We start from the raw sequence: 144,179 nt of genomic DNA on the forward strand, positions 1-144,179 counted from the left end.
ACCTTTTGACTCCGATCCGCGGCAAAAAGGGGGTAAGAGATCGTTCGTATCGTTTCTTTTGGACTGGGTTTCGTTTTGTGCTAGTGCAAAACTGACAAATTGAATGAATAAAAGAGCAACAAGTGGTCTTGCGGCGGGCTGGTTAAACATTTTGAATGAAAATGCCGCAGTCGCAGTGGAGTCGGCCAGAGCATGTGGCATGTAGCTAGCTGTGGCGGCCGAGGCGCAAAAACATAAATCGAAACACTTGCTGCGTGGCTTACACTAAAGAAAAAGATCCCCTAGAATTGTAAATAAATAATATAGTTACAAGAAATTTTATTATAGATTATTTTACCAATATCCATATTCTATTTCTACCATGTTCTATAATTTTAACGAGCATTTAAGAGCACATTGTATGTATATTTTAGACATAGACCTGTGCAAAGTTGTAAAACTAATTTTTAAATTTAGACTCTTATTAATGATAAACACATAGAGCTATAGCTCAGCCAAATCAAGGCGTACAGCTAAAAGACCGACTCTTTTGAACAGCTTGCTAAATATGCTAACGATCCTCATCATTTTTAGAAAAATTAATTTTTTGACCAAATTCCTCATTTTTTGTAGGGGTTACATCACATTTTTTCGAAAAATGGCAAAAATTAAAAATTTTCAGGTCAACGAGCTCAACGAGGTATGACATTCCTCATTCTGACTTACATTTTTGTTATGGCAGCCAAAAAACTGAATTTTTATGGCGAAAAAAGGTTTACAATTTTTGTCACAAGTACAAAATTCAGGTTTTTGTCAAAAATTCGACATTTTTTCAGTTTTTCCATCGTAGTTCAGCCAAATCAGCTAAAAGACCGACTGTTTTGAACAGCTTGCTAAATATGCTAACGACCCTCATCACTTTTAGAAAAATTTATTTTTTGACCAATTTCCTCATTTTTTGTAGGGGTTACATCACTTATTTTCGAAAAATGGCAAAAATTAAAAATTTTCAGGTCAGAATGCCAATCGATTGGAAATTAAACAACGAGCTCAACGAGGTATGACATTCCTCATTCTGACTTAAATTTTTGTTATGGCAGCCAAAAAACTGAATTTTTATGGCGAAAAAAGGGTTAAAATTTTTTGTCACAAGTACAAAATTCAGATTTTTGTCAAAAATTCGACATTTTTTCGGTTTTTCCATCGTAGTTCAGCCAAATCAAGGCGTACAGCTAAAAGACCGACTGTTTTGAACAGCTTGCTAAATATGCTAACGACCCTCATCACATTTAGAAAAATTTATTTTTTGACCAATTTCCTCATTTTTTGTAGGGGTTACATCACTTATTTTCGAAAAATGGCAAAAATTAAACATTTTCAGGTTAGAATGCCAATCGATTGGAAATTAAACAACGAGGTATGACATTCCTCATTCTGACTTATATGGCAGCCAAAAAACTGAATTTTTATGGCGAAAAAAGAGTTAAAATTTTTGTCACAAATACAAAATTCAAATTTTTGTCAAAAATTAAGCTATAGCTTAAAAAATAAAAGCTTGCATTTTGGATATCTTTCTAGACATATTAAATAATTCTCTCATTAAAAACAAATTTTCGAACCCATTCAAGAAATTGCCATCTGTATTATTCTTCAAAAAATTTTTAAATCTCATATGATTTTTTCAGAGTGTGAAGTCCCCTCCCCCATGTTCCCTGCCTCAGTTTCAACCGCCCACCGTTGGCTCAGCAGGCTGTTGTGTTTTTCTGCCCATTTGGTTTTCTTGGTGCCTTTGGTAGGTGTTGCCTTGTGCCTCGAACTCAAAGTCTCCTTGCCAAACGCAGAGGAAAAAAAACCAAATGCAACCAAGGCGTTCAAAGCCTGGAAATGAAGTCGAAAATTGCAATTCCAAAATGTTTGCCCTCGGCTACGAAAAAAATGAAAGAAACGGACAACAACAAAAGTGGAGTGCAGTGCATTGGAGTGGTCAGTCATGTGGCATCTATTCGAACCCGAACACATGTGGCATGGGTCCTCGGAATAGAGCTCTTCCTGCCTGGATTCGCTGCAATGTTTTCTGCGGTGTGTGTCGTTTAATGCGTGGCCGCCTCGCAAGGCGCTTTATTAATTCACTCGACGGTTGTTTAATATTTTTACCTCTCCGGTATACCCTATTTCAGTGGGCTATGATGATTGCTGAAATTGTCTTGACACATTTAATCAAAGTTGGTATAAGTCTGATCCTTTTTGTCAATCAAACTTTTAGGGACTTTATTCAATAGATAGAAAGGATCAAGGAAATGGTCAGTAATGAGAGAAGAAATTATTTTGCTCTACTCCTAACTTTAGTTTTCGGAACATTTAAGTTAAATTTTAGGGCTGTAATGTGAGAACCGTATTCTTGACTTAAATCTTTTACAAAAAGGACCTACAAATATATTTCAAATTTATTGAGTATAAGGAACCTATAGTACTTCTGGAATAACCGTATAGAGCATTAGTTAATCGACTTAATTGCCATATATTTTATTGCTGTCTCTTTTTTTGTTGCGGGTGCGGGCCTGCAATGGTTGTTGTTCCTTTTGTTCGCTTCGTTTGTGGCATAAATCGGCCCCAGGTGTCTCGACGAGCATTTCCCACGGATTAGTGCATAAATAAAGGAGGTCAGAGCGGCCCCAGAGTTAACTAGATATTTCAAATGTTGTGGCACAGGGGTCGTCATCGCCCTCCCGCCATTCTTATTTTCCTTTTTTATTTCTACCCCTTTTTTTTGGAATGCCCATTTTTCCTTTTGGCAATTTAACCAAATTGCTTTATTAGCCCATGTCGATCGAAGTAACAGCTCAATTCCGACTAACACTCGGGACCCAAGGTGGTCCTGTGGCATTTCCTTTAGCTCATTAACACCCCCTGAAAAATAAAGAAAGAAAGGAGACCTCTCGATCGGAGCCACACGCATCGGTTCTCACGCTGCAAAACAAAAGCAAAAGGCTCGACTTCAATTTAAGATTAGCAACAGTTAACACACAAAGGAATTGGCGGAAAGGCACCGGGATCTCATAATGATAATGCCTTTAATAACAGCGGTCATCCTGCGAAAGGACCACACCAAAAGTCAGCCAGCCAGCTCGCTGATAAGATGGCCAAGTGAGCGGTCTGCGTGCTGGCCAAGATCCCTTCATCGATAATCGAGCATTAAGCGTGCGTAAGTCACGTCACACAGAAATCGGAGGGTCCACCAGGGGGTTTAGGGAACCTCCAGGCAACCCGGGTTCAAGATGATCCGAAGATGCCGGATCGGAGAGACCTTGCCCTGGGTGCGATCGCGATAAGCGCGACTTTTGCCTCGGTACGTGCTAAACCCTCGGGCTGCGATCATTTTAATTATACCCCATATCGGCTTGGCTGGCCACGCCCCTCAGCTCGATATAGCCCCCTCCTCCTTCCTTTCGTAGGGTTGGGGTCAAGCAACGCAAATTACAGGCTGGGTCAATGTTTGTTTTAGCCAACCATAAATACTTAATTTGGCCAACGGTTTCAAGCTGACGAAAGCCTCAAAAAAGAAAAGCAATAACGACTTAAAGAACGAATCGGAAAATACTCTCGATAAATATATATATTTTAAAATGTACAGACATATTTAAATTACATTTGATTTAATATTTTTGACCATATTTATTTAAATAATTTTCAGATATAATATTATTAGTTCGTAAAAAAAAAGTGTTTTTATCAAAATTTTCTGTGTGATTCCTTATTTTGGAAATGTATTTTAAATGGCGAAACTTTTTTTCTGTTTTGTTGAAGAAACTTAATTTGTTTTTATGGGTTATAGTAATCATCATAGTTTTCTGGCTCTTCATCTGATGGTGTCTTTTCATCTGATAATATGTTTTCATCTAATGGTGTCTCTTCATCTGATGATATCTTTATATCTGACGATGTATTTTCATCTGATGATGTTTTTTCATCAGGCAAACTAGAGGAAGCCCATGTGGGCACTTGGATGTAGGGCGAGTAGTCATAGGTGATGAGCTTGGGAGCCAGGAAGCCACCAAAGCCATGAAGGCCCTTGTAATATATACCGATTCCCGAGAGCGGTACCGGTGGGTCCGAGGTTACTTCCTGGATATCGATGAAGGGCACTGTCGTCTGGGCAGCATCATCTTTAAATCCAGTATTGGTAAAATCAATGTACTGGTTATCGCTTGAAAGTGGAACTGTAGAGTTGGATCGCGTGGGCACGTTGGTATTCTCCAGGTGCAATTTTTGCCTTAAAAAAATGTGCAATTTGTGATTAGGGATACAAATCAAGTAATTTAAAGATTTTAGAAAAATAACCTTGGTTGATCGCCGCCCCCTAACTTCCAGTAGGTGTCCCCTCTTAGCTGGCCGCTCTCAAAATCGATTTCGCTGAACCGGGCCTGTAAGTTAAGATGGGTTCCCACCTTTTGGAAACGCAGTCCGGTAACCACAGAATTGTTTTCCACTTTCACCTCATCCAGGTCAATGGAACGACTTTTATAGCTAAGCTCGTGATAGTCTATGTCCTTCCACACACTTTGAACATTGAACTCGTCTACGGGCTTCCATTCGGTCTGGTTGATGATTCCATGTGGCAAGAGCTCACCCTCCTGTATCTGCAGATGGAAAATGCGATTAAGCTTCACGAATCGCAGGCCCGTCACGACTCTGTTAATTAAAAGTAGGTTATATCATCTTTATACCCTATAAAATATATATATCCTATGAAGCTCACCTGTTCCTCTGCACATCGGATAGCACAGGTCTTAGGCTAAAGAAGCGATCTGACTGATCGCTAGTATCATCGCACAAACACAGGCAGTAGCTGCATCTCCAGAAGATCCAGCGATGCCAGCTTTCTACATTGGGAAACCAATTGCTGCAAACGTCCTTTTGGCCGTACACGAGTCCGCTCTCGTACTGGATGAACTCGTACCGCCTATCGGAGCCATGATCGGCCTCACACACCCTCATATCGGACTCTACATAGCGGCAATCATGGACGTTACCAGAGCATCTGGCGTGCGTGGGAGAGAAAGGACTTTCGGTGTATCCCTCATATCTAGTGAATTTGTAGTCGGCACACTCGTTCATGCAAGTCTCGTCCTTGCTTAAATCCGCCTCATTAGAGATATATCCTTGCAAGAAGCGGGTGACCCTCTCGTAGGTTTCCCCCAGCTTGTGTTCCTCCGGATCGCAGCGCCAAACTTTGCGATCCGCAGTGACTATAAGATCCTTTATCACAGTCTGCACACGATCCAACCTCTTCTCGTATTCTTCCCTAGCTTCTTTTTCATAGAAGGCATAAGTACTGCCTGCCGTCTTATGTAGGATTAGATTGGACCACTGAATTAAGGCGTGTTCCTTTGATGCGTATAGCACGCTAGCCATATAGAAAGAGTAAAGGAATTGCTGGGGCGAATGGAGAGCCCTGCAGGTAATATTGGGGTTCAGCTTAAAAGAAAATGATATGTTCGATAAAAAATCCGGGAAGCTTATTAATTGATCTTACCTGATTGCCATTCGCCAGCTCTGCTACAAAACTATCAAATCTATAGTAAAATGTAATATGGAAACCGAAATTGAAACTTTTCTCTGGGTGTCTTCTTAAAAACTGTTCCTCTGCAAACAATTTTATCAATACCGGAACCGTAGACTCGCGTGTATATTCTAACAATGTGCTGAAATCCAATGATAGCCTATTCAGTGGAAGCTGTACGTTGTCTATATAATACGTTCGAAATAATATCCCTAAACGACTGTTTGGTTCAACGGCAGACGCCGGAAGTCTCACGTACTAAAATCCGTTGATTTTTTAGTAATTCTCAATTGATTGTAACTAGATTCGACTCACCGTGGCAACTCCCGTATTTTCATACTCATCTATCTGCTCTATTTCCTTTTGCAATCGTCGCTCAATATTAAATATTTCTTTCTGCGTAAGTGCAACCTTGCCATCTGTGTCTGTAGACTCTACAAAGATCACCATCATGACCAGGGTGAAGAGAAGACCGCACTTCATCCAGACCGGTGACTTAAGCTCCATAACTTGACAATTGGAAAAAGTCAAAGGTTTACGTCTGTCTTGTCTTGGATCCATTTGTATATTTTTTGGTACCTGATAAGAGCTTTTTTGGTTGCGCTTTGATTTAATTTGGCGTCGCACAAATCGAGCTTCTCTCTTCCGATGCCAAATATTCAATAATCTTGCTTAGCTTTTTCAATTTCGCTGCTGATGCGGATGGCTTATCAAACGAGACCCTCTCCCTCGGACAAATAAATCCATTTATCAGTTTGAGACAAGATTATAAATTATGTGAGCTACATTAAAATATACAATTATCTGGAAGATGAAAAAAAAATGCCAAATCTCACGCCGAAAATTTACCTACATATTATTTTGTTGAAAAAAAAAAATATACATGAAAAGGGAGATAGTCAATATATTCAATGGCCTCTACTCTTCTTCCGGATCGGAATCGCGACGCGATGTAGGAGCCGATGCATCCACCTCCAGGTAGTCGTGCACCAGCTGGCAGATATTCTCGGAGGCCTCGTTGAAGTTTCCCTCCTCCAGTCCTTCGCCCACATAGTGATAGACGAAGGCCCGCCGTTGGTACAGCTTGTCGAACTTATTGACCAGGCGGCACCAGGCGATCCGGATGTTCGTGTTGTTCGAGATCGCTACGCAGGCGCGATTGGTGGGCGCCAGATCCCCGCCAGGGACATAATACGGCGGCATGGGGCTCACGCCGATCTTAAAGCCCGTGGGCGACCAGTCAACGAATCTGAAAGACCTGTTCCTCTTAATGTTCTCCAGCGCCGTATTGATCTCATTGGGGGCTATGTCCCCGCGGTAGAGGAGAACACTTGCCATGTACTTGCCGTGACTTGGATTACACCTCACCATTTGGTTGCTCATCTGGAAACACTGACCCGTAAGCTGGGCCGTCGACATATTGACGAACTGCGAGTGCGTAACGGGAACCAATGGCGCGTAGTTGATTAGCGGATAGTGGATTCGCGGATATGGCACAAGGTTCGTCTGCAGCTCCTGAAAACTTACGGTCGATCCTCCGCCAAAACGCTGTGAGGCTGTGAAGCTGGAAACCACTTGTCCGATGATTCTATTCAGATTTGTATATGTGGGTGCAGGGACATTAAGGGTATTAGCACAAATGTCGTACAATGCCTCGTTATCCACAATAAACGAGACGTCAGTGCAGTCCATTGAGAAATGGGCAGCCAGCAGGGCATTGTAGGGCTCCACAATAACCGGAGATATCCTGGGTATAAAAGAGGTCACGCTAGTTAAAAATATACCAAATACCGAAATATTAAGTAGGTCAAATTTTCGTATCAGATAAGAATGAATATTTCCCCCCATTTAATCAATGCTGATAAGAGATCCCAAACTTACGAGGGCGAGGGATAGACCAGAAATTCTACAACGGTCATCTTTTTGCCAAAGTCCTCTACGAGTCTCTCCATTATGCGAGTGCCTAACCCAGAACCGGAACCACCGCCAATCGCCCGGAAGACCAGAAAGCCCCTGAGGTTCCTGCAGCGATCGGCCACGCGACGAATGGCATTCATGGAGCGATCCAACAACTCGCTGGCCATAAGATTATAGCCCCGGGCAAAGTTACTGCCACTATCGTCCTTGCCCGAGATCAAGGTGTCCGGATGAAAGAGATTGCGGTAGGAACCTGTGCGAATCTCATCTGCAGGAAGGATATGAATTATTTCAAAAATGCCAGGGCTTTTCCAAAAACAGACCTATTACTGTGGGCTCCGTGTCGATCATAACTAGTCGAGGCTGTACGCATGGTTGGCTGCTGGTGAGCTCAAAGAATGTCAGGAATGAATCGTCCATCGGTGTTTGCGTAAGTCTTCCATTGGCCAAAATTCCATGCTCCAGGCAAAAGAGCTCCCAACAGGCGTTGGCTATCTGCACACCAGCCTGACCGATGTGTATCTGAATGATCTCCCCCTTTCCGGACATGTGTCATATCTTAATCTCAACCATTAATTTTCTACCATTGGAGAAATACTTTTCCGAAACTTAATCAAACCAAATTTTCATTGACAGACTGAACTAGGAAAACTTTTCTTACGAATTGTTTAAGTACATAACATTCATTTATTGTCCGCGCGCGGATAAATCAGTTTTCAAAGCGTTTGATACATGTAGATATAATTTATTTAGATATACAGATATATTCTTAAGGTTAGTTAGGTAATTCCGTGCTCGAGTACGTTGCCATTGTAAATTGGAATGTGTATGAAGTCAGAATTGATTTGTGGCGATCTAGATACTACAAAAAAATTCATATCTGTATATAGATAAGTATGTCTGTGTATAATACAAAAGCAGTCGCGAGGTCAAGCTACGTAAATAATTTACAAAATATTAGTAAAATAAAAGAAATACATTTCGGTTTGGGGAGTATAAGGACTAGAGAGGTTACAAAGTTTATACACTTGATGTCTAATGAGTAAAACAGTGCATTTTACGACTATAAGATGCAAATTATTCAAATTTATCCTAAATGTTCATTTTTTGACTAGAGAGGAAACATGGCAAACGGTGATTTTTATTAAGTGCTTATAGTCCCAATGATTATCGCATATCTTTTGAAACTTATATTGTATGTCTATACGATCAAAATCTTTACATTAAAATGTAAAAAATAAATTAACGAATGTGTTGAATTAAGTGCTCTTTGATTAACTTACTCTAAAGGCTTTACGTTTCGGCAATTAAGTCCTGTCCTATAGTCCTAAAACGCACTGTCTTTTCGTTATCTCTTCAATGTTTTTTGTTCTCAAGCTGTTCATTTGTTCAAGGCTTTTTTATGGACTTTTTAAAGTAACGACTGCTCCAGAAGTATACGCTCGAATCCAGGTGGAGGACCATGCGAAAAATTGTCCAAAATAATGTCCAGAATGGCACCGTTGCCCACTGAAAGAGATATTTTAGATTTGGTTGATTTACTATAATAGAAAATAAGCTTACCATAGATTACGGGAAATAATGCTGCGCCCCGCACATTCCGGAAGGGAACCTCCAGATTTTTTCCATTGAAATAGAAATTTAGCTCCACATGATCGAAGGCTACGCCCACAATGTCACCCTCGTCGGGAAAATCACGCGGTGGCGATGTAACTAATGAATCACCGATGCCAACATCAGATGATGCCACCCCGGTGGTCATCAGCAGATCTTCCTGCTGCAGATCCTCAATGGCGATGAGGCCAGCCGCCTTGGCAGCACTATTGTTTAGGATCCCATTGGTCGTCCTTGATGGTTGGGTGGTGCAGGCTGCCTGCACCACCGGTCGAAACTCCTCTTGGTCATTGTGACGCGTGGCATTGTCAGAGCACAGGCACCAGGATTCGCGATCCCCACCTCCGCTCTTGCGACTGAGATCCGTTTGCCGGGTTGCCAGTCCCACGGACCAACTGCCTCCCTGCTGGATCTTCACTTCGAAGTAGGATTTCGATTGGACCAAGGGAGCTGTGGCCAAAACGCCGCCGGTGCCTGTAACCCGCAGCTGATGAGACAGCAGGATTACATCAGGTCCTGCAAAGTGGAGGGATATTAATCAGTTAAAAGAAATGACCCATTTAGAATCTATAAAAGAACCAAAGGGAACAAGGCCAAATAACACTTGTTACAACTTTCCACCTTTTTCCAATATCATGATTTTATCTAGTCCTAATGGAAATTTTCAATGTCTCTATCTTAATTGTCAAACCAAACTTACTAAATATGAAAAAATTACGGTCTTTAGAAATGAACATAGGATCATCAAAGGTTATATTATAAAAAGTATAATACTGCTTGTTAAGGACATCTCTCCTTATGATATTCCAAAACTGTGTTGTCCCATTAAAATTTACCCATATGTGCTGCATCAAGGTGAACATCGGGCTCCCGGAGACGACTCGCAGCTGCCGTGGGCTTCCTCATGTGTCCGCCATTGAGACAGGTGCGTAAGCAGCAGAACATACCTAAATGGATGTTATATTTCCAACTTAGTCCGTGTTAGCCTTATTTAATTTAGATTTGATAAATTGCAAATATTTTTCGCTGTTTCGTTTGGTTTTGTTTTTGTAAACAGCTGTTTGTGTTGCAAACGGTCATACTGAATGTTGTGTTTTCTGGTATTAATTTAATACTGTGAAGTATTAAACAAATGTAGTGAAACATAGGTGGCGCTAATATACCGCCTGGCGCCATCTACTTCGTGAGTGTACAATAGTTGGCCTAGTACATAGAATGCCCGCCAAAATGTAAATAGTAAAAAGGCGCTGAAGTTTTAAAAACCGATCGTACGAATTTATTTTGTAGCTCCTATAGGAATGAATAGATAAAACTCAAATAATTAAGTTTATTTGAAATACAAACTGTAAAAAATGGCATATAATTCCTCAAAAATAGACCTGAATTATATATTACATTTGTTATAAATTCCAGACTTGAATTATTTAAAACAAATGTAATATATAAATCAGGTCTCTTTTTGAGGAATCATATGTAGTTTTTATATATATATATATATCTAATTAACTAACTGATATCAATAAACGCCAAAAAAGAATTTAATTTAGTGTTTAAAGCTCAACATTTTTTTATTTTTTTAGAGTTTTTTAGACAAATTATTTATTTGGCGAAATCAAGAAAAAGACCGGAATTTTACTGCACTTCGGCACACTTGTCGAAATTGGCGACTAGCTGGCGGTACAAGTTGGAGACCCTCGAGCTCTTGTGGCAAACAGTTCCACCTCCTCGTTGCAACTGACCCTGCTGGCGGTTGATGTCGCCCACGCAAATCCAATCGCCGCCTCCAACGCGCCAATGGTAGATCAGTACTCCCGTGGGACGAGAAACTGCCCACTTGGAATGATCTTGGGTGGTCCGGAAGTCCACAGATAGCTCCGGACTGGATATAGCCTCCACATTAAGGACCTTATCGGATTTATCGCAGCTATTGGGCAAATTGCCGGTTCCATCGCGCCACGCCTCCACAAACAGACTGACATCCAGAGCGGGGGCCACCACATCGGCATATAGCTCCACATTGGCACGTCCACTCTTTCCGAACAAACGGAACTTCTTGCCATCCAAAGTGCGCAGCTCCACCTCCTTCTGGAAGGGCGATTCCGTACGCCATTGGCCATGTAGGGCCCTCTCCAAGCTCGGAAATAGTTCATCAGACCGACTGACCAGGGGATTCCTTTCGTAGTAGAAGTGCGGTTCGTTGTAGACCAACACCTGACCGACCTTCTCCAGATCCTCGGCTTTCAGAGTGATGCAGAGCATACTCTGGGCGTATTGCTCGCCGGAAGTGGGATAGGTGTAGTCGGGAACAGTGGGGTACTTGGGCACCGAGTGAACAATCCAAATCGCAGTCACACCATCACTGGCCACAACTCCCTTGGCATGACCACCAGTGCTGAAGACAGTTCCATTCGGCAGCTGATCGTTGTAGGCGGCCAGCAGAGTGTGGGTGGGATCGGCATTCAGGGGATTCAGGGTCTGGGCTGGCAGGGACAAGGGGTCACTGATGAACTTCCCGGACATTTGCCAGGTGTCGTAGCTCTGGCTTGTCACGTACAGATACTTCAGGCCACTGGTGTCCTTGCCCAAATCATTGTGCTGGTAGTGCTTGGGCAACTTGTAAAGGTGCCACCTGAAAATGTGGTATAATATCAGAGAACAAATAAAAAAAAATGCCTGTTAAAAAGTTTTAAATCATCAATCTCAATCCATTTAAAATAAAAAACAATCTTTTCTAAACGTTTTGAAAAAGTGCGTGATAAGAAAAATATTTACAGATTTTATAAAATTCGTTCTTCAATAGTAAATTGTTTTTTATAGCAATGGATTTCTATCAGACTTGTCAAAGAAATAAAAATAGTTCTATAATAACATTTTAATGAACTATGGTTGTAGTTGTTTAACTATTTTAGCAATTGAACTAATTATAGCTATAATACCATATAAATGAGTGTCTATATTTGCAAATGATTAATGGCCTGTAAACACTATTATCATTCAAACAAAAAATGTTTTAAAATGTCAATATATACAATCAAACACATTTTTTAGTGCAAATTTGTTTTCTTTTGATAAGTTCTAAGTTCTAAATGTATACATACCAATCCACATCGTTTCCAGATTCATCCTTGCAGGATACCTTAGCACTAGCTTCTTTTTGGCATGAAAACCAAACGATCAGCAAGACAAAACACAGAGATCTCATTTTACAACCTTCAAGTTGCTCGGTCGGAAAACAACTGAATGAGAGATAATGAGCTCAAACCAATCAACAGCTGCCCCCAAACAGGGTGTCTCAATCGAAAAATAAAGCTTTGTCAATCTCATTCCATTTCTTCACCAGGTAAAAAGATTAAAGCAAATAAAGGCTGGGGTATCCTAATGTTTTACCTGTTTTATCTTAAAACTGGACGTGCAAATAAGTGACCCGTTTTTGGTTTTCTTTGTAGTCAGCTTATCAACACATTGTCTGCCATCTGAGGGGTTAGCAACTTATTGCCAAAGATCATTCGAACACAGAGCTGAGCGATAAGCAAAAATGCGGCTACACCGAATATACAATATACCGTATTCCGATTTTTAAAATTCGGGAAATATAAGAAATTTTTAATTCAAAAAGCTATTTTTAGTAAGTAAAATTAAAATGAACTATTTAAATATCCTTTCAGGAATTTCGATTTTATTGAATTTAAAAATGTATTAAGAAGGCATATTCAATTTATTCTGAAGTCATGATGCCGCATAATACAAACCCCTGCTAGCCGATCCACTTTCGCCCAGTCCATCTTGTGCCACAACAAATTCCAGTTCTTTACAATTACACAAAACAATTGTTAAAGTTTTTATTTATTATTCGTATTATTATTATTATAATTTGTCGCCTGCTGCAAACTGCGATTTGTTGTTCTGCTTCCCTTTTAGCTGCAGGGCATATCGTTTGTGCCTCATCGATCGAGATCGCTTGAAAATATTATCATTATCAAATTGTATAATTTGTCTTGCGGGCTGGCCCATCTGCTATTATTGAATTGAAATAATCTGCTTGGTAATTTTAATTGAATTCAATTTCGTTTTAGTTCTTATCGCTGGTTGATATCTGTGAAAAAATGGTTCACCTTTCATTCTGTTTCGGTTTGCCTCTGAACTTTCGGTTCAGTTCTTGTCAATCAACTGTCGCTGCCAATCGGTTGGTATTGCCATTTAGTTTTACATTTAACTTATCTGTACCGATTTGTTATGTCGTTTCTTTGGTTTCGTATGCAACAATACATTTAAACTCACAATACAATATTTTCGCTAAATATTTTTTATGTTTTTGTATTCATTTTTTTATAGTAGTTAATAATTTATTTTATATGTATGTATTTTTTGTATGGTTTTTTCATTTTTTTGTTTTTTTAAATATATATATATATAAAGAACAAGGCTGATATTTATATTTATATATATACGAGTTTTGTTTCTGCTTTATGTAAGTTTTATAATAATATTTAGCTATAAGTTTTTCATTTTCACTTGCTTTGAAAAATCAATTTGTTTTTTACAATATTAGCAAAAAGAAATTTATTCGATTTTTAAAAAGAAAGTCGTACTTTTGTTTCGCGAAAATGTTAAATAAATGAGCCTCAAAATAGACAAATATTTGCCATTTGTTGTAGTTTTCATATTTTAATTAATATTAATCATTATTTTCGTATTATTTACGGATAAAAGTAGACTCAACTTTGAGTTATGCAAATAAAAATTGCATTTTCCCGTTAGACTTTCGGTTTATGTTTAATAATTTCATCATTTTCATCTTGTTATACCATTGAAAACTGCTGCGCATAATTTGTGGCTGCTTTTCATTTATATATAGTGTATATATATATATGTGTATATATAGTTTTAATCGGGCACGAGTTTGATATGTTTTGACTTGTGTTATCTTCATTTCCGCTCTGGTTTTCCACTACCTCTGCCTTGATATTTTCAATATTCAATATCATTTTCCTTTCCTACTTAACTCTCTATAGATACGTTATGTATTACAAATGTACAGCGAATTTCTCTGATCTGTCCATAGCCAGTTGTGGTTGAGTATAATGCTTCTATAGTTGGCTCTCCCGCAAATGACTCAAAACTTTAAGTGGGGAGAGATCATATATGTAGTATAATATTTGTAATTGTATAGTTGGTTTTAATTTTCTTGCAAAAATTTTCACTAATTTAAAATTCGTTTCTTCAAAGGTTTATCGCGTGTGTGTCTGAGTTAAAATGAAACAATAAATAATTTGTTTAACGAACAAAATATAAAGTTTTATTATGCATAATTAATACCGTCAATTGAAAAGTTCTAAGTTAAGGCTACACAAATGATATAAGTATATTTATATATGGGTTTACAATAGAGGTATACAATACATATACATATAAATTACTTAGAAATTAGTATTGAATTGTTTATAATTTAGTTTTTTAGGCAAACATAAGGCAATTTGGGAGGAAACTTAAAGTAAACGAATAATCAAACGATATTTTCGAGATGCAAATTATACCAAACACAATAAATACAATAGAATATAATATTGTTACTGTTACTGTTTTACCATTACTGTTACTGTTTACTGTCTTTCTATTACTGCTGCCACATATGTAGATATGCCGTTACTATGTAAGCATAAGCTAGCATTTATGTAAGTAGTTCCGTAATCTATTACTAAGCTTTCAATCAGTTATGCTTTCTTCCCCCTTTTTTTGGTAACTGCTTTTCTGCCTTTTTACGCTTACAATGTTTAAAAATTTAAAAACCACATCAAAACATATCGGTTTTATTTTTCCTTAATAATTTTTCTTGTAAAAGTTTCTTCTTATTTTGTTCTTTATCCGTTTGCTGATATGTATTTGTTATTTTTTCCTTCTTTGTAATTATTATTTAGTTTTCGTTTGTTTCAAAAATGTAATATATGTGTGTGTATATATATTCATATAATGTTCCCATAATTCATATTGTTTAGTTTAGGTTTTCTGTCATTCATTCATTTTAGCTTTCTTTAGTTTATCGTTTACGAGCTAGGTTTTCCTCTTTTGCTTCTTCTGGTGTTGTTAAGATATTCCCAATTTTCTAGTTTAATATTTGCATGCTGCAGATTTGTAAGATCTGGATGTATATAGCTATGAAATTTAGATTAAAGAATGTCTGGAAATCAAGCCTCGAAATGGTTTCTGGGGGTGGGGACTGAACAACCTTGCCATCGCGCTGGTTTTCCCTCTTTCCTTTCTATCGTCAATGAAAATTGCACAAGATTTTCCCAGACGCACACACACACACATGCACACTCACACACTTATGCGTATTTCCATTGCTTCTTTTGTTGCATACTTTTGGGCGCGTTGGCCACACTTAGGCGCTAAAAATTAATTTCGAAAATATTTGTTTCATACTTTAGCATCTATTAATTTTTGTTTCGTTATAATGCTTATTTGTAGTTGTAAATATTTTTGTTTTCCTTCATCGGGCTTCTTGTTTGCTTTTGTTTTTCTTAATTGTTTTGAAAGGCGCAATTTTATGATATGCATTAGTATATTATGTATATTTAAACATTTTCTTGCTTATACACTAGAACTTTAACTAATTTACTTGTCTTTGTGGTGAGCGTGTGAGTGTGTGTGTGTGTTGGGATTACAGACTTATAAGTAGACCTCTGTTCTTAACTTCGAATGATGATGCTTTTCAAACCAACGCGATGCTGGCGAAGAGATGATTTTTTTGGGCAAGAGGAAAGCACGAAATGTAATTGGACGGAATATGCATTTTACATTCGACTTAAGTTAGACAGGAAATAAAATAGGTAAATATATAAAGAAAATGTGTAGAAAAGGGCTAAAACTTTACCAATTAATATTCTTTTTTCATATTTTCTCTTAACAATTGTGTTTTTTTTTGTCAAATATGCCTTTGGTATGTCTAGTCACATTTAGCCTAAACTAAGCTTTAAAAAACATTTAAAATTAGTTGATTTACTCGTGGGTCTTTTCTGTTTTTTGTTTAACAAATTGTGTGTGAAGTAATTAACATAACTTGTTAAATTAGTAAGGACAACTTTGGTAAAATTGTAAGATTTTATCCGTATTTATATATACTTAAATTGGTTTAAACAAGGCTGAACGAACTCTTTCGACAAACATTAGAAAATTATTATGTAAAAAGCTTGCTTATAAATTGTTTCTCGTATTTAACTATATATAGTTGTTAGCCTTTAAGCTTTACATTGTTTTACAATTAATTGTAGTTGGTTTCTGCTGTTTTCTTGCGCTTAGTTACAATTGAATTTGTCTTTGTCCTTTTTTGTAGTTATACATACTCGATTTATGCTTGCTACGTAAGATGATATGCAATTGATTTTATTTACTCGTCCTTGTTTGCTGTTACCTCGTCTACACTCTCCCCACCCACCCACTATTTCCGATCCCTCCTCATTCGATCTCATCCTCCGTCCTCCCCCCCACTAAATCGATCGTTGGTTTAGCAAGAAATGTGATTTGATTGTTCTAGCATTTCGAAAGTTAGTTAGGAATAGTTTCTCAATATTTAGATGGAGTCCTTTTGGTTGGGGGCCCTCTAGTAAAGTTAGTCAAGTCTTTGTAGGGGAAACGCAGAAAATTCTCAACAAAAGTGGTGAAAGAAAACATATTCTTTTCTGGGCGGAAAGTTTAGAGTGTCCTGTGCCAGTTTCTGTTAAAGTTCCGTTTCAGCTTTTCCTGTTTGTTAAAAATCGTTTTTCGTTTTCGAGTCTTTGCTTCACTACAGCGCACCTGCAACGTTCATACCAAGTCGTCGATAGGTCGTATCGGGTAAATTTCAAATTCACATCTAAATGTTGTTATTCTTACGTTTTTAACAAATAAATTTCGAAACCAGCTTTCAGTATTCCTCAATATAAATTTAAATTTATACGATGACGTCGACTACTCGTTGTGGTTGTTTTGTAGAATTTTCTTGTTGAGTAACATTTTGAAAATTACCTTACTAGTTATACAATTATTACATTAATGCATATATTTAAATTGTTTTGGTTTTGTTTCATATTATTTTTCATAATTCTAGAAAGAGAGCTATTTAAAGGGCACATTCGGTTAAGCTATAATTATATACTTTTCTTCATCCTTATACTTTTTTTATATTTTATTCCCTTACACTGCTTGATATATCGACGAAAAACAGATCGAAACTATACAAATAATACGAATTTCATGTCTCAATTCCATTTGTTGAAAGTCGGTTAAGTTCGGGGATGAATGAGGGAGTACTAACGATTTAAAAGAAACATCAACTCTGCTTCAAACAAAAACTCTTGAACAAAATCAATTCATCAAGCTAAAAACGCAACATTGTAAAGGTGTAAAATAACCAACAAATTCTTGATCAGCATGCTATATATAATTTATATATATATAGGTTTATGTATATATGTGTATTCGTTTATAGGGGCATATCGGCTGTATTGCAACTAACTTAGTTAAGTAGTTCGCTCAGCTTCCGATCTATCGTAAATTGTATATTTTACTACAAGTTTATCCCGTTTTTGGTTTCCACTACAAATCTTTTTTGTTGCCTGTCGAAAAATTTCACTAAACTGGGTTATACGGGGTCTGCTTTTTCTTCATACTCATCGTCTTCTTCTGTCACATATAAATTAACTTCTTTTTGCATTTTTTCCATTTGGTTTTTTGTAGTTTTTTTTTGCATTTTTTAAATGTTTTTTTTGTTATATCTAGAACTAAAGGTTTGCCTCCTCGCATGAATCCGTTGCATGCGGAGCTTTGTTTGCCCTCGATCTTCAAACTCAAATGTGATTCCATCAGGCTGCTATGTGACTGACCGCCGGCAGCACGTATGAATAGATGTGGTGCGGCTGCATCTGCTGCTGCTGTTGGTGGTGCGGCTGGTGGTGAAGGTGTTGGTGGTGCTGCGTGGTGGTCGCATAGTGGTGGCTCAGGTTGCCACCGGGTCAGGTTGCTGTCGGCGTCATCAAGAACTGTTGCTGCTGATGGTGCTGCTGATGATGGTGATGGTGGTGGTGGTGGTGGCTCAGGTGTTGCTGTTGTGCCTGCTGCTGTTGTTGCTGTTGCTGCTGCTGCTGCTGCTGTTGGTGGTGCTGGTGGTGCGCTGTCTGGTGGCTGTGGTGGTAGTGATGCTGCTGTTGCTGCTGCTGCTGGTGATGCACTTGCGTCTGCTGCTGCTGCATTTCACGCTCTAGCTTCTTAGCGAGCAAATCATGCCGTGATTCCATACCCGCTCCTCTGAAAATAATTTTCAAAACGAAAGCAATAGTTAGTTTTTGTCAGTGTGGGTGGTTCAGCTACGAGTTTCGGTGGTGCTGGTTGGCTAAACATGCTGGCTACCTTAGTGACTATGAGTGATTACCCATGCGTGGACTTGAAATAATTTTAAAACCACGTAAGAATATATTTTAAAAGGGGTTAAGAGAAGATATAAAAATTATTGTATAAAATATATTTTAGTGGAAATGAACTAGGAATTTTTAGATTAGAAATTTTTAATTTAAAAGCAATAAAATATATTTTAGTACTATTTTAAAATTATAAAAAAGGATGTTATATTTTCTAAAGCACCATTATCCAATTTGTAGTTTTTAAATATATTGCAGCTTAAACGGGCACACCCCTCAATATGTAAATGGGTTGTCAGGCAAACAACCTACAATAATGTTAAGAAAAGTTCATGCCTTGAACAAAAGTGGTTTAAAGCTCGAACGTTTAACGTTGTTGCTGCAGTGGTTAAGTTGGTGGGGCATTCAAGTGGTTATGTGTATGGCAATATGGGTGTGGCATGCTGCGTTTAATTTTTGCATTTTTTATAAAGTTGCTGCTGCTGTTGCTTTTTCTTGCAGCAAATTGAAAAAATAAATTTATGTGGTCTTTTGGCATTTGAAATACGTGAGTCACACTCCCCACATGTGGAGGGAGAGATATAGTGGTGCTTAAGTCGGTGGGTGGGTGCAGTCTCCCAACGGAAGCTGGCATTTAGAAAACGGATGTCTATGAGGAAGTCCCACCAGCACTACCTTTCCATCCCCCCACTTCCTCTCTTTGAGCCATAAATGTTGTTGGCCTGCTAACTTTTTGTGTGCTATAATTTGTATTTAAATGCGGCTCCAATTGTTGGGTTAGGTGTGTGAGTGCTCCGGACCAAAATTCATATGGTTTTGGCCATCCCTTAGGTAGGTTCTTACTTGTTGTTGCTGATTGCTGCTGGGTTGTTGCTTGCTGCTGATGTTGCTGCTGTTGTTGTGGTGTTGGTGGTGAAGGTAGCATGCAAAGTAAACGAGCAAGCTTAACAATAACAATTTGCAAAATTTGTTATAAATACTTAATAGGGTTCCCTTTTATTTTGTTTACGTTTCTGGGTTTATGTTTGGGGTCATGCATATGAGGGATTTTTAGGGCCTGGCAAAACCTTTTTGCGGATTGAATGGCTTATTCTAATATTTATAGGCTAAAGGGTGTATGTGTGTGTGTGTGCAATTCAGCGGATGTGGATCAACTAATGATAATGCCGGTGGTGGTGGGGCTCTCAATCTAGGGTTAGACTACTCTACACAGACTTAGAAGAAACTTGGTTCATTTGGTTCACCCAGAATAATACATACGTCTCTAAAGAGATGATTTTGGTGGTGCTGATTTGGATGATGAAGTTGGTGGTGCTGTAGTGAGTTAACAACAACGCTAGTGGTGGTGCTGTTGGTGGTGGTGCTTGCAGTGGTGCAGGGTGCTGCCACGGTCAGCTGGAGTTGCTGCTGCTGCTGATGGTGTTGCTGCTGCATGTGCTGATGTTGCTGCTGCAGTTGCAGTTGCTGCTGCAGCTGCTGCATCTGGAGTTGCTGCTGCTGGTGCTGCTGGGTCTGCGGCGATGGTGCAGGCACCAGCAAGTGCTCGACCCCACCGCCGCCGCTCAGGATGTACATGGGTGGTGGTGGTGCAGGTGGTGCTGGTGCCGCAGCAGCAACACTCAACGGCGGTGGTGGTGGCTTGGTGCTGTTCATCATGGCCACCTCGTTGATCATCTTGCTGCGCGCAAACTCGATGCGGATGGAACCGCGATCCGAGCTGAGCAGATATTTACCCTGCAGCTGCTGCATGGCCTGGGATGCGGTCGGTGGGTCCTTGAACTCGATGAATGCCACCGGATGTTGCTGCACCGCAGCGATGTGGTTGTTGCTGCTGCCCCCATGGTTGTTGCTGTTGTTCTGGTTGTTGTTGTTGCTGTTACTGGTGGAGCAGCTTGAGCCAGTTGCTGCTACCATGGCTGTAGGATCAGTCGCAGTTGTTGTTGTTGTTGTTGTGGAGTAGGAAGTTGAAGTTGGTTTTGTTGAGGTCAGAGTTGAAGACAAAGTCATAGGCATAGAAGTTGTGATTGGGTGCGTACCTTTTGTGTGCATTCGTAGGCGACAAAAGCCAGGCATACTGTGCATAGTTTATATCATAGTTGGGTATATATATTTAATTTGTTGTTAGATATATATATGTCGGTTATCATGTATCATACAAGAAGAGTGATCGGGTGGGATGGTGGGCAACAAACGAACCAAGGAAGAGAACGCAAAAGTTTTCGGTTAGTATTCGGTTAGAAAAGTTCACAAGGTGCCATCAAGAGAGTGGTTGTGGTTGTTATATGGTGGTACTGTGTGATCGTGATCGTTATCGGGTGGTTTTTACTGTGGCTGGTTGGTTACACCTGTGCTGATTTCAGTGTGCAATTTTCATTGTGTCTCAAAAAAATACAAGGTCTTGACTTTGAGTCACTTGTATGGAAATGGAAATTACCTAGAGAACACCTCCTTCAGCTCGTGCTCGGACACGAATTGGCCCAGATTGGCCACGAACAGCGTGGAACAGGGCGCATTGGCCGCAATCTGCGGATTGGCCGGGTGGCTGGCGTTGTTGGTAGACCCGGCCGGACTGGCCAGCGCCGGACTCGACAGATAGTGGTGGTGCGAGGCAGCAGCGGCCGCAGCGGCTGAGGCAGCGGCCGTCGCAGCGGCACTTTGCGGCACGGCAGCACCCGCGGCCGCTCCCCCACCCCCGCCGGCAGCCGCGGCCGCCGCAGCAGCAGCCATGTGAGCCATCGCAGCTCCGGGATGAATAGCAGTTGTCTGATGATGTGGCGGCATGGTCATTTGAGTCTGAAAAGGATATTATTTATCAATAACATTTCTTATTTCCTGGGATAAAAATTTCACAATTGCCTCATCATTATATCAACATTAAAAAACTCCCACATTTCACAATTGCCATTTCATATGAAACTAAAATTTCTTTTCCTAATAAGTCATACTGAAATAATAAATATTAAGTCCTAATCTCAGCGAACCGCTCTAGACCTAAATGAATACTATCATAAAACCTGTTACATTACATATTTTTTCTTGAAAAAAGCTTTTTATTTGGTTTTTATATGCTTCGGTTGCTTAAAACTTAAATTTTCTTTCGATAAAGCCACTAAGACAAAATTAGTTTTTTCGGTTGTATTTCATAAAGTAGATTGAGCAAAGTAATAGTAAATTTTAAATGCTAATACTTTTAATAGTTTTAAGAATATTACTCATACGACCCGTAGAACATTGTATCTTTTTTAAATTTCCAATTATAAGTTTTCTCAATGATCACACCAATTTCATGGCATTATAAAAAATTCCTTGACTTTTAAAAGTGATATGCCTAACCAGTTCTCTTTGAATGATTCAGGCCCCATAAATCTTGGCTATTTTCCTTAGGCAATCGTGATAGATAAAGATATGATCCACTTACTTGATGCATAGGCTGCTCCATTACTTTGTCTGTATTTAGTCAGAGATAGGAGCGCACTGGCACCTGCGGATGCAGGGCCGGATGCACTAGTGTTGCATGCTGCAGGGCAGCTGCTCCCGGCAACTCAGCGGCGGCGGCTGCCGAGTAGGCTAGCGGATGATGCCATAGCTCCGGTCCGCCCGGAAAGAAGGGCCCACCCAGATCTGCGAGTCGAGAAGAGAGATAGTAGGGTAGATCAGATGATAGCTCACCTAAGTGGGGTACTATTTGAGTATTAAACACAGGTTTTAGTTGACAAAAATCTAAATGGTAAAAACAAGAACGGTTTCCAAAACGAAACAAAAAAAAATATATTAAGAAATTGTTTTAAATGTTTAAAGTTCGTTGTCTCAGTCTTTTGTTTTCTTTTGAGATTAGGATTAAAATGCATCTAAAATGCCAAAGGGCTTATAACTTTTCATTTAATCTTTAGAAAATTAATTAATTCTAGTTAAAATTTAAAGAATTCTCTATTAAATAAATATAAATATTTAACTATTTTTTAAGGTCTCAAAACTGCTTTGCTCTGTAGCTTATTTTCTTCTGGTTTTTGTAGGCGTGTATGGTCTTGTGTTTCTGAGCGTGTGTGTGAGTTGCACAAAGTGTTACAAGTGATCAAAGTGCGGTACATTATATATAGAAGTTGTAGTTAATGTGGCTGTAACCTAGTTGGGAATATATATATATAACTCAATAGCGACTCGAAGTATGCAGAGATAACAATTTCATATGGTAGATTTAGCATACAAAAGTATTTACGATACGTAATTGCTGATATTTATATGTATATATAAAGTTGTGTGCACTTGAAGCAAGATTTGTTGGTTTTATTTTGTCCATATCAATATTTAACATTTTCAACTGCTCGATTTTTGGATAGATCGGTGTGTAAGTGTGTGAGTGTTCGGTGTGTTCTTGTGTGGTTTTTTTTGTCGATAGTTAGGAGGTGCTCGAGTACGCCTTCGGTTCGGATTTCTTGTACCCTTAAACATATTATCGGTTTTTCATAAATATCAACTACATACACAAAAGGAAAACGAAATAAAATTAAAGAAATTAGCAGCTGCCGAGTTCTCATTTTGGTATTTGGTTTTTCTTTTGATTTTTTTTTTTTATTTTTTACTTACGTCCAGTGAGTGGGTGCATCAATGCAGGATGTGAGGCTGTTGTCGCTGTATTGGGCTGTGGTTTGGGTTTGCTCACTTTCGTGTTACTCTTGGCGAATTCCAAGCGAATTGTTTGGGGCATATCGGGATCGAAGCGTACACCCTGCTGTAAATGATCAGATCAAAATACAGCGGTTTGTATTTTCTATTTTTTTTTTTTCATGTAATTTATTCTTTCAGCAAAGTTCAAAAGTTTCGGGGGGTATTTTTCAAGTATTTCTTTTGCAACAATTCGCCAAAAATAATTTTGAATGTCGCGTGAAAGTAACGTTTGGAAAAAAAATGGTGGTAGAAATTATGTTTCTTGTATTTTTAGAGAGCTATTGCTTGAGGTTCTTGGGACGGGAAACATTCAACGTAGAATTTGTATTGCATGGTGCCTGCTCTGTAATCTGAGTTTTAGGTAGGGGTCGTGGCAGCTGGTTTTTGGCTAAGTGGGTTGCTATTTATGGGGGTCAAGGCAGCAATTTATATTTAATGGAAGAACGTTGTAAAATTTATGAGATCAAGTTGGTCCTAACTGTACAAAATAATGCCAATAAATGTATTTTTAGATTACAAAAAAAATAAAGTAACATTTTTTGGAGAAAGTTTTCATCAATTAAAGTTTATTTCACAAAAACGTTATTATATCAGACTGCTTTGAAACAACATTTTTAGAAATTTTTCTTTTGTTCTCCTAAAATGCGTAGGTTTCTTTGGAATGCATTAAAAATTATTTGCCAAAAACTCCAGGGAACATTACGAGTCAGTTCTAGGAATTTTAGAGTGCTCTTCCAAGGGGGCAAAGTGACTTTTAGGGGGCGTGGCAGGGGGGGACATGCACCACAGGCTTGAGTCGTTGCTTTCTTTTGGTTGTTGGTGCTTTTTGCTTTTGCCATTTTTGCAGATTTTTGCCAGAGATGAGGGTGTGTGTATGTGTGTGAGAGTGATGAGTGTACCAGTTTACGTGTGTGTTTGTGTTCTCTGCGTGTCAAAGAGTTTCGTAGAATGAGCAAATAAAAGGGGGGGGATGCAGATACCAAAAACAATAAGACAACTCAATGAGAAGTTAGAGAGAGAAAGAGATATATATAGGACGACAGAGAGAGATAGAGATATATAGAGAGAGCGGGACAGCGAAGGCTAGACAGAGAGGGAAACACTTAATGCGATAGGGTGAAATTTAAGAGTTTCGTTTCTTTTCAAATGCAAGCACGTGTTCTTGTGGATTCTTGTTGTTTGTTTGTTCGTTTTGTTTGCTATTGTTTTTTTGTTTTTTTTTTGTGATTTTCGGGTGATGCAAAAGGAGCTTGAAGCTCGGTTCTTGAGCTGCGGCGTCGGGGGCCTAACGGTATTTAAGCCAGGCAATACGAGTATACAAGTATTTTGATATTTTGTAGTTTGAATACTTTTTTTGGGTGCTTTACAATTCTTATGTTAAAAGTGTAAGTTTCTTTTTGCCTTCGCTGAGAATAGATGTTTCGCGATTTACTTTTTGTCGTATTGCATAAAAAAAATTGCTAAATCATGTTGGTGTTCTTTCGATTATACAAGGTATAAAGATAGATTTTGTTTTAATAGTTACCTGCAGATCTTGTTTAGCTGCCTCTGCTCCAGCTCTTGTATGGAATGTCACAAAGCCAACGGGCTGTGGAAAATGTATTTTATAAATATTTCAATAAATTATTAGGAAGTTATAAAATAATTTACAAATATAAACTTTAAAAATCAAAAACGCTTTACTTACCGATGCAGTTTTGCCATTTTTGCTAGTTACTTTCAAAAGAGATCCTTCATAGCCCTGTTTATAAGAAAATTAGGCATTTTAATATAGTTTTACTCATTCAATACTTTAAAAACACTCACCTCATAGGCTCTGAATAACAAATAAAGCTCGCGCGGCTTGGCGTCCATGGGCAAACCGCTGACAAAAAGTGTGCGAACCTGCAAGAGTGACAAAGTTGATAGAGAATGGTTAGATGATTGCTAGTTCACAAAAACCAATTTCCTATGATTACGTAATTAAGTTGAAACTGTCACGTTGTCCCAGCGAAAACACAAATACAACCTTCAGCCTCAATTTTCAACTTCAAATGTTTGTAATGCGCTTTGTGTCCCCCAGCCCCCTCTTTCCCCCTTTGGCCAAAAAGTTCATGACACCATCCCACCCCCGTTCGCCACGCACATGACATTACAGAGGGGGGCGGCGAAGGGGGGTCACTGGTACATACTGATAATGAAACCAAATGGAATAAGCGCCATAAACGCTGAATTCATTATGACAACGCCAGGGACGTGACTCTTGTTGGTGGAAAAGGGGGTTGGCGAATAATGGGCGGACCGATTCCAAGGGCGGATTAGGGGGTTGTGAGAGGGGGAACATTACTGGTGAGTCAGGTAACCCAAGCCCAACCCCCCAAAAAACTTACATGTGTGCTGCAGGGACTAAATGAGTCCCCAGCACTGACAGCTTTTTATTTTTAACACCTAGGCGAAAATGTTTGAGTTGAGGTGGCAAGCGTTACGTTTGAGCGATGTGAATGTGTGCAACTGGGTTAAATTCCCACCTCCTCTGTTTATTTTCGCTCTTTTTCGGGTGTATTTTTGTGCTGAGCAGGTAAATTTACTTTGTTGTGGGACTTTAAAGCTGTTGCATCATTAGCCTTTAAGGATAATGTTAAATTATATAAGGGAAAGCCAAAACATTACGACTATTAGTACCGACGATATTTTAACACTGCTGTAATAACTATTAGGCTTCCTATTAGTCCTTGCTTACTTCATTATCATATGAGCTAAGTATACCTTATAATAATTTTCCAAAAACTCTATTGGAAATTTCTTGCTGCTTTTATATAACATGATTTTACCTATTCTATTACAACAAACTACTTTTTTCTTTAGTCAAACTCTTTCTTTAAAAGCTTATATTGAACCTGTTCATATTAACTCTTAGCTTTATAAAACATACAGCGTTCCCTAAAATGAAGTTTACATTTTTCCGGGAAACTGATTTTTTCTTCCCCTTAGTTTCATTCGCTTCCAGCTGACGTGTTGTGCTCAAAATTAAAACGTGTTCTATCATTGCCATCTACCTTCTTTTTTGTTGTTCCTGGTGTAATCTACTGCAAACTCTGTCCTTGTGTGTTTTGAATTTGGTTTTATTAAAATAGCGATACAAGTTTGCAACATGTCACGAATATTGTCTAGCAGGGAAGTTCTGGATGCAGGGGTAAATCCTTTAAACCTGATGAAAATTCAAGTGCATCTGGAGAAGGATAAGAAACATCAAGAGCAGCTTGTATTTGTCCACCGTTCCATCCCAGGCATTTTCACAAATTAATTAGGAAAGCTTCTGCCTCACAAATACTCAAACTTCACCCGGAAAAACAACAAATATTCGTTGGGCGAAAAAGAAGAAAAGACAAGGTGGTTGACTGGGGGGAAAAGCCTTAGCATGGTCAGTTAAATAGCAATTTAAATTAATTTTTATGCAGTAAGCGGTTGGCTAATTGAAGGCAATAATGAGTCGGCGGGTGGAAAAGGGCAGCCGGCCAAGAAGCAGCCTAATTAGGAAAAGGCAGTCGACTGGTGTCGGGGCTAAAAGGCTTTCCCGCTAATGGCAATTGAAATGCAATTATTAAATGCTCCGAAAAGTGTGTAAATTAACTTAAGGCAAGTGCGGAAAAGATGTTGAAGTTTTTATTCCTTTTTTCTCGAGTTGAGTCTCTGAATTTCCCCGTTTCCCATTTTCCCTATCTCTAGCTATATATCTTAATCTCCTACTCTGTCTGGGAACGTGGATTTGGCTTGTGTGTGCTTGTGGGCATTGCGGATAGACATTTAGTATTTTGGCAACTTCAACTGCAATTGCAACTCCAACTCCGGCGGCCAACTCTCAACTCCAAATGCAAACTTTGGCTAACACACGCAAGCGACATTATATCAGTGCACTGGGAAAAATGCAAACTTTTTGAATTAAATTTTTAAGATATTCTTAAAAATTTCTTTAATAATAAAAAAGATAATTGGCATAAGTATCTTTGTAATTAAGTTATAAGATTACCAATATAATAAATATTAAAACGGTATATAGGTTCTTTTTTGTAAGGTTCTTTTTTTTAAGGTTCTTTTTTTGAATTTCTTAAATAATAAAATGGAAAACTGCCGTATATACAATTTCTAATTAAGGTCCTTGCCTTCTAACAAAAATTTTAACGTTAAAGTTACTTTGCCTTTTAGAAAACCTGTCTTGCATTCCATTCAGTTTTAATTGTTCTTCCCTTAATTAAATTTCCCAGTGTTATCCTCTTTCCAAGTTGGTTTCTGATGCTGATTCCGATGCTGTGGGTGTTCTGTTCCTGTATCCGTATCTGTATTTGTATCTGCATCTGTTGATGTTGTTGTTTTTGTTGCACTTTGCGGGTTTGTCTAACTCTGGTTGCCAAAATCCATTTAAATACAGCAAAACTGTTGTTGTTGTTACCGCTGCTGTTGTCTTTTGGACAACCTTGCAACTTGGCTCTGATTTTGGCTTGCTAAACATGCACTCCCCCCTTTTGTCTCCCTGTTTGTTTTTGCTATTTGCGGTTTGCTGTTTGTTGCCAAGAAGTTAAAGTCCCCCCCAGCCCCCTCTTCCCACTCTCTGTCTTTAACATTTGCCGCAATGCCTGCTACGCCCCTTTTGTCAGTCTATATTCCTTGGCCAAACTTTGTTTATAATTATGCTCGATTCCATTTGTTGTTCGTCCCCGCAAATAAATGTTCTAGCTGGGGTGATTTACTTGAATTTTCCATACATTGCGTATACGCAGCGTTGCCCACAGGTATTTTGTGGTCAACGGAGTGGCTGAGAAGAAGTCGACCTTGTCTCTCAACATTGTTGGGCCAACATAAACAGGGAAAATAACAGCGTTTATAAATCACTCGGTAGTCAAGTGTTGACTTACAATAATTAAGCATGGCAGAGACACAGACACATGTGCATATAAAGCCACTCACTTACGCCCACTTGCCGTCGACGTGGGCGTGGCAATGGCATATAAAACAGCAAAAGCAGACAATTTGCCGGCCAAAGTAGCCTCCAATCACTTGAACGTGTTGCAGTCGACTCTAAAACTATTTAGCCTCAACAAATTTGCATATTCCCATGTGTTGCGGCCATAAATGAGAGAGGCTTTTGAGCCACTTTTAAGCTGATTTGTTGCTGATTTTTATCGTTTGGCGGCATTTTCACAAAGCAAACAGCATCCCAGCTTCAAACGCTTTTATTTTCTATAAATAGTTGGCAATTAAATTGCAATTGATGTATGCAAAAAAGATAAACTAGCTGATGGCAATGTCGAGTGGCGAAAAATGAGCGAATAAAAGAGAGATTGATTGATGTTGATTTATTTTAAAAGTCATTTAGTTTTATTATAGAGCAAATTTAATTAAAGAATATATTACTTTTTTAGACAAAGTGTTGCGATTGTTTAATTGATTTTAAATAACATAAGTTTTTTTGTTATATGCTTATGTTTTGTCAACCATTATTTTGCTTGTTCCTTTTAAAACTTGATTTAATTGTGTAAATATTTGTCACCACTTAAATTGCTTTGTTTTTATTTGTACTGTTTGATTTTGTTTATTTTAATTGTGTTTAATATCAGTTGTTTCTTTGTTACCAATTCGTTTTTTTAATTTAGCTTAAAACTTAAATATTCTGTTTGTTTTTTTAAGTTAAACTGGTTTTCTTTTGGACCCGCGTGGGCTTTTTGTTTACATGACTTTACTCATTTTCTTGTCAAATCGGGTCAGGCCAAAGACTTTTCAATGGTCTGCAGCATGGATTTCAATGCCTCAGATTTTCCTCTTTTTTCTTAACTTTGTTCTGTTCAACCCTCGACTGTTAGCCAATTAAGTCGAGCATTTAGTCAACTAAAATGCCAGCGGCCAAAAGTTTATGTTACAATTTGTTATTGTTTTGCTGTTGCTGCTGCTCTTGTTATTGTTGCCAGCTACTTGTGTTTGCTTAGCTTTTCTTTGCTTTCTCTGCTTTCTCTGCTCCTTTCTTCGCTCTCGGCAGCGGAACAACAATAATAACAATAATAATAGTGGCTACAACACCAGCATCCGAGCAAAATCTTCAAGAGTGCCGCAACAGCGATTGTTAACAGTGAACCGGGAAAAATATAGGTCAACAAATGTATTTTCTTTAATTAAATTTGGTTCTATTCCCGATGAAATGTTAATGAATGTTGTTGTATTTGCCTAGAAATTATATTATAAATCATATTTTGTAATTTTTCTTTGATTGAAAATATTTAAATAATTGAAAATATTTCTCCCTGTGCAATCTACAATTGTCGTTTCAAGCAGAATGCTGCAATGAGAGAAAAGAACTGCAACTAAATGAGTAAACCGAATGAATGAATGCATGTGGCTTGACTTTTGTTGCCTCCATTGTTGTTGCCCCCCATTGTAGGTTTTTCCTTTTCTTTGCCATTGATGTTGTTGTACTGTAGTTGCTTTGGCGCATTTTGCATACAAAATGTGAACTGAAGTCGGTGAAAGGATAAATAAGAATTCCAAATGGTTCAGCTTGCCTGTCTCTTTCTCCATCTCTATTGCCTTCCCTGTCGATGGTGCATTTTATTTTCGTTGCCACTGCATCACAATGTTGAAAACGTTTTGTATTTTCCTGCAGATTTTCTTTTTTTCCGCCCCGCCATTTCGGCTTTTGGCATTTAGCTCACGCGTCTGGCCAACATCGCGTATACGCGATGTGGATTGCCATTTCCCCGCTGCTCCTCCGCTCAATTAAGCCTGGTCGAGGTTTTAATCTCTTCGCAATCTTGGTGCTCTGGTTGTTGTTTTAGCCTTGGTTTGTTTTTATTTTCCTTTTGGCTTTCAGCTTTCAGCTTCCAGCTTCGAGCCATTGTTTAAGCTTGTTTCTTTGGCTTTTTGTTCGGTTTCTTTCTTTCTTTCTTTCTCCCCATCCTGGCTTATTTATTTTCTTCGGGCGCATTTCTTTCCTTCTCCTCAAACAAGACAATCTTGGGGGCGTTGCGGGTAATTAGCGCCTGTCGCCATTTTGCATTTAATTAAAGTTTATTTGGATGGGACAAATCTTTGCATAAGCCGCGCTCAAAACTAATATTTTAATTGTGATCCGCAAAGAATCTACAAAGTTATAAATTAGCCCCAAAATCAGACTGAGAGATAGAGATACAGATAGTGAGTGAGATAAGTAGCTAGAGGCTGAGCCAAGCCCCCCCCACACACACATACAACGCTGGGAGTTTCCATAGCTGGGAACTTTTGATTGCAAATTATTTGCAACATACACATACAGTCACCGAATTTTATACACTGGCTGACAAAAGTTTGTTGCCAGCAGCAAAATTTACTTGTTGTTATTATCGTTGTTGTTGTTCTTGTTGCCGTTGTTGCTTGGCAGTTTGAAAACAACCAAAATTTATAACAAGATAAACCCAGGAAAACCATTTTGCGACTGGGAATTGCTGCAGTTAAGGAAAAGTCGCAAAGGGTGTGGGTTGGGGGGTGTTTGTATTTCCCATGAAATATATAATATCTATAAATAAAACCCGGCTGCCCTTAAAAATGCACTGGCAGCAGTGGCAGCAACTTGAAAGTTTTAATAATTAAAACTCATTAACACTTTCGCCTGCCAGCGGACGGTGGCAGAAAGGGTTAAGCAGGACAGAGGCAGCCCCTTGGCCGAACAAGGATTAAATAACAAATGAGCGATGACTTTTACGTTGCATACTTTTTGGGGCGCAATGCGGGTGGCAAAATCCAAGTGGCAAGCTTAAGTGTTGCGTCAGCTATGCTGGCTTATTAATTATGAACCGAGCCGGAGTCTGGGAAATCTTCTCCACCAGCTGCTGCTGCTGCTGCTGCTTCTAATTTATGAGATTTTCTGTGATTGCAATGAATAAACTACTAAATTTACCAGGTGAAAAATATCCCTAACCAAAAAAAAAACCAGCACAAGGCCTTTGTTATTAGCAAACAATTCAGCGTTTAGGCCAAGGTAACCAAACAAAACGAATTGTTTCCGCCAGCGAAGCAGAATGAAATGAAACCAAAGGAAAAGCTTGAACAAAAAATGAAAGCCAACAGCGACAAATGACAAAACAATGGAAAAATCCAAAGAAAAGGATTTCTGCACAACACAAATAAATTGCCAGACAATTTGACAAGAAACATTATTCAAAGTAAAAGATTTTGAAGTGCCCGAGGATGGGTATAAAGATAAATGACTAGAGGAGGCAAAAGTTTCCACAAAGTTTGTCACTGAGACATTAATTAACTAGCTGGGCCTTAATTAAATTGAAATTAATATGTTGGTCAAGAGTTAACTCTATTTATACAATATCAAGTGAAGTCATTAATTACCGATACAACTGTTGTTTGACATAGAGATAGAAGAAGATTGTACGCCCAACTTTCCCAGCAAGTAATTGCAATTTCGTGTCATCTAATAAAATGCATATGCGGCGTATACGTGATATGTGGCCACATATATATGCAGGGAACATTAGCCATGGCAGTAGCGCTGGATAACTGTAAACTGCGTCGACATCAGTTAATTAAGATTGAAGTTGCCGCAGTGCCAAAAGGAAGGGCGGTGGCAAAAGGCAGTAGCTTCAGCAACTGGAGAAGCTAATTTATTATGCCAAAAGTATGTTGTGGCAGGCCACAGGGGTAAAAAGGAGATAGAGAATGTGAGCGGGAAAGAGAGAGAGAGAGTAGCATAGGGGAAATGGAAAATGGGAAAATTGTGCTACAGCTTCTTGTTGTTCTACAACATGTGTGTGCTTTGCAGGTGTTGAAGTGCAGGTGTTAACTGGCAGGTTTAGGGCTTATTTTAGCCGTTGATCAACAGCGTTTGGCTTCTACAGCTAATTATGGCCAAAACTTTTTCACCAAGTCAATTGTATAGGGTAATCAAATCACAGACCATAATTGAAACCCACTGAACTGGGCAAACTAATATGTTGCGAGTAACAATTTTCGCATCTTTTGTTCGTCTTGCAACAATTTGCCCCCTTATTGAATTTGGGGGCCAATTGAAAAGTTTGCCCTAGGCCATATTTATACCCGTTACTCGTAGAGTAAAAGGGTATACTAGATTCGTCGGAAAGTATGTAACAGGCAGAAGGAAGCGTTTCCGACCCCACAAAGTATATATATTCTTGATCAGGATCACTAGCCGAGTCGATCTAGCCATGTCCGTCTGTCCGTCTGTCCGTCTGTCCGTCTGTCCGTCTGTCCGTCTGTCTGTCCGTCCGGATGAACGCTGAGATCTCGGAAACTATGGGAGCTAGGCTATTGAGATTTGGCGTGCAGATTCCTGAGCTTCTTACGCAGCGCAAGTTTGTTTCGGCACAGTGCCACGCCCACTCTACCGCCCACAAACCGCCCAAAACTGTGGCTCCTACAGTTTTGATGCTAGAATAAAAATTTTAACTGAAATGTATTGTTCTCATCAATACCTATCGATTGACCCAAAAAAAAGTTTGCCACGCCCACTTTAACGCCCACAAACCGCGAAAACCTGTGACGCCCACAATTTTCATGCTAGATAAAAAATTTTAACTGAAATGTATTGGTCTCGTCGATACCTATCGATTGATCCAAAAAAAAATTTGCCACGCCCACTCTAACGCCCATAACGCTTAAATCTGTATACCGCCGGTAGGTGGCGCATTTTAATCTCGCTTTGCTGCTTGCATATCTCCATATAGCTGAGTAACGGGTATCTGATAGTCGAGGTACTCGACTATAGCGTTCTTCCTTGTTTTATTTTATTTTGTTTTCAATTTGCTGCCAGGCTGGGCAAAAAAAAAAGAGAGAAAAAATGAAAACAAAATGGTTTAAGCAGGAGTAGATGCGAAAAACAGAGTGAAAAATCAAAACGAATCATCGCATTTTTGGGTCAATCACGGAGACAGCAAAGTGAGGAGAGATAGAGCGAAAGGAGGCCATGGATTACGTGCCTAGGATATGTCCTATGAAAATCCCAGCCCCCCTTGTGCCAGATTTGAGCCATCTTTTTGGTTATCCTCCGGCTAACGAGCGCCCATCCTGCCATCCATCCAGCAGTACTTTCGTTACTTTTCCGGCATGTCCTGTTCTGCTCCGATTGACCAAACAACAGGGTACGCATATTAAACACGCCCCTCTATAGCCCCTCCTCTATAGGTCCTCCTCTTAAATAAATAATGTTGACCTAAGCAGCGCTGCGGCTTTTCAATCAAAGCCAGTCCAAAAGCCTTGCTTCAAGTGCAGCAAAAAAAAAAGAAGGAAAGTAGAAAATCATTAGAGAGCTTTTCACAATTTTCTTCAATGCGGCTGTTTAATGATTCGTTTCGTTGCGCCAAAAAAAGAAATAATATACACAACATTTGCATTCCCTTTGCAAATAGATTTTGTTGTGTTGCTGATTGTTTTTGATAATTAGTTTTGTCGCTAGAAAACAACATTTTTATGGCACAAACAATTTTGATGATATCAATTTTTAAGTAAGTCACCGAGGACCCGAAACGATAAAAACATTTTGCATCCTTGTAGAAGTTCATTTGCCATTTACCGCAAAACAACAATGAAATATCAACTGAATTATTGAAAAGCTGCCAATTATCCAGCGAGTGTGTGTGTGTTGGGATGACAATTAAACATTGGGCATGTGAATTGTTGTCAAGTTGTTTGGCAAAATGTTGCTCCACAAATATGTAATTAAATATTTATAAATGTTATTTACACATTTGGCCAGGTTAAGTGCATTTCGGGTTTGGGCTTGGGGATTCTTTGTGGCCAGATCCGTCCATAACTATTTGAATTGCTGATTTGCCATTACACAATATAAATATACAAAATAAACACAATATTGTCAGATAAACAACGGAAAGATATTTTAAATTGCAGAAGACAATAAGCAAGGAAGCTGTCTATATTTGCATAATTCAGTTGCTGAGCTAAAGGAAATTGCCATATTATTACGAAGTTTATTATTTTGTTATTATTGATTTTGTTGAAAGTTTGATGGGTTGTATTTTTTAAGTTTTGGCTTATTTTTGAGATTTTAATGATATGATCAAGTTTCTTTGGCTATGATGCTTAGTCAAGGACTTTATTTTCAAATGATGTGATATTTATGTTTTCCACAAAAAATATGGATTTTTTCTGAGAATTTTTGTTGATTTTGTCTTTGTTATTTTAATCATTTCTATTATTTTGGTAAATATTTATATTCCTTGTTGAATAGTTTTGTTTTTGTTAAACATTATTGTATATTTGCACATTGAATATATTTATTTTTTGTATCACTTAAACTGTGAATTTCATTATTTCTTTCAATGCTGTAAATTTCTTGCATTTTTCTTTTCTCCTTTCGAAGTTAATTTTTTGGCCACCACATTTTAGCTGTTTTTTGTGGCTGTTTTATTGCCGCAAATTAGGCAAAACTTTTCTCCCTCCTTGTGCTTCCTTGTGAATTTGTGTCCCTATTTTTCCGTTCTTTTTTCCCTTCTGCCATTGTTGAGGAACTTTATTAGCTGCTTGGCAGGTGGCCAAGCGGAAACCAAAGGAATCTTAAACTTGCAGCGGGGAATTGTTGCAGCCTGTGGTTTTTCTATGGCTTGAATGTGTGTCTGTGTTTCAAGGCCTCAGTTGGGGGGTTTTTATTGTTTTTCGCAGGCGACTATTTATAGAGGACAAATGTGCGAGTCCCCTCGAAATGCGAGAAGGGGTATAGCAATTTTCACACTCACTTGAGCTGCCATCGATGTGCACACGCATCTGAAATCCTCAGTCTCTAACCCGCTTGTCAGTCACAATTAGCCGCTTGGCTAAAAATAAGGATGTGCCATGGAGGGATATGGGATGGGGAATGGGGTATGGGGTATGGGACAGTGCTTCAAACTGACTTGGGGCTAAAACGGGTTTGACAGCGTGTGACAATACAGAGAAACAAACACGGCACACAGCACAACACAGGCAACACACACTGGCAAACACTTCAGCTGGATAGCCAGCGCTTAGCATATTTTTTCCTCTTTTTTCGAAGCTACAGAGAAGGACAGACACACTTGGACACAAGGATTCAAGTGTCCTTCAGTCTATTTGGATACTTTGCATTTTCTACCGTTTTTCCCCTTCTTCTTTTTTTCGTATTTTTCCGCTGCTGTTGTTTGCTAAATGTGCTCTATTTTTGAGCCAAAGAGTGGGCGGGTGAATAAGGCTAACACACACACACACAGACAATGCCACTTTGGCTAATGAAATGCAAACGCCAAGGCAAAGCCGTGTATCTGTATCTGTGTGTGTGTGGGGGAGTATGAATATTTATATGGACAAGAGTGTGCGAGTGTGGGTGGAAAATAGCTGGAAAAACATGGCTTACACTAACAAGAGAATCTTCAGCTGCCACATTAATATTTATGCTCGGTAGCTGTTTTGGAGCTGAAACGCATACCCGATTCATAACCGTTTGGCAAACGTTAACCTCTTAAAGGGATCATATAAGGTATGGTAATACAACATCTCGAAATTGTTGAAGGAGCTACAGATAGTGCACTTAACTGTTCTACAATGTAATTAATTGGTTCAATTCGACCCTTTTTTTAAGGGTGAAAAATAATAAATACGAGTTTATTACATGAGATTTAAAATTCGATTTATAATACTTAACAAAGTTTTTCCGCTTTAATGCAAGCAATTTATACAATCCATTTTGCGGCATTACATGCATAAATATATGTCGATACAGTATAATGAACAGATTACGTTGAACAAAAATAAGCGGATTGCAACTGAAATTTAAGCTGAAACATAAATGTGGGCCAAAAGAGCTTAATGAATTAAAGTCATAAATGGTATTTCAATTTATTTTACCATTTTCAACACTCGGAAACTTAGAAAATTACTGGCTTTCGTTAGTTGGCGAACAGGAAACTGACGTGCCCCCAAACCAATCTAGGAATCCAGTCAAAGAACTTTAATTTCTCCACAAAAAAGGGGTGTTCGAAAAACTTGTCGTCAAAGTTGAAAGGTGAAATTTTCCGCCCCTTGGCTTGCTGGCAATTTGATTTGCAAATTGAAAACGGAAATTTGGTTTCGAAATCAGTTTGGTGGAGGGTTCAGTTGGGGACCCTTTGGATCCGAAACTCAACTTGGGGTTAGGGAGTCGATGATTTTAATTAGCGATTTGTTTGGGGAGAGGGCAGGTCGACAAGTGATTTATACTCTGATTTATTCATAAACTGCAACTTGAGGCAAATGTTTGCAGAGTCTGGGTAATACTTGATTGAGTACAAATAAAAATGTTGCAAATGCATTTGAAATACTGTGCGTATTTATTTATTTATTTTGTATTTTGCTTTTTCTGCTTGGCCATGCAAATTAATTGAAATTAATTACTTCATTTGTTACAGCATTTCTGAAATGGCCAGCAGCAATGGAAATGGTTTTTAATGTAATTTTTTATTTCACCCCATTCCTTGCTGACTTGCAATTGAATTAAATTAAAATCTTAACGTACAAATGTTTGGCTTTAATTTTCGCACAATTTAATGCACAGTATTTCGGTTATTTGTTGTAATTAACGAATGTGGTCAACCGTTCAAGTGAAAGCTGTCAGCACCATGGTTTTTGTAAAGATTACTTAAACTTTTGTTAAATATTTCGGGCGCTTGGCTTTAAAATGGGGTTGGCGAAAAATGGAGGGATTCAATGCCAAATGGTCATCCAATTGAGTTTTTATAGCACAAATATCGACACAAACAAGCGCGTAATTGAGTCTGCACTGCAGTCACATGGTCCCTGCCCTTTTTCACGGATTTTTGGCCAGTTCAAATAGCATGAAAATGCAGCAGGATAAACAAGAATTAAGCGGCTGCCGAAAAAATGGAAAAGGTGTTGTTTGGTCTGTAATAACAACTGAAAATAAAAATTTTGCCATGAGGTTCCCTCTATGAAAATAACAAAATCGGATTTGATAAATATTTCCGGAATACTATCTAAAATTTAAAGCTTTTGCTACAATTTGTTAGATTTACATTGAATAACATAGATTCTTCCGCAAAAGTTGCTTTACAATGTATCAACAAATAAGCCAAAAAGGAAGAAATCTTTAATATTTAAAAAGATATAAAGAACATATAGTAAAGAACAAATATTTTTTAGTACAATTTTTTTACAGGAATATTATTTCATTTTTTGAAGCCTCCAATTTCTATCTGTGTTTCATCAATTTGTCATCGAGTATCGATTATAATTTTAAGCCTGCCTCTTCATTTGGTGAGTGTATAAAATAACCTTCTTTTTTACTGACTGGTGGACAATCGCGATGACAGCTAGTATCCTGTGTGCATCCTGTTCCCCTGCCCCCTGCCCATTTCCCCCTCCCTCCATATCGTTCTGTCAATAGACATCAAAAATGAAAATTGTAATGCGAACATTTCGGCAAACGCAGCCCGGACTCATCGTACCCGGAATTTGTCCGGTTCGTCAGGCAGTGTGGATATAACATGGTGGTGTATATCCTGCAGGATAGGTAGCTCTCTGTCCCGCCCGTTTGTTGTTTTTATGCAGTCGCCCCTTGTCATTTCTGCTACTCCTGCAGGTCCTGCGTCCTTTTCCATTTCTCTCCTCTGGTAGTTGGCCATATTGACAGCGGCAAATTCATTAATGTCAGAGGAAAGTGGCAAGAGGACGGGGAGATTGGGGAGTGGCAAGCAGGTATTGCTGCAGTTTCGACGAGGTCCTGGCAGGACCTCCCACACTCCCACACCGCCTTCGGTAATCCAAGTTTATACTTCTGGACGCCATTGTTAAATGGTTTGCATGCACAGCGGCAAAAAGGGAGGGAGATTCCAAAAAAGGGAGTACTCGAGAGTGAGTTATTGAAGCACCACGCAGTACGCAGGATGCAGGCTGCAGGACGCAGGACAATGCGCGTAATGAAGTGACAGCTTTATTGACAAATAAATTCTGTTTGACAACACTCAACGTGGCTGAAGAAAAAAACCAAAAAAAAAAAACTACCAAAAACACTAGAATATATCCTCCAAACGACTGGTGGCCAATTGTGCAATTTGCTTTGATCTTTGACTGTAAAATAAATTGCGTAAATATAACAAATGGCCAAGGGGAATTTCAGTGCGAGGCGAGGAAAGTTTCATTTAAAATTCAAATCATCAGAGAGATGATGGGCCAGTATAGTGTACAATAAATGGAGTTTGCTGGGCATGGGGGTATATAGTGCCACAAACATTGCATCACTCAGCGGGAAATTCACACAAAAACAAACTACAATTGCTGTGGCACTGGTGCTCTGGAAAATGCAGTTGCAATTTCAGTTTCAGTTTGCGACGTGGCGCCATGAATTATGCAACAAATGTGCAGATTAAACACAAAATGCCAGAGCACTTAAAATGCCCCGAATAACTAATGCAACCAGGGGTTAGAGGGATTTCTGAGGGGCTGAAACGAATGCCAGATTGCCATTCACCATCGCTCGACTCAATGACAATGCCAGCAGGAATAACAAGGATAACCAGGATAACCCCACTCTGGAATTTCCATCTGTCTGTTGTCATTAGCTGGCTGAAGCGTCGAAAGACGATGCATCGACACAGACAATTATAATTGTTTAAATTATTTAGGTAAATAATAAAATGCAAATGGAATGAGCAGTGGGCAGGAAACATCGGGCAAATCCCCGAGCAGAGAACCCCAAAGTGAAAATGAATGCCAGCTTAAGGGGAGCTCAAGAATGAGGGGATTCCTCAAGAGAATCAAGATGACTTGGCAACACAATCTGTGAAGTATCTCTCATAATCGCATAAGTTGCATCTTAATCAAGTTTTCATTGGATGGCAGACAGGAAGTCACAATAATGCCTTGTAGTAGCGTTTTCTTAAAGCTTATAAATATTATATGTAACTGGTTTTGTATTGAAGGGGAAATTATGCAATAAACATTTGGAAATGATATATATATATTTAGTGAAGCCACTCCTTTCATAATTATGATTCCAAAATGTTACGAATGATTATCTCAAGGCTTATTACCTTTGAGTAATACGATTTATATGTTTGAAATAACATAGGTATTATTATATAGATAGAAACAGGGGGACTTTTTAATCACAGCTGGAGTAAGATATTTGACAAATTCCTTGAATGAAACCATCACATCTGAGGTATTTTCCAATAAAATCTTTAGCTTTGTATCACATGAACTTTCCCCAGAATTTGAGCTCACTCCGGGATGTCTTCTAAGTGAAGCATTGTTTCAAGCCCCACATCTTTGTGGGTTACTATCAAAGCGAAAATCCTCTTGAAGCCGGGCAACTACATCCAAGTGTTCTCGCCGACAATTGCAAAACTCAATCTGGAACCACGAGATGAAGACATTTTTCATCCATGTGTGTGCGTTTGGCCTCGAGGATAAGGATTCTTGTCGCCCGGCGCGTTTGTTTGTTTGTTTTTTTTCGTCCTGTTTGTTCGACTGTCTGCCTGCCTGTCGCATTTTATCTTTTGCCTTTTTATGGGTAGCCATTTTTTTTATCGCTTAACGTGGCTGAGTTGATAGACCACCAGCAGTACCGCCCGATCCATCTTCTGGCTTATCTTCCCAACGACATTTTGTAACCATTTTTATTGTTTTTGCGCCGCCGTCGTTTTGGCTTTTGTGCAGATTTATCTGCCAGTGGTTAGTGGCTAGAGGTTTCGAGTAACTGGGGACTAGGCCCAGAGCTCCGGCTTTGCGGCGATAAGAGTGCCAAAGAGCTTCGGGCTGGCCAAACGTTGAACGATTTATTTTCTATTTGTTGCCTGTGAAATGAACTCAAAATTAAATCAAGCGCAGTAGCAGGAAAAGAGTTCATCGATGGCGAGGAGATGGGGGTAAATACGACCCATATTTTCGGGCTCAGCACGTTCGCTCAAGTGGGCACACCACGAGCACTACCTACATCATTGTCCTGGCAAACATCACCAGAAAAATCCCTGCCCCCGGGGACGCAGTCATGGCAACTGCAGTGGTAGCAGCTCCTGATTTTTATGCGATTTCTGGCTTATTTCACAAATTTACCGCGCGCACACCAACCGAAAAAATATCGACGGGGGAATCAGGTTGAGCAACCAGTCACGTTTCTCAAACTCAAACCGCCTCATCAATATTATGGCCTTCCATGACTTGTCCTCTCTGTGGGATATGGAATTATGATGCAGTAAATTTTATGCCAAAGCATTTTAAGCGGCGTTGGGCCCATACATAAATAAATGTGTATATATAATGCAAAATCAAATGGCAGCCGACGACATTGAGTGACAATGAAAATGCAACCAACAGCGACTGCCAGTTGCATGTCAGGCTGAAACTGAAACTGAGGCTGAGCCGGAGAAACAAAGAGATCGGGAAAGTGCCAGTGGATTTTCCTCGACATCTGACAGCAGGCGACAAAAGACAAATGAAGCAAACTCTTAAAAGCCACAGCAAACAAAAAAGAAAAAAATACCACACCCCCAGTCGCAAAAAATTATGTACAGCCAACATTTATCACACTTTTTCATTTTTCCTTTCTTTGCAACGGGTTTCAGAATGTTTTCTTGGTAAGAAAGCCAAAGTGTGCGACATGTGCAAACTTCTTGCAGTTTTTCCTCGCTGCAAACTTTATTGGTTTTCACAAAGAAGAGTGACAAAAGAATTTTCGAAGCATAAGTTGCTAAATTTAACTTTGCTTCACGCTAGAAGCTCCCAGCTAAGTGTAATAAATATCCCGTCTACAATATTTCTCGCATCGTATCGCAGGCATACACACTCGCTCATAATCATTCGGAATCAATCAAAGGACATAACTATGCCCAGGTAACTAATGGCAACGTCCTCGCCTTCGAAATAAATGAGCAATGTGCGTGTTCCACTCGAAGCCACTCGCCAGGTGAGATGGGTGAAATTTAATCAAGTTTCCAGGCTCCACGATTGATGTGCATATAAATCAGGCCATATTAAGGCTTGAAAAAGAGGCAATCATAAGCGTCAAGCGGCGCGTCAAACGTGGCGTATGCGTGATCTCCTCTAACGAGGCACTCCAATTGAGGGAGAAGAGTCTATTGTTAAATTACTTGATGGAAGTACATTCCATTATTTGGGTATAATTTATTAAAGTTGACTGTTGCCTTTAGAAATTATATTGCACACTCAAATCTCAAGGCTTTTAAATCAGGTGTTGAAAAGTGTGCTGTATAAAAAAAAACTTTGTCTTACGGAGTGAATACATGGGACTTTCGGATTTAAAATATATCATTGCATACTCTTAAGCACCCTTATAAGTGATTTTAAACCTCTAATAATTTTTGTGGCATATGCATTTACGGTCTTAAATATTCAATATATCGTTGCATACTTTTAGCCATCTTAATAAGTGATTTTAAAACTCTAGATTTAAATATTTTTTCTATCACATTTTTTTTTGCTGTCGTAAATTCTTGTCGTAATTTTCCTAACTTAAAAACGTGTTGCGTTAAAATGCCTCGCAGCCGCAGGGGTTTTTCGTGGTTAATTTTCTCGCATTACGTATACGCAGTGGGTTGCCAGAAGACGGCGGACTGGATGCCACACGGGAAAGTCCACCGAGCTGATGGCATTTCCCAATCAACGCCAATCAAATCAATGCCGTCTAATGGCATTAACCCATCAACTTCAGTGTCAGGCTCATATTCCCGTATTCTCATATGCATCCCCGATTTCCAATCGACTCCCGTCGCCCGTCTGCCCGGCTGAAGTTTTCCACTTTTGCAGGCAAAAAACCTCGATTCGTGCAACTCTTTTGCAAACTTTGCTTTGTATTTTTCTGTATTTTTTTTTGCGGCCTGCTGTGTTGAGTTCTGTAATTTCGCCAGCAGGCCGCAGTGACCAAAGGGGCGTGGCAGGCATCAGACCGGAAGGGGGCGAATTCAATATTGTATTTGTCCAAACGTCAGCCACATCGGCGGCCAACGACATTTGGAATATTCAGAGGTATGGAAATTGAACGGGCAGAAAAGAAATCCACTTTTAAGGTGTCTTTAAGCATAAGCTTTGTCCAAGAATTTTTACTTTTCTCCGTAAGGATAAGAGGACTGATGGAACGTGACGAAATGCCAAATCACGTAACACCTCATTGAGCTCATTAAATGGCCTCGCTGGGGTTAATCTGAGTTTACGTCACCACCGGCGGAGGCTGCCTTAAAGGTTGGTGAAATTTTAAACCGCTCGGTGTCGTAAAAGTTGTTTGCCAGAGCTTAACGACTGACGTTTTCTTAACCCACCCACAAAAGGCGTCCAGCAGCGGCTCATGAAACATTAAACAGAACAACAGCAACTTGAGGGTGTGGGCCTGTGTTTGCCTGTCATGTTATTGATGAAATGTTGTCAGGCGAATTTTTCTTTTATTTTGTATCATGATGAGCGGAAAACTATGGCAACGCCAAACAAAAGGCAGAGGCGTCAGGCGCCAAAAAACACATCAAATTTTAAGGGGGGTGGGGTTATTGTTGGTCGCCTAGCAATTCAGCAGACACGAAAATTTAATAGCCTCCGCAACAACAGCAGCAGCAAACTTGATGGGCCAAAAAGTTGGACAGGGCAGGGGCGGCCGAAAAGGGGGTGCAGCCTTAATAATAAGAGGGATCGAAAAGTTAAACTGCTGGCAGGGGGAGGGGGGCCCAGTGCAACAAAATTTTCAACACTTGCCGGAACATGTCATGAATGCGAACATGAAGCGACGTGGCCAAAAAAGGCGATCGGAAAAAGGGGGTTATATTTTGAGAGGGGGTGCTATATATGGTATAGTTTACCCATAGGGCATAAAGTGGAGCACACAGACACGTGACAGGAACCAGCTTCGTGGGTTCCAAGTAGTTTGTCATAAAAAGAAGGCACATATATATATATATATATATAGCAGCCAGAGCGATAAACAAACAGTTCAGGGGGCATTAAAATTATATAATATCTCGAGCATATTGTTCTACAACATTTTGGCTGCCAGCGAAGGGTTCAACGAACCAAAAACATTTTCAAAGATGATATTCTGATATTTTGGCAACCCCTTGCCACAAGTTGTATTTCAGTCTAATTTGACTTTTTGGCAAACCGAAGAATGAAAATTTAATGCCAAAACGCCGTGTGCAATTTTTAGCATCAAATTGCAATTAATCAGTGACCTAGTCAAAGGGGCCAGCAAATCTCCTTCGAATGTGGTTTCTTTTTTCGCTTTCTCCTGCTTTTTGTGCCACTTGTCTCCCTTCACATATGTGCAACATTTGCACTTGTCGACGGGGGAACCAATGCTGTTGACAGCGATAAATGTCCTCGAATTTATAATAATTTGCGACTAATTTATTGCCCGACACATTCCCTTCGCTGAGTTCGTTTTGGGCTGATCGGCGAGGAATTATGTGCTTATATGCTTATAATGCCCGATGTATTTCGGTGGACTTACAGATGGACGCAATAAACGAAATTTATGTTGTACATACCTGAAAGGAAAAGAAGGGGAAATGGTAAAATTAGAATTGTGTTTCTATTATGTGTTAAAGGAGATCTTACGCTAAATAGGTGAAATGATATATGACAAATATTATTATTTTTTTTTTTAAATAGCCCTTACATTTTTAAGCAAAATATCTGTCTTAAAGTGAAGCTGGTTTCATCTTTCTTTGAACTATCCTCCCATTAAAAAGTTCTAACATCCTAGCATTTTCAAGGACTCCTTTGCCAAAACTTTAACTCGTTTAAAATCCTCCAGATCCAGTTTCCCCTGAGTTCTCTGTATTTATGCACATTGTCGCATAAATCTTTTGCATATGCATTGAAATGTCTCTAATGGGAGTTAAAGTTGCCATAAATAAGCAAGAGTTCTGGCTTAAAGGGGTGGCAGGATGTTCAGGGTGGGGGAGAAATGATGGGGGTAAGAGGGTAACAAGGACTTGTTGTGGCACGCACGTTGTCTCCTGGACACATGTACAACAACCGCCGGGTAATAACTGTCCTCGCAGCTCGGCGATGCTGTTGCTCGTCCTGTTCGAGAGGGAGTCCCTCCAGTTTGCCCAACACCCCCACTTTCACACCCACAAGCCACCCTCTGCTACTCAGTTTCAGTTCTCAACTCGGGTCCTGTCCTGTCTGCCTGGCACAACAAATTTCGTATTTTATGCAATGCGGCGCATAAAACTTTGCGCTTACACCTTCGTGGCAAGAACACAGTGTCAGAGGAAACTGGGAAAAAAATTGATACGAAATATAACAAACAAAAAAAATATTATATTCATTTAACTCATGTTTCAATAAAAAAAAAATGGATTATCAGTTATAAAACTCTGTGTGAAAATCATTTACATTTTTAATATTTTATTTTACTTGAGGATTTAATTACGTTATTGAAGAATTTTAATATAAGAACTTAATATTGATAAAAAAGAATCTTTAAACTGTTTTAATTTGCATCATAAAGAATCGATATAATTTTTAACGAATATTATAAGGTAGGTGTAACAAATAGGGTTGAAATTAAATACCCGGTTATAATATGTTGAAAAAAAACCAATCTTTGGGAAATATAATTTCATAATGAAAATAAAGTACCAAAAATTGGTAGTTGGGTAGAAACACATAAGGTAAAAATTCCGAAATATATTTTTTATGAAACTCTTATAATATTTTCCCCAGTGCTGTGGCACCGCAACTGACCATCGTCCTCAGATCCTGGCGCGTATTATCCTGAAGACCCACTTCACCCCCCCACCCCCTCCAGGATGGTCCGTCAGGCAAGTGTCTCAACACATTTGGCACGGTTCGTTGGGGGCGCGTGACATGTATATGAGAAATTATACCGTTGACTGCCCCTTTCGAGTTCCAAGGATGGATGCATGTGGCGCACGCTGCTGTTTTCATGCTCGACTGGCTCCCCGCCGCCTTTTTCGCCAGTTTCGCCTCGCATTTTATTCGATTTTCCTCTGCCAGCTACGTTTTTGCACCTTTTTCGGCTGGGGAATAATTTATTATTGTTGTTGGCTGACTGGGTGGCAACTCCTTCTTCACTTTTCCCCATATTTTTTTCCGCAGCGAATGCATAATTCTTACTTTTCGCTTGGCCACAGGATTTACTTTTGGTCCTTGGACTCTTCCTGTCGTTGTAATGAAATTATTTGTCAGCTTAAATGATTTTTTGCAGCTCTTTAAGTTCGAGCTCGCTCGCCGAACTTTTTCATTTGACTGGTTCATTTCGACTTTTCTATGTAAATATTTAATGATTTTTGCGCCAGTTGCACGAATTTCACTTCAATATTTGTGTGGCATTGGGAAATCTCTGTGGAAATTCCAGCTCGCCACTCTCACTCGCAATCACTTTAGGCATTAAAATATTAATAACAATTTTGTGATGCATATTTTCAGGCTGATGCGCTGCGAGTCAACACCGAAAATAAAGGCAACAGTAGGGGTAACGGCAGGGAAAAACAGAATGCAAAATAAATTGACAAAATGCAAATCAGTAAAAGGGGTAAAATGTGTTTTTCTACAACCGAACTTTCACCGGGGCATGTGTGACCAACGAAAGGCTTTGACACCGGATCAATGTGGTTTTATTTCTCAGATTGAATGAAATTTAAGCCAACTGATTTTTAGTATTTCAAACTAAAGCTTTTCGAGTTGGTATTCACTTAGATTTGATTGATACCTTTAATGTTTCTTGGTTTCTCGAATGGATATGCATATATTTTTAAGCCTTGAAGTCCACTGAAGTGCATTCCCAATTCGATGTATGGAAACATTTTTAATTTCCGCTTTATTGACGTTGCTATATGACTTTTGAGCCATATCAATTTGTTATTTTTTTCCTATGGGTATCGAAATGAGTTTTGCTTTTGGATGTTTAACATAAACGACTTTATGGCGAGCCAATTGAGTCCCCAGAGCTAGCGTTCTCAGAGGAGGAGGCGGTAGATTAATTGCCACCGATAGGAAATGGTAATGAGCCACGCCCCTTCCTTTACCGATTGGGGAAACGAACCCCCCTTAATTTTACCCCCTCATCGGGCATGCATTGTGAGCAGCTAATCACTGTGAAATCTGCCCAAGCAATGATCATTGGACCAAAACGTGACATAATTTGGCCTCCAAAATGGGTGGGGATTTCTAATTGATGTTGCAACTGCTGCTGCACCCTTCGTAATTAAAGGCTGCACCCATTTCCTCGCTGCGAATGCATTTAGACCATTAAACAGTATCTATTCAGTCGCTTTTCCCCGGCTTTAAAACAACAAAAAATTCGATGTCGTTTGAAACCATATTTCGTTTCCATGCTGTTCGAATTTATTGAAAATCCAATTTGAATATAATACTTTTGCTGCATCGCCCATATTTGCTTTGCCATCAATTATTATTTTTAGCTTTTTTGTGAAATGTATATTTATGTTTAACTTTTCATTTTGAATTAGGAGCGTAATTATCGAAATAAATCCGTAAAGTGACAGTGTGATTAATTAATGAAAAGCAGCTTTATGGTGTTTAAAGGCTGCAAAGTATGCTACAAATGTTAAAGCTAACTTTTTCCATTCATTGCACTCTCTTAGCCAGCTTGTCATTCATTAGACATTCCATTGAAAAGCCTTATTGCATTCAGGTCTTCGTATCCTGCTTTTCCTGTCGCTTTCCCTCTGTGCGATAAGCATTTGATTGGTTTCCCGGGAAACTGGGCCAGCAGAGATGGTTGGGGCATATTAAAAATTCCATTACTACCCCACAGAATGCGACCAAAACTGACAAATCAAAATTAAAGTGAACTGTAGTTCAGGGTAACTAGCGACAATGTTAATTGCAATTGTAATTGCACTTCCACACACACATACACACACAGAGATGCAGGGGTGAAAATCACAGCAAGGAAATCAGCTTTTTGCTTTTTGCCCCTTTGGTTTCCCTTTCTCCCTTTGCAGGTGAAATATGCGCTAATTAGTGTGCGCTCCGCACGGAAAATGGTGCAAAAATGGGGATTTCTGGGGGGTAGAAGCTGGCGAAAAACTGGTGCAGAAAGGAATGCCATTCACTTGCGAAATATGCGAAAGCAAGAGGCAACAAGCGGCTAACAGAGACGACAACTGCAGCACCAATACCAGGCCACTGTTGCAGCAGCAACAATAGAACAACTGCAGCAACATCAGCAGCAACAACAGCAGCAACAGCAACAGCAGCAACAGCAACAGCAACCATCAGCAGCTCGAGCAGCAAACAAAAACCAATTACAATTATATCTGCGCTTGGTTAATCATGTGAGTCCGCCGTAGAAGCGGGTATTAACTGCTGCTGCCGTAGCTGTTGCTGCTGTGCATGTTGCTGCTGTATGTGTTGCTGCTGCTGCCGTTCGCATTGCTGCCGCAGTTTGCACGTTGTTGCTTGTGTTCCGCTTGGTGGCCATTGTTATCGGGAAACCCAGAATGGGTGTAGGCCAGTTTGCGGCAGAACGCATCTTAAAAGGGTGCCACCGATTCGAGCGATGTTGCTGCTGCAGCTGCAATTGCCACCGCCTCTTAGTTAGAGTTCACTTCCGCTCAATTGTGTTTTGGATTGTTTGTTTATCTTGGGCTTCCGGTTGGCTCTTGGAGAATTAAAACCTGTGCTCAAGGGTTTTTAAAATTGAAAGGGATTAGTCAAAAAAATAATACAGATAAGAAAGTTAATATAGTATTTTTATAGATTTAATTTTAAAATTTCAAGCGAAGCAACTTTTACATTATATTTATATGCGATTAAGAACTTAAACCTTATACTTTACAAACATTTTTTTGAGTAACATTTTCTTTATTTTATGTTTGAAACTATTTTTTTCCTATTGTAAAAGTTTAGAATTTAAAATAAAATCGGGAACGCTTTTTTCCAGCTAAACCTATTTTTCTTTCATTTTTCGTTTCTCTCTTTTTTATGGTTGTTTCTTTATTTGCACTCTCGGTCAACATAAACAATGACCCAACAACAGTGGCCGCGTAAATGCAGTTTTTTACGTCCTGTTTCCTTGCGGCATTTGCTGCATATTGTGGCTGTGGCACGTGAGATAAGCGCCAATTGGTATGGCAGAATTTTTGGGTAAATATGACGTGGTTGAAAAGAGCTTCTGTTGCAGAAACAATTTGCATTCATTTCGGACCGCCATCGATAGGGTGGCAAATGCCGCACATTACGCATACGCAACGTGTTGCGGCCTCTCCTGGAGAAGTCGGCACATCAGAAACACCGATCACGTTGCCTAATCAGGTTGCCAAATCATTTAATGATGCGTCATAGGGAGTGGGTGTGTGTGTGTGTGGGTGTGGGCGTCCAGGACATTTTAAATATTCGTCCATGACTGGGGCAAAAACTGTTTGCAAGCCTTCGGTTGAATGTCATGTGGGCGGGGTGCTTGGGTAAATAGTGTGTTAGGGTTCAGGGGTCAACCTTGTCTAGTCATTCCGATTGGCAAATTGACGTTGACAGGCGGATACGAGGGTAAAAACCGGAAGAGGGGCATCGATGCAAGCAGCAGCAGCAGCTGACAACACATGTTCCATTGATTTGTGAGTAGGTTTTGCTGTTTTCGGTCAGAGCTAAATTAGTTTATGGCCCAAACATGTCAGATAGCCAAATTGGGGGATAGTTTCGTTAGTGCGATTTTGCAAACAATTAAAGGAAAGTAATCTTTGTAAAACGATATATTTTTTAGGAAATTTTGTATATGTATTTTTCAATATTTACGACTCTTTACAATTTAATTTGACTTTTATTAGCTTTCATTGATAAATACTAATTCCTTGCAGGCCTGCAATTTTTTGTTTTCAATAATATATTTTTTCTCGTACTATTTATTATCCTTAAAGCCCACACATATATTTTTTCACGCCACACCAGTTTAAGCTGCTCTTTTCCGGGCTGCACTGAATCTGCGGTCTAACCACAATCTATGATTCAACAACAAACTGGAGCCCTCCGGCGGACGGCACAACCAGATTTTTGCAATTAATTTAATTAGCTTTAGGACACCGACACGAAAAAAATTGCATTTAAAAATTCACAAAATGCATGGCAGCAAAATGGAAACATTTTAATAATTAAACCGCAGAAAATGCTTATATTTCTGTTTTTATTTGTAGATTTTTTCTGCATATTTTTCGCTGCCCCAAAAAAGAATACAGCAAATGAGCAATGCAACGCGAAAAAATGGTGGGAGAAAATAAAATATTTTCAAGCGCGTAATTTGTCAGGCTGGCAAGAAAAAAGGAGCAGGTGGTTAGGGCCAAAAGTGGGGAAAACAAAGGCCTCTGGCAGGTCAGTCAGCCAGTTCAGGCCGTTCAGGGAGCCGAGGGATCAGCGCCTGCCATAATTAGCATCCCACTGCAGCTGGCTGCAGAAATAGCAACAGAAATACCTGGCGAAAACGTCCAAAAAGCTCATTAACATAATGTGCGGTTACCTGGCCTGAAAACCCCCAACCTTAACCCGCTGCCACCGCCTTGCTGCTCACACAAATCTCAGCAATTGCAGCTCGGAGATTTTTTATTCGCCAGCTTAGACACAGGCTTTATGAGAAATCTGCGGTCCACTTAATGGGCCACAAAAAGAACTATATAAATAGTTTTAAAAACGACTGCGGCTACTGGCTTCTTTTCACTGCATTTTTAACCCATTAGCAATGGGATGTTATTTTCAAAGTATTTACTAAATAGCAGAAAAATAAATATACGAGTAAGGGATAGGAACCTTAACTATTTTTCATAGCCTTAATAATTTAAATATGTTTTAGATATGTTATACATATCATATAATCATATTGTTTTAGTAATAACATTTGTTTTTTAAATACATGCGAAATATCAAAAAGAATTTTTATTACTTTCCTTGAAAGCCTAACTAATATGCAGAGTGCAAATGGGTTAACTCATTAACAAGCTACTGCTCCTACTACTCCTTTTTTCCAGCCGTAAATTTTACTTCTTTATGCATTGTACTTTTTTCCAGGACATTCTCTTTTTACACATTTAACTTTTGCATATCATTGAACATAGCTTAGTCCTGTAACAACGTGCCTGGCATGCTGAGCACTTCCTCCTCCCTCACACGTATATATCCTGTGGAAAAATTCACCCAACTCCCGCACTCCCAACCCAGCATATCGCACATTTCACTTTGGTTTATGAAAAATTCATAACAAAACATTTTTGCCTGTCACGGGCCACGACACAACAAATTCCAAATGGAACTCGCTCCTCCCACACACACACACGTTTCTATTTAAATGTTAATGCAATTGAAGTACCATGCTTTTCTGTGGAAATCCTTGAAGTTTTCCCCCAAGTTTGTGCCACTGTTTTCTTAAGCACAGAGTCACAGACATCGGTTTGCAACAATCAAATGGCAGTAATTAAATAAAATGTTGTCGACAACACATGGGGTGATGGCTAAGAAGAAGATCAGGGAAGTGGTCGCATTAAAGTAACTTCTTTCAATCTCAAAAAACATACAACTCTGAGCTGCTTACTGCTGCTTTCCTTCTTTTTTGCTCCTGGCAATTGCCGCATTTGTATTGCTAAACCAACAGCAATTCACAACGCCAAGTTGGCTTAAACGATTCCACATAAATATGACAAGTTGTCGCCGGGAAAAGGGGAGAAAAACGAGAGCCAAGGATGATTCCCCGTTTTTCCGCACTTTTCCGCCCTGAGACATCGCAGCGTCCTTGGCCAGGAAAAGCGGGTGGAAAAGCTGCTCAAGTGGCTGGCGACGCTTATGAAAAGTCATGTGATGTATTTGTGGCCATTAAAGTGGCAAAATGGCTGCCACACACAAACACTCGCACAGTTAAGCTATTTTAGGAGTGCGTGTGGTAAAATGAATATTTATGTTGGCCATGTGGCGTATACATAATATTTTCATGGCATTTATTAGTTTGTTTGCGGAGTGCATGAGGCGGGGGATACGGAAAGCGGAAAGCGGAGAACTTATGCCACGATAAGCTTGGGAAAACCTTTTAGTTAAATGTCAAGAGCTGCGGACAGTTTCCATCTCCGCAAATCATTAATCAATTTGCCACAAATGTCATCGTCACCTGGTCAGAAAAGATGCAAAAACGCAACTGAAGGAAAATTATGAGGTAGATGCTGATGATGATATTTCCCAGGCGTTAATTAACAGTAAAAACCAGACAGACTCGACTCGCCTGGCAGGCGTGACCCGGCAAATAAACTTTAACCCCGTCAGCCAGCTCAACTTACACTTCAGAAAACTATAACTAACTTTAAAAAATTTTTTATATCATAAATGGAATTTCTTGTTCCGTTTTGTACCTTCGTAATGATAGAGTATTCCAGATATTTCTGATTTGATTACTGATTTCGCTAACCATTTTACAGCTTACATCATATTAAAGATATTTAAACCAAAAATATAATAAATAATAGAAATATATCCTCCTGTTTTTAATAAGTGATATTGATTACTTAGAAATATTTAACCTGGGACCACGATTGTCAGAATATTTTTTTCTGTGTACTATCGTGCCCTGTCAACCAGTTAACATTTTTCTGCCAACTGCACTTTTGCATTCGTATATGCAAAATGAATGTGGCAAATTCAGTTTTTTATTTTTCATGGCACATATATGTACATTTTTATGGTCTGCTGACAAATTACGCGAACTTTCCATTAGTACGAGGTTATGGCAAGGGGCAGGGGGAAAAGTGCTGTTAGAAGGAGAGGGAGATTTGTCCATGACTTGTCGTTAAATGTTTAAACTTTAAAGTGGCAAACATAAAAACGTATTCCCAGGCTCCGCTGCGATTACCTTAAATTGCTTTTTAATTGTCTAAGCCAGAATACGAGAATTTCTTTTCCTAAAAAGTTGCAAAGCTAACCAAGTAAATGAACTCATACCATGTGGAACACCTGTCGCCGACAAAGATTAATCTGCCAGAGCTCATTAAAATGTCAGTTTTAATATACATATAGCAAACACCGAATCCACCAGCCCGTCCTTCAGGCGGAAGATTCATTCCGAGGGCCTCTAAATAATATGTCTACACGGCAAGTTCAAGGAACTGCCGGTGGGAGGATGCCTTTGTTTCAGGACTTGGGGGATATAAAAAAAAGAGAGATCCCACAGCCCTTGATATATGGTCCGGTATATCCACCATGCATCATTTGCTGAGGCAGCTGGCAGGGGGGTGAGATACTAATAAATTTATTACATCCACACGCATGCTGGCGAAGCTAAGAGATGTTATATATGGTATATGGGGATTCCAGGGGGTAGACACACGCTAATGATGTAACCACATTTGGTTAGAAAATTATCTCCACATCAAAGGGCAGGGGGACCAAGGGGCCGAGGGGAGGAAAGTTGACATGTTTTTAATGAGCACCTTCAGCGGTTTTCATCAGACTTAAAGTTTGACTTTAAAACCACCTAACGCCGTCGTCGGTGGCTTAAAAGTTTTACCATCTCATCTGCTCATCTATATAATACATACTCCTCCACTTCCTGTTGACAAATTGGCTTAGTTGAAGGTACTTAGGCAAAAGTTGGGCTTTAAGTTCGGCTTAGTCGCAGCCATTAGGCAACAGCTGTCCCTTCTGCTACTTTTCATATCCCTATCCGCATTTCCCTCGGTTTACGTACGGCTATTAACGGACCATTTACCGAAATGGTTTTCTGATTAGATGCCAAAGCGGCCCCGGAAAATCTTTCCTTGATAAGGAAAAACTACGCCTCTGGTTTATAGTTGCAACTGCCACTCAACTTTTGCTCTCAGACGATGCCTAGTCAGTCATGAGATGAAATTGCCGCGATAAACTTGATGGAAGTGTCTGCTCCGTCTGCTTGGGAAAATTGGAGTGGAAAACGGAGGGGGTGGCGGCTGGGGGGTGTCGGAAAAACCGAAGCGGAGCAGAGATTTATCAAAACTGGGCAATCTGCCGGAGTCTGTGTCTGTGTCTTCTGCTGCCGAGTGTGTAAAGTAATTTGTTAACCAAATGACAGCCCGCCAGTTCTTTAAGGGGGCTACCAGATTTCAAATGAAATATTTAATTATGCGCCAACAGAAACACATTCGCAACAAGTTATGTTTTTTTTTTTCTTGGGGAAATGGAAGACAGCGTGCTGAAATGTCCATGCAAATCCACTTTACACCATCTCACAAATGCCAAATGCGTTTAGAATTCTTAAGCAGCTAGCTGAGGCAATTTAAAGAGTGGAAGAAAGGCCTATTTTTAAACATTTTCAAGGTGGGAAAGAAATTTAGAAAACTCTCGTTCACACAGGAAAAATGGCAGTCACATTTTTATTTGATTTTTGTTGTGTACTCCTTTTTATTAAACTTTAAACTGCAAACAAACGGTTCCAATCAGTTGGAAAACAATTAAAACTATTTGATTTGCGGTTGATTTTATTTGATTTCAAATGGAAATTATTTGGCAATTTTAAGCTGGCAAAATTGGGGTAAATTCAAGAGAAGGAATTTATTTATTTGGTTTTTATCAAATGAGTTTCTAGGCTTTGGCTTTGATTGGTTTATATTCGAGAAGTATATATTTTTAAGGCACATTTTAAATGCATTTCTCAGCGATCAGTTTAGTTTAATTGTTTGACTGTTTGATTGATGGCTAGATCGTTGGCTGTCATAAGTTAACGCCACTCATTCAGGGCCATCCACTTAATTTGTTTAATTAAGGCTTTGCCAAACATTGTTTCAATTAAGATGAGTGAGTGCTCGTAGTCAGATTCGAAATCGCTCTCAAGGCAAACAACTTTTGAGCCAAATCAAAGGCCTGATTAATATTTATTATTTCATTAGCTCATTACATCACATGCAATTGTGGGTGGTTGTGGGGATCGAATTGGAGGGGATGGTATTCAATTGGATTCGATTGTGGTTATGGGTAATTTGAGCGTGAGGCCTAAGGCTGTGGGCGTGGCCAACGAAAAAAAAACATGATGAGTGTGTGCCGAAGTAACTGGATAAGTTGAGCAATTCTTTTTTTTTCTTTGTGGCAACTCGACTTGCATAAGCCGCTCGTGTAATTCGAGCCAACACCTCAAAGCACCCAGCTCAACCGCACTCGAATGTAAACATTATTCCCCTCTTTCTGCATAAAAAGTTATTATTTTTCAGTTTCATTTCTGCACAACTTTTTGCCATTTTCCATTGTCTCTGTTTTGGCAGCGAAATGCCATTAACTTCCTGTACTTGCCACTGTTAATTGTTGTTGCCGCTGTTTTTTGTCTCTAATTTGTCAAACATTAAACAGAGGGTCGTAAATAAAACAATCAAGCCGAGACATTTGGACATATCGCAATGAAAATTTTAGTTTCTTTACTTTTTTGGAATCGCGGAACCGTGAAGGTTGAATGATGGAACAATCGCAATCTATATGGAACTGGAAGTATTTAGCCATGGGAAATTTTTGTGGGGCTTAGAACGCAATAAAAGATTTACTAGCTTGTTGTTTTTGATCAATTTCTTGTAAAACAAATATTTATCTGTATTTTTTTATTACTCTACAGTTCAGAAACCCTCTGTAAACATAGTTTAGGATTAAATAAAAATGTTTTATAGGAACTTTTTGAGTTACTTAAGGTTGGGACCTCTTCATCAGCAATAACAAGGGAGGCAATCTGTATATCTATTGTTGCTGCCCGGCACTCACGACAATTGTCGACTCGTACGAGACACAAATTAGCATTAGTATGAGTAATTAACTTAAATACAATAGAACAATTTAGTTTTCGCCAAATTGCACAGTGCGACAACAACAAGGCATCATTAGAGGGGGCGACATTGTGCGACTTTGGCTCCCGCACACAATTGAAAATTTTGCAAGCTAAATAAGGCTTTGGTGGAAAATCGGGGGGCTTTTGGGTAGGGGTACGTCGACATTTCGGACTGTAATTACGCGAGAGCACGTCAACTGACCGCTCCAACGGCTATCGGAGCCATCGTCCTCCGATCCACCGGGTTTTCAACAACCCCTCATATAAAGTCGGCATTATGTACCATGCATATTTGATTTTCAGCTGGGATTATATATGTTTCGCTTGATATCGTGCACTTAAAGAGGATGTTTAGGTGGGGGGCAGGGCAGGGGATCTGTATAATTTGTGTGCGATTTTTCCATAGCTAAATGGACATTTCATGACCCAAATTTCTGTGCTGGCTAATGAGCATTTGATTGAGTCTGTTTTTTCATTGATATTCCTGTCAGCCAAGCGTAACCAATGCTATTTTTGTATACTTGCGTGTGGTATGAAATAAATTTCAATAGATACACGTAAGTTGATAGTCCATATAATGGGTACATACCTGCAAAGATAAAAAAATAAAACAGAAAATTAGATATATTACATTAAAGCTTAATTTAATTTTGGTTGGACCAGAGAAAATCCATAAATTATAGACAGTTTCCCCACAAATGCTGAATCAACAGTTATGCCGCACCCAGCACACTTAACCCATGTTGACCGGCGACAATTTTTCCCTACAGATTGCCAATGGCCCTCTAAATGGGTTTTTTGCCATTCATTGACAACAATGCCCATTCAAGAAAAAACTCGATGATGTTTTATATGCCCAAGTATTTCTGCTGCCTTTCTACTCCTTTTTTTCGCTTTGCCACACCGACATTTTGGAATTAAGCGGCGATTCCTTTCTTATTTGCCGCCTTTCTGGAAACTCCCGGTTTGCCTTTTGTGACGTAAATAGGCGGAAAAGAAAATTATGTTTACGCAAAGGGAGCGGGGCTGTGTGGCATGGGAGTTTCCGCCGGTTTCAGGTTTCAAACGGGTATCCTTTTGGGATGGTAAGTGTACAGTGGGCTCAATAGCATAAGGAAATAATTAAAATTTTCCTTCTAAAATAATAATTCTTAGTTGAAATTTAACTAATTTTTCTAAAGCTATTAAAGAAACCAAAATTATATTTTTAAGTCAGATATTAATATATTTAAGAATTCTTTTTAACTCAAATACATTTTTTTAGCTTACCAAACCTACAATATTTTTAAATTATTTTTGGGAAAACCTTCTATTAGTTCCCTTCTATAACTTGGGTTTTCGAAAGACAACCACAGTGCATCCTGGCCGAACTGAAACTCGCACCCTTACGGGGCACGCAAATTAAATGAATTGCTTACCCAGCTACATGGATACCCCCTGCCTCTACCCTCCCCTGCCACTGCCCCTCCTGCCACTACCCCCCTGGATAGCCCCCTTTTACCACTCTTTTACTGCCATTAAAATCATGCTTGAATGGTTTTTGACCATTTTTACCCGCTCTTTTTGTTGTTGTTGGCCCCGGCTTGAATGAAGTTTTTTTCAGCTTTGTTGCATCGCCAGATGAAGGCAACGTACAAAAGTTCCAAGCCAAGTGGCAAAGTGGAACGTGGAGCCTGGAGTGAGTCTCTTGCCACGCCCACCGTTTCTGTTCTAGGTAAATGAACCTACGGAACATTTGGCTGCTAAATGATTTACGCACTTTGGGAAATTTAATGGAGCAATTTTCCCAGTCAGTTGAAGGAAAATCTTGAGAAATCACGAGGGGTTGGGAGTACAGCAAGTGGCCAAGGGTTTGCCTTTAATATATTGAATCAGGAAGGCGTGTTCTTAAAATGTTAGGGAAATTTTAATAAAATTGTATTTTTAATAAGGGAGTTAACCTATTTATCCATTTTTTTCCCTTATATTAAACTTTTAAAAATTGTATTTAATCGGGTAAATTGTTTTTACAAATTACAGCTTTAAATTGGACTTTGTCGCACTTTTTCCTATCCATATCTGTTACCACCCAATAACCATTGTGTCCTATTTATCTGTGAGCAACCTCAGTTTCGTTTTCAATCTTTGGTGTTATTCTGTGAATTTTTTCTTGGTTATTTACTTGTCCCCTCGTTGGGGAACCTGACAGCCATTCTTTTTCTTCGCTTGCATAAAACATCAAAAGCTGTGTGAAAACAGAATCCTGCTGCCAAGGCTTTAACGCAACTCCCCCCCTCTTCACCCATTGCACATGCTAAGCAAATAAGGACCATGAAGCTGGGAAATATGAACAAAAAAATGAAAAGTGGGTGGAAAAACCGAATGATGGCGGCCCCTAAAGCTGTGCTATGATTTTTTCCGAATGCTGTTGGCCGCTTTTTTTTTGTTTTCACTGGGGTGCAGTTCAGTGTTGTTGTTGTTGTTTTGTTTTGTTATGTTTTTGCGTTGTAGTGCAGAGAAAAATAAAATCGCATAAACAAAAGGCGCCCTAAAGTTGATTTCCGGTTTCCGCTCAAATGGCTGCCTGTGCCACGAAACCATCCACCCAAACCCCTCAATTTTCGTGTGAGAATTCCGTGCGAGATTGAGTGCAGCTGCAGGGTAATTGTTGGTATGTGTGCGTGGGGGCATGTGGGCGTGTCTATTGGGGTGTGTAAATTTCATATTTCATGATTGACCCCACCACGCAGTTTGGCAAACTGAAAAAGCACACAAGAACAGCACTTCCACCAAAAATCATGGTAAAAAACTTAAATTCTAGCCAGTGAAGCCATTACATATTTATTGCAATTTTATTATGCAAGTTTATTATTATTTTTGACAAGAAAAATACCACAAACCCTAGAATTCGTATTGATTAGTTAAAAAGAAATAGATGATATGTACTTTATTTTCATTAAATAAATAGAAATTGAGAACACTCGTTGCTAATGATATTGCACAACCTTCAGTTTTTCTTTAGAGTTCTCCACTCACTGTTGAAATTCAACTACTGGTCTTGACTAAGCTCTGTATTTTTTGAGCTTGATTGGATGAATTGGCCTTTGGCATGGCCAATGAATTGATAGAAAAGCCTGAAAACAAAATAGCGAAAAAAGCAGAATGTTTGCATGACTGCAGATGGTTGATGGTTGGCAGGGGCGGCGATGCGGTTGTTGCTGTTGAGGGGGGGACGGCCCAAAACACATGTTCCGGTCTATGGCCTAATTATGATGGACGGCAAACACTTTTGGTGTTCTGTGCCCACTAATGAAGCCCTCCCAAGTGCGACAGATCAAACACACAGCACGCGCCGTCCAAGAATTATTTCGACTCTCCAAGGAACTCAAGCGGAAACCAAGGAAATAGTCAAAGGAGCTCGGAAAGGGCGGTGTTTTGGGGGACTGAGTAGGAGTAACAAGAAATCGTGTGGCATGTGGCATTGTCATTTGTCTTTGCCCTGTAGAGGATGTTGATCCCCCTTCCCCGCCCCCAAAGAAGCTTCCTGATTGCGTGTTGTCAGCACATTACCGCCAACATGTTCAACACATTAACCTTTTGTCGAGGGGGGGAAAGGGGGTTTTGGCTGAAGAATCTGGTGTATATAGGGTCCGGGTCCTCTATTTATTTAGTGCCACATCACTTAGTTTACACTTCTCGGCCACTCTTGTAGGGACATTAACAATTTGAGTGAAAACAAATAAGGGTCGATAATAAATTCAACAATTTGTAAAGGACTCCTCAAAATCCCACAGCTTATGTGAAATTAAAGCAAAATAATCAGCTTAATTGTTGATATTGTTACATATTTTTGAGGAAATGTACAAATAAATACCAAATAAATTTAGGCAATGGCATTTCACCTTTTACTTCCCCTTCAAAGCAATTTTGAAGCACAAAAGAAAACCTCGTCCCTTCCTCACGATAAAATCCTTTTTTACAAGGGCAACCGGAATTCAACCGCAGCGTGTAAATTAAATTTTCCGCAAGGCAGAATAGTCAGCTAGCTTATAAATTTTCAATTGATGGGAATTCACTTGTCCCCAACCCCTTCTCCTCATCAACCCACCAAGTTCTACCCAACTCCATCAATATTTAATTGAGCTTAACCTTTTTTCACTCACTCGGCGTTGACCGCAGGAGTTTCAACTTCAACTTGCCAACAGTTTGTCCGCCCCTCGGTAAAGAACAACAAAAAGGGACAAGTCAAATGAAACTTCAATTATTCCACGTAAAAAATAAGCAGCTGAAGGTGAGGAGCTTACTTTCTTTTATTTTTTGGGTGAGAATGGTAGAGTTTTTCCCTGACCATAAACTGTAACTAAAACAAGAAAAAAGAAAGGAAGCGTATTTTTATTCACTTTGTTGTTTTGGCCTTGTCACGATTTTGTGTTTACAAAGAGCGGAAGGTATATGGCATTTTCCCACCCGATTTTGTGGGTTGAATCTTTTCATTTACCAGGGCCGCTACCTTTGTGCCGGCCATCCCCAAAATGCCCCTTTGCACTTATTTGTTTGGTGATTTGTTTGACTTGCGTGTCGATGATGACACAACACAAAACATCAGGAGCAGCAGCAATAAACAACAAAGGGAGCAACAAAAACGCTAAGTGAAATTTTTTGCCATCCACAAAAAAAAAGGGGAAACCCACCATCATTACTCCCACACCTACAAACACAGTAGAAAACTTATAATAATCATAAAAAAGGCAGCAGACGGCAGATGTCGCATTGCATACAAAAAGGCGCTGGAACGAGGAAAATGAGTGGAAAAACGTGCGAAGAGAGGAAACAGCCACAGTCAACTGACCGTAAGCGGAAATTGTTGCAAGTGTCAGCAACATTTTTTGTATATGCGTGTTTACAGACAGCCTTATTTATTGATGGTCAGAAAGAGGGGAGGGGAAAGGGAGAACAGGAAAAAATATTTTAAAAGAATTTTCGCACAAAAACGAGATGGAGGCGAACATTTGCAAGAAATAGTAAAATTGCAAGTGTCAAAGGAAAAGAAAAAATGGAACTAATTCACTTCACTATTATATTTTTGAAGACCGTGAGTTCTTTAGAGGAAGTCGCAATCAATTGGACCAATTTAACTAAGATGGCAAAGGTTTCATTTTTGCCAATGCGAAATTTATTTTAAAAGTACAATAAACAATGTTGAATAGATAATTATCTTTTGACAATATATAATTATTTTCTAAAAATATTCTGAATAAAAGGAATTCCAAATAAAACAAGGAAGAACGCTATAGTCGAGTACCTCGACTATCAGATACCCGTTACTCAAAGGGAAATGGAGATATGCAAGCAGCAAAGCGAAATTAAAATGCGCCACCTACCGGCGGTAGACAGATTTAAGAGTTATGGGCGTTAGAGTGGGCGTGGCAAATTTATTTTTGGATCAATCGATAGGTATTGACGACACCAATACATTTCAGTTCAAATTTTTCATCTAGCATCCAAATTGTGGGCGTCACAGGTTTTCGCGGTTTGTGGGCGTTTTAGTGGGCGTGGCAAACTTTTTTTGGGTCAATCGATAGGTATTGATGAGAACAATACATTTCAGTTAAAATTTTCTATCTAGCATCAAAACTGTAGGAGTTTCAGTTTTGGGCGGTTTGTGGGCGTTAGAGTGGGCGTGGCAGTCTACTGAAACAAACTTGCGCTGCGTAAGAAGCTCAGGAATCTGTACGCCAAATCTCAATAGCCTAACTCTCATAGTTTCCGAGATCTCAGCGTTCATCCGGACAGACAGACGGACAGACGGACAGACGGACAGACGGACAGACGGACAGACGGACAGACGGACAGACGGACAGACGGTCAGACGGACAGACGGACAGACGGACAGACGGACAGACGGACATGGCTAGATCGACTCGGCTAGTGATCCTGATCAAGAATATATATACTTTATGGGGTCGGAAACGCTTCCTTCTGCCTGTTACATACTTTCCGACGAATCTAGTATACCCTTTTACTCTACGAGTAACGGGTATAAAAATTTCTCTAAGTCACATTTTCTTGAAAAATTAGTCATACTATGCCAAAACCACCCAGTACAATTACATCCTTATTCCCAAGAAATAAAACCCACTCTGTGCCAAAATGAAATCCATTTTTATTATGCTTTAATTACTTGTTTTTGCACTCTTTCTCTATTTTCATTTTTTTTGGGTGGTCTGTTGATGGGGAATTCTCGTTTATGAGGCGTTTGCATGTTGTGTCGATTTGATGGCAACGCATAAACAAGAACACGAGACAGAAACAAAGAACTGTGTTTAGAGAGAGACAAAGCGGCGACTAATGAGTTTTAAGGGGCCAAGAAATGTGGCTCCCGGGTGTGATATTCCGAACGTAATGAGCAGGGAAAACAAAAGGCGAAAAAGCTACCACAAAATGGTCAAATCGGAAAAGCAGACTTGGCTCAGCTGAGGGAAAATGCGATTCCAGGAACATTTAAAGGGAATATTGATGATGTGGCTGGGAGATTTGGAAGCATACCCAGCGGGGCCAAGAAAACTCTGCCGACCTGCAATGTTTGCCAGAGTTTATGACTGCACTTTCTTTCCCCCTTTTTTTTGCCCATCAGCTGTGTACTTTCTTTCTTTTCTTTTTCTCGACCTGTCCCTTTCACCCACACGCATATACAGGTAATTAAGAATTATGGTCGTGGGCGTCGAGGCCGAAAAGAACTTATTAATTTCTGCATTATTTAAGCGTGTAATTTATGTGTTCAGCTGGCATTTTTAATTGCATTACACGGCGGTAGGTTAATGCATGTTAAATGCATAATGAGCACCGCAAGCCGATAGGAAGAGCACAAGTGTCACACGAGGTGACGTTGCATGGCGTTTGTTTTATTAATTGAAGTTTAATCAGCGACAGCTGCCACAAGTCACGTTCCATATTCCCATTTCCCAACTCCCTCGAAAAGGTCAAATCCACTCCCGGGAGTTTTAAAGCCACTTTAACTGCTGCTCATAACCATTCCGAACTAACTTGAACTATCTCAAATCTTGGTTCTTAGATCCAACGACCTTTAGTTGAGTGCACCTTCTTTTCGATTCTTTTTTATGTTGGCACCTCTAGTTTTACACAAATTATTTCCGATAACATCTTGAGAGTCTTGCTGTCCTTTCCTTTCTTTTCCAACCTTTTAATAATTTCATTTAGCGCGAAATTGTCTTTAGCCAAATTGAATTAGGCCACCACCCATTCCTTGGAAAGAAAGGCAACTTCATCGTTTTTATAGAGTCCTTAGCTGCACTGGAAAAAAGTGTTGTAAAATCTGTGATTTTGTTGTGATATTTTTCAAAAAAATTCTTTTGAATCCAAGGTTTTTTTAAACCAATTTCACATATCTTTTTTTGTGTCTCTTAAGACATTATTTTATTGTCTAGTTCTTATTTTCATCATCACCAGAATACCATTATTTTTATCTTAAGTGCAGTTTGGTCAGCTTAACCCAAACTTAAAGGTTGCTACTTGACTTGGCCTAATGGCGCTCAAGATGCTTCGAGGACTTGCCCGCAAAGTGGACTTTGTTAAGGGGAATGGTACCTGATTGGAAATGGAATTTGAAAGTGGTACAGACTGTTCCCAAAAACATTTGACCACGTAAAGCAATTTGCCAACTGCATCGATGTTAGCTTAAAAGCCTTGTCAAAAACAAAAAAAACGTAGGAAAAAATAGGAAAAATCAGAAAAGCCAACTCTTTGGCATTTTGAGGGGTTGGTGGAGATAGCAAAGAGCAAGGACAAATAAAATGCAAATGTAAATAAGTAAATAAAATACACACAGTTGACATTTTGTGTACAGGGGCGGGCTAAAAGTGTGAAGAGACCTTCAAGGGGGGCGTGAATTGTTTGGCCAAATTCATTGGGCCAAAAAGCATTGGCTTTCCCATTCGCACTCAGGCATTTTTAGCCTCATTTCTGTTTCAGTTCTCGTTTTATATATATTTTTAGCCATAGGTGAGCAACAGTTGCGGCAGGGAAACTGCAAACTTTTCCTTCTGTTTCGTTAGGCAGCCTGACACTCTGACGCGCGCCACCTAGTGACCAAAACTCGCAACTTTGATATTCTTTTGGCCATTATTCTATTTGCAATTTTGCGCACAAACAACGGCAAATAAATAAGCAAATTGAAAAAATGTGAAACGAAATAATGCCAACAAACTGGAAAACTGCAAACTGTCAGGGGAGTGGAAACGGTGGAAATGGAAAGCAGGGGCAAATGGAAGCTGAGGCTGAGGCAGCTACCATTTTGGCTCATGGCAATTTCCGTTGAGTGCACATGACAAAAATGTGGAATGTGCATAAAAAGTGGCAGAAGAAAAGGTGGGGTAAGGGGGTGGCAGGGGGGAATTCCTTCAGCAAACTGGCAAAAAGTTAAAAGTTTAATTGTGCGCAACTTTGGGCAGGATGTGATGTCAACCCTGGCAACCGGGTCCAAAGGACATCTGTGACAAGTTCTATTAAGTTTATTTTATATATATTCTCACATTTTGCATTTAAACAAAGCAGAAACGTGCTGCCACAAACTTGTTGGTGCAGTTAGGGTAGTCAGTGGAGTCAGGGGGCAAGTAGGTGGTTTCTGGAAGGATTCTGGGGACCAGGGGTCACTCGATTGCATCGCACACACTTTTATATGGCAGGTTGCGCACACTTGACTGCTCGATGGCCCCAGAAGTCCGCCACTTTGCATCAGTTTCAGGACTCTTGGGCAGCACTCGTTCCCCAGCCTTAAAAATAAATCCCAAAAATGTTACTGCTCAGTTAAACACTGGAAAAAGTATACTTTCCGAGTCCTTGAATGTAATACTATTGGTTAATGGTCGCTAGACCTTCCATTAAATTATAACCAGAAAATACAAGTGATCTCTATAATTTTTAATAGTACTGCTTAACTAATTTAAAATCAAGGAGATCTCTCTGCTAACTAATACGCCTTTCTCCTGCCAATTTTAAGATGCAACTTCAATCAAAATCAGATTTTTTCCGCAGTGAAGCTGTGGGGAATTGGCTTCCTGGCTCATAAAACGTTTAAATGAAAGAAAAGCAATATGTTGCCGCCTGCAGATGACAAGCAAACATCGTGGCCAGGATGCATCGTTCAGGGATCGGGTTCCCCTAGCTGCCCTGGCTTGAGGTCTCTGTAAAATATTTACCAACCATCAGCCGCTGTCATACTTTTTTAATTGACTTATCAATAATTCATGCAGCTCACACACACAGAGAGACACACGTGAGGGACCAAAAGAAGTGGGAGGACCTGAGCTGAGAATGAATACTCATAAATACAAATGAAGTCAGATTGCAGTGTGAATGAAAACGACAGAGAGTGAGAGCAAATGGAGATTGAGAGGTAGAGCTAGGGGTAAAGGTAGCGCTACGGAAAAGGTGGATTGCATTTACAACTCTTTTTCCAGGTTCAGGTCAACGACTCTCAACCCCATGCCATCTTTACTTTTTATCCTTTCGCACTGCAGCAAGATTGCCTTCGTTTACTTTTCGGCCTGATATTTATTTTGATTAATTTAAGTCTCCTAGTCAGTAATATTTTTCATTTTCATGTGCAGCTTTATCATCCTTCGTCCTGGATCTTTCTCGCCTTTTTTATTTCGAGCAAAAATTACAGGGAAGAGGGGTGAAATGCAAGTGGGGCCAAGTGATTGATGCATTTTTAATGCGAATTTCCGTAGGAGAATTGCAGCAGTAGGGCGCCAAAACTTCTTTAGATGTAAGAGAATATCTGTTAGTTTTCGAAATAAATTCTGGTTTAAATATGGTTTGTTATAAGATAAGGTTAGGCCTAAGGTATTTGGCACTTTGATATCAAAAGAAGTATTTATAAAAAAAAAATATATAAGGATATGTGTTCCCTATTGCAAGCTTCTTCTTGATGAACATTAAAAATAGATAAATGCATTTTTCCTACTATCTTGCCACGTTAACTTAGCGAACTTTTCGTTTTCCATTAACCTTTAGCCAACTATTCACCAACCTGTGCGATAAAGGACTTCAATAAGTTTGCCAAAATCACGCGCACATAAAAATCCATAATCGTAGTGGAAATGGGAAAAGTAAAAGCAAAGTAAGAACATTTTTTTGTTTTTATCCAGGATGAAATCAAATTTAACGCATCGCTTGGTAGTAGTGGCAGTGGACCCCCCATTTCAAAACCCCAACGCCAAGCCCCCCTCCAACGACGCCCTTTGTATGCGTGTAAGGCCACGTACCCACTTGACATGAAGGCAGTGCAGCGAGGCGAATGAAGGAGGGTGGGGCTGGGTTTTGGGTGGTTCAGTGGGGGGCTGGTGGGTTTGGTGGGTTGGGTGGTTCGGCACGTGCCGCGCGGATTACGCGTGGCATGCTGCTGCGAAGAAATATGAAAGGAAAGCAGCGTGAAATATGTGTAGCATAAGACAAGGCGCATAATCAAAATGTAAGCAACAACAAAACATAGCAGCAGCAGTAGCAGTAGCACCACCATTGGATGCACATGCCACTTACACAAGTGCAAAGGCGTCGCACCACCCCTTCTCTCACCCCCCATTACTTGCAGGCTTCATAAAGCAGCAGGCTATCCCCCCTTTTTGGCCAAAAACAAAGGGCGCCGAACAAAAATCTTACGCCCGAGCTGCCAGTTGATGTAGCGCACCATTATTTCAGGGGATTTTAAAAGGAGGTGGTGCTTGTATATTGCACCAGCACTCCACATATCGATCATACTTTCTATTGCAACTCGAAATCGGGCGAAAGTCTTAAAATTAATCAAATGAAAGCGAGTGAATGAAAGGGATTTCTATACAGCACATGTGCTGCAATTTATGAACATTGAAAGGATTTTTAATTTCAGCTCAACCAAAAATTCTTATAGATGAAAACCAGTTAGTTTAAAGAACAAGGGATTTTACTCGGTGTTTTAGGTTATAAGGAGAGGAAGCCATTTAATTTCTTTGAAATCTTGTACATTGTCCGAACGTTCAGATTCTCACATTTGCATTTCTTTAAAACCCAAGCTCCCCAAAGATAATCCCCAGTATAATTTGCATGGACCTTGCCTATGTACATAAATGCAAATTTTAGCCCAAATTCTAGTACTCCACTTAGAGTTTCAGCTGTCCCGAAAAAGTTTGAGCGACTTTCCGCCAATTCATGCAATATTTCAGTATGCAGGATTCCGTATTCCCAGAGCTGTCACTTTTGTCGCATTTCGCTGCTTTGGGGCCAACTCTTTTTCGGATTCGTTTTCCAAGTTCTTTTACTTTTATTCGGTATACATTTTGTATATACATTTCGGTTAGAGAAATGGAAGCTGTCACTCACCTCTTCCTCGTTGCTGGCCGTGTTCACGGAGTCCATGCTCTGCGAAAGTCCCAGCGGGGTCAGAGTCATCTGATTCTCCATTATGGCGTTGCTGTTGCTGCTGTCCCGGCTGCTGTTGCTGTTGTTCAGGTTGTTGTTGCTGTCGCTAACGGCCGATGTTGCTGGTGTGCCAGTTGCCGATGTGGTTGTTGTCACTGTTGTGGGGGCGGCGCTGGTGACGCTGCCTGCCGGCGAGGGCGTGGTCGGCGCGGAGGCGGTCGCGGAGTTGGACTCGTGCGATTGCGATTCGTGGGCGGGACTGTCCGGCAAACTGCCGCCGCTGGTCGGGACCGCAGCAACGGATGTTGCTACTGTCGCAGCCGCTGATGTTGCTACTGTGTTGCAGTTGGTATTGCTGTTGCTGCTGTGCTTGCTGCTGCTGTTGTTGCTGTTGCTGGTGGTGCTCAGAAGGATATGTTGTTGTTGCTGCTGCTGGGGAGCGTATCTGTGCAGCTGATAGCCGCCGTAGTGGGCCAGAGATTGCTGCTGGGCCTGCTGCTGCTGCTGCTGGTGTTGCTGTTGCAAGTGTTGGTTCAGCAGAGCTGCTGCTGCCGCCTGGTTGAACTGGGCCAATCGCTGTTGCTGCTGCTGTTGCTGCAACTGCGGTGAGGCGGCAACGGCGTAGGCAACCTGTTGCTGCTGTTGCTGTTGCACCTGCTGTTGGTGCGCCTGCTGCTGTTGTTGCTGCTGCTGCTGTTGGTGGTGGGCGGCAACGGCGGCCGCGAACTGCGTGGGATGGGCGAAGCTCAGCTGGTGGTGGTGCGGATGCGAATGCGAGATCGGATGCGTATGGGAGATCTGATGGGTGTGGGCGATCTGGTGGGCGTGCGAGATCGGGTGACCTTTGACCGAGACGGAGACGGGCACGGGCACGGAGACGGGCAGCGGTACGGAGACCGGAACGGGCACGGGAACGGTCACCGGCAGCACGGAGACGGCGGCGGCACACTGGCGCTTGGGCGACGGCGACAACACCTGTGGGGCACTTGCTGGCGTCTGCGGCAGCGTCGGCCTGCGTTTTATCGCAATCGACGAAATGGTGATGGCTTTTTCAAACACCGCCTGCTGGTTGTTGTTGTTCTGGTTGGCGCTGCTGATCTGATTGATCGTGCTAATCGAATTGATGGGTAGATTGTTATTTTGGATTGGATGACCCGCTGGTGTCGTCGGCCCCGCGGGCAACAGTTGCAGTTGCTGTTGCAGTTGCAGTTGCACTGGCGGTTCGGCGGCTGTCGCAGCGGCGGCGGCGGTGGCGGCTATGAGCAGTTGATGATGGCTGCCCAACAGGTCCTGGTAGTTGGCTATTTTGACGAATCAGTGTAACTGCAAAGATACAAGAACAAGGGGAAATCGGTAAGTTAACTTTTAAATACATTCTAAGAAACTCCCATTTTTCCTTTCCCATTTTCTTCAGCATTCATGTTCATATTCATATTTCATTCAGCAATAAATCTATTGATACAGAAATTTATTTTAAAATAAAACAAGGAAGAACGCTATAGTCGAGTACCTCGACTATCAGATACCCGTTACTCAAAGGGAAATGGAGATATGCAAGCAGCAAAGCGAGATTAAAATGCGCCACCTACCGGCGGTAGACAGATTTAAGCGTTATGGGCGTTAGAGTGGGCGTGGCAAATTTGGATCAATCGATAGGTATTGACGACACCAATACATTTCAGTTAAAATTTTTTATCTAGCATGCAAATTGCGGGCGTCACAGGTTTTCGCGGTTTGTGGGCGTTTAAGTGGGCGTGGCAACGTTTTTTTTAGGTCAATCGATAGGTATTGATGAGAACAATACATTTCAGTTAAAATTTTCTATCTAGCATCAAAACTGTAGGAGTTACAGTTTTGGGCGGTTTGTGGGCGTTAGAGTGGGCGTGGCAGTCTACTGAAACAAACTTGCGCTGCGTAAGAAGCTCAGGAATCTGTACGCCAAATCTCAATAGCCTAGCTCTCATAGTTTCCGAGATCTCAGCGTTCATCCGGACAGACGGACAGACGGACAGACGGACAGACGGACATGGCTAGATCGACTCGGCTAGTGATCCTGATCAAGAATATATATACTTTATGGGGTCGGAAACGCTTCCTTCTGCCTGTTACATACTTTCCGACGAATCTAGTATACCCTTTTACTCTACGAGTAACGGGTATAAAAATATATGTGCATTGTCCTTTATAAAAAAAAATAGATATATTTCCAATTTGTTTTTTAACTAATTATTTGCACGCATGATGTACACTAAGTTCAAATGAATTTAAATGAGTGTTAGAATAAAATCACAAAAATCTGTAACCCTTCATTTACAGAAGAGCTAGAATTTTAGCTTCGAATACAAGTCAAATATTTAACCATCATGTGAGTTATTGTTTTTTGCGATATGCAAATAATATTTCGATATTGTCGAAATACTTTCGGGTTTATTTAACATAATGCAAATGTTTACACGAGAGGAAATGGCTGGCACGAAGGTCTTGAACAACACTGCATAAATCAAAAGCAAATATGACGACAAATGTGTTCGATGGAGAATGGGAGGAAAAAGCGGGTGACAAACATTTATATCCAAAATGTACTGAAAATTACAAATAAGGAATGATTCTCTAATAAATCAAATGTATTAAGCTGGTAGTTCAAAAACGGCAATTAACTAAAAGTTAAAATCTAAAAAAGCTACTTCGATCCCAAAGCAAGTTCATTGAGCAGATGTTTGTCTGTTCAATCTGCATTTTAGATTGCGTACGTGGGCAAGTATGCAAAGAATGCAAATACAGTGGGTCAGATTCTGAGAACACAGACCGCTCTTGTTGTTTCTTGCAGTGTAGCACACACTCACTTATTCTTATCGTAGTGAGACATCAGTAGCAACGGCAGCAACAACAAGGCCAGCTGCTGGCAACTCCATTGCGTAGTTGGGTTTTGGTTAGGAAAAAAATTTAAATACACAGAGGCAACGGCAGCAAAATGGGAATAACAGCAACCGCAAGGCAAACAAACAAACAAAAACCCAAATACACTGGATAGACTATCCAGAACTCACTTGAGGGAGAGCTGAAACAACTTGAAAATTGAGCTGACAACAAACCGAAATTGTATTACAAACGCTCGCTTGAGCTGGCAAAAATATGCACATAACTAAAGTTCAGATCTCGAAGATATGTTTGGGGATCAATGTATGCATATGGATGGGGATGTGAGTTTGTGTGTAAATATATGCGGGACCGAACACAAACAGGGCTTTGAATGTGGATTATAATGGAGCAAGGACACAAATCGAACGCCCCCCTTTCCATTTCACCTCGACGCCTGTGAATTGTATCTGACAAATGTATCTATGCAGCTAACTTTTGATTATTTCAGATATTATGCATAAGACAAAATATGCTAACGATAAAGATAACTTTCCGACAACCAAGACTTCATCAACTTTGAGGAAGAAGACCTAATACGAATTTAATTTGACCCCCACCAATCAGCAGACAAACGATGATTTGGGAATGGCAGCACCACTAATCCTGTGTGATTAATAATTGATCAGAAAATAACCACTCCAACCACACTATGAATATATTATAGACAATGGAACTCAGATATGTGTGTGGGTAGGTGTGCTTAAAAGTGTGTTTCGATATCGAATGGCGTGAGATTTATGGCCAAAAATTGCGGACACAGAGCGATTAATGAGTGGCCAAACAGGCGTATGCGCAATGGCCAGAAAACATGGGAAATATATCACATACACTTATAATATTTACCATTTATGGACTACAATACTTTGTTGCGCCAATGATATAAATGAAATTGATTTCCGTAAGGGCAATTAATTTGTTTTCGGAGCTGGAGCTGACAAAAACAACTTGTTGCCGTAATTCGTCTGATCAGATAATGAGATACCAGTGTGTATAATAGAATTGAATTTTTCCCAAAAGAGCTGGGCTTTGATTTAGAATTCTCTCTCTATCTTTCTCTTTGCGAAATCTGAATTCTCAATGCACTTTTGCAGCAATAAATAAGTGACTAACACTCACAGGGTATTGTTTACATAAGCAGCAACAATAACGCTACGAATTCTAACAAAATACAATGGAAAAAGGTGGGGAAAATCGGAAAAAGGTAAGGGGCGTGTTTGAATAGAAGCCAGAGAGTAACAATAATGACGCTGACTATCTACCATTTTGTTGTTGTTTTCTGTTGTTTTTTGCTGCTGTGTGTCTGTCTATTCCAATGCCATGGAAATTAGTCGGTAGAAATGTGAAAAAAAAATATGTGTGTACAGAAAAGGTCGGAGGAGAAAAAGCTCGAAACAGCGAGTCATAAATATTGCTAATGAATTTCCCGCACGCTTTGCTAAACAACAACAGAAAACCAAACCGAAACGAATCGAGTCGCTCTTTTTAACCATGTTGGAACGGAAGTTGGGAGCGGGAGCATTTGTTGTTTTGGCTTAAAATAAATATAATTAAATGTAATTTTTATAATGACAAATGCTTTGTTGTCTGCGGCGCGCCCTCACCGAAAGGGGAAGTTGGTCTGGGCAATTATTTCCGAGCTTGGAGCACAAAAAGCCCATTAACAGAAACCGAAACGAAATCAAAAATTGTGTATCCCAAAGAGCCGTAACGAAATCTAGAGCAGCTCGAAAGTTAAGGTTTACAGATCAATTTCGATGGCTGTAAAAAAATCCAAAATTGTATCTTGCCCGCTGGCAAAGTCGATTTGCCTGCTGTTCGCTCGATTAGCCTCTCGATTTGATGGAGGGGGGAGCTAAAGGCCCAGTCCCTGAATCAGTCGAGATCCATTGTAAAAGATAGAAGCACACACACGCGAGCTAATAGATGCACGCCCACGATCCTCGGGGGCATTAAGATGATGATGATCAGCTCGCAAACGAGTTTTGCCATAAAAATAAAGATGATTTTGGCCAGATCACTTGTCAGCAACTGAAATCACAATTAGCATTGCTAATGCGTGAGGATAGACAAAGCCCAAAGTACTCGGATCTGTAAGTACGCTGCAAGTATCTGCAGCTCCCACGTGTTCCGCTTTTTTAGATTGTTGCGCATTCCGCTCGTTGACAGCACTTGAGATACACGAAATGTTATAGATACACTCGTTCATCTCTCGCCTCAGATGCAAATGTATCGTGTTTCGTGTCAAATGCCCAAATTTGTCAACAGCCCCTCATCACCATGATGATGTTGATGATAATAGTGGTGGCTATTACTCTCGAGGAGCTCGGAATTGGATGAGCTGACACGCCTAGTGGCACTAGAATAACAATTCGTCTCCAAAGGCCAAGTGGTTCTGGCCATAAAATGGGAAAAAAATATATACCCACTGTCATTGTTATTGCCCTACACTCGCATTGCGACTCAGTTGCATAATTAATATTTAATAAGACAAGTCGAAAGGCATTGCCAAAAAGTTTTCTCGAGTGAAATATTCTGTTTCTCAGGTTCCTTTCTACTTTATATATATAACCTCTTCTTTATACACTTGTCTACATTCGCAAATTTGATGAACTCTTCGGTTTTGGGTTGGTTAGCTAGTATAATAAGGAAACCCTTTAAATATTTTAAATTCTATTTAGCTTATGTTATTTAAGAATAATATCTTAAACGGTTTTTTGGATTAATAATAATAATATATTCAATAGAATTAAGCTATTCAGTTATGTAATAGCCATTCCATAAGAACATTCCCTTTGCCTGTCCAACCATCTGGCATTTAATCTTTAAGTTCCCAGTTGAGTTTGACTTGTGAAACACTAATTCATACTTGGCCCGTTCCAAGGTTATTTCTGCAGGGCATGATAAGTTCGGTTTGCTCTACAAGTTCTCCCACCCGAATGTTTGTTTTCGTTTTCAACTTTTCCCTGGCCAAAGAGACAGAGACTGAGAGGAAGTCTCGGTTTTGGCTCGTTGCGATGCTTATGTGCCGCATATATTATGATGCTCGAGCAACATTTTTTATAACTTGGCATGCTCCAATTCTTTGGCGCAAGAGCCCGGCTCATGGCTCACGGCAGCCCGTCTCTATTTGCCATCGGCAGGGGGATTGGCGGTGGAAACTTGAGGATGAACCATTCCGACTGTGTGCGCAAGTATCTACAAGATAGTTTGTTCTGGCCAACTTTTTCTCCGCCTTGCCTTTGGCTTCGAACCTCTCTTTCTATATATGTATATATTCGGCATCTCTATACAGACATGAATACAAAAAGAGAAGAGTGTACTTCCTTCGTTTTTCTGAAAATTACAAAATCCATTAAGTTGCTTGCACGCAACTTAAACATAAATCCATCATACGCCATGTGGCACACATACAGAGAGGCAAGGACAAGTTGCAAGTGGTGGGTGGTGGATGGTTGGTATAGTATAGTATGGTATAGGTAGCACATCCATACCATATAGCATGCACTAGGCACGCCCACTAATGCGCCTCCCCTGCTCTGCTGATTCGGCTGCTTTTATTATCCACGCCATATTTAATGCACAAACATTCAGACACTCGAGTAGGTAAGTAGGTTGGGCCCAGTCTACGTCGACATCTATATCTTTGGCTCTGTATTCTGTGCCCTGTACCCTGTACCCTCTTTCCTTTTCTTCAGCCTGCCAGGCTTTCAATTTAATTTCCTTGCCTCGTCTGACTGACGAACTTTGTGCTTACACTTTTCTCTTCAGCTCTTCGATACTTTCCAATTTGCTTTCAATAGACGACGTAATCCCCCTCCCCCTTTGATGGGTTGTGTATCTTTTAGCTGATAGCTTGAGATACCATAAATCATAGAACCGATTACGCCAAATTGCAAACGTTAATGTAATAAAACCTCGGACCCAAAATTGCCAGCGGAGAAAGAGCGATGTGGGAAAAGTAAGTCTCACGTCTTGGGAGAATTGAGCAAAGAAAGACGGCAAGACAATAGACACACTCAGTCTGCAGAATCTAGTTCAAAAGTTCAAGCGAAAAAGCGGAGATTGAAAGACACCAGAAGACACGATCGCAGAGAAAGGGAGTTGGAGTCGGAATGAGATTGCTCTTTTTTTTGGGGGGCTTCTGTTTTGGGCTAAAAGTCTGAGACCCATTTCAGGGTATTTATAGCAAGGTCCAGCAATGAGCTAGCTGCGGTTACCGAGAATGCCTTTTGCCAGTTGCCACATTCACAATCAAAGCGTAATGCCAACTTGGCCAGAAGACCGCAAATCAAACGGCAGGCATCAATGTGCATCAATGATTTTCATTCGAGTCGGTGACAAGTAGTTGGGGCGAAACAATACGGTACGATTAAGGTGAGGAACTCAACCCTGGGCCAAGGCAATTTTGTAACCGCACCAAACGAACGAAACTAGAACCGATGACAAATGTTCTGACGCCTGACAAATGCCATTGTCGACGTCTCCATCATCATCAATGTCGAGACTCCTCCCACCGGCCCTTTTGAAACCACAATCTCGGGCTCTTCCATTAGCATTCGCAATTAATTTCCATCTGTGCTGAATTTTTACAAATTTCTAAGCCAGCCCAGGGAAACAAAAAGCCATGAAATGCGAAAAAAATCCAACACAAATCGCTGGGGAAAAATCTCTAAGCTCTCGGATGTATATATAACTTTATATGTCCCTCTATATACACTGTTTTTTTTATTATTATTCCTCCAACTGAGGCTAATTAACATTAATTTTGCATAATTAAAGCGAGCAGAGCGACAGAAGCCAAAAACAATAGAAAAAGAGACCGAAAGTTGGGGGGGGGAACCGGAAAACCTCCATGAGTAAGCAATCCCCAGATTGTCTGTCAGTGGGTCAGTGTCAAGGGTTTCCCTCGAGAAGCGAACAAGGAAAAGCTTTCCGGCCAACTCAATTTATATTAATTTCCTCTGCAAGAGATGAAGAGATAAACCCACATTTGATTACTCAATTATTTGGCATAAATTAAGAGTATTGTTCAACTGTTGGCCTTTTGCAAATCCCTGGCAAGCCGCAAAAATTTATGAAAAGCCAAGACGATTTGTGGTTAATGTTTGACAATCAAGTTGGTGAAGTTGTGGGCGAAATAATTGAATTTGCTTGGAGTCCTAGTGTAATGTTAAAGAACATTTCAGGGTTTAAGGTTATATTTGTGTTCCAGAAAAAATCGTACTAACAGCTAGCGTCCCCTCCGCGACTATGACCACGATTAAGAAACTGTTTTTAACATTGGTGCGTCTCCATAAAATAATTTAAAAATGGCAACAAGATAATAGGTATCCAACGTCTAAAGCGGAATGAAAAAACTCAAGTTATGGAATCAAGAAGTTCTGCTTTGGCCAAAATTTTTACCTTCTTATAAAAGAAATATTTGAACATAGATTATTAAAGAATTCAAACACAAATTCATAGAGTTATCCCACGTCAAAATCCGGATCTCATTACCAAAGTTATGGAATCTAGAAGTCCAGATTTTGGGTTCTCATTCAGGGTGCCATTGGAAATATGGAAAATTTTGACATGAAAATGGGTTAAAATTTCGATACAGAAATTTAAATGTAGAACATTAGAAAATTCAACCACAAATTCATAGAGGTATCTCACGTCTTAATCGGGGTCCAATAACTCAAGTTATGGGATTTGAAAGTGCAGTTTTTGGGTTCTCATTCAGGGTGCCATTGGAAATATGAAAAATTTTGACATGAAAATGGGTTAAAATTTCGATACAGAATTTTAAATGTAGAACATTAGAAAATTCAACCACAAATTCATAGAGGTATCCCACGTCTTAATCGGGGTCCAATAACTCAAGTTATGGGATTTGAAAATGCAGTTTTTGGGTTCTCATTCAGGGTGCCATTGGAAATATGAAAAATTTTGACATGAAAATGGGTTAAAATTTCGACCCTTGTTTAACACAGATATATAAATGTAGAACATTAGAAAATTCAATTATTAACTCATAGAGGTATCCCATGTTTTAATCGGGGTCCAATAACTCAAGTTATGGAATTTAGAAGTGCAGTTTTTGGGTTCTCATTCAGGGTGCCATTGGAAATATGGAAAATTTTGACATGAAAGTGGGTTAAAATTTCGACCCTTGTTTAACACAGATATTTAAATGTAGAACATTAGAAAATTCAATTACTAACTCATAGAGGTATCCCACGTCTTAATCGGGGTCCAATAACTCAAGTTATGGAATTTAGAAGTGCAGTTTTTGGGTTCTCATTCAGGGTGCCATTGGAAATATGGAAAATTTTGACATGAAAATGGGTTAAAATTTCGATACAGAAATTTAAATGTAGTACATTAGAAAATTCAATTACAAACTCATAGAGGTATCCCACATCTTAATCGGGGTCCAATAACTCAAGTTATGGAATTTAGAAGTGCAGTTTTTGGGTTCTCATTCAGGGTGCCATTGGAAATATGGAAAATTTTGACATGAAAATGGGTTAAAATTTCGATACAGAAATTTAAATGTAGAACATTAGAAAATTCAATTACAAACTCATAGAGGTATCCCACGTCTTAATCGGGGTCCAATAACTCAAGTTATGGAATTTAGAAGTGCAGTTTTTGGGTTCTCATTCAGGAAATATGGAAAATTTTGACATGAAAATGGGTTAAAATTTCGAAACAGAAATTAAAATGTAGAACATTAGAAAATTCAATTACAAACTCATAGAGGTATCCCACGTCTTAATCGGGGTCCAATAACTCAAGTTATGGGATTTGAAAGTGCAGTTTTTGGGTTCTCATTCAGGGTGCCATTGGAAATATGAAAAATTTTGACATGAAAATGGGTTAAAATTTCGACCCTTGTTTAACACAGATATATAAATGTAGAACATTAGAAAATTCAATTATTAACTCATAGAGGTATCCCATGTTTTAATCGGGGTCCAATAACTCAAGTTATGGAATTTAGAAGTGCAGTTTTTGGGTTCTCATTCAGGGTGCCATTGGAAATATGGAAAATTTTGACATGAAAGTGGGTTAAAATTTCGACCCTTGTTTAACACAGATATTTAAATGTAGAACATTAGAAAATTCAATTACTAACTCATAGAGGTATCCCACGTCTTAATCGGGGTCCAATAACTCAAGTTATGGAATTTAGAAGTGCAGTTTTTGGGTTCTCATTCAGGGTGCCATTGGAAATATGGAAAATTTTGACATGAAAATGGGTTAAAATTTCGATACAGAAATTTAAATGTAGAACATTAGAAAATTCAATTACAAACTCATAGAGGTATCCCACGTCTTAATCGGGGTCCAATAACTCAAGTTATGGAATTTAGAAGTGCAGTTTTTGGGTTCTCATTCAGGGTGCCATTGGAAATATGGAAAATTTTGACATGAAAATGGGTTAAAATTTCGATACAGAAATTTAAATGTAGAACATTAGAAAATTCAACCACAAATTCATAGAGGTATCCCACGTCTTAATCGGGGTCCAATAACTCAAGTTATGGAATTTAGAAGTGCAGTTTTTGGGTTCTCATTCAGGGTGCCATTGGAAATATGGAAAATTTTGACATGAAAATGGGTTAAAATTTCGATACAGAAATTTAAATGTAGTACATTAGAAAATTCAATTACAAACTCATAGAGGTATCCCACATCTTAATCGGGGTCCAATAACTCAAGTTATGGAATTTAGAAGTGCAGTTTTTGGGTTCTCATTCAGGGTGCCATTGGAAATATGGAAAATTTTGACATGAAAATGGGTTAAAATTTCGATACAGAAATTTAAATGTAGAACATTAGAAAATTCAATTACAAACTCATAGAGGTATCCCACGTCTTAATCGGGGTCCAATAACTCAAGTTATGGAATTTAGAAGTGCAGTTTTTGGGTTCTCATTCAGGAAATATGGAAAATTTTGACATGAAAATGGGTTAAAATTTCGAAACAGAAATTAAAATGTAGAACATTAGAAAATTCAATTACAAACTCATAGAGGTATCCCACGTCTTAATCGGGGTCCAATAACTCAAGTTATGGGATTTGAAAATGCAGTTTTTGGGTTCTCATTCAGGGTGCCATTAGAAATATGGAACATTTTGACATGAAAATGCGTTAAAATTTCGATTCAGAAATTAAAATGTAGAACATTAGAAAATTCAATTACAAACTCATAGAGGTATCCCACGTCTTAATCAGGGTCCAATAACTCAAGTTATGGAATTTAGAAGTGCAGTTTTTGGGTTCTCATTCAGGGTGCCATTGGAAATATGGAAAATTTTGACATGAAAATGGGTTAAAATTTCGACCCTTGTTTAACACAGATATTTAAATGTAGAACATTAGAAAATTCAATTACTAACTCATAGAGGTATCCCACGTCTTAATCGGGGTCCAATAACTCAAGTTATGGGATTTGGAAGTGCAGTTTTTGGGTTCTCATTCAGGGTTCCATTAGAAATATGGAACATTTTGACATGAAAATGCGTTAAAATTTCGATACAGAAATTTAAATGTAGAACATTAGAAAATTCAATTACAAACTCATAGAGGTATCCCACGTCTTAATCGGGGTCCAATAACTCAAGTTATGGAATTTAGAAGTGCAGTTTTTGGGTTCTCATTCAGGAAATATGGAAAATTTTGACATGAAAATGGGTTAAAATTTCGATACAGAAATTAAAATGTAGAACATTAGAAAATTCAATTACAAACTCATAGAGGTATCCCACGTCTTAATCGGGGTCCAATAACTCAAGTTATGGGATTTGGAAGTGCAGTTTTTGGGTTCTCATTCAGGGTTCCATTAGAAATATGGAACATTTTGACATGAAAATGCGTTAAAATTTCGATACAGAAATTTAAATGTAGAACATTAGAAAATTCAATTACAAACTCATAGAGGTATCCCACGTCTTAATCAGGGTCCAATAACTCAAGTTATGGAATTTAGAAGTGCAGTTTTTGGGTTCTCATTCAGGGTGCCATGGAAATATGGAAAATTTTGACATGAAAATGGGTTAAAATTTCAACACTCGTGTAAGACAAATATTTAAATGTAGAATATTAGGGAATTCAACCGCAAATTCATAGAAATGTCCCACGTCTTAATCGGGGTCCAATAACTCAAGTCATGGAGTTTAGAAGTTCCGGTTTTGGTTCACATTCTGAAAGCCGTTGGTATTACGGAAAATTTAAATATGAAATGGGTTCAAAATTTGAACTTCAACTTTTGACCCTCGTTGAAAAGAAAAGTTAAAACATAAATTAATTAATTTAAGATTCTGCTGGGTTAGATGAGGTTTGATAGCTTACAGAACGTACTAGTGTTTTGGCAACCACTGTATAAAAATGTGACTACATCTAGCTACTTCCGCTTGGCCATTCAGCAAAGTACTCTCCTCTGTGCATTTCTGAAATTGCCTCGAATTAAGCGCAAAGTGCGTGTGCGTCTTCAACTGTTTGCTGCTCTTTCTTTTTCATAAATTGCGCTTTGTTTATCATGCCGCCCGTCCAGCCCCCTGACATGCCCCCTTCTGTCCCCTTTAAGCAACCATTCATCGCTGACCCGGCTTGGGAATGATGTCATTAATTAATGTGAATGAGTTCAGTATGATGTCAATTAGCTGCGGAAAGCGCACTTGGAGGCAGAAGCTGAAGCTGAAGCATCGGCTCAGCAGGCAAAGTGCATTGGGTAATTTGTTATTGGACGGAGAGCCACCCACACACACATTGGGAATCCACCAAACAGCCGCATACACCGACACAAAATGCCCCACTCAGATACAAAATAAAATTGCAGACAGACAAACTGGCGGCTCAAATAAGTCCGGAAGCTCTGGAGATTCCCTTCTTTTATCCCCCTCGATTATCATAAGCAGCTGCTCCGAGCTTAGGAAAAAGAAGTTGAAAGCTTTATCTTCGGCAGGCAGAAAACTTTGGCCAAAAGTACTTAACAATAGTTAAGACCCACTCGCAATAGCCACTAAAAAAGAAGAAGGCTGGCATAATCATTAAAACTCGACGCCCAATGAAAAAGCCAAGACCAGAAATATAATAACACTAAGTAAATGCAATAAAATGAAAATCCAACTGGGGAAATTTCGCCATGATTTATTATTGTTGCCGAACAAAAAGTAGTACAGCAAAAACGTAGCACGAAAACAAAAGTAAAAGGCATTATGCAGATCAAACTCAATGGAAAAGTTTTGTTAGCTCTGCGCTTACTTACGAAAACATTGCTTTGTTCCTTTTGGGGGCACAAAGAACTTGGCTTTAACTCACCTGCAAAGATAAAAGAGAAAGACTCATTAGTTATATGTTTGTTAAGAATTTTTACTTAATTCGCTAGATAAACTAATCATTATATTTTAAAGTTTTTATTTCGCAACCCTATACTTTATAGCTACTTAAATAAGTTATTAATGAAGCGAACGAAATATGGAATTGATTTATGGCTTCCAAAAAGCATAAATTATAATATTTCATTTAACGATTTCTTTGAAGCCGTACAGAGTAATATTTACAACTCATGAAAAATCAATTAAAATTTACTTGGAAGAGTCAGAGAAGAAATCTCTAAATTTAAATGGTTGTTCATCTAACACAGAAGCCTCATAAGTTTCTACTTGGCAAGACTTGAAATTTTTGAAAGACCAACTTAGATTTGTTCCCCTTTGCCAACCAAAATTGCATGTTCCAGACAAACGATTGGCTATCGAGTGTGGTCATTGATTTTGGGCCTTGTTTTTGCTGCCCTGGCCAATTGTTGCCACAATTTGTTAATGCAAAAAGGCGAAAGGCAAGAGCACCATTTCGAGTTTGGGTTGTGATTTTGCGGTATGTGTTTGTGCAGCGAAGGCGAAACAATTTCTGTGGTCAAGAGCCTTTCACCAAACTAGAGGAACAAAAAGAGGGAAGAATTGAGTGCGGTCCGAGTTCATAGCTCATGAACTCCCTTTTCCAGAGATAGCCACTTTGGGGCTGGTCATGTTTTCGTCCCCCCTCTTTTTTTTGGCCCGACGAAATCTGTAACTGAGCCCCTTTTGCTCTTGGTTATTCCCCCTGACCTGAGAAATTTGTTTATCCCTGCTTCGCTTTTATCCCCGTTTAAACAATGTGCTTGGATTTTCTTTTTCCTGACTTTTTGGGGTTTCCCAGTGGTCGGAAATGGGAAATAAATGGTAAGTGAGACCTGCAATCAGCTTGCATTCCTATCTGTCAATGGGAAATCAGTCAGTCAGGGCTACAAAAATGTATCCATCAAGAGGACTTACATACCTAGCGATATATACAGGAGTATCTCAAAGTGTTTTGCTGTCTTTGCTAATGATGTGCAAATACAGGGATAGAAAATAAAGAACGGGCCAGAGAAAAATATATAGAAAGAGAGGTGACAGATAAGGAAAGCCAGATAAATCAGCCTGAGCGAATTCTCAGTTTCTGGGCCCTTTGCCAGCAGCTGCATTCCTCAATTAGCTTCTAGCCAGAAAGAGAGAAAGAGAGAGAGCGACAAAATGTAGAATGTAGAACGGGGTGGAGCAACCCACACATAATAAACTAAGTGACAACCCTTGAACAAAAACCCAAGCGATATTTACTTATAAGCAGCTCAAACTTGGTATCCGAATCCCTTTTATCCTCAACTTCTGGTTTCCTTCGATATTTACACATGATGTTTTGGTGCAGAGAGAAAAATATTTAGTTTTATAGCTTGAGATATTACTCACTAACTGTTTTAATAATCATCACCCACATAAATGCCTTGATACAGGTTGAGTAGTATTTAAATTCAGAATAATAAAGCTCAATAAATTACTAATACTAAGCATATAAGACTCAACGATTATATTATATGTATATTTCCAGTAGTTCGTAAAACCCAGAATATTTTCTTTTTAAGATATTGAAATTAATATTATTTTTAGGAATTGTTAAGGATCATCTGAGCGTAATATATATTTTTTTTCTCTGTGGCTACCTGTTCTTAGTTCTCATGGGGTGGCAGTTTTGCCTGATTGGGGGTGTCTGGGCTCCTGCACACACACTCGCATTCGCACACAGACTGTTCAAGTCTCGGATTACATGCTGGCAGCCCTTTTTTTGATGGATGGATGGGCGCATTCTCTACCTTTTCCCTTTCGCTTATTTACTTAAATAAGAACACAGAAAACTGGTTGTCGCCGCCGGAGTGAAGAATCATGTGAGTGAGCCCGGAGATCCGTGGCGAGGGGAAAGCGGTTTTCGGGGTGAAGAACAAGTGACAGTTGGCACGGAAGTGGTTTTGATTTAATGCCGCTTGGCGCTGAATGACGCAAGATAAACAGATGCTACCCAGCAAAGAACAGGTGTCGACAGGTGAGAGAAGAAGCGCGAAAAACATAAATGAGAGAGAAGAGGGAGGATGAGAAAACGTCGATTAGGATATACCTTTAATGGGTATCGTAAAAGGTGAACAGCAGCTTATTATAAAATCTAATATATAAAAGGTAATATCTATACGAACAAAATATATTATATCATTTTTAAATGTTGTTTTTTGTTGTGAAATCATCGAATAGCTAAATTTAACTTTACTCAATTTTCTCTGGGTGTTCAAGGGCTAGATAGATTTTAAACCAACATTGTGGAATTGGCTTTCCTTCTCCCTAGGAAACAATTCACGCAATTTTGATTGTTCGTATGCGGTTTATCTAATTTGTAATTGCTACCGAAAACGAAATTCCAAGCCGGAGAAATACTCAACCACAAAACACAATCACCGTAACGAAGGGCGAGGGCTTAAGGACTGAGGACTGATGGGGAATTTTGGGAGAGTACCGGAAAATATCAGCAGACAAAATAAATCCCCCCACTGGGCATACTTGTGGCTTATTGGCAATCAAATTGGGAACAGAGCTCGTGTCTTAGCCAGGGAAAATTGAGGCAGTGAGACAGTGGAAACAGGCCAAGGAACGCAGACTGGAGTCTCAGCTGATTAGCATAATTGACTTTGTGTTAAATTTAGCATTTAATTAATGTGGATGCAGTGCAAGCGAGAAGGTAGCAAATAATTATGGAGAAGCTGGAATGTATCGTTAGGGCGATCCCTAACCATGGAATCGATTTGCAAGCCCGGAATTAGGGAAACACCAACCGCCCAGTAGTTTCGCCCAATTGTTGGGCAAACACATGTGCTCCAATTCCAAGCCCAAAACTCTCTTAGCTCGCCGGCACTTGAACAAAGCCTGGCCATAATTGACTTTTCCACCAGCAGACGCCGGCAGGCAAACCACAACCACTTAACACCTCCCAACCACCCACAAACAAAGCGAAGGCGAAGGAAAGGCGCTCTAGAAAACTTTGGGCCAGGCCAACCCCTCGGCAAAGCACTTAACATGTTCATCAATTGCGCCCGCCCCGCCCACTGCCGCCCGCTTTTCCGGCCCAGAGCCACACAGCAGACACCCGACAAAGTGTCCCGGCTTACAGTGAAGCCTGCAAATGGGACAGGGCGGTAGTCTCCCAGGGGGAACAGGGGGTTGGGCGTATCTGAGCAAGCCAAAACAATGCAACGCTCCCAACCAAGAAGCAGAAGCCAGAAATCAGTAGAGAGCGTCGTGAAATTGTTTGGCGACAGGAAAGGCAGCCAAGAAAAGTGGAACACATTTGAGCAGTGAGAAAAATTGGTAAGTATTACACAAAAATATTATTAAATCTTAAAATACCTTTAGATGAGAATTTATGAATTAATTTACTGGGATCTTACTTAATATGATATCTTCTGAAGGTAAACTAAAACATTATGACAGAACTAGTTGGGAATTGTATGTTAGTTATAAGGAATTCAGTTATAAGTAGAAAAAACATAGCAATATTTGTAATATATAGAGATTTCTTATGTTTTAAAATGATATTCCAGAAATCTTTATAAGTTGTGTTGTAGATTATGTTCTGCAATACATTATACAATTTTTGTAAATATTTTTTTCCCAGTGCAGCGTAAAGGGAGTTGGCTGACATCTAACGCCTACGCGAGAGCCACCGTAATTTGTTAGATGGGCCACGCCAAAAGCCAAAGCCAAGTCAAGGCCTCAAGATGTTTGGGCTGTAATTTAAGCAGAGCTTGAAGAAGAGGAGTCTGCGATGTAGGCGATCAAAAAAATCTGGCAAGCTAACTTTGGTCAATGTCTAGACAAGAATCTTAGCTAATGAATGTCATCGCAAAGAACTAGTTAAACCAGTTTAAGGAGCAATCGAGGCTTAAGAATGGGGAGATGAAAAACCGCGGATGGCCCTTTCAGCTATTTAAAGAATCATCCATGGGCACTTCATTTTAATGCCTTAGATGAGTGGTGTTACGAATTTTTCTTCAGGGCATTTTTGCTGAGTAATAGGAACCAGTTTCTGAGAATTAAAGATATTTATACATTTACATTTCTCACAATTTTTGCATTGCATTTATTGTAACTTTTATAGTAGGAGTTACTTTAAATACTCTTTTAAATACCCTTTACAATATTTTCAATTCGAATTTTAATGAAGTGACTAAATGCATAAAGGATTGTATTTATTTTTTTTTTTTTGGGTAATGATCTATTTTTTTGTTTATAAAAACCAAAATAACCAAATACCAACTATATGTTATAGTCATTTAACCCCTTTTTTTGAACAAGACATCTTGGCGGGCTAAACTATGATTAATTTGCGTTTTTGGCCGCACACGCTGAATGCTGGGATGACAGAAAGCTGGAAGGTTTCTTCACTCAGCGCGGTGTCAAAGTCAAATGGGACTCGGTTCAAGTTGATGAACATTTGGTCGAAGTTTATGCAAATGACCAGTTGTTGTAGTAGCTGCATAAGTATCCGCATAATTACCCATAATGAGTAGAAAATGGAAAGTATCCGTCGAGTGGGTTAAGTAAACTGTGGTTGAATGACCAAGGCGATTGAAGGAGGCTGAAGTAAACAAAGTTTTTCTTCGATTGGCGGCATTTCCAGTGAAGCATACATACATATAGATATATTATCAGCTCGAGGTGTAAACGGATACAGAACTTTGGTAGTGGGGGTAGTGGTACTACAAACAGTTGCGCAAATTTGCATGGCGTCAACAGGTGGCTCGCTGGCAAGTCGAAGCGCGAAATCTATTTATTTAGTTACACATTTCGCTTTTGTTTTCTCGTCGACTTGCTTTCAACTTGAGCCAGCTCGAGCGTGTTTCAATGTTTCAACTTTATCCACTAGGTTCGCAGTTTCCAAGACTCTTACTTCTTGGCTCCGGGCAATGTCAGTTCACTCAGCTGCAGGCTGCACTTCACTTCTTCGGCTGAAAGTGGAAAACCACTGCTGCTGCAGTTCAAATGCAAATTCAAATGATGCAACAAACAGTCAAGCTCAGCAGAAAAGCAGAGTCAACGTTTTCTCGTTCGATCTTCGATGGCTGTCGAGGTCTTGACTTCACTCGACTCCAGCTGGAGGAAAAGGCAAAAAAAATAAGACAACCCGCGGCATCGGATACTTTGTAATAATCCCCAACTAACAGTTGGAAACACTCGCAACACACAGCGCGAAAATATCCCCATATGATGTGGCTTTCGGGGGGAACGAATGGCTTTCTGATGATGATGACGATGTTGAAGGCAGTCTGTCAATGCAGTTTACCCATTAGAGATGGAATCGTGAGGGGAAATACTTGAAAGATTACTAAGATGTCGTTTTGAAATAATAATAGTTGGATGCATCATGTATCTTGAATTAAGTCAGATAAATATGATGTTCCTAAAAACAACTTTATTCAATTTATGTATAGAGATTAAAGAGATGTTATATTAATAAAAAAACATTTCTTAAATAGCTAGTAAATTGTGTTACGTTTTAGTAACTTTTTAAACAATCTGAATTAGTTATATTGTCCTTATAAAATACTATAAAACTATTCTGCATAGCGAAAATTTCAATTATTTTCCATTTAGGTTTCATCTATTAAAACGGATCATTTTTGAGTACACTTAAGATTCAGTTATAGTTTTCCCGGAGTTTTCCCATCCCATTTTCACGCTGCCATCTCCGGGAACAACCACATAGCACGTTTCTCCCCGAGTTGGCCTCGCTTATTGGCATTCGCCGTTTCCCGCTGATTTCTGTTGTTTTTGCCCTGAAACCATTGTCTTCGGTATCGCTTGGAGTTGTGAGCCACTTCCAGTTGGGATTCGGATTTGGATTTGTATGCGGATTCGTTTTGTTTTGTTTTATACATTTTTTTTTCCTTTTGCGACGCGTCAGAAACTCGTGCATGGGGATCAATCTCTCCATTAGAGTCGTCATCTTCGCTCGAGCCCCTCTGGATCTCAACTGCCAGTCGGTTATTGCATTGTAAAGACAGCCACAAAGGCGATGTAATGATGTTTACGTCATGAGCGGCATTTCTAGCTCAAGAGTGTGGAGTATCTACATATCTCTATACAGCCAAGTATCTTTGTATCTGCTGTCGTGCACTTGTAGAGCTCCACTTCTCGTCGCCCGTCGCTCAATCGTCTCGCATTTCGCATTTGCGGGCGAATATTGTGTAATATATGTATTGTTGTTGGCTTGCCAGGAATTGGGTAATCCATATGGCCAATATCAAATATGTTCAACTGAAAACGAAACCCCTTGACAAGAAAAAAAAAACTCATCTCCACACATTGAGATGGATTGGCGCGTTACATTTGCATCTTTTGCATAGTTTATCAATTTAAGGTGCCAGCGAGGCTAAAGCCTTTTGATAAATTGCACGAATCGAAAGCAGCATTTCTGTATCTGTATCTCTGAGATACATAAATATGAAACGAGGCAAATTCAACAATCAATCAGCGGAAGACGACACTCAATGCGAATGGCCAATTTCTTTATAAATAAATGTTTGACATTTTCCGAAAGACTAAAGGGGGAAAAAGGGATGTTATGGGAATATGGGGAATATAAATAAAAAGGCAAACAACTAAGCAAAATATTATTTGTACTTCAATACAGAAAGATTTCTCATATTGAGTTTAAATTTAATTTCCAATGATTGGTCGTTCGAAATGAATTTGTAGACTTTTTATTGCCTTTCAGGATATTTGCATGCACCATTTTTAGAAACAGAAAATAAACATTTGCTTAAATATCTACTAAATATCTTTTCTCTCTTCTTGGTATTAAAATTATGCAGTTCATAAATTGTTTTTTTCTTTTCATTTTCATTTTTGTAAAACATCTAAGTATAGTCCATATTTTGTTCGAGTGCTTATGCCTTCCAACTAAGCACGTGCGCCTACAATAAAAGTTCGAAATTTATAGCCTGGTTACAGTAAAAATACAGGATACCTTTTTGGCCACTTCAACCCCTCGGGTCCTGCACCCCTCCATCCTTACATCCCTCCACCCCTGGCACCCGGCTCCTTGACCCCGCTCCTGCTGCATGTGTGGTTGTATTAATGTTGCATGTTCATTTGGTTTGCGTGCAGGTCTTTCGACGCTCTTGCTCTGGCTCATGCTGGTAGTAAATTACAGTGGCCACAGGGCCACCGAACGCAAACGAACCCCTAAAACCCTGGTTGCAACCCTCGTGCTGAAGTAGCCAGCATTTGGACTGGTTTTGCCAGGACTCCTTGCCATATTCCAGATCCTTTACTCGCCCTGCCTCTAAAAACGGGCCGCGACAGCTGATGGCCATGGTTTCCTCATTCTGGCCCGCTTGGCAATTGGTTTTATGGCCACCCAAAGGCCACTGAACCGCACCTTAAAAAAAGGCGCTAAAGCAAACTGTGGCCAAGTCGCAGTTTGATTAAAACTATACACAGGGCACACGGAGACAGATACACATGGGCTACAGTAATAAATGGCCATACATGGACACATGGGAGCAGCCGCCTTAGGTCTTCAAACTCGCTGCTGTCGCTTTTGTTTTGTTTTCGGTTTTTATACCCTTACATAGGGTTCCATAATAGTTCCCAGAAGCATGGAGTGTGAAAAAGTAGTCTACGCCTTTGTTAGGTGAGTACATATTGTTTTTGATCATCTTGACAATTTAATTCGTGATGACCCTATTTGACTTTTGGTTTTATTGTAGGCTTGGTTTTTATTTTTTTGTAACCACCTTAAGTCAATAAAAATAGTTATTATATGAACGAAAAACAGAACATTATATCTTAAGGAAGATTTTGTTCTATAAGTATTTTAATGGTTCCTAAGAACAACTATATTCAAATAGTTCCTTACTTTTTATAACTAAACAAATTTCTTTCATAAGGGTAGTTTAGTATTCGGTCACCGAAAATAAACTGGATACTTTCTCGTATTTTGTAATGTTTTTTGTTTTAATAGTCTTGGCTTGACCTCGTCACCGGTTCGCGTTTTGGCCCAACGGCGCTCCCTTCCTGACCCTTTGGCTTCCTCTTCCTGTCGCCCATCTGTTCAGTCGCCCTCTCTTTCGCACTCCCCTCTATCTATCTCTTTCTGGCCCTGTGTGCTGGGCGGCTGGTTTGTCATGTTTCATGTCGGAAGTGGAAATTATCCGCAGTGCACTTTGCCATTGCCATTGCCCCGGTGACTGACTGGTTTCCCCCCCCCGGTTTCTACACCCTGGTATCTGTCTCCCTCTGGGCCTCCCTTTTGGTCTTAGCATTTTGGTTTCGTTTCGTTTTCATTACCCGCTATCGCAATCCCCTGGCAAGTCATTGACACACCTGTGGTGAGCATTATCAGGGGCGGGTTGGATGGGAAGGTAAAGGTAGGGAAAGGTTAGGTTAGGTTCCAAGCAACCAGGTAACCCAGCTCCCCGCCCCTTTTTTCCGCTTTTCCGCGCCGTGAGACTCGCATTCTCTGGAGAGTTTTGAGCATTCGCAGGCGTTTTACCTTAGTGAATTGCATTGTTGATGGTGGATTGGATAAATACACCTATAAAATGTATGGCATTAGGTACATGCGACAAGATCGTTAGGAAGTTGTCCAGTAGGGTGGTTAAATTCTAACGTACGACTAGGAATAGAAAAGTTTTTTGTAATTATACCCCTTTGACCTCTGAAATATTTCCTACTATGTATGTTCTATAATTCAATAAAAATTGAAAAGTAGATATATACCAAACAACCATTCCTGAAATATCATCTGCCAATAAGTTCAAGTTGATTAGCTGCTTTCCCTATATCTTCAACCTTTCTCTTGCCCTCCGAAGTTCTCCCCACCAACCGAGAACATTTTCGAAAATATAAATTTCCCAGAACAGAACATTAATTCCCCCAAACAGAAATAGAAACTACAAAAGTTCAAAAAACACTTCCGAAAACCATTTGCGATGTTGGCGATAATTGTTTGTAACTAGTTACAAAGCAGACCCGCACACCGGATTTCTATAAAGCAAATGACCCTTATGTGGCGAACCTCATTACAACACTTTGGACATTCGCCACGCATTCCACTCTTTTCAGAACTGAAGAACGTAATGATCATTCGATTCACATCGGTTTTCATAGCGGTCGAGAGAGAGAGAGAGTTCTTGACTTAAATTCAATTACATTTTATTGATGATTGATTTCGTTTTGGGGAGGGTAAAAGCGGAGCGAGGTCAGAGTTACCCGCCAGATCTTTGGAGATCTTTCTCTCTCTCTTCGAGAAAACACGCGCTAATTGTCTTTAATTCAATTAGGACCGAGGCACACACACACACCAACCCACACTTAACTTCAATTGCGGTGACCTAACGAGGCATCTCCACCTCCCCCCAGTTCCCTTTTCTCTTAGCTGATTTCATCAGATACTCGATTTTATCTCTCATATCGCCTGTTTCCCATATATATTTTATGGATTCGTTATAATATTTCCGCTCCCAAACTCAAATAAACACGCACACAGATAGGCAAACAATCTAAGTTTATTGATATAGTTTCCTATAGCTTTCTCTGTCTCTGATTTGCTGTCTCATTGTCTATCTGTCTGTGCCATGGAGCAAATGGAATATATGAGAAAATATTCATGCAATTGCCGGCTCATGTTATCAGCCATATAAGCATATATACCTAGATATGTATTGACATTTATATTTATATTTGTATACGATTCGGTCCTTTTATCGATATTGTAAACAAACAGCGTTTGGCCATCAGCAATCGATAGATAAGTTGAAATTGGCTTTAGCTTCGTTTCCCACTACTCTGAAGACAGCTGACAACACTCCGTACCGCCCAAAACACACCCCCTCCCAAGAGCCGAGTTCCCCTCATATAATCATCACCCCTCCGACCATCGATCAGTTCGACTTATTGCGGGGCTCGTTAGGCGACCCATGACGGATATTATTGGGAGGTCTGGGTCGCTGTTCTGGCATTCCCGGCGCGAGCGAGAGGGAATTCCACATGGCCGCTTGCAAGTTGGATGCACTGTCAGAAAATAATATGAACTTCCTATCACAAGTAATCATCTTGTTCATACATTTTTTTGCTAGGTACTACCACAACTTTTATACACATAATAATATTTATCAAATCTCATGGCTTTAAAATATCACAATTTATTGTTCAAGTTAAGGTTTCTTCTGATTTTAATGATCTTAATCTTGATCTTTTCTTAGGAGCAGACATATTACTGTTAAAATTACCTTTATTATTAAAATAAATATATTTTATAAATAGTTGTGACTATTATGTGAGGCTAAAAAGGTTAAAGATTATACATTTTCAATGGAAAGTAGATCTAGGAGACCTTAAACATTTTTTTTGTCAAGGTACACCTACAATAAAACTTTGAAAATGAAATTCGTAATTGCAGCATGAGGGTATAGAAGTCAGATTTTTTGCTGTGCACGAGCATGACTTGCCCAAAGTTCGCTTTTCTCTCCCACAAGTAAGCTATGTACGTTATGTACAATATCTTACTCTCCCATTGCTTTGGGTTTATTGTTTTAGTTGACTTGCTCGGCGTCGCTTTGAGCAGCTGCTGGTCGTACGTCTATATAGACAGACCGGGACTTATATAAAGTCAACAGCGGTTGGGAAAGCAACAACAACTACAATCTACATACAGTTCATTTTAATTGACATCGATAATTAAAAAACTATTTTGTGTTTGACTTTTTTTTTCGCCGAGTTTCCTCTTTAAGCTGAGCTAAACAATTTCCAGTACCTCGCTCTCTAAATTTCGTGAGCTTGCACATTGCCGTTGGCTGTTGTAGTTTGCTTTATGATCTATAACCCCTTTGCCTTTGTCTCAGAGATACTTGCTCCACTTTCCCAGGTTTTCATTGTTTTAGCTGCAACCACAGAAAGGTCGAGGTGCTGGCTACTTGAGACTGAATCCAAGTCAAGGGCCAAGATACAAGTTTTGCCCCTACCCCGATTTGGTTCTCTATCTGCTGCTGTCGTAATTACTCAACAATTAATAAAGTTAACCACTTTCGTTGTTTGATATCTACCTCATTCTGCCGTCAAGTGCGAGGTTCTGATTACGAATCACGGAAAATATCTCGCTCATAAAAATAAAGAATGTTATAAAAAGACAGTGGATCGAGTCGAAAAGCCGTTCGCCTCTGACACACATAATGTAATCGTTTATTGGTAAATTGATAAAAAAAAGAAATACAAAATAAGTACTATATAAGGGGCTGTTATGACTCGGTAGGCGACACCAAGAAGTTGGCTTTAGATAAGATTTTCTACCTATACGGTAGCAACCGGCGCTTGGTAGTTTTATTGAAGATTGTTTTTATGGTAGAACTAAAGAGAGAGATATTTCCTTTGAATAAAATATTTTATAATTAATTGCAATATTATGTATAATATCTACTAAGTAGAGTCAGTCAAAAATATATGAACCTAAGGCAAACTGAAAACTGATTCAAAATTCCAAGTAATTCATATTTTCTTGTACTCCTACTCAAACTAAACAGTTCCCTAGACTATTCTATGACTAATTCCAGGAAAAAGCTCAACTCAGTTATGGATAACCCCTGATATAGATATTTGTATACGAGCAAAGTTTGCCTATACATATACATTTTATCGTCACGTCGCAACTATAAAGCATTAAATAATGGTGTGGTTGTCCGCCGTTCCAGTTCTAGTTCCCATTTCGAAGTTCCCTCTAGGGCAACTCAAGCGATAAGAGTTCTGTTCCCTAAGCATAATTTGTGGGTCAAGTACAGCGCGGTTGCAGTGGAGCAAGAGTGGTGCAAAAATGATACCCCATTGTGATCCGCTTAGCTGTATATATAAATCGCACTCTCCCAATTTACGTTTCACTTTTTAATTTTTTTATTGGCTTTGAATTCCAGTAAATCGGTTTAAAATTTGATGGTTTTTATTGATTTTCTATAGGTTTTTATGGGGCTTTTAATAAAGCCTTTATCAAGTTTTATGAATTTTGTATGGCTATAGGCAAACTACTAGTTTTTTTTTTCGTGGACCTTTATAATTTCTTTGAAGCCAAACTCTTTGGCCGCGCTATGGCTATTGAAATATTTTACCTTTTTATAGTTATTATTTATTTATTTCCCTCTCGTGTCTTTCTGCTGCTGTTGCCTGTCACTTTTAACTGGTTTTTGTGCCGGGCCGTTAGTGTTGTTATAGTTGTTGGGAGTTTTACTTTTCAGCTGCACTGTAATTGAAATTTTTGTATCCGTTGTTGCTGTAAAGCATTTCAAATTGTTTTGCACCGCCCACTTTGAATAATATTTTTCGCGTTTGATATATATGTATATATGCACTGGGGGATTTCCACATATATATATCGGTATTTTTATATAGATTTATGGTTTTTTCGCTTGTTCAGTTAGGTTTTGTAAATCAAATTTTTGTATCACAATATATTTTTGGGTTGTTTTTCTTTTGTTTGGTTTTTCTTGGAAATATCCTCACTTTGATGCTTCTGTGGAATTAATAATTGCAAGGTAGTTAGTTAAATCATCAGTTGCATAAACACATCGGTCATTAGCACTTTGTAAGGCCTTTTATGCAACATTATAAACACCACACACAAGCACACACACATATGTAGAGGCCGAGAGTTGAAAGTTCTTGCAAATGCGGCAAGAGTTGGCCATAATCAAATAAACCTGTTGGCTAAGACAAGAACGCAGCAGCAGCTGATTTATGTTGCCGAGCTGGGAGATATATATATACAAATATGTATATTTATAGAGCTAGCGTTTTGTGAACCGGTTTGCGCCTGGGTCTCGGATTCTTGGCCCGAGAGCCAAAAGTCTTGGACTTGGGCAACAATTGATACAATTTGCGGGATAATTTTCTGCTGGCGTTGCTGTTCTCTGATTTTCATGGCCGTTAGCGGGCGTGTGTGTGGGAAAGTCCCGCCGCCAGCAACCGGACTTTGGGGCCCCGGGGCACTTGCATAATGAGTGCAGCAAGCTGCGGTGCGGCAATCGCGGCAAGAACAGTGGAAGTCAACGACTTTCACACGCCCAAAAACCAAAAACCATAGCCAAAACCAAAACCAAAGAGTGCGAGCCTAATGAGGGGAAAGGCAGCAGTGCGAGAGTTGAAAGGTCAGCGGCACCAGCGGTTGGAATAAGGGGAAAAACGGCACAGATTGTGCACTGAGAGAAAATCAAAATTGAAGATTAAAAATGTTCCCTTTAATAAAATATTTTTTCTAGGGGAAAGGGATTGCTTATAATTCCCAATTCTGCAATTCTGAAACCCCATACTTTTTAAAAAAAAAACATATGATCTTTTTTCTGTAATCATCCTGCACTTTCTTTATTTAAAGTGTGAGGCAAACCTATTTAAGGACTTTGGCTTAATAATTATTTGGTCTTAAATAACAAATTTATCAATTTAGACAAGAAACTTTGGGTTCCTGGAGTAAGTTTGAAACATGGTAGAGCTAAGAACACAGAAGTTGGTAGTTAAAACTCCACACTCAAGGTTTTTATCTCAAATATTTTTAAATATGTTTTTCGCAGTGCATAAGCTGACCAAGTCCAACTCGAGTCCGATCCCATGTCCGCATTGCTTCAGCGGAAATAATCGTAAAGTAAGGTACCACCGAGGGCACCAACAGACACATAAAGACAAAAGCCAGGTTCAGCTGGCCAAGAAGAGGAGAAAGAAGAAGCAGCAGCAGCGGCATAGCGGCTGGTGTTACCAAGAACATGAATAAGGAGGAGAAGAAGTAGAAGCAGGATAGAAGTATCAGGCAATGGGCATAAAATAAAAGTTTAGCGCAAAGCGGAATTGAAATGGATGGCTGGCCAAGAACTAGACTCTCGACTGTTGACTGTTGTCGACTGCTGTTTGAACTTGGCTAAAATAAATAAAGCCATACAACCGACCAACTGGGGACCAACTCCAGCGCCCCCCAGCTCTTCCAGTTTGGGTGTCAGGAAAGTTTTGTCGCTGGCAAAGTTAACATTTCGCACCCCAAATGAAAATGAAATAGTTTTCTTTTTCGCCCTCAACTTTACAGATATACTGCAGAAACTTATTTCGTTTCTCATTTTTTTTTGGTTGATGTATTGGATTCATAATTAAATTTGCTACTAATTGTGCGGCATTCTTAATGAAGACATAGAAGAGTGATCACTTTGCAGACTGGAGTCCTAAGTTGTGAAGGCTCCAATTAAATGGATTTTGGTTGGGTTTTAGCAAATGGAAAAAAACGCTGTTGCCATAAAATTGGCACTTTGCAATTGCAGCACGCAATTGCAGCTGGATATCAGGCTGAGAGGAGAGTGGGGAAAGTCTAGCCCGTTGCCAAGGGCTTTGGATTTCAATTTGCGGTTGCAGCTGCTTTTCCCTCATCCCAACTAAATGAGGAAAATATTTTGCGGTTCACTCGCAAGATTATGGACCAAGATTGCCAATCCCTTAACTAAGCAGCTAACTAACAAGCACTGCGAAGAATTCAGAAAGCAGACGTGCATCTGGAAAATTTCCATAACTGAAGGTTAATTGAGGTGAGGTAAACTTAAACAAAAATGAAAGCCACGGAATAATATTTTTAAAAATTAAAAAGTTTTTTTTTTTGTATCTTGTAAAAAGATCTTGGGTAAGATAACGTAATCCTCAAGTATCTTAAACAAAATTGTCAAACTATTTCTAGACAGTTTCAACATTCGAGTATAACAAATAAACATTTTTAAAAACTTTTTGATTTGTTTCAAAAGGGAAACTAGTTAGAAAAACTTAAGAAACATGATGTAAAGAATATTAAAATCAAGTTATTATGCTTTTCAGTTTATAATGATCCATAAAAAATTAGGCAAACGTTTTAAATAGGTTTCAAATTAGCAACAAAATTAATTTGAGTTTGAAATGGAGTTTCCATAAAATGGTCGAAAATCCCATTTAATTTCTCCGATCTTCACTCTAGCTTTTAACTTCTTCATCATCCACCGGCTGTTCAGATGTTCGTATCTGAATTTGCATGGCTAAATATGTATTTAAATATTTATTTTTCAATTTTTTTTTGGCTTTTAATGAATTGGCTGGTGTTCTCTTATTTTCTTTTATTTATTATCTGCTTTGCATTTAACCCAAATAAATGGGCGAGCAAAAAGTTCTGAGTTTCGGATTCGTATCGGCTCGAGTTTCACATTGTATTTTGTGGGTTATAGAACGTGACTCATTTGTGTCTAGTGGCTGGTTAAAAATTGCACACCATGCACACCTTAATTTGTTAATAAACAATTACACCTCTCGCAGCGAGGGCAATTAAAATGCTGAATTAAAGCCTGAAAGCCTGGCTTGCGAAATGGAGCCGTGTATCGAAATGCACGAATTATACACATTCACGAATGTAATTGCCCACTGTTTCCGCTTTTTGAGTTTGCGATATAGTTTTTTGATTTATGCGAAATAGTTTCTAGTTTCGAGATAGGCCAATATATATACATATATGAACATATTTGTGTGTTTGCGTGTTTGATATTTGGTATTTGTGGTTGAAGCTTTATCGCTCGACTGGCGGGGTTTTTGTTTATTTTTTGATTACAATATTTCAAGTTTCGACCGATGATGGTTGTTGTAATTGTTGTTGTTCTATTACTGGTAGTAATTACAGTTAATGCAGTTTGTTTATTTGTTCGGCTATTATATTATTATTAGATATTAGATATTATTCGGCCAGTTTTGAGAGTTCCGCACGAGACGAGCAGCTAACTGCGTTCCTGACATTAGACTGAAAACTGAAACTGAACTGAACCCAAATCGGCTGAACTTAAAACTCTGCGTTCGGCTCTCGCTCGGCTGCGACGTCGGCTGCGACGCCGGCAGCGACAACGGCGACTGGTTGCTGGGCCAATATGGTCTCTCTCTTTCACCCCCACCCAACCCCCCTATCGTTATTATGGTACTCTCTCTCTCGCTCTCTCTTAGCGGTAAAATTTTCGGAGCGCCATTCGGCATTTTCCTCACATTTGTTTTGCTTTTGCGGTTCGCCAATGGCCCCCCAAAAGGAAAAGAGCATACGGTCTTAAGAGAATCCATAGTGGATCTTAAGAGAACTGCCCGTGTGGGCTCCATCTAACTAAGAGAAAACCGTTTAGTTAGGTTCTATTTCGGTTATTTTAGGTACTGCTAGTGTCCCCATCTTAAAAACGAGGGTGGAAATGGGGCTGACCACTTCAAACATGAAAGCGAAATGTCCTGAGACCCTTCAAAAACTGGAAATACGCGGCCACACAGAGGAAAATATTTATTATAGTCTAATTCGCAGAGCTTAGACTTAAACTTTTAACAATAAATATTATAAACCATAATATCATTTCAAAGTTCATTAGAATATTTTATGTTATAATAGAAAAACCTCAAATAATCATGTTTAATCACCACGGATTGTAAGGAATGTAAAATTCTACCATACAGATAACGTTCTACATATATTTTAATTGAATTGTAGTACCAAGGATGGAGTTCAATAGAACATTTTGCAGTTTTAGACTTTAAAATTACCATGGAAATCGTATCACTTTACAGCTCTTTAATCCTGCCACATTTTTCTACTGTGCAGAACAATGCTTACAGAAAAATCGGCACACTGACAATAAATCACGTGCGACCCTCCTTCCCCTCAGGTGAATGACGGTGTGTGTGTGTGTCAGCTACTTTTCCAATCAAAAAGCAAAAGTCTCGTTAGGGTTGCTGTTCGGGGAGTTTGCAGTGTGTCACAGAAATGGTTAACAAATCATTTGCCATTTTTAGAAATCTACTTGACTCGCACACCAGGCTCGGCAAAGGCTGGAGGGGTGCGGGGATTATGTAAGAGGCAAGAAAACTGACTCGCTCGCTAACTAACCTCCCACCATGCCCCCATTTTCCCGCCCCGAGGAATGTGCCACGAATGTGTGGCAAACTGGATCGCCACAGACTGCAGCGGGAAAATTCGGATGGGGGAATGGGGGTTGGGTGCAAAAGTCTGGGAGTGTCGCCTAGACAGGCTTGCGGTTCAAATTGCCCGACCAGAGCCATGAACAACACTTAAAACTTCATTCGCTATATCCCCGCATCCCCAACATCCATACTACCATACTACCACTATTTTTTCTCACTCCCACTTTTTCCCAGAGAGTTTCGGTTTTATCTCTTTTCTCCAGCTATAGTTACTTTTTTCCTGGCGCTGGGGAACTTTGAAACTTGCACTTTTTGGGTTTGTATAAGGGTAAACGGGGGAAAGGAGTCGGAGGACCATATCCACCGCATGGGAGTGCTGTCCATGGCAGCTTTCATTAATTGAGCAGGTCGAAAGTGCTCGCTGAATGCTTGACCACAAGTCTGAGCCCCAAAAAATCCTAACCAATACACAATAACCGCTTTGCCAAACGATATCATAGGATTAAAAGCAATCAGGTATCTCTAAGCCTTTCATTTAAATAGGTAAATTCATAGGTATAAGCTCTCCGCTGATTTAATTAACTGATTTAATTAACTTTATCCATCCATAAACTTTCTTCATGTAACACAGTAACTTACTATTTAATAGTTTCGTTACCCATGGTTACTCATGAAATCCCAATTTAGCTTATAACAAAAGCAACGCTAGGCAAAGGAAATTATCCAAAGTTTTAGACCATAGTCTTAGGATAGAAATAGTTCAGTTCAATTTATAAATAATTCAGGCCTCTCTTTCCTGGAATTTAATGAGTACAAACTGTCTTCACAACAATCATTTCCCTTATTAATAGTTAATAATCGTCCATTAAAATCTCCAACTTGGGCAAAGAAATCGGAGCTCCTGCCAACAACTATTCCTAACAATATCCAATATCCAGCAACCCATCGTTGTCACATTTTCTTTTGTTTCCCTTCGATAATTTGTCATAAAAATTGATCAAACAACCCGGAATAATGACAAAATGCAATTTGCATGTCATGAATCGCCGCCCCACAGCCCTTCGCCTACCCCCATATCATTTATCCTTGAAGGCATTGCATGTGTGTCGTGGATAAAACAGAGGGGAACTGGTACACAACGACAGGCAGTCACGATAAACCATTTACAATATTTATTTATTCATAACTCACCGAGTAGAATTAACTTTACATACACAAGATGGCTCGGTTCAGTTTAGTTTGGTAATAGTTCGGTCGGATTTAGTTTGGGCTCTTTTTTCGTTCAGCATTAGCCCTGTTGTTTCATGTCGGGCCACGATTTCCTTGGATTTGCGTACACAAATTGAAAATTGTGGGTAGGACAGGTGGAGGTAGTAACTCTCTCCAGAACCCTGACGTGATTCGTAGTCATAACTTGGTCATATTTATTGACTCTGCAGGGCCTAATCAGAGAAGGGAAGTTGGGCGGCGAATTCCCATTACCAATTCTTGTTTATGCATCGAAAACAAATTCAAAAATTGAATTTTCTGCCTCTCTCTTTTGGGAATCTAAACAGTCGAGTCCAAGTGCCTTCTTCCCCATAGCTGGCCTATTCAAACAACATCCACATTGCCGGTGCTCTTAATGTTTGGCCAATTGTCCCAGGTAGACGGCAGACGACAGACGGCCAACATTCGATGGTCGATGGTCTGGTCGACAGTCGACAGTCGACGGCCAACAGCCGGCAGCCGGCTTGTGCTGCCTCTTCCTCTGGCGATGGCTCAAGCCAAAGATGGGACAGGTGCACCACCGACTATAAGAACACTCACAGAAACAGTTCCTCAAATTCTGGAATTTATTTGGATTTTTTAACCCATTTTTCAGTATTTTAAGTTGAGAAAAAACTACTCTCCGATATTTTCATATCATCATAAATAGCAAATATCATTCATGAATAGAAATCAATAAAAAAAATTTTACAAAATACGTATTGAATATCTTTTACTTTTTCTATTAAACAACACATTCGCAAACATTTTTTAAAATAATTTTTTTCTTTTTCAATACCTTATTAAATTTTCTTTTATTAGGAAAGATAATGGCATTTAACAAAGTCAATTCTTATTGATTTATTTCAAAGAATATCTTTAAATTTTTTTTAAATATTGCAAGGAATTTAGATGGAACATTTAGAAATTAAAATTCTCCCAGTGCAGTCGTACTTTGTTATGGTTTTAATAAATTCAGGAAAAGGGAAGCGTACTTGCTCACAAACACAGAAAGAAAACAACACGCGGCACAAAGTCAGGTGTTTTGGTCTCTATCAAGGCATATGCTCTATGTATTTCCCTGCTGTTTTTTTTTCTTTTTTTTTAGAGGGTTACTTTTTGGGCAGGGTGAACGGACTGAGGCGAGTGTTTCGGAAACCAGTCCGTCGCCAGTCCAACTCCAACTGCAGCCCAAGTACTTGCAATTGCAATTGCCAGAAGACAATGACAATGGCTGTGGGGCCCAGACAGTGGAATAAACCGAGAGAATTCCGACCAGTCAGTCCAGTCATTGCGGCACTTACTCGCCATGAGTTTGCCACTTTTTTGGGTTCCATTCGGCATTCTGCATTCTGCATTTTGCTGGCCCCACTGGACAATGGCAATGACCACGACCAGTCGGGCGAATAATGCAATAAACAATCATAGAAATGCATAATGCATGTCAGATTAAGAAATTATTAGCCGCATGCGAGGAGGGAATGCAGTTTAAGGTGCAGTTAGGGGTCTTCCCCCAAAGGATGTACTTAAATGGAGGGGAGTTCCTAACTGAAAGGTCAGTTATGTTCTGGGGAAAAGCCACTATTGTCCTTGGTAAATTAAGGAACACTTATTTTTATATATTTTATGTTATTATCATCTTGATGCCATAGCCTAATGACACTTTCACATGACATCAGAAACATTTACCTTTTTTTTTACTCACTTGTCTCCACTTGGTAATCTTCCACGTTCAATGCGCTTTGACTGATTGGCTAATGCAGAAAGATCTAATGGTCTCCCCATCTGGATTCTCTTTCAAGCGCAAAACTACAGGATGCACTAAGAGCTCCCCTACTTTTGCCAGGCATAATAGAACAAAAGTCTGTCATTCAGGGCAGCTGAGTTATGCAAGTAGTCTATCCAAAGCGACCCGAACTGAACGACATAAAGAGCAATAATAGTGGGTGGATGGGTGGAGATACTATATAGCTATAGCTATAGCTATACTATAGTATAGTATCTGAGGGGTTCGCAGATGGGAGAGACAAATGTTGACGGCCATGCTTCAATGCGTGCGCAGCGGCGAATGCTTCCGTTTCCGTTCTTAATAGCTTTATTGTGATTTACTCAACAACAAACAGTAGGGCCCACGCCAACTACAACAATAACAATATCAGCTGCAATGAGCGAAAGCAATCAACGGAATTACAATAGCGTTAAAAAACGACAACAACTGTTGTAACGACGATAACTGATAAAAACAGCATTCAATGATTGAGAACAATCGAGGAGAGAAAAGTTAAGCCCCCAAATAAAGGAAAGGAAATTTAAATGGTGGAAATTACTTTAATGGGCCAGGTGAGAATGGTCGTGTCGTGTACAAAAGACCGGAAAATATGTTAAAGATACGTGACCCACCTATATATAAACTTAAATTTGATGGCTGACTTTTCAAGGCTAGCAAAAAGCTAACAAACAGCTCTACAATCGACCAGCTTAAAAAATCGACTACCAACTTTTAAGGCCACTGGGTGAGCTGCAACCCTTTTTTGCATAACTCTTGGGCTTTGAGGAAGAGGGGGTGCGTACAGGCTGTCAATCAAACCAACTACATGAACCACCCGCTCATGACTCGACAACACTCCAAAAAATATTATCTGAGCATTAAAAAATTAAATAAAATGGTTATAACACATTCAATAACTAAATATTCTTTATAAAAATACTTTTCAAGAACGTATAACTCTTGATTACTTCAGAAACTTGTAACTTGCCTAACTTAATAAATATAACTTATATTCAATAAACTATTTATGAACTTTAAGACCGTTTTAAATGTTCAAAAGGCTGAAAGAAATCTACATTTCGTTGTACTCTATAAGCCCCCTGAGTTTGTATAAGTGTAAGGCCCTCCCCCATAAACGGTCAACGTTCTTCAGCTTACGTCACACAGAAAAAAGACGGCCACAGAAAACGGAAACCTCATCCAAAACTGAAACTTGAATGCTTCGAATTGGTGTTGTCTCACTTTATGCCAAATTATATGGGCTACAAATGGGGTACATAAGGTGGGCAGGAAGCCCGGGATATAGCCAGGTTCTGATATACCATACTATATAGTTGATGTGTCAGATGGTGGATATATATGGCATATAGAAGAGTGGTTGCTTTGTTGCTTGGTTGCGTTTCAAATGCTCAGCCAGGTGAGACGCGTTTTTTCTGTTTTTTCTTGTTGTCTGGGCCGCCAACTCAGGTGTGACAAATAATTATACATACCTGTCTGTATACAGGTATAAGCACATACATTCAGTCATTTTTAAAGAAGCGTCAGCAGCAAAAGTTCATTAAAAGGCGCACAATTTCCACTGGTAAAAAGAGCAAACGAGTTGTAGTAATAACTCCAACACAAAGCACTTTTCAGTTCCAAGTGAGTTGGGTTCTGTGTGTCTGGAGTTGTCAACCTTTGCCGACACTTTTCTGACTCATTAATATCGCCGAGGTTGAGGCGAAAATTTTTCAATTAAAAAAAGGAGCACTCCGATTGAGCTGCTTTCCAGGCTGCCTGCAGTTCCGATTAGATTGTCGGACATCAGACCGAAGGCCAAATAGCGGAAAATGCTGGAAAAACTGGCCCACCAGTCGCCAGCGGGGAGCTGTGAAAATGCGACTGGCCATGGTCCATGCTCCATGGTCCATGGTCCATTTTCCATTTTCCACGTGTGTGTGGCACTTACGCCGCAGGGAAGCCAAGAGTGTGTGTGTCTTTGGGCCAAGGGAATTCGGTTTTTCGAATTCTGTATTTACTAGCCCTGAGTTTTTGGGATTGTGGGATTGAGTGGAAGGTGGCCAAGTGCCAGGCTCCCACTGAGGTCCAATCAAGTTAAGCGGTTTACCTTGGAGATCAAAGAAAGTCAGAGATAATGGCTTAGCCAGCTGTGTGAGAAAAATATACTCAAAGCCCTTGAACGAAGTGTTTGAGCTTTAGGAAATAATATTATAACTAGGTAGTGTTTAAATGGGAGTATATATAGTTCTTTAAATAATTGTTTTATATAAACCCTGCTGGAAAATGCAAATTCACATTACTCATTTATGAGCTCATTAGCAGCATTTGTAAAATATGGTCAGCATTATTGTAATGCAAAATCCATCATCATGATTAATGCTGTCACTGGCCGAAGCTCTAAATTAAGTTGGCTTAGCTCATTCGACTTGCGGTTTTCCAACTTTCATCTATCCATCAATCTGCATCGGAACACTTATCTATTTGCGTAATTTATGACTTCCTGCACATTTGCATTCGAGATTAAGCTATCAAAAGAGCAAAAGCCGCACGGCTTCCAATAATTACAACACACTCAAGGCAAATGAATATCCAATTGTTTTGATGAATCTTAAAATGTGCTTCAATTAATTGATTGCCCTGGGTTTACATGCATAATAATATATTATGGCTTACGAGAGCCGTTATGTAAGTGCCCGAATTCGAGATCAATTTTATTCCATTTTTATAGAGTACTCACCTTGGCAAATAAAATTTATACAAATTGATCGGGGTTTCCGATAGCAGCCCAATTAGAGTCTGAAAACATAGAGATAAAAACAGGTGATTAAGGAAAGCTTGTTAAATCCAGTTTTAATAGTTGAGTAAAGCTGAATGCAGTAGTGTTTAAATACAGGTATTATAAGAAATGCGTTTATATTATTGGTTTTTAAAATAAATCCCATTATCACAATCTTAAAAATATTTTTCTAAGCTCTTAAAAATGGGGCAATCCCTAATCTAGCTTCCATATAATGGCCCTCTTTTCAACCTTTCGCTATTGAAATACTTTCCAAAATCTGGAACCATTTCCCCCGCTCCTTTCCATTTCCATTTCCATTTGCTTTTACCAAATACCTCTCCCTCCCTGATTTCTGCAATCCGGAATCCCCTTTGCCTTTTAGTTTTATTGCATTGCAATTGCAAAATGCTCTCGCCAGGAGTTCAATTCAATTTATCTTTGATTTTCACGGCACTACGCGAGAATCCACTCCATTTCGCTGCCACCACACCTGTGTATGTCGGTTTGATTAATTTTGTATATTTTTTGAGCTGGCATGGAGGACCTTAAACGTGCAGCATCTTTTGCTCGCAATTTAATTGCCCACCTTTTGAGTCCCTGGACTAATTACAGTTTTTACCTAGCATCCATAGTCCAAATCCTTTTTAGTAAATTACATTCGCAATTAGCGACCACCGAAATCAATTTGCGTTCCCATACCCTGTTGCCATTGTAAATTTCGTTTTGCTCCTCGTAAATTCCTTCCTTTGGCGGCGGGCAACTGCATTTATGCAGCAGGCCCCGAGAATCCGGCAGGAAAGTGCAGCTGACAAAGGATCCCCACCGACTGAAATTGGTTGCAAAAAGTAGCTACAAACCGGGGAACAACAGGGCCAGTAGCTAACAACCAAAAAATACATACACTCAAACTACCAAACTAATTTTATTACAGGCACCACAGCCAAAGGGCCCCCACAGGAGTGTCCTTGTCCCCTTGTCCTATTCCTTTTACCATGTGAAAACAATGTCATTTTTACACTTGGTCATTTTGGACCAAGGCTCCTTTGCTGCCCCCTCTCTTATTTGCCTGCTTGGTATTTTTTGGTTTTGCAGTTCTCGGTGGAAATTTAGCATATGTTGCTTAAATGTTTAATGAAATCCACCATAGAGTGCCAAACACAGAGTTGCATTTTAAAGCTGACCGAAATCCCCACCCCACTCCTGTTTTTTACTTTATTTTTTTGTTGTTATTTCTGGCTTCCCTGGGCAGTGGAGGCTCTATTTTCTAAGCCAATTTCGTCGCACATCGCTGCCGACCAACAAGTAAACAAAAACAACCCAGCCTGGGCACTAAAAATCGAGTGGGGGGTAGTGGGGAAATAGGGCTTTTCAGGACATGGAGCCTGCACTGCATGCAAAGTGAATCTAATAGAATAGTCAAAAGTTGCTGGCAAAGTGCTGCGAGCCCAGCGGCCCGTCAATGGCAATAGATTGTTATGGTTACAGTGTGGAGAGCTGTGTTCTCTCGAAGGCAGCTAAAAGATAATCCCAAAGTGCCTGTCGGATAAGGTGTGGGAATTTTTGTGCGGGCTATAAAGCAGATGCCTCGGATCGGTGCAGTTTGCCCATTGTTGATAGCGGATTTTCAGGGAAAGCTGTGCTTTTGTCACAGATGGACTTTTTTCAGGCTGAAGTGGAAAATATTCACAAAATATTTTTTACAAATTTCTAACTTTCCTCAACTTTGTCTTCAATGAAATAAAGTTAAAGTATTGGTAAAGTACACCTTAAGGCGAATCCATTAATTTGATTATGATAAAACTAAACTGTTACTACAAAAAATTATTGTATGTAGGATTACTTTTCTATCGCTTGTATCTCTCTAAAACTTTCTGACTCTTTGATATTTCTTAAGGCAACTTCTTATCGGAATTGAATTTTCTCCCACCCCCTCTTTTTTGATTTAAAGGCTTTAAAAATTTCTTGAAGGATTTTTATTGGGCCATAATTTGACGTCGAAGTGGATGTCTGTGAGTCTAGAGAGTCAAAACAAACTCAACGATGAGCATTGGGGGAAAACTCAACGGGTTTTTCCTCACTTTTTTTTTGGTGCTCGGTTCAAAGCCAGCAATCGACAGGCTGTCAATTAAAATGGAAATGTTTAAGTTTCGTTGGCAATAAAAAGGCTGCCAGGGCTCTTGGCCCAGTCCCGAGAAAGTTAGGATGTGCTTGGTTGGGTTCCAGGCTCTCAGTTCTCGGTTTGGTATGGATTGGGATTGGGATTGGGAATGGTTTAGTTGAGCTTGGTTGGTTCATTCATCCAGAAAGAAAGGCAGGTTCTTCCTGCTGCCGCTGATATTCAGCTCCTTCGTTTACCCGCTGTATCCCATTTGAACTTTGACCCAATTTAGCTGCTCCAGGATTGCCTCAGAACTCCTAGTCCTTTTTGGAGGCGAGCTCCTTGTGCCTGCTCGCTGATTGCACGTGGCACACTCACTCTCGCACAGAGAGATATGGCACAGAGTGTGCTACAAATTGAAGTCTTCAGCAACGAGTCACGAAATCTAGAGTAGTAGTCTCTAGCACTGAATATGTGGAACATAGTGCACGGAGCACTGTGGCACGTTGCACGTGTGTTATATTTTCCTATTTCGTATTTCGCATTTCGTTTTCCCTTTGCTGCTGTTGAAAGGAAATTGTGTGATGTGCCTAGTTCTGCATCTAGCCTACACTCTTTGGTGAATACACTGGCAAAAAGCGAAAAAGAAATTTTAAATTTTTAAATAAAATTGCAAGATTGTAGGCCAGGAAAAAAGATTTCACCAAAGAGCATTTTTTATCAAGGGTGGTTATAACAAAAAAAACTGTTTTAGGATCTTAGGTTTTTAGCTTTCTGTTATAATTCCTTTTTATCGGGGCTTTCTGTATGTGAATCTCTATTATATAATCTCTATTATATTATATAATCTCTATTATATAGTTTACCAGCCCTCCAATTTTATTATAATAAAGTTCATAAATCAAGAAAAAAAATAAAATGTAAAATATTTCAATGAAGACCTGTCTCCTTAAGAGCTTTAGCAGATTAGTTTGACAGCTTGGGGACTTGCAACTTCGAACTCGACACTTCTCCCTGTGTATTCACACTGCTAATAGCCGGCAGCTTGTTTAAGCTAGCTTTCCTCCTTTTTCGCAGACAGACAGATAGAAGGAGCGAAAGGGGCAGAGAATAGTAAAGTGCGGAGACTTGTCCCTGCTGCAGAGTCGATTTTTATATGCAACTCTATAACAATTCCACAGACGTAGACGGTTACGTGCAATTTCGCCTGGGAACGGACTCCTCGTCGGCACTGTGTGTAAGCCTCGGTTTAAATACAAAGATCTCGGCTTTTCACGGCAGAAGGGGTTAAGTGCGGTGGAAAATGGTGGAAAACTGGGTGGGGTACACCTTTCGCCTCCTTTTGCATTTCGTTTACTTTTATGAAAATGGCTTCCATGTGTTCGGCAGAAGTATTTTTAAGGATTGCGCCAATGTGTAATGAACTGCACGGCAACTGGAGTGCTCAGTCTGTGCACTTTCCTCGGAATTTTCCGATTCCCCAGTCTCACTGCCTGAATTTCCCACTGCCTTAGTCTCGGTTCCTCAGTTTTCCTCAGTTTCAGTTTCCTGCCGGGGTCCAGTTTCAGTCCAGCTCTGGTTTATTTGAGTGTGCTTCGAGAGCTTCGTCATTCTTGAAAACTAATTTTATTTACAGGTGGAGCGTTGCTTTTTACTGCCCCCCTCCACATCCCCCCTTTTTTCCTCGGACAGGCACTCGATTTATATTGAATAAATGCAAAAGGCGTGTTAATTGACAGACCATGAAGAAGGAAAAATATTTTTGCACTTTTATCGTCCCCCTTCCCTCGGTTCTCCCCCGCCCATGGAACCCAAAAACAAGAACAACAACAACAATGGCTGGAGAGGAAAAGTAGTCGAAGCTTTCAAGCTGCCTTCGTGCTGAACTGCAAAATGACCAGCTAAATGAATGGGGTAGAAATAAAGTGGTAGAAAGGTGAACGGGGGAGGCGGTATAAAAAGCAGTTTGCATCGCTCGGTTTTGTACACTTTTGCCAGCTTTTTGCTGAATGAGTCTAATGATTTGGCTATTCAATTTGTAAACCAATCAAGAGGGACGGAAACTTGAAGTCCAGTAGAACTCACTCGATTTAAGGAGTTATAAAGAAGGAATTGAAGTTTATAATGCCAATGTTTCGAGTTCTGCGTTTCTGCAGGATTACAATCAATTGAACATTGGACTTGGTATTCAAAGATTTGTTTTACAAAAATATAATAAACATTTTTTAAAATCAAGATAACAATAGATTCTGTTCCACAGCACTAATAACACATAGTATCTACTATTTAAGTATTATAGAACTATTTAACTGGTACTTAAAATAACCATTTAATAATATTTTGGTTTAAATATATTTTAATAATATTGACCTGTTCACTTTGTACTTATTTCAGATATTTCCAATGATATCATCAGAGTATCCCATCTTCGTATGACAATGGATCGAGTTGCCTTATTATAAAAGTTCTTCAAGTTGGGAATAATGTGCAAGTTTTGGTAAGTACCCTTAAGTCGTTTTTGGCGCATTGAGAGCTGGCTGAATGAAAATGATGCAAGGCAATTATGGTAATTTGTTGCTGCTTCTACTTAACCTGTTCTATTTTATTTTGTTTTTATTATTAATAGCCGAGTAAAAACAGAGGGGGACGGCGCCTATAAATCTGACGGCCAGTGGCGTATATTTTATGACGCTTGGCTGGTTGCGTCTTCCCTGCGTTCGCCCCCTTAACGCCCCCTCATTTTCCCACTTTTCCAAGCTTTTCTCCAACGCCCGCTGGTCATTTTAAGTTGCGTGCGGCACTAAATCGTTCATATTTATCTATAATAAAGGCAATTTTGAGCCATTCCCCATAGCAGCCACCACCCTCTGAGAACCGTGCCACCGCCTCCGCAAACCTCCGTTTTCCTTACACAGAGGTACTGGCAGAAAAATCGATTAAACAAATCGAGTAAAGTGTTGCCAGTGCCTGCCAGGCACGCCATATAGCAGTATATGGTACATGGACATAACTACTCTGGTACACGGCAAAAAAAATTATTATAAATATAATCTATTTATTTCTAACTATCATATATATCTACTTAATGGTCAGAAAATGATTAACTTCCAAACAAATGCATAGTAAGAATATTAACAATTATTTAAAAACATTTAACAATCATAAAATCTTTTTTAATAGGTTGCATTAAATCTATCCTTTAAAGATAACCCAATTTATGTACAGAAAATAATTAATTTCTAAATAAATAAATATTTATAAACATTTTCATAATTCATTATCGAACATATATCATTCATAATCACATACATCTCTAATTAAAACATATCGAGTCTATCTGAGGCAGAACTCATAAATATTTCTGTCTGTGTATATACATGGCATCTAGGTGGGGACGGTTGGTCTATAATTATATGCCTGGCCCCCATTTCGCCGCCTCTGTTTGTTGGGGCCAACATGCGTTGCCTTGGCTACGCGTCGTCAATAAGCCAGGCTCACACACTCGCACACTTGTGGTAAGGATACAAACTTGCCCTTACGCACACACTCGCTCACTCACACTCACACATTCGCAGACAGGACACTGAGCATGAAATGCAAATAATATTTATTTATTTTTTCTGTCCACTTTGGCTTGAGGGAATAATTTAATACTGCATATGGAGCGTCACTTGTTTGTAATTGAGTTCACTATCGCTGGTTATGATTAATTATTTACTGGCCTCGCAGTAACCTTTAACCTTTATAATTGTTCAACTGTAAAGCTTATTGTTTGGTCCTTCTGTTTGCAATTTAAAGCTTTTATTGCAATTTCTTTGGGGGTTTCTTTAACTTGTTTTATTTTCCTCGTTTTTTTTTTTTTGGTTTCTCACCTCGCGTGTCCTTGCGGCGAGTCCTTGCGCAATTTGATCGCAAATATCAGGCAAAACCTTTGGGTATAACTTTTGATTTTGTAGATCTTTTGACCCAGCGACATCGTCCCACTGCGATCTTATGTCACCATTTTCGAGTACTTTCCACCCTCTTCTCTCTCTTAGTTCATTATCGGTATTTTGGTATTTTTCTCGGTACAAGGGTAAGTTTTTGGTATTCCTACTGGTTAGCTGCTGTTGCGACTGCTGCCATTTGCCACTGAGTCCAACTGCCAACTGGCGTGCCAGGACAATGCGTGTTTTGTTTTGGCCTCCCCCAGTTCGCGCTCGTATCCTAGCAATATGTGTTGGAGCTTTCGCATTCCTTTTGCGTGCCAGAGGTCCTTGGCTCGATAGGCTAAGCTGGCTAAGCCGCAGGGCTAACACATCCACATCCACATCTAGGTGTATCCACCTCCTGCAGAAAGGACTTCGTGGCTAGCCCTCGTTCCCAGAGAGAGAGAGAGAGAGAATTCGAGAGAATAGAGCACTCGGAAAGTCCCTTAGTGAAAAATGGAATCAGAGTTAGTTTAAGAAAAAAAATATTATATTTACATTTATTCGTCACTAATTTTTAATTCTTTCATTTTAATAATATCTTCCCTATTCTTAAATTTTTTACGTACTGTATTAGTTTTTATAGATTTATTATAGCAAGTTTATAGCAAAAATAATTTTGCAGATCCATATCTCAATATCATGTATGAAATTAAAATGCGTTTCTGAAATACTTTTCTTTCTGTGTAAATAACGCTTTTGCTGGTTGTTTGGGTAGTACCAACAAGAAATCGTTAGGCCGTTGCCAAGGCAGCCACCACCCACACTACACCGACTCCTTTGGGAAACTGAGGCTTACTTAATTTGTATAAAAATATCTCACTTCTCTAGGCCTAAGATTTCAATTAAAGCAGACGCTTCAAGTGCCCGCAATTGCGGTAATTAGAAGAGCAATCACAGTGACAGGACCTACGCATATCGATCTAATTGTGGGGCGGTGGTTGGGTTGGGTGGCTTGGGTGGTTGGCTTAGTTTCGGTGAAGTGGTGGGTGGGATGGCTTCATTGTTTCAGTGGTTCAGTTGGTTCAGGTCAGACTATGCAAATTTACTTGGCATACATCGCTTTGTCCCTGTCTATGTCGCTTTCCCTTCCGGCCTTGCTATTCCTCGTCCGCTTCAACCTCCTCCATCTCGTATAACCCCTATCATTTGGATTCCCCCGCTTTCTCTTGTGGCTACCCATCGGTTGGCATAAATAACAAGAGAAACCTGTTAATCGGGCTAATTGCATAAATTATAATGGATAATGGGCACGCACACTGTGGCAGCAAGGACATTTCAGCCAGGATGGCACCACAAAACAAACGTTTTTATTTAAACCCAAATAGGGGCTTTAAGTTAAGTTCTATAATATATCTAGAAATTTAAAATTCTTACTTATATCATTATAACTATAATCATTAATATTATTTCTTTTAAGATTCAAAATGGGTAATATGATTTTTAAAAATATTTTTCATCTGTTTTGAACACGATTTAAATTCGTGTGATAATATTTCTCCGTGCACTTTTCTCCACCCTCTTCTATAGGCTTTTCGCGATGTCAGCGGCAGACATCTCCAGCGGTGGGCCAACTTCAAAGTGAAAATCAATTTCTCTTTAAGCAATTTCCAATGGAATTGAATTTTCATTAGACAACAACACAGCAGGAAGAGCAGCGAAATGGGGGAGGGATTTGCCTGGTTGCCGGGAAACGGCAACTGGCGATTGAATTTCCATAAATCCCGCGCCGGGACCCCTTAACCCGTTTCTCCCATTTACTGACACTTAAAGGCTCTGCGAAACTTTTGTTTCCAGGCGGAGTTTTGGCCATGAAAGGAAAATAGCTTGACAACGGCGGAAAAAAAGGCAGGAGTTGGGGATTTTGATTGACGTCTGAGCCGCTTGTCATTTGCCACAACCTGATTTTCTGCCACTGACAGTTTTTTGACTATAATAAAAGCCAACTGCCTGCATAAATAAAATTTTTGGAAATTGACAAATCGAAGGGGGTTGAAATTTGTGGAGACTCCTGTGCGTCCTTTGCGACCACAAGTATGTCACAAATAATTTTAATTATTTAGAAAACTCAGCAGCATATACAATTTTGGGCCCAGCCAAGGATAACTATCCCCTGTGAGGACCTTTTGCTGGACAAAATCAAGCAGAGCTAACCAAATTTATTTTATGCCATTCAAAACTTTCTCTCAGGACTCGACTCATCACAATAAATCAAATCAAAAGCTTTCCAGAGGACACAAAGGGGACTGTTCGGGGCAGGGCTACCATTGTTCGGCTTGCCCTGTCTGCCACTCATCAATTTTTGAAAATTATTAAAAATTTAAATGGAATACCAAAATACTTGAAATGCACTCCACACAAAACCATGGAGAGCTGGCCATAACAAGGATATGGGACTATATCCGTCCTTCGGTGGATGGGTTGTTGTCGTTATTTGTGTGTCAGCCATGTCAAACATTTTCCCAACCCGCTCGATGCGATGCGTATGAAACTTTAATTTTAATTGTTCACCAAATGCGCCGGACAAAATATGTTCACATGCCATATACATATAAGGTAGTATAACATATATGCACATCTAGAGGATACTTGTTTTTCGAGTGGTATACCATTCAATAAATATATATATATATATATTTACAGCCGTCGAGAGAGGGAATCTTTTTTATATGACTGACGTTTTAATGGCCGAAATGAAAAGCCTTTGACCGCTGCTACAGAGATTTTCCAGCAATAAAAACACGCTGCTCAAATAAAAATTGAAGAACAATTGTGGGCCACCGAGTCACCTCCTTTGCGATGTAAAGCCCTTTTAATGACTTCCACTTTATTGACTTTCTTGCCGCAGCGGGAAGAAGCAGAAGGAGCAGCAAGGGCAAGGACCCAAAGTGTCCGTCATTAGCCGGCAATCCGACCGAAAAAAATCCATAATTATAATGCACCTTACATAACGCTTCATTAAGATAATGATAATGAATACGTGACCGCAGAGCGAGCGTTGGAGAGAGGGAGAAAGAACGACACTTCCTGCTAGGTAATGGCACGCATGAGGATATGCCGGTATGCATGTGCCTGTGTGTGTGTGTGCTTTTGTGGGATATGAACTGCTCATGTGTGCGTAGGGCTTGTGTGAGTGTGCTAGTGGACTCTGCATATCCTTCTCGTGTAAATGTAACCAGGCCCGAGGCCAGTCCACAAATGGCCAGCGGGCAAGTGGCATTAACCACTTACCGCCCCAAAGGCAGCGGTGCTGCGTGACAGACCTACACCGAGAGAAAATGTGCTATAGAACAAATATAATATGGTTATAAGTAAGATGATAATCTAAACTCTCTTCTAATCTGATCTCTTCTAATCTTATTTTGTAGGCATGTTAGAATACATTATTTTATTAGACAAACTAATTGGGATCCAATTACACAAGTTATGGAATCTAGAAGTGCAGATTTGGGGGCCCATTCTAAAAGTCATGGAAATTCGAAAAAATGGAACATGAAAACGGGTTAAAATTTAGACCCCCGCTAAAAGAAAATATTTAAATGTAGTTTATTAAATACAAATTCAAAGAGGTATCCCACGTCTTAATCGGGATCCAATTACTCAAGTTATGGAAAAGAGGTAGAAATTTTGGGTTCCATTCTGGAAGCCAGTGGAAATTCGAAAAAATGGAACATGAAAATGGGTCAAAATTTGGACCCCCGCTAAAAGAAAATATTTAAATGTAGTTTATAAGAGAATTCAAATACAAATTCATAGAGGTATCCCACGTCTTAATCGGGATCCAATTACTCAAGTTATGGAATCTAGAAGTGCAGATTTGGGGTCCCATTCTGAACGCCATTGGAAATTCGAAAAAATAGAACATGAAAATGGGTTAAAACTTGGACCCCCGCTAAAAGAAAATATTTAAATGCAGTTTATAAGAGAATTCAAATACAAATTCATAGAGGTATCCCACGTCTTAATCGGGATCCAATTACTCAAGTTATGGAAAAGAGGTAGAAATTTTGGGTTCCATTCTGGAAGCCAGTGGAAATTCGAAAAAATGGAACATGAAAATGGGTTAAAATTTGGACCCCCGCTTAAAGAAAATATTTTAATGCAGCTTATAAGAGAATTCAAATACAAATTCAGAGAGATATCCCACGTCTTAATTGGGATCCGATTACTCAAGTTATGGAATCTAGAAGTGTAGATTTGGGGTCCCATTATTAAAGACATTGGAAATTTTAAAAAATGGAACATGAAAATGGGTTAAAATTTGGACCCCCGCTAAAAGAAAATATTTAAATGCAGTTTATAAGAGAATTCAAATACAAATTCATAGAGGTATCCCACGTCTTAATCGGGATCCAATTACTCAAGTTATGGAATCTAGAAGTGCAGATTTGGGGTCCCATTATTAAAGACATTGGAAATTTGAAAAAATGGAACATGAAAATGGGTTAAAATTTGGACCCCCGCTAAAAGAAAATATTTAAATGCAGTTTATAAGAGAATTCAAATACAAATTCATAGAGGTATCCCACGTCTTAATCGGGATCCAATTACTCAAGTTATGGAATCTAGAAGTGCAGATTTGGGGTCCCATTCTGAACGCCATTGGAAATTCGAAAAAATAGAACATGAAAATGGGTTAAAACTTGGACCCCCGCTAAAAAAAAATATTTTAATGCAGTTTATAAGAGAATTCAAATACAAATTCAGAGAGATATCCCACGTCTTAATTGGGATCCGATTACTCAAGTTATGGAATCTAGAAGTGTAGATTTGGGGTCCCATTATTAAAGACTTGGAAATTTGAAAAAATGGAACATGAAAATGGGTTAAAATTTGGACCCCCGCTAAAAGAAAATATTTAAATGCAGTTTATAAGAGAATTCAAATACAAATTGATAGAGGTATCCCACGTCTAAATCGGGATTCAATTACTCAAGTTATGGAATGTAGAAGTGAAGATTTGGGGTCCCATTCTTGAAACCATTGGAAATTTGAAAAAATGGAACATGAAAATGGGTTAAAATTTTGACCCCCACTAAAAGAAAATATTTAAATGCAGTTTATTACCGAATTTTAAGACAAATTCATAGAGGTATCCCACGTCTTAATCGGGATCCAATTACTTAAGTTGTGGAATCTAGAAGTGAAGATTTATGGTCCCATTCTAAAAGTCATTGGAAGTTCGAAAAAATGAAACATGAAAGCGAGTTAAAATTTTAACCCCCGCTAAAAGAAAATATTTTGATTTAGTTTATTAAAGAATTCAAATACAAATTCATAGAGGTATCCCACGTCTTATTCGGGATCCAATTACTCAAGTTATGAAATCTTGAAGTATAGATTTGGGGTCCCATTCTTGAAACCATTGGAAATTTAAAAAAATGGAACATGAAAATGGGTTAAAATTTGGACCCCCACTAAAAGAAAATATTTAAATGCAGTTTATTACCGAATTTTAAGACGAATTCATAGAGCTATCCCACGTCTTAATCGGGATCCTATTACTCAAGTTATGGAATCTAGAAGTGCAAGTTTGGGGTCCCATTCTAAAAGTCATTGGAAGTTCAAAAAAATGGAACATGAAAGTGAGTTAAAATTTTGACTCCCGCTAAAAGAAAATATTTTGTTGTCGTTTACTAAATAATTCAAATACAAATTCATAGAGGTATCCCACGTCAAAATCGGGGTCCAATTACTTAAGTTATGGAATCTAGAAGTGAAGATTTGTGGTCCCATTCTAAAAGTCATTGGAAGTTCGAAAAAATGGAACATGAAAATGGGTTTAAATTTTGACCCCCGCTAAAAGTAAAAATCCCACTCAATTTCTCTCAGTGTTGCCAGAGCAGGCCAGCACATAGCAGAGAAGAGACAGAAAGTATAACATGCCAGTACCGGCCTCGTGCCGAGTTGTAAGTCCTTCGTCCTGCAGACGCGCGTCGCATGAAATGCGGTCGATAATTTACATAAAAAATAACAAACACAGACAACACACCGTAAATGAAATTGAAATAATATTTCATCAGGTAAAGGTCCGTGCGTGTACCCTGGAAAAGTCCTGAGGCGTCAAATGCCAGGGGGCTATCTCTCGCTTTTTGGATACCTTAATAAAGTATAGTCAAACATAACCAATTCGAAAGTTTTAATGGAAAAATTAAATTTAAAAACAAATATAAAGGTTTATTACCTTTTTTATAAGTTTTGAATAAGAATATTCATAAGTGATATTTTATTTTCAGATTGTTATTAGTTTAAAACTATTTTCCAACGATTTAGAAACGAATTTCTCCCCTAGTTTTTATTTCCTTTTTTAGTCAGCGCCAATAACGATGATGAAATACAACTCAATAATCGTTAAATGTCAGGGAAAAAGGAAAAGATAATGGCAGCTAGGCGTAATTGGGCGTGGTCAGTACATACAAAAACATGAGGAAATTGAGTTTGTGGCTCTACTTTAAGTTATTCAGTCATTGAACCCAAAAGACAGTCATCAATAAAAATCTACGGGGAGGGTTGCCAAAAACAAGGAGGGTAGGTTTTCAAACAGTTTACAGGATTTTTGGAAAAAGATGGGCACCATAATTAATTCACTTGCATGATAATCAAAATATCATTTGATTAATGTTTGGCCAACTCTTGTGCACAGCAAAAACACAGCAAAATATTGTTTTCATATTTAAAATTAGCCCAAAAAGGGGTTGCTGTGGCTTAGGGATGTGGGAAATGGAAAATGGGGTCCAAGCCCCTGCGAAATGAGTTTTATGTTAAGAGCTAATTTGGGTTAATGCCGTAAAATGTGGCGCAGTTAAACAAATGCCAAAAGAGTGTGGATGAGTGGGTTGCCTGGGAGGTGGGGGCGAAATCGGGGTGAAGAGCAAACTTTCTTCTTGCTCTCGTGCTAAGGCAGCTTTTTAACATGCTCCTCAAAGTATGCTACATAAAATTGCACAATATGCGCATAAGCCACAGGAATTGCGAGCTGGTGTGAGTGTGAGTGAGTGTGTGTGTGCGGCATGTGTGTATGGGTGTTCATTAGTGTTCGTCTGAGTGTGTCTGCAAGAACTGTAGCATACTTCTGTGCGTTTGCCTTGCCAAAAAGATTTCATTATGTATGGGCAAGTGTGTGCATGTGTGCGCACACGTGGGTGAGCGTGTGTATGTGTCTTTTCCCCTCTACCTCTCTTCCCGTTTCTCCCCTTCAATTCCTCTTCCTGCTCTCCTTCATCTGATTTTACTGCTGCTGCCGTGGCCGCCCGAGGCTTTCATTTTAAATTAGTCAAAATGTCAACTTGACACAGATTTTTGGGGCCCGGCAGCAATGAAAAGCGGTTTGCGGCTAAGACGGAAAATAAGGAAAAGTTGCCTTAAAGTCCGCATCTTTGAGTCTTCCAATTAACTTCTCGCTCATAAATCGCTCTCGGCGGCACTAAATGCACTTGTTTGGGTCACCACACTCCAAATAAATGGGTTTTTGAAATCAAAAGTTGACTTGCTATTGACCCTTGCAACCTAATGAAGTTAATTATGGAGTTTAAATATTTATTACAAAGCAAGTTATATTATATAATAGCTTAAGTACCAATATAATCTTAAGGACCCTACAAAATTCAGAATCGTGATATGAACTTGGATTGACTAAGTTCCCAAAACCACAACATTTTTAATTAAATTTAAGAAATATATTATAAAATGTGGCTTCTGCAGAAGAGTACATATTTTGAATAATATTGAACTTTGAACACTTTGTAAATCAAGAGTCCGATTTACAAAGTGAATAGCTGTCTTTGGAAGCTGAAGCCTAAGAAATGTAGAATTAGGATATTAACTTTTTAATTTAATTTAAAAAATTGTAATACCAGGAGATGTACATATTTTGTATAATATTTTAAGGACTCTTGATTAACAAAGTGAACAACTGTCTTTACAAGCTGAAGACAATGCAAACGAAATCCTGAAATTCCCCTGTAACCTTTTAAGTTTTTGGGCCATACTCTTGACTCCTTGAATGTTTAAAGCCCTCTCTAAACGTTCACCTGGGCACGCTGATTCGACCCCCCTTTCAGCTCCTCAGACAAATATTGACAAAACATTTGCCTTGCTCCTGCAGATTCCCATTGCGACTTCCTTCGCTGCTCCTCCCCTTGCTTATCTTAAATTACAAATCAGTCAATATCAAATTGAATGCAAACAGAGACAGAAAGGCAGGTACTGCCGAAAAGCGAGCAAAACTGCAGCTGGGGAGCAATTGGCATGCACTTGAGCTGGAAATCAGTTTCGAGTTTGGATTTTCTTGTCCTTTCCTGGCTGTCCTTTGAGTTTCCCCGGTGCTGTTGAAATTTGAATTTCCCTTTGCGTAAAAATGTGAGCAACTATTTAGGGGAAGCGCCTGGATGGGATGAGGATTGGCTTTAAGCCTTGGAAGTCATCATCATCATCATTTGCATGTCTAGGGAATTAGTCCAATTTAAAACTCCTTGCGGAAACCTGACAGCTGTCAATGTAATTACAACTGGTCAACGCTGGCGGGTTTTTCAAGACCCCCTACAAAGACATCTGTTCATATGTGATGGGCTCTAAACTTTCCCACTGACACATTAAAAATTAAGCCAAATGGGACAATTAGCAGGGAAATTTTTCATATGGGGAGGGCCTGGGAAAGTTAGCAGAAGTTTGGGACCCAAAACAGCCACGCCCCCCGGCCAGTAAGCTGCCAATCAGCCGTCAAGCAGTCAGTCAGTCAATCAATTTTCCATGTATATATACGTATACAAAGACAACTTTTTGTTTATTTATATATACATATATCTTTCCCGGGCTGTAATTTCATAAATATTTCATGCGTGCTTGGGCTCGTGCTAAAGTATATAAGATATGATACAAATACATATAGACAGGAGCAGCCGTAAGTGACAATTATCCTTGTCTCTGGTCCCTCCCCTCCCACTCACCTCGGGCGCATTTCCTTTGCCTGCAGCGGCTCGGAAAATTTACTTGGACTTTGCTCGCCCGTCTTCTTGGCCAGGTTAACATTAAGTGTAATTTTTTGTTAGTGGCAAACATTTCATGAATTAAAAATGAGCACAGCTCGGAAAACGGAAAATGAGGGTTGGGAAAAGTGCGTGGCGCCGTTGGCAGTTAGTCATCTGAAGTTTTTCCGGCCGCCGAAAAAATGAAATGTTCTACTACGTCATTGTCACACGTCTACATAAGGCTGAAGGACACAAAAGGTGGGCGGCGGACGAGGGGGCGTGTCATCTAATGTAATGAAGCGTGCAGAAAATGGTGGGTGTTCGGGGGGTCAAAGGTAGCTCGGCTTTTCCGCTTATTACCAAAGCGGCAGAAATTTCGTATGCCAGCCAGGGTTTTTTTTGTTCTATTTTTTTCCCCACTCGCATATGATATATTTGTGCGGATGTCATGAGGCGTTTTGAGGTGGCTGAAGCGTAAGCTATTTAAATGATTGCTCTGGGCCAAAACACACACACGAGAAACAGCTCAGCCTAATTGCATTTGTTGTGTTCTAGAGAGAACGCTACATGAATTTTGATTAATTTATGGAGCCAGCGATTAAGCTAGATTGTCCACCTGTAGGTACAAACTCCCAACCTCCCTCAACTCCCTTTTTGCAGCCCAGCTGATGACATCACCTGCTTGCCAATCGACCTGCGTGAGCCCTCAGAAATGCCATAAACCATGCACCCAAGTTTTGAGCTACACAGAATGTAAACGACTTCGTGAATACCGCTTAAAATCGCCCTATCCTCGATTTCACTACCCCACCACTCTATTCTGCAAGAACTTTAACTAAGTAAAGCACAAAAATAACATAAAAAATTCGCTCACGCAACAAAACGAGAGAATCTGCACAAAAAGAAAAAACAATTTGCATGAAATGTCGACACGACTACGTGGAAAATTACCTTCACCCACTTTGGTGGATAGTTCCGCTGGCGTTACGTTGGCTAAAAAAACCTTGCACTGGCTACTTTAACTTTGGCCAAAAGAAAAGCAGGCAAGATTACTTTAAATCGTGAATTTTTATTGGCAACAGCATAAAAAGCTTGCCCGACTTGCTGTTAAAGTTATAAAACTTTTACGGAAAAATCTTAGGACCCCGACTTAAGAAAATAACTTATAAATATATAAACAATATATTTTAAAGTTGTTTTAGATCAAGTGTATCCCAGATGTCTCAAAAATCTATTGTATTTTATTAAACTTATAAACTCATTTTAAAGGTGTCAAAAAGTATGCAATGAATAACATTTTATTGAAGAGATTTCGAAACGCCTTGAGATTTTGTGTGTTGTCTTTGATCTTTAAAACCTTCCAACTATGACGTCAACGTCTTACTCTTTTAATTTACACCTCCTTTCGTAAAAGGCAACTTTAAGGAACCTATTTATTACATAGTTGACTGAGGAGTAGCTTAGTGTAATTATGATATCCAAGGCTGCTTGGAGAGTTTCCTTTCATTTTCCTAGCACTACTTTGTTGCCGCTGCCGTCCAGCATTTCCCGAAGCTCATTTTTGCACTCATTAGGGGATGGCAGCACCAGGAACTGGCCAGCAGAAATGGCCAAGACCGAAAGTGCGGGGAAAATGGCGCGGGAAAAGGCGAAAAGCCAGCAGATGCTGCTGGCCGCTGGCTGATGGAGAGAGAGAGCTCTGGATGCAGGAGATGAATTTTTGATGCCCCAAAGTGAGGCAGCTGCAGCGAGAGCGGCCTTAAAGTGGCCACCGCTCTAATGGCCAAAAGGTGAGCCAACTCCGGCCAGCTGGAGAATTTTTTAATCGCTTCGTTATACCGCCGTGGGGTGCAATTCTTGCAAGGCCAAAAACAAACGATTGCCAGCCGAGGTAATTGAAAATTAAATTTAATTTTATGGCCAAAGTTAAACATTTGCTCAGTCGCGCAAACACGCATACGCACTCCTTTCTGGCCTCGTCATCGTAGGTGTCCTGGCCTGTGTATCCTTAGTCCTTCGTCCCTTTTGCACCGTGTGAACCGGCACAATTGTTGCGGATTTTCGCAAGCGATAATCATAAAAATGAAAATTTTAATAGCGCGCGTGGCGACGTCGACGAATTTCCCCCCTGGCTTTCCCTCCGAATCTTGCGTGAGTGTTGGTTGATTTTTCTAGCTGTTCACCCGCACACACGCACACATGGCCGCCTATTGATTTTGTTGTTTGGGTGTGTGTTTGCGTATGTTTGTGGCATGCTCTTAGGGGCTGCAGCAACAAATTTCACTTCGACAGGCTCATTACGGTTTAGCGCCATTCCGGAGTCGGGCTGAGCGCGAATCCCCTCCAGAGCCATTGGAGCATAAAATGTTGGGGCCTCATCGGTTTTATTTTAGGCTGTTTTATGGATTACCTATGAGCGCGCCCACAGGCTTTAACCAAAAAGTTTATGATTGCTTTTAGGATACGGGGTGGGTAAATAGGAATCTATCTGGAGTACTCCAAAACTTTATCTTCGAAATGGAACTTGCAATTAAAAGATCCATTCTGGGTTAAAAATGGTAATGTCTTAGAACAAATGTTATAGAAGTATTTAACTATTTTTATTTTGTCCTTGCGTTTTAGAATATCTACTATTTAGAAAACTTCACCATCTAATATGATAAAAACTATAGCAAAACAGAAGAAGGAGGAACAAGCACCAAATAATGAAATTATGAGTACCCAAAATTTTTTTGGTGACCCTTCCTTTATAAACAAATTACATTTTCCTTCAGCTAATTAATTTGGTTTAATTAAAACTTACCTATTAATGTTATATTTTCTGCTGCTTTTTCTGGAATTAAATTAAGTCTTCTCGTCATATGAAATTGGTCCGCTTGATAAAGTAAGTAACTTTTTTTCGTAGCTGTCTCAAACACGCAGTCTAATTAATTGATAAGTTTTCTAGTCGTGATGATTTTTTACTTTTGCTATTTATTTGGTGAGGCTTCCTCAAAGATATGTGGCGATATTTGTGTATATATCCTTTTCTTAGTATTTAGTTGACAACTAATGTAAAATTTCTAACAAAAATTGCTTTTGTCGATAGCATATATTTTTGTAAATTTAATACATTAGATTTATTCTACGCATTTACTCTTTGCAAGAGCTTTGATATGTATGCGATAATTTGCACAATTTTCTTTAGACTAGTTCATTTGGTTTTGTTTTATTTTTTGGATAAGATAAAATAGCTTGATTAAGGTGTCAGCAAGCTTTTTAGGCGTATTACATGATATGTTTACGTTTTCTTTGGTAAAATTCCTTAAGATTTACATTTCTTTCCAATTCTTTTTCTTAGTTTTATTTGCAGATATATTTTGTGATTTCTTTAAAGCGCTTTTACATGATATGTACGGCCCTATTTTGTTAATATAATATCTTTATTTTTGGTAATTACTGGAATTAATTGGCTGTTTTTCTTAGCTTATATTTATTTATTTGGAATTTTTCTCGAAAGACTTAATTTATGATATGTGTTGATTTGAGTCTTTCTTTTTAATTTAAATTACATTTCTTAAATATATATTTATTTTATTTAATTGGGCATAGCATTTTTTGTTTTTCAGATTTCTTTGTGGAACCCAAGTTTTGTTTATAAGTTTTCCGTCCACAGTGGGCTACAAAATAGCGTAGGTGTCTCTTTGACTTTCTCTCTGGCTCTCTTCTTAGGGTTGGCGCTCTTTCGCAGTAATGGCTGCTTTCTCTTACTCCTTGAGCCCCCTTTCTCCAACTCCGCGACCTTCTCCTCGCTTTCTTCCCCTCGTTCTCCTCCACCACGCTCCTTCTCCACCCACTTTTCTCTTTGCTTTTACAGGCGGCAACGGCAGCGGCAAGTTCTCTATGTATTCCTTTTTTTTCTGCTGGCTGTTGTATTTTAGTAACTTTTTCCGATTCCTCTTTGGGCCCGCATTCGCTTTCACCGAGAAAAAAACCGTAGGCGCACAAACAACAACAAATCGAACTCGTAATTATTTATTTAAGTCAATTAAGTTTTCATGTCGTGGAATTTGGGAAATTTTTGCTGATTATCTCTGGCGGAGATTGGTTAATCCGTATATCCTGGAAGATATGTACATATATCTCCTTGGCCGCTGCCGTTGGGCGCCCACACCCGTAAAAATAGCAAAGCAATGGAAATTATACAATCACTTGCTGGCTTTTCGAAACAATGAATTTTTTGTGGCACTCGCGTTCGAGGTATTTCCCGATTTGGCCTATCGGAACTATCTGGCTTCGCCCTGCGGAATGCAGCGGTTTTTTAATTGCACAATTCGGATATGTCCTTTCTGAGGGGTCTTTCACTATATATATATATTATATCTCTGGCCTGTGTTCGCTGCGTGTGGCTGAGTCGGAGTGTTTTCGTTTACTCAGGAGCCAGCGCAGGATGCGTGCGATGCCAGGCCATGAATTTTTCATCATCGGGCATCCTTATTAGAGATTTTCGCCCCATCTCGTCGAGATTGCTGCGCAGAGCCAAAAAGCATCCAAAAGAGCGAAGGCGAGAGAGTAGCAAAGGATATCTTGAGAGAGCGCCCACACACATTTGTTGTTAAGGGCTGATTGTGGGTGGTGCATATCCTTAGAGCAAGCCCCCCGCCTTCCTTACAAGTAACACCCAATTTTCTTCGGCACTTGCATTTCCTTCAAGGCCCATCATAATCTCATTCAGGTATTTTTCCTACATTTTTTCCATACATTTTCGGGGGTTGTTTGGCTATCATGTGTGTTTGGAGGTCCGTGTGATACGGAAAGGGCGGCTTTTTGGGGGTGGCTTTATCTTTACCTGTTTGTTTTTCGCTCTCCTCGTACACACAGCTTTTCCGTTGTCATGTCACTTTGACATTTCCGCCAAGAGAGCTGGAGAAAGTTGAAGAATGAAAGTTTGTTTAAGCTGCGGTGGTCATTTAAAATATAATATCCTTATAAAATGGTTGCTGAACCGGCTAAGTATAGGTGACTTCCGGTTATGGTCTTATCTCTGCGCGCCATTTTGGATTTCGGTTGTTGCCTTGACTTCGCCATGTTGGCTGTGGGTTGTTGCCTTGACTTCGCCATATTGGATGCTGGTTTTTGCCCCGACTTTGCCATGTTGGATGTTGGTTGTTGCCTTGACTTCGCCATGTAGGCAATGAATTCGCTATGTAGAAAGCGAATATGTCATGTAGAAGAAGCGAATTCAAAAGTGGCTGGGCGAATTTATGCCAGACGGCCGAAATCGGAACTAGTTTAAGCGGAGGCGCGAACCGTGCTGTTTTCTATTTTACACGCATGTGGCGCTACATATTCAAAATCATTTTTATATTCACCACGATTTTTTCTCTTTGTCTGGTTCAAATTGGAATAAATGGCGCCTTTATCTAAACTTAGTCTGGACCCAAACCATGTTTTAAAATTTCCGGCGCTGCCACAAGCTAAGAAAAAGAGGAGGTTGGTGTTACCAGATCAGGAAAAATATGACTCGTGTTCATGGAAGAGGAAGAACACATGGCGCCTTGATTCAAAATTGTTGATCTTTTTTAGCTTTATTAAAGTGTAGGAACAGAGAAGAACGAGAATGGATAATATAAAAATTGGGAGAAGGAAAGGAAGAGAACTTCTCTTGTTTTCCTGAACCTTACTTTAATGTTTTCCAAATTCAGCAGTCACATATATTACGTAAAAATTTGTTCCTTTCTTCGATGCCGATCGGTATGTACCATGCTGAAAAAAAACGTCCCCACGCATCCCAAGAATATTCAAAAGATGGTGTAATTTTTTTAACAAATTCTTTATATTTGCTTGCATTTTTAATTTTTTTGTTCTTTTTGTGTTTTTTTCTTTGTTTTTTCTTTTATAAAACTTTGTTTTAAGTTGTTCTTTTGTTTGTTTTGCTGTTTTCTGCGTTTTTTGTATATAAATAATAATACTTATGGCTAGTAATATAGTAAACGTTTTTCGATTTCTCATTAATTTTGTCTTGCTGCCGAATGCTGCATCGTCTTTAGGCCAAACGTAAATTTTGTTAATTGATCTGTTGTTTGAGTTATTTTTTGAAAAATGTTTAACGGCCATTTGTTGTTCGTTAAGACGCTGTTATTGTTGTTGTTGTTCTTGTGTGGTGTTGAATCGAAAAACTGCAACAATTGCAACTAACAAAGCTAAAGTTACGCTAATATAGAATTTTTGTTTTGCTTCCGTTTCAAACTTACTTGGCTAGGGTGTTCGCTGCTCTGCCTTAAGACTAACAATATTTACACTTAGAAAAAATTTGCTAATAGTTTTGCTTGCTCATTTGTCATAATCATTGTTCTGCCTTAACGTCGATCTCTCACTTAGTTACGAATTTCATTTATAGATTGCAATTAATTTGTGTGTCCTCGATTGCTTGTGTGAAGAAAGGGAGCGAGGGGAAATAGGACCAAAGTGGGGTAAGGGTATATATATATTTCATAATATATATTCATGCACGTTCACAACCTGAGCATAATTAGCAATTAAGATCTTCCTTTAGATCTCCCCTCACTCGTTTCGTCGATTCAATACTGCTTGGAATTGCTAGTGGGCGCCAGCAGGCGACGCGACCAGCACGCCGCCATCCGCTCATCCGCCGTCGTCGTCTTCATCGTCTACAACTGATACTAACTGCCGACCATGATGTGGGCCGGCTGCTCCAGCTCGTTGTCGTGCAGGCGGGAGGCGGCCACCACCTGCCCACCCAGTCCGCTCTTGAACAGATCCTCAGAGCTGAGCTTGCAGCTGGGCACCAGCTCGGTGAACTCCGAGCCCAGACCGAACTCCATGTCCAGGAATCCGTACTCCCAGGTATTAGCGCCCGCCGACACATTCGAGCTAATGCTGCTCACATACGACGAGGTCAGCGAGTGGGTGGCCGAGGAGATGGTGGACAGGGTGGTAAAGGTGGCGGTGGTAGAGGAGGAACTGCTGCTGCTGCTGCCACAGGAACTGCTGCTATTCCCGCTGCTTGCCTGAACGGTGGTGAAGCTGCCACTGAAGGCCAATGTGGAACCGGAGGATGAACTGGAACTGCTGGCCGCTGGCACTGAAACCGGCACTGCTGTGGGCGTGGCCGCCGCCGGCAGTATGCTAAACAGATCGTTGTTGTTCAGCGGATCCAGCGCCGACTGCGAACTTAGGCTGAGCACCGAACTCCAGTTGATCGAACGCGTGGAGTCGTCGTCCGCATAGCCGGAATCACTGGTATCGCAGTTGTTGTTACTTGCGGCAGGGGCAACTGACGTGCTGCTGACAACACTGCTGCTCGCTGTATTCCCACTACTGCTGCTCATTGGCGTTGAGGAACTGGTGTTGCTGATGCTTATGCTGCTGCTGCTTGTGGCGGGGGAACTGCTGATGTTGCTACTGTTGCTGTTGTTGCTCAGGGTTGGTGTTGCTCCTCCGCTGACTGCTGCCGCTGCTGCTGTGGTCGTGGGGCAGGCGGGAAAGGGCGTGGCTCGACCCGACTGCGACTCCCGAAAGGGATAGTGATCGTAGGGATGCAAACTACTGCTTCCGCTCGCCGTTGTCGCTGAGGAGTTGTTGCTGTTGCCGCCGCTGGTATTGCTACTTGCACCACTCGCTGATGTATCACAGTTGCTGGGCTGCGTGGTGAAGCCTCCCACTCCCACCCCCACACCCGCTCCCGCTGCCACGCCCCTGTAGGCGGGCTCCAGACGCTCATGATAGCCATGCGGTTGGGGAGGCTGTTGTTGCTGTTGCTGCTGCTGCTGGGGCTGGAAACTCAATTGCTGGTAGTGATCCATGTTGGCCAAACGGGCACAGTTCAACACGGGTGCATAATCCATCTGCTGCTGCTGCTGGGGATGAGGATGCAGTGGTGCTGGCGGGGATTGTTGCTGTTGTTGTTGCTGCTGCTGGTAGGCTGGGTGGTATTGCGCCGCTTGAGCCGCAGCCGCTGCCGCCGCCTGCTGGTGATGCTGCTGCGCCGCCTGGTGCAATTCCTTGGCCTCCGCCTCGATCTCGCGATCGATGCGCTTCAGCGTATTGCAAATGAGCACCGAGCGGTAGAGCGACTGCTCGGACACCTGGCGGAAACGGGAAAGCTTGAACATGGACAGATTGCGTATCTTCAGCCGCGTGTCCTTGTAGCAGCTCCTGTTGGCACTGCACCAGCCACCGGGACGTCCATCACAACAGCGCTTGAGGGGCAGGCCATGGAGGGGCAGGCCGGCGAATGGAACAACGGGCGCCGAGGAGGGTGGCGGACTGATGGGCGATCCTCCAGCGTTGCCGGATGCACCGCTGCTGCAGCCCAGATCTAGATAGGACTTGCCATTCTCGGCACAGCGGATCGTTTGCTGTGGCGCCGCCGGTGGGGCATAGGCTCCTCCGTTGGTGGCCTCGTAGAACTGCTGGGCTCCACCCACAGATGGATTGGTCGGACTGCCGCCCGCCGTCGCCCACTGGGGTGGGGCAAAACCGCGCGCCTGCTGCGGCGTGGGCGGAGATTGCGTCATGTGTTGCGGTCCTCCGGTTCGCGAGCAATTCTGCTGCGGGAATGGCTCCGAGTAGTAGTTGGGCTGTCTGCTGCCATAGCCGGGGGCATAACTCCTCTGCTGTTGCGGATGCTGCTGCTGTTGCTGGGCGAGTTGCTGCTGCTGCTGGGGATGTGGTTGCTGCTGGGAGAGTTGCTGCTGTTGCTGCTGCTGTTGCTGGTGGGGATGCGGTGCCAGCTGGTGCGGATGGGGGTGCGGCACAAAGGGATGAAAACGCATGGGACAGTAGGTGGGTATGATGCTCTCCTCCTCCTCGTAGTCGTCCTCAAAGTCATCATCATCATCGTCCAGCTCGTCGGCGCTGAGCAGAGTGGTGGCCAGCGTGGAGCGGGTGGCTATGCTGCCCCATGGATCACTGGGCACCGCCACGGCTTGCAGCTTGGAGATGCAGTCCACGGGCTCGGCGCTGGATCCATTCGAAACGGAGACCGCCGAGGGAGTCGACGACCCGTTGCCCGCTGCTGTTGTCCAGGGCTCACAGGGAACGGCCGAGGTGACCACCTCCAGCCTGGCGATACTGTCCTCCGGTATCGCTGCACTCGCCGTCGGCGGCAGTGGCACCTCCGCTTGACTCTTCAGCGTGGCGACGGCGGTAGTAACTTCATGACCATTGCTAATACTTGGCTCCGTTGGCTTCATCGCATCCATGGATGCCTCCAACACAATGTGGTTGTTGTTGGACTCCACAGCAGGCTCCGATTGCTGCTGTTGCTGCTGCTGCTGCTGCTCCTCGAGCGATTCCAGGTAGTTGTTGTTGCTGATGGCCCACTTGTTGGCCTTGACGGGGGGCGGGGCACAGTTGCCCGTATAGGTGGTGTTGGCATCCTTGCTGTCGAAGGTCAGCTCATGCTTCCGCTTGGTGGCGGCTGTTGCTTGAAGACCCATCGCGGAATTTACCTGCAAGAGGAGGAGAATATAAAAGACATTTAGTGATTTGCCGCCAAAATGAAAAGCAAGTTACAAAGGAGTTGTAAAGGGAGCAGGGATAAGAGTATACAGAGAAAAAAAAAAACTCCATTCAATTCAATTTAAATTTATTTTGAAGTATGTTCTTTAATTATTGAGTTAAACAAATGTAGCTAATATTACCATCTAACAACCCTGATTAATCTTTCAATGTTCTTAAATCATTTTCTTTATTCATAGATTTCGATTCGGGTTTTTCCCTCTGTGCATCATAAATTTCCTCACGGTTCGCACGAGCCAACAAAGGACACACAGCCAGCTAAAAACTTATCAAGGAAATGGAAGTCAGGCAGGGACTTGAACTCCCCCTTTTCGCCCACTACCAACCACCCACCCTTCTTTCGTTCCACCTCCACCACTTCCACCCACTCGAGCCATGAAAATGAAATGGAAAATGCCAGGCAACAACAACAACAGTCAAGCCAGCAGGCCAAGTCGAGGCTGTCTGTCCGTCCGTCCGTCACTCAGTCAGCCACCCTCCGCCTCCCAGCCACCCACTCGCAACCCCAACCCCTCCCCCTCTCGACTGCTGTGGCATTGCTCATCGACGTTGCTCGAAATCTTCTTAAAATAAAACGCACAGAGACGGAAGGAGAGGGCGGGACCCCGAGAATTGTGTGGGCTGCCTCGATTGCCGTAGTCGTAGTCTTCCCATTCTGAATGCTCTTCTACTGCTGCTGCTCTGCTGGCTCTTTCCCATCAACTTCCGCCACATTTGCTGTGGGACTTTCCTCCGTTCTTCTTTTTTCGAAACTATTTTTAAGTCTTTCGAGTTCTGCTCCAGCCATGATTTTGGATCAACACTGGAACGGAACAATGCCAGGGAAGAATTTTCCCGGAAGGCTATATTCACAATGAAAACATTGCTGGGTAATATACTTATTTCTATTAGTTTTGTAAAAACTGATTTATAAAGATCTGAATCTTTTTTATACAAGTTTTCTAAAATACTCTAAAATTGTACCCTGATATTATAGTTTCTGTTTCATTTTAGAAAGTATACCCATAAAAGCCTATTAAATTGGTTCTTAAGTACTTTTTTTTTATGTTTCATTGAAAGTTGTTCACCAAGTGCTGATAATGTCATATACAATATGCAAGATCTCTCATCAAGATCAAAGAGGAGCTTAATTAAGCTTCATCGCCCGAAAAACTGTCACCACCCCTTGGGCTTTAGAGCATATCTATCGATCGTTGAATCATGCTGGGGATTTTCCAAACTCACATCGCCCTTTTAAGAGTTGCCACCCTTCGATTGCCGGCACGGCACTCTGCCCAAAAACTCAGTGCCCTTCGCCGGAGCTACTTTCCCCATTGAGTTTTGAACATCTGTGCGTACGTCGGCCGAAGAACGGCCTTTGTCATATCCATATATATCCATATATCCATAAGGGTTGCCATATGCTCGCATATTTGCCAGTGATGTTGCCTGTGATGTTGCTGCTGATGCAGTTGCCTTCAGCATTGGGGGAATATAATACGAGAACCCGAACCCGAGGGTGAGTTTTCGTTTCGTTTTCAGTTTTCAGTCCGCTGTGTGGTACTGTGTGTGCTGGGTGTTATCGTCATCGAGGTCGGTCGTCGTCGCTGAGTCGCATGTGTTTCGCATTTTTCTACCCCCGACCCCTGGATGCCCCTGCCCCCTGCCCCCGCCCCTGCCCCGTTTCCCTTGTTTGCCTGTCTGCCTCCGAGTTGTGCCTTTGCCACTGCCGCATGTCTCATCATCGCATTTCATCCCTCGTTTCGTTCTCGTTCGCGTCTGCAGCTGTATTTTCGGTGTTATTTTTGGTATAGGGGCTGGAGCGAGTCTAGACATGCTGGCCCAGGCGTCCGGACTCCGGATGATTCGCCCTTTTGGGAACGGACCAGAGAACGGAAAACCGAAAAACCGTCTTTTGCCTCGGCGAGAAGTTCCCTCTTCTTGGAATTATTGGTTGCTCCATTCCCATTCCGACGACTGACTCATTCTTATCATCATCGCTGGTTTTAAAGGCGAGGCGGCGGCGCTCACTCATTGCTCATTGTTCTGTTGACAACTGGTCGTATGTGTAATGCGAGCGAAGCTCGTTGCGCATACGCCGTGTGCGCTTAAAAGCTGCGCTAAAAAACCCAATCAGCTAAAAGCTCTGCCCCCCCTACTACCCAAACCCATACCCAAACCCAATCAAATCAAATCGCATCAGCTGAGCTTGGCAACGGGAAAACCAAAGCAGCGAGCATCAACAACATCAAGCCAAACAAAAAACAAAAATAAAAGAAAACTTTCTACGCTAATTTTCGTTCGAATGGAGAAATGCTGGCCATCATTATAAGCCGCAACAACAGCGTTTATACAATGCTGGCCATCATCTTGGGGACTGGCTCACAGGCTGACTATCTGGCAGCGATGATGATGATGATGATGATGATGATTTTCGAGCTGCGTTCGCTGGCAATGTTGCTGGAAGTTGATTTTTATTGCCACACCAACATCACTCAGGCAGTTTCAAGCGGCAACAGCGACCAGGCACCGCAGCAACACACAAAAGCCAGTCCCCCGTCAAGCGTTCGTTGCTTTTTACCCACCAGCAACATCTACAACAGCAACAGCAATAGCAGCAGCAGCATTTTACGCTTCGCCAGCAACTCGTTTCAGCTGGCACTGGCAGCGGACTGAAAACTGAAAACTGAAAAGCAGGAGGAGATTGGCGGAGCGAGGGGCGTGGGTCCCCGGCTCCGACTGGCTCCAAATTGACGGCCCGAGTCTAAAGCTTCGCACGCAGCGTCGCTGCAGTTGTTATTGCTGCTGCTGTTGCTGTTGCTGTTGCTGCAGTAACAACAGCAACAACACAAACACCAACAGCAACAGCAACATCGTCGCTACCTTCAAATTCCACAATATTCAAGTTTCAGGTTATGAGCCAACCAGGCAGCCAAGCAGCCAGGCAGCCAGCGAACAGAAACCAACCCAACCTGAGAGCCGGAGCCAGTCATCGTCAGCAGCAACAGCAACAGCAACAGCAACAGCAATACAGCAACTCGAAACGAAATGTTTGCCCGAAAGCCAGAGCCAAGAGCTAAGAGCCAGGGCCCGGGACAACGGCAAAGGCAACGGCACAGTGGGCCCAAACTGAAGTAGGTTTCTATATGTTGGTTGCCCACAGTAAAATTAGATGTAACACAAAAAACTATAGACTATAGATAATATCATTATATCAGCCATAAAACTCCCTGTTTCTGTAAATTGTCTTATAATTTCCTTTTCTACAAAAATATATTTATAGCTGTGATATAAAACAATCTAAAATTTAGTAAAAAAAAAACAAAACATTTTAATATGATGCAAAAGAATATGCCTTAATTTAAAATATAAGAAAGATATTGGTGCTACTGATGATACTTCATCAATGTTAAACCATATATTTTAACATAAAAAATTATACTAACTTTATTTTTGTAATACTTGATAATAATATCTAACCCTAAGAAACTTTTATACTTGATAATAATTTCTAACCCTATAGAAACTCTATTCCAAGCCCAAAACATTCCTCCAAAAACCCCATTCCACTCCACTGTGCTCGCTTGAGAGTCGGTTTCCAAGCATTTAAGTCGGTCGCCGTGGCCGTTGTCGTTGTCGCTACCTCCAGTGCCTGGTCTCTAAAACTCTGGCTATAACTCTGGGCTCTGAAACTCTGGCTCTGACTCGGGCTCGATCCACTCCGGTCGTAGCTGGTCTGGGGGCCCCACTTTGAATTCTTCGGCTGGGGCGCACAGCACAACGTGCGATAGCAGCGAAACGAGCCGAGCCATCAAGAAAGAAAAAATAAAATAACAAGTAGAAGCAAAAAAGCCGAGTTTCGGTTTTCGAGCTTGGGTTTGGGTTTTAGCTTGGCTTTAAGCCGCGATCTCCGCCAAAGCAATTTAAGTGTACGAGCCAAAGAGGAAGAAGAAACTTTGGAAACATAAAAAAGAGCGCGCGGCCCCAAGAAGAAGAAGAAGACGATGAGGCATAATAAAAAAAATTACCAGCAAGCTGGGGTTCAACGGAGTTGAAGAAGAAGAAGCGGTCTTCTGCTCATCATAATAAAAATGAATTGAATTGAAGACGATGAAGACGAATACGAAGACCAACGAAGACGCACCACCCGCTCTCCCATTCTTCTTTCTCGGGCTCTCTTAGTTTCGTTTCTTAGTTTCATAGTTGGTGGATTGGTTTGGATGGGAAGCTCAAGATGACGCCGATATGGTGGCTTGTGTCTCGGAGTTTCCCATGCTGGCTTAGTTATTTTTCCCTCCCTCATGGTGAAAACTTTGAATGCAAACACCCACAACAATAACAGAGCGGGGCGAGCTATTTGCTTATAGCGGCACATGACGATGTGGGAACGGAAAGATTTTCGAACCCGGCTTTCCCACTACTGTTTAACTTCCATAACTCGAGCTGTAGCTAGTTAGTACTCGTAATATTTGAGTTTTGGAAAACTATGCTATAATATTGGGATTTAATTAAAAAACAAATCTTTTTAATGTTAGGATTATAAAGACTTTGTTGATTTGAAATTGTATAAATAATTTTTAAAAAAACCTGGACTGTTTTAAATATCTTTTCTAAACATGATAAATTGTAGTATTTGATATAGACTTGTTTGAATCTTTTTGATTCTAGCGAGATTATATGACCACTGGTACTAGTTTTTAAAAAGTGTGTTGTATTTATAATCTACTTAAAGTTAGGATGAGTTATTTTTAAGACCATGTTATGAAGTAAAGTTTGGCTAAGGCTATGGATTGTATGCTTTTTGGGGTGGGGTATAATGGTATGTGGGTTGCTTTGTATGAGGCAGACTTTTTTGATGTGCGCATATTTTGCGTCGGCCATTTCATGTTGCCGCACCACGGAGTTCGCCGCACGACTGACAGACACAAAACCCCCGATTCCGTTTTCGATTCCGAGTTTCGAGTCCGAGTCCGAGTCCCCGTGTCGATGTGGGGCCGTCGATTGGCAGCAGAGAGGCAGGAAGCCACGGCGACGGCGGCGGCGTCGTCGACCAAATCAGCTGTTTTTGGCGAATTAGAGCAATTTTCAATGCGCGCCGCTTGCTGTTTCGGTTTTTTCCTTTTTTTTTTTTTTTTTTTTTTTTGCTCTTTGCGGCTTTTTGTTGCGCTTCATGTCGAAGATTTATAAGCAGCGACGTCGACAGCGAAGTTGGCATCGCAATTGGTGACATTGAAAATTTGCAAGGCATCTCTCGCTCTTCCCACTTTGCGTACGTGTGTGTTTTGTGTGCTTTTTGCGAAATGGGGGAACAGCTGACAGCATACAGCATACATTACCCACATGAGAGCAAGTGGGGAAAGCCCCCCTCGGTTAAGAATGGTGACTTTTGGTCAATGAACCACACACCACATACCTCCCAACATCTCCTCCTTGAACTCAGCTGTTTACGCGATGTGCAGAACACGGCATTTCGTGAAACGTGAGTCGAGACCCTCACAAATCCCAAAACCCATATCATCATCCCATCCTCATCCTCTATCCATTGTGAGCCGCCCAAGGGTCGCTCGCTCGAGCATTTCTACCTAAGGTCGAGGAGGACCGTAATCCCCGAAAAGGATGCAGCGCATTAGACACGCCAGTGGGTTCGGGTTCAATTTCGGATTTTTTTTTCTAGGATTGCAGCACAGCACTCACTTTCTACTACCTGACCATTCCAAGCGATCCATCAATATGACATTGCGACTGTCGAGACTTTAAGGACGAATTCGACTGTGATTGAACCTTTGCCAAGTGGCTGGGGATACGAAATGGGATGGTAATTGCCAGGAAATCAACCTGTTGGTCGATTGATAGCCCAGCTAATAAGAACTCGTTTATAGGATGGTGGGAACTTATTTGTACAGGCAAATATTGAAAGATTTTATTTCAAAATGAGAAATAGCCAATTTTCTCTATATTAATAGGGAAAATGTACCTTTAAGATTTGTATCCAATTTTTATATAACATTCAGTTGCAATTCATATTCTGGGGATCTATTTAAAATATGTTTTTAACAATCTTACATATTGAAATATACTAATTTTTTAAAGATATCTTAGGTTTGAAGACATCATATCATATCTTTTTTAAGTCTTTCTACCTTTGCGATCTCCGATCCTACAGATATCTTTTACTATCTCCCTGCATAACCTTCAAGGCCTCGCTCTGAATGGGAACCCCTTCAGATGGTTTCCCGGAACTATAGATGTTCCATATTCGCCTCCCAACTGACAACCCACAGCCTGATAACCGATGATCATCGATCTGCATGCTAAATTTCTGCCGTGCGGCTCTTATCAACCCAAAACCAGCTGATAAGACAAGAGAACGAGAGCAGAGCTCGGAGAGCGAAGACCAAAGAGAGTTGAGTTGAGCCAGGGCATTGCGTCAAGTGCGCTAATCGCTGGCTCCGAATCGAAACCAGGGCTACAGCCACCGCCGAGCCAAGCAACAACAATTGCCGTTAACAATTGTCGGAGCGACAGCACACTGCGCAAATTGCACGTCGCGCAGTGTACGACGGGGCAACAACAACAGCACAGCAGCTATCAAGGCGTACGTACGTACGAACATTCACCAAGCCGCTTGGTAAACACAAAATTACAAAAAAAAAAAAGAGAAAAATACCATGGAAAAAACTGTCGGTATATATGTATGTATATACCGAAATATACACACAGCCCCAACCAACAAAGACTCCACTCCACATCCCGTACATACGTATGTACATCCACATCTACATCCAATGTTGCTGACTCGACTCACCGCTTACATACAGACGCTCGCTCGTCTATATGTAGGTGTGAGCGAGAGAGCAGAGCCGAACGACCGACACACGAAGTACAGTCGCACAGTTAAAAATAAAGTGTGGGCCGCTGCGACGGGTAGGGGAACGAGCGGTACAGGCATGCAAAGAGAAAAGAGCGAGGCGAGCGAGGGTAAAACAACAAAGCGAATGCTGGTAAATAATGATGATGGAACCAGTGTGCTGTGTGTATGTATGTATTCCGTTCGCATGTACCACTGTGTGTGTATACTGCACAGTAAAATTTCATGTATTAAAATCGTTTGTTCGTGTATATGCATGTACACTGTACAGGGTAAGAGCTGCCATCGCTGTCTCTCTGTTCGCTGCTGTTGTTGCTGCTTTTGCTGTGCTGTTGTTGCTGCTTTTGCTGTGCTGTGCTGTTGATAGCGAGGGACGTAATATCGCAACTTTTGCCGTTCCAAAAGCACGGAGCCAAGCGAACGTTCGTCGTTCGTTCGTTCGAGTTTAATTTTGTAGTACGTAGCAGGAAAAAAAAGAAACGACGAAAAATAAATGATGGCGGCAACAACAACAACGACGGCGACGACGACTGACTTGGCAGTGTTGCGTTCCGATTTTTGTTGAAAATATTTTTGTTTCTTTTTTTTTTTGCGTTTCGAAAACACTCGAAGTGCTAAGGAAGAAGAAGCAGAAATGGAGAATGAGGAACAAGAAGAAGAAGAAGAGGCTTACGGCGACCGTTTTTCTAGTGCGTTTCGCTTAGAATGGCAAAAATCTCAAAGGGGACGGCGAATCCCACCCCAAAGCGAAAACCCATCATCATATCACAACCCCCCACTTTATAGTAGTGTGGTGAGTGGTGGCAAGTGGTAAGTACGGCCTCGCACGCTCGATTTAGCGAAGGTTGCTGCTTTGCTATGCTAGCGTGGTGGGATAACGGATGTTGGATATATTCGTCGGATGTCGGACAACGTCCGCAGCGTAGCGCGCGCAAATTCACGTAGTTTGAATCGGTTTCGGATTTGTACTCGCCAGCGCAGCGCCACAAAGCTAACGGATCGGACCAAGGTTGGCCCCTGGCATTTTCCTATGGCATATATTGTATGAGGCAATCGAAACGTGAAGAGTGTTTCGAAGTATCGCGGACTGCCAAAGACTTTATATCGAATCTTGTAGATTGTTCATAAGGCTGTCATAGTTTTTAAGATAAATACATTGTACTAAATAATCTTATTAAAAATAAAAGTTATTTATCCAAAACAAGCTTATCTTTTAATTTAGTGATCTGTCTTCAAAAAATCCAAACAAGTTGATTTATTTGATGTTATCATTAAAAATTAATCATAGGTTAAGTTCTTCAAAATAATATTTATTTCAATATAAAGTTTTTAATATCACATAGGTGATCTAAAGAACGTACGACCAAAACCATGATTAAGCGATTCACATTGCTATTATTCCATTTCCAATCTCAGTTGATCTTCAACTTCAGGCTTTATCGCGTAACGCAATCTGCGTGTCCTTTATTTAACGGTTCCATGGCTAACGCTCTTTAAGGGGCTGCCTTGCCGCTTTAACCCATGTCCGCCCACGAGCGCCCAGCCGTGACTATGACGCCAACTCCCGGCCACCCGTACTCCTATATTCCGGCTCTACTTCGATACGGCCGCCCACACATACAGACAACCCTCCTCCGGTGGCTGTCCCCCCTTATAACACCCTGAACTGTTTATAAAATAACCTTATTTTGCACACATACACACAAGTTTTCGATGTGGCAGTGTGTGTGTAAGCTCCATCAGCGCCCACGGGGTTGGGTGATTCTTCCTCTTTCCGAAGCACCCTCTCCCTGTGCTTTCCCGTCTCTCTTTGGCACTTTATGCCTGACATTATTATAATATTATATTCTTTATAATAATGGGTTGGCAGCACTGGCAGCCGAAAACCACCTACAGCCATATACCAGCCACCCAACCACCCAGCCACCCAGTCACCTAACCACCCTTTTCACCCCTCCTACATCCTTCGCCTCATCTTAACCCCTCTCATCGAGTCGAGTTGGCGACCCTGCGCAGTAAAGTCGAGCCGGCTTTTCTCTATCGTACGACCCTCCATACTCCGATATCCCCCTTATAAAAGCAACCCAAACCACCCACTCAGAATACTCATAGTGTTGGGTGTGGTGAGATATGCCGTGTGACGTATAAAAGCTAAAAACGTTGGCAAATATAATGAAATTGGGTGAAATGCTATGCCACCCACTGTACATCCCGTTAACCCCCCCAAGTTCTGGCATAATATAAAGCCTACCAAACAGGACGAGGAATACGCTGGGTAATGGGTGGATGTGGATGGTGGATTGATGGTGGTGGTGCTGCGCTGCTGTCGGCGCTGGTGGTGGTGGTTTTGGGCCATCCACTAGTATGAAAACCACTTTTCCAATTGCACGTACACCACTACGTGGGCTGGGTGAAAGAGAAAGAGAGTGCGGAAGAGAGAAAGAGAGATGGAATGCTTCCTACCACTCCACCGCCACCTTCCCCTTTTTTTGCTGTGTAGGTGGGTGGGTGGTGGGGCGGTTGTGTCAGAGAGGACAGCAATGAGAGAAATGAAAATGGAAGCGAGGACAAGGCGGCAAGAGGCAGGACGTACAAAAGTACACAGAGGAAAATCAAATCACAGGGGGATTCCCAAAATGCGTAGGTAGATTCGTGTTTCATAAGAAATGTATGTAAACGATGAAGCAGCCTTGCGATATCTTTACTTGAATTGGTATGTTTAACAGTATAAACATAACTTATGAAAACTGAGATCTTCTTATAAATACCATATCATTCTAAATGATGTCAACCTGCTCCCATTTTTCTGCCAGTGTGCTTGGGTGGGTGGTGAATTGGGGTGGACCATGAGTGGTGTGCCAAGAGGGCAGCTAGCCTTGCTCTGTCGCTGCCGCTGCTGCTGCTCTGCTCACGATAACTTTAATTTGGCTTAATGGAAATTTTCGTTGGCGCTCTCGTTGTGCTGTTATCCTTAAGCAAACTCACGGATGCTGCTCCAGTCGCTGCCACCCCCATCAACCTCCCCTACCCTCTGAGTTTCCCAACTGGCCATCGTCCATGGTCCATGGTCCCTGGGTCCGCGTGTTAAGTAGGTGACGCAACCGCAAATTTGCGGCTGGCGATTTAATAATGCTAATGGTGTGCGTGTGCAAGTGCATTGGTAGTTGGACAACTGCACGTGTAGTTGCTGCTGTTGTTGTTACTCTGGACCGTCTGTGAGTCACGTCATCATCACACGGCCGTCGTCATCGTCATCGTCGAACCATTTACGTCGTCGCCAGCCGGTAATTCCCCGAACCCATAGCCATTGCCATATAGCCATACTCATCCCCCCCCTCTGGGTGGTGCAAACAAGTGCAAGTGATGCGCATTCATTGATAAGATTTCGTGCCACAACTCGCCGCTGCCAGCTGTCTTTGTATGTTGCCCATGGATGTGTGGGCATACATTAAGCCAAGCCAAGTCAAGTCAAGACCGCGTTGCCATATAAGCTATGCTCTCGGTGCGAGCAAATCTTTCAATCGGTCAACAGGGGACCCGGACCCCAAAGAGGCACACTGAGAGCTATATGGACAACTTGCCACGCTCTCTGTTGTGGTCAAAACAGCTGTTGACAACGGAACAACCTGCAATGTCATCAGCGATAAGCACAAGTTCTGGAATCGCTTTAGCGATCTGGGTACCTTCAAATCCCTTAACTAGTCAACTTGAGGTTTGTTGAACCCACCGCTTACGATAGGCTCTGTTATCTTGGGCTCTGAACTTAACCCTCGGCCAATCGAAAGTCATTAGCACGGGGGCTCGGTTATATGGGGGCTAATACAGCAATGGGAATTTTAATTATTGGGGGGAATGACTACCGATAGATATTAGAAACGTGCAATGATAAAGCAATTGGAAGCAGTTCAAAGTATAGCTGACATAGATAATATCTTGTTAAGGGCTAGGAAATAAGGCTGTATTGATTTATATTGAATATATAGGAACTTTGTAGGGATATTGTCTTAAGGCTTTCCCTTGGAAGAACCTATTCCATTCAAGCAAGTCACCATCCACCAATTCCTCTGCTTAACCTGGGATTCTTTTCTTTTTCACCTGCGGGACGACACAAGTCGTGACTGGGACCCAAATTGCTCATGCGACGTGGTGCCAGCACTCGACGACCCCTTCTTTAACAGTCTTTTGTTTACATTTTTAGAAGACTGGCACCACAACAAACGAAGGAAAAAAGAAATACCAACTCCTCCTCTTTTTTTTTTCTTTTTTGTTTTATTTGATTATACATTCTTCATTGAGCAATTTGCGTTTTCGTGTTGCACTTGACCCAAGGAGCCGGCAACAAGTTAAGATGCGAGGGCAAATTAAGGGAGCCAGAACAGCCAAGGATAATGGTATTAATGGGGCACACACATATATACACACCCTCCTCCGAATCAGAAGCGATGCTTAAGCCCCCTGAAGGCATTTATTTTATGGCTGCCCCAGACACACCAGACACATGTGTGTGTGTGTGCGTATCCTTCGCTGGCTCATACATACACATGCAAATATTACAGCGGCTATATGCTATATGCTGCAACCAAAGCGTAACCAAAACCAAACCAACCAAGTCGCGATTTTCATTCATAAAATCGAAGAGCCAAAGAAAATGGGCAACCAAGGAGGAGGCTGCGCTGTCGACGTCGCTTTTTGCTGCCACTGCCGCTGCTACCAATAACTCAAAAGGCGCGCGCATTTCAGCGCACTTGTGTTAATGTATCTGAAAGTGAAATCAGCAAAGGCGGCCCATGTATCCGTGCCATGCCGGTCCGGCGCCAACTCCAAACTATTATATTTGCCAGGCCACGCGGCCAGTGGCTCTGCTTCGGCCTCAGCTGCAGTCGCTGCCGCGGCTGGCGTCGCTGTCAGCGGCTCTGCCTGCTCAATTAAGTGAATTAAGTCTCGTGCCGGAATTTGCACCACCCCAAAAACCCCAAACGAGCGGGCGAGACGACGAAGAGGAACGAAAACAACAACAACAACAGCGTTCAGCGCAGCACATAACCATAAAGAACAATTAAAAAAGCAGAACAAGAAAGGAACGAAGATAAGGCGCTAAGAATCAAGGCTGCATCGAATGGGAAATGCCCTTTGGGCTTCGGGAAAAAGGTAAACAATCGATGGTGCGGTTAAGGTGTGCGTTGCATTTATCAAAACGGATCATTGTGTAATAGTGAAAGGTGCCAGGCAGGGTTTTTCTCAATGATTACTTCCACTCGAAACTGCAACTTCCTCCAGTCAAAACGGCACTCGGAGAAAGAAAGGTCTATACAAATCCTCACTTGAAGATTTGACATCTTATTTGGCGTTCTACTTCCCTTTGTTGGTTCAAGCTAAATGATTTTTAATTTATAAAAAGAATTGGAGTGGTTTATATCTAAGACAGATTCAATTTAAAATTTATAAAGTGTTATAGCAAGGGAGTATATATCATAACTATTTAGTTTCGAGTTAAAAGTAGGGATATCTATGAACAGGGCTAACCAGATTTAGGGACACTATTCTATTTCAACATTAAAAGGTTTTAGCGATACAACTTCGTATAAAATAAGACACTACCCCATCAAATGTTTGACTCATAGAGATGTTTGACTAGTAATATGAAAGGGAAATATCATATTTTAATGGTACCCATTCTCCAAATCTAATAAAGTCTTAACAAACTTAAAATAGTTAGAGCTAGTTATTTTTTTTGGTTCCACCAACTACCAGACAAATTCCCCATTACCCATGAATGTATAAGAAATATTAAATGGAAATATTATAGTTTAAGAACTCAAGCTATCTATCATTCAAAGTTTGGATTCCAAACCTAACAAAGATCTAGCAAACATGATCTAAAAATCCATTTATTTGAGAGATAACATATTTTAGAGTTTCTATTTTGGTTCCACCAACTGCCCGGCGAATTCCCCATGACCTAAACGCATTGTACAACTTTTCTTTACTGTCGAAAGAACTAAGAAATTAATACGAGCTGCTCCGCTGCCGCCAACGAAAGAGAAAACGTAAACAGAGCAATGACGCTGCTGACGCCGACGGCGACGCCAAAAAGTTTGTTGCTGTTTTCTGCGGGGGAGCAGGCTGGCGAAAGGGGGAGGGGCAGTGGAGGAGGTGGAGGCGGAGGCGGGCAGAGAGAGCAAGCATGAGGGAGAGCCGAAAAAGAGCGTTTGCATGTAATTAATTAAACGGCCCCAAAAGTCAGCTGTCTGCTGCCGCCGCTTTTGCTGCTTCTGCTGTCCAATTGTTGCGTTGCATTAGACGACGCAGCGGCTTAGCCGGCGACAGCGACGCGGCTGAGACGTCGACGGCGACGCTAGCCGCAGCTATTTAGCATATTGTGCGAATGTGTGCCAATAGATGGCGCTGCATGATGCCTGGCCTGGTCACAGAAGTGCGAGGGAGAAGGACAGCCAGCAGCTCAGACTGTTATTACTGCACTGAAAAGCAGGCAAGTGTTTGTACCAAGATACGGGGAACCCCACAATTAGCAGTACCCAAAACACAACTCTTGTTTTAGTTAAGCAAACATGTTAGGGATTGTTAATGACTAGACTTTGTTGATCTTTTTGTGAAAATAACAAGAGATGTTCAAACAAAATAAAATTATTGATACTAAATGATATGATATCTGTCTAAAAGAAAGGAAAAGAATATGGAAAATGAATATAATATGTAGAGTTTTTATTGTATTTACTTGTGATATAGAAAATGTCTATCTTGTTTCCATATGGCTTCATATTAATGGTTTTACAAAAACCTTACTTAACTTCCATCGAGTCACCTCATTTCTTACTGTGTTTTGGCATGGGTTTTGGGGGGTTAAAGGGGGCACTGGCCAGCCTGCTGGCTGCACGTGCAACTTGTGCATTGTTTACATTGCTGAATGGCAGCAGCCACCGAGAGCGGGCATTGTTGGGTTCTTGGGTTCGCTGCCACGTCCCTTTGTTGTTGCTGATAACCCTCCTTACTCGCATTATCCACCACCTAAGTTTGCATGTCATGCCCAGAGCACCACCATCGCTGAGGCACCACCCACTGGGGCAAAAACACCCGCCCACGCATTGCCAATAAGCTGGCACAAAACCACATGTTGAAGCTACGCGCATTTCGCAAGGCGGCGTTGCAGGTGCGGTATGCCACCTGAGAGATTCCTATTCCCCAATTGGCGGAGGCGCAACCTCAAAGTCGCCTTATCAATCCAAGCTCAACTTGCGGCAAGTTCAAGTTGCTGATAACTCAGTTAGAGGAATTGGGGTTACCAAGAAACTTGAGATGTTCGCCCTAATCTTACTTATTTTTGAACTCTCAAGAGGGATTTCCCTTATATTTTTGGTGGAGTTTTATAAATCGTATATTCATTTGGTTAGCATTACATTAAAATGTATAACTTGTTTGTTTTTCAAATAAAATATTGAAATCTAAAGATATTTGGTATAATCCCTTTTAAGATTTATTAAAAATTATACAGTATCAAAGATCTCATATATTGACCCACCCAAATAACTCTAATTTAAACCTTCTTCACTTTTAATAAGTACGATCACTTAAACTCAGTATATAAGGATTTCTCTTTGAGATGTACCCCCAAAAAACCCAATATTCTTAAAACTAATTCTGGGACCCCAATCCTCGTAGGATCTTCGAGACTCACCTCAGTGCACATTTTCGGCTGGGCCGTTCTCAGTTTCACAACGTTTATATCCAAATAGATGGAAAACGAAAAAAAAGGTAACGCGTTGGAGTTTATGTTCAGGGCGGTACGATCCCTGTCAGTCAGTCACTGGGCGTGTGGGCGTGGTCCTGGGCGGATCAGAGGGCGGCCAGCAGGTGTCCCGAAGGGAAGCGGGACGAGCAGGCGTAGGAGCGGCCCAAGGCGGCATCACAGAACTTGGACGACATGGCTGATCGATATCGTTTATGTTCCCCAAAAAGTGCACTATTTCGAATATTATATATTTTTCAGTTGGTCACGTTTATATGTATGTTTCACATGCACTCTCATACGATCCCGAAAATCACTGTTTCGAGTTTGATAACTTTGAATTACGCGCGCCTGGCGAACGGCTGGCTGTTTTGAGTTTACGTCGTTTTCGAATTGGAGCTGTCTGGCGGGCACGGAGCGAAAGAGCGACGTGGACCTCGCAGCGCCGTGCTAAAATCACAAATAAAACGCTCGGCGCTCAAGAAGCAGGCAGCAGGCAGCCAAACGGCAGGCACGCACACAGGCGCAAGTAAATGCACCCCTGTACAAGCAGCGCTCGTGAGTGCGAGCGGGCGCTCTATATGCTGCCGTCTCTCTTCCGCGACGCGCACTTATGTAAAAGCATTGAAACTGAACGAGTTTTTGGATGGCAGCGGGGCTGAGAGGAGAGGAGAGCAAGAGCGTTGATGGGTGGGAGGAGAGCGAGAAGAGTGGAGAGGAGAGCACACACACACACAATACAGGGGCATTGCCAGCTGTGTGTGAGGCCGAACGGCGTTGCCAGCCGAGAGTTTCAGCCCAGCACAGCAACGCAAAGCAGAAATCCCAACAACGAAATAACGAACTACGGAATAACGAACTACGAACAGCGAAGCGAAACGTTGTGCAAACCAAAAGCAAACCAAACCAGGCGCTTTGGCCCGCCGGTTCGATTGTGGGAGCGGGTATTCAAAAGATACAGGCGGCGTTGCCAGAGTTTCCGGCTCGATTCGAAAGTCGATTGGGTTTTTGACATTTCGGATGCTGATCGGAGGGTTTTTGAAAACTGCTTGTGTTGACATGATTGTACTTGTAGCTTATACTTCATAATTTATCAGAATGCAATATTATTTGTCATGTTTCAAGTATATACAATGCAGAAAGAATATCTTATGTTTAACGTTTGCTCATAACGATTGATAGCACTGCCCAGTAGCAATATTCTTTCTTAGTCATTGAAAGTAAATATAAAATTGTTTGTGTTGATGTTATTTTCATAATGGGTATAAGAATAAATCATTAATTTATAAAAATAATTTTGTAACTCTTGTTTACTCCACAATATTGGAATGGTAGATAAACAGAACATAGAAAACAAAACGTTTTAAAATGATCTAGCTACTGAGAAAGCGTTTTTTTAAACCAAATCCAAAACATATATACAAAATAATTTTTTGATTTCTTGTTATAAAAAAAACGGATTAGTAAATAAAAGTGTTAATAACCAATTTGGTAATGGATTATAAAGAAGTAATATTATTATTCTATGTAGTCTACTTTGAAAAAGTAACTGTAAAAGGTGATATAAATTAAGTCAGTTATTATTAATGGTATCGAAATTAAAGATTCATGGCTTATAATCTCCCATATTGATCCAGAAAACCCAGTACTTTTCCCAACCCGCCAGGCAGTGGATTCCCGACCATATGGCAACCCTGTGCCGCACAAGCGCTGACTAACAGTCTACACCAATACCACCAACGGCGTATCTCTCGCCGCTGTGTGTGCGTGTATCTGTGTGTCAGTCTTGCTTGTCAGTTGGGATTTCGTTTCGTTTCGTTTCGTATCGGGTCGTTCGTTTTCGTTTCGTTTATATAAAGGTACATTTCCACATGGGCATATGTATGTACGTGTATGCGAGTGGTATGCGGCGAAGGCAGCGACAAAGAAAACTGAGCCAAAGCGACTGAAACGCTCGCTGTGAAAAGCAAAACTGAACTCGAGTTGCTGCTGTTGCTGTTGGTGTTTCGCTGGCGACGTCGGCGTCGTCTCTTCTCGTCTCCCTCTGCACACCCCTCGCCATCCCCCTTTTTTGTTGAAACATTTTTGTTTATTTCAGCGGTGCGCTCGTATCTGTATCTCAGATGTTGGCTGACTGGTTCGGTCCGCACACTGGCAGTCGTATCTGTATCTGCCAGGTACTTTTTGCCCGCTTCGTGTGCGCTCTGTGCTATTTTATGCGCTATTGCCAAGATTGCTGTGCGAATTTCGCCTTGAAACATTTTTTTTGTTTTTTCCCTGCTTTTCGCCGAGCTTATCTCTTTTGGCCCAAAAAAGTCGCTAAAAAATACAAATAAACTACAACAGCATATTGTATATTGGCTAAATGGCTAAAAGCGCGCCAATTCTAATTCGCCTGGGCCAAAAGGCGAAGAGCGAACTCTTTCCTTGATTGAAGGTCAGCGGAGGAGAAGTCGGGCAGTCCGTCGCAGGCTGCGGACCAACGCTGACTGATTGTTTTCAAGTTGCGCTGCTGGCTCGCCAAATGGAATGGCAATGCAGTGCCGTGCCGTACCCATAGCACACCGAAAACCCAAACCCAACCAAAATCCTACCCAACCCGACCCAACCAATTTTGCGTCGCATATTTTGCCGTATCCTGCTCCGCTGCTTCCGTCTCTGTCGCGTCTCAGTCGCTGATGTCATTACTTCGAGGCGAGCGAGAAATGGGGTTTATTTTTTATTCCCCATCGACAGGGGTACAAAGGTAGTACGAAGTACGGGT

General features: G+C 40.5%; 6 protein-coding genes and 1 long non-coding RNA gene across 9 annotated transcripts in view; all 7 read right to left on the bottom strand.

Annotated features, from left to right (window-relative positions):
- Positions 1–3,574: 3,574 nt before the first annotated feature.
- On the bottom strand, positions 3,575–6,273 carry LOC108014880 (uncharacterized). Its single transcript, XM_036817633.3, has 6 exons — positions 6,119–6,273; positions 5,855–6,048; positions 5,513–5,797; positions 4,736–5,454; positions 4,318–4,668; positions 3,575–4,249 (listed from the first exon to the last, which is right to left on the bottom strand). The coding sequence occupies exons 2-6, from the start codon at positions 6,044–6,046 to the stop codon at positions 3,799–3,801; spliced, it is 1,998 nt and encodes a 665-aa protein (XP_036673528.3). The 5' UTR covers positions 6,047–6,048; positions 6,119–6,273; the 3' UTR covers positions 3,575–3,798.
- Positions 6,274–6,380: 107 nt separating this feature from the next.
- LOC108014809 (tubulin alpha chain) lies at positions 6,381–8,005 on the bottom strand. Its single transcript, XM_017081004.4, has 3 exons — positions 7,780–8,005; positions 7,421–7,724; positions 6,381–7,286 (listed from the first exon to the last, which is right to left on the bottom strand). Exons 1-3 carry the CDS (start codon positions 8,003–8,005, stop codon positions 6,458–6,460), a joined length of 1,359 nt encoding a protein of 452 aa, XP_016936493.4. The 3' UTR covers positions 6,381–6,457.
- A 115-nt stretch (positions 8,006–8,120) lies between these two features.
- On the bottom strand, positions 8,121–10,132 carry LOC118877718 (SPRY domain-containing protein 7). 2 transcript variants are annotated; one of them, XR_011603973.1, is made up of 4 exons: positions 9,907–10,132; positions 9,020–9,586; positions 8,740–8,965; positions 8,121–8,672 (listed from the first exon to the last, which is right to left on the bottom strand). XR_011603973.1 is itself a non-coding variant. In XM_036817635.3 (3 exons), exons 1-3 carry the CDS (start codon positions 10,013–10,015, stop codon positions 8,868–8,870), a joined length of 774 nt encoding a protein of 257 aa, XP_036673530.2. In that variant the 5' UTR covers positions 10,016–10,132; the 3' UTR covers positions 8,121–8,867. The 2 variants fall into 2 exon arrangements, 1 of the variants encoding a protein (XP_036673530.2); XM_036817635.3 differs by having other exon boundaries at positions 8,121–8,965.
- A 475-nt stretch (positions 10,133–10,607) lies between these two features.
- DNaseII (deoxyribonuclease II) lies at positions 10,608–12,316 on the bottom strand. Its single transcript, XM_017081008.4, has 2 exons — positions 12,169–12,316; positions 10,608–11,699 (listed from the first exon to the last, which is right to left on the bottom strand). The coding sequence occupies exons 1-2, from the start codon at positions 12,270–12,272 to the stop codon at positions 10,703–10,705; spliced, it is 1,101 nt and encodes a 366-aa protein (XP_016936497.3). The 5' UTR covers positions 12,273–12,316; the 3' UTR covers positions 10,608–10,702.
- Positions 12,317–18,100: 5,784 nt separating this feature from the next.
- cpo (couch potato) lies at positions 18,101–67,561 on the bottom strand (the record flags this gene model as incomplete). The annotated part of the gene is given in 10 exon segments (XM_036817638.3): positions 18,101–18,349; positions 19,720–20,375; positions 20,496–20,533; positions 20,894–21,252; positions 21,878–22,080; positions 23,044–23,188; positions 24,650–24,712; positions 24,812–24,865; positions 24,931–25,008; positions 66,209–67,561. Coding segments are annotated over 10 exon segments (2,976 nt in total), but the record flags the coding sequence as incomplete, so codon positions are not given.
- Positions 67,562–79,288: 11,727 nt separating this feature from the next.
- LOC139353123 (uncharacterized) lies at positions 79,289–108,521 on the bottom strand. Its single transcript, XR_011604280.1, has 3 exons — positions 108,238–108,521; positions 102,226–102,284; positions 79,289–79,475 (listed from the first exon to the last, which is right to left on the bottom strand). It is a non-coding gene; the product is annotated as an uncharacterized lncRNA (long non-coding RNA).
- Positions 108,522–123,679: 15,158 nt separating this feature from the next.
- The window catches only part of tara (SERTA domain-containing protein 2 taranis), a 38,343-nt gene continuing 17,843 nt past the window's right edge, over positions 123,680–144,179 (bottom strand). Inside the window, exons 1-2 of one of the 2 annotated variants that reach the window (XM_065865472.2) lie at positions 141,365–141,893; positions 123,680–126,754 (exon numbers count right to left, since the gene is read on the bottom strand). In XM_065865472.2, coding sequence (XP_065721544.2) covers positions 123,962–126,754; positions 141,365–141,376 — 2,805 coding nt within the window. In that variant the 5' untranslated portion in view covers positions 141,377–141,893 and the 3' untranslated portion in view covers positions 123,680–123,961. Of the gene's footprint in view, positions 126,755–141,364; positions 141,894–144,179 lie in introns of those variants that run through there. The other variant, XM_017081045.4, reaches the window with a different exon arrangement.

This window comes from Drosophila suzukii, chromosome 3 (genome assembly GCF_043229965.1).
Source record: "Drosophila suzukii chromosome 3, CBGP_Dsuzu_IsoJpt1.0, whole genome shotgun sequence".
Taxonomy (NCBI): Eukaryota; Metazoa; Arthropoda; class Insecta; order Diptera; family Drosophilidae; genus Drosophila; species Drosophila suzukii.

What these genes read in the sequence shown, in the direction of transcription:
- LOC108014880 (XM_036817633.3), bottom strand. Translation starts at nt 6,046, where the DNA reads ATGGAGCTTAAGTCACCGGTCTGGATGAAGTGCGGTCTTCTCTTCACC. An exon ending in TCCGATGTGCAGAGGAACAG is followed by an intron (nt 4,669 to 4,735) that starts GTGAGCTTCATA and finishes TTTAATTAACAG; the next exon opens with AGTCGTGACGGGCCTGCGAT. An exon ending in GGGGGCGGCGATCAACCAAG is followed by an intron (nt 4,250 to 4,317) that starts GTTATTTTTCTA and finishes CATTTTTTTAAG; the next exon opens with GCAAAAATTGCACCTGGAGA.
- LOC108014809 (XM_017081004.4), bottom strand. Translation starts at nt 8,005, where the DNA reads ATGTCCGGAAAGGGGGAGATCATTCAGATACACATCGGTCAGGCTGGT. An exon ending in CACGGAGCCCACAGTAATAG is followed by an intron (nt 7,725 to 7,779) that starts GTCTGTTTTTGG and finishes TCCTTCCTGCAG; the next exon opens with ATGAGATTCGCACAGGTTCC. An exon ending in CTGGTCTATCCCTCGCCCTC is followed by an intron (nt 7,287 to 7,420) that starts GTAAGTTTGGGA and finishes TTTTATACCCAG; the next exon opens with GATATCTCCGGTTATTGTGG.
- LOC118877718 (XM_036817635.3), bottom strand. Translation starts at nt 10,015, where the DNA reads ATGTTCTGCTGCTTACGCACCTGTCTCAATGGCGGACACATGAGGAAG. An exon ending in CCTTGATGCAGCACATATGG is followed by an intron (nt 9,587 to 9,906) that starts GTAAATTTTAAT and finishes TCCACTTTGCAG; the next exon opens with GACCTGATGTAATCCTGCTG. An exon ending in ATTATTTCCCGTAATCTATG is followed by an intron (nt 8,966 to 9,019) that starts GTAAGCTTATTT and finishes TATCTCTTTCAG; the next exon opens with TGGGCAACGGTGCCATTCTG.
- DNaseII (XM_017081008.4), bottom strand. Translation starts at nt 12,272, where the DNA reads ATGAGATCTCTGTGTTTTGTCTTGCTGATCGTTTGGTTTTCATGCCAA. An exon ending in TCTGGAAACGATGTGGATTG is followed by an intron (nt 11,700 to 12,168) that starts GTATGTATACAT and finishes CCACATTTTCAG; the next exon opens with GTGGCACCTTTACAAGTTGC.